The sequence below is a fragment of the Gymnogyps californianus genome, chromosome 23 (assembly GCF_018139145.2).
Source record: "Gymnogyps californianus isolate 813 chromosome 23, ASM1813914v2, whole genome shotgun sequence".
Classification (NCBI taxonomy): Eukaryota; Metazoa; Chordata; class Aves; order Accipitriformes; family Cathartidae; genus Gymnogyps; species Gymnogyps californianus.
In genome coordinates, this window is record NC_059493.1 from 3,619,444 (window position 1) to 3,757,250 (window position 137,807).

General features: G+C 56.4%; 4 protein-coding genes across 7 annotated transcripts; 2 read left to right on the forward strand and 2 right to left on the reverse strand.

Moving 5' to 3' along the window:
- Window positions 1-7,357: 7,357 nt before the first annotated feature.
- Window positions 7,358-88,173, reverse strand: PEBP4 (phosphatidylethanolamine binding protein 4). 2 transcript variants are annotated; one of them, XM_050910261.1, is made up of 8 exons: window positions 88,136-88,173; window positions 79,797-79,872; window positions 78,738-78,883; window positions 77,050-77,182; window positions 48,161-48,259; window positions 16,327-16,372; window positions 14,734-14,850; window positions 7,358-7,803 (listed from the first exon to the last, which is right to left on the reverse strand). In XM_050910261.1, exons 3-8 carry the CDS (start codon window positions 78,875-78,877, stop codon window positions 7,712-7,714), a joined length of 627 nt encoding a protein of 208 aa, XP_050766218.1. In that variant the 5' UTR covers window positions 78,878-78,883; window positions 79,797-79,872; window positions 88,136-88,173; the 3' UTR covers window positions 7,358-7,711. The 2 variants fall into 2 exon arrangements, with proteins under 2 accessions (XP_050766218.1, XP_050766217.1); XM_050910260.1 differs by lacking the exons at window positions 79,797-79,872; window positions 88,136-88,173 and adding an exon at window positions 87,509-87,513.
- A 7,694-nt stretch (window positions 88,174-95,867) lies between these two features.
- RHOBTB2 (Rho related BTB domain containing 2) lies at window positions 95,868-104,789 on the forward strand. Of its 2 annotated transcripts, XM_050910199.1 has the most exons (10): window positions 95,868-95,920; window positions 99,755-99,956; window positions 100,159-100,262; window positions 100,369-100,554; window positions 100,653-101,677; window positions 102,641-102,759; window positions 102,842-102,992; window positions 103,112-103,200; window positions 103,416-103,521; window positions 103,605-104,789. In XM_050910199.1, the coding sequence occupies exons 2-10, from the start codon at window positions 99,765-99,767 to the stop codon at window positions 103,910-103,912; spliced, it is 2,280 nt and encodes a 759-aa protein (XP_050766156.1). In that variant the 5' UTR covers window positions 95,868-95,920; window positions 99,755-99,764; the 3' UTR covers window positions 103,913-104,789. The 2 variants fall into 2 exon arrangements, with proteins under 2 accessions (XP_050766156.1, XP_050766157.1); XM_050910200.1 differs by lacking the exon at window positions 95,868-95,920 and having other exon boundaries at window positions 103,597-103,883.
- A 1,236-nt stretch (window positions 104,790-106,025) lies between these two features.
- Window positions 106,026-114,788, reverse strand: LOC127025248 (tumor necrosis factor receptor superfamily member 10A-like). The gene is made up of 11 exons (XM_050910111.1): window positions 114,723-114,788; window positions 110,604-110,736; window positions 110,174-110,302; window positions 109,577-109,691; window positions 109,400-109,491; window positions 109,197-109,289; window positions 109,028-109,068; window positions 108,442-108,579; window positions 107,905-107,986; window positions 107,481-107,764; window positions 106,026-107,359 (listed from the first exon to the last, which is right to left on the reverse strand). Exons 1-11 carry the CDS (start codon window positions 114,786-114,788, stop codon window positions 107,285-107,287), a joined length of 1,248 nt encoding a protein of 415 aa, XP_050766068.1. The 3' UTR covers window positions 106,026-107,284.
- Window positions 114,789-124,372: 9,584 nt separating this feature from the next.
- CHMP7 (charged multivesicular body protein 7) lies at window positions 124,373-134,469 on the forward strand. 2 transcript variants are annotated; one of them, XM_050910247.1, is made up of 10 exons: window positions 124,373-124,663; window positions 125,923-126,097; window positions 127,498-127,683; window positions 128,397-128,530; window positions 128,936-128,984; window positions 129,302-129,421; window positions 129,746-129,844; window positions 130,838-130,898; window positions 131,495-131,659; window positions 132,510-134,469. In XM_050910247.1, exons 1-10 carry the CDS (start codon window positions 124,374-124,376, stop codon window positions 132,572-132,574), a joined length of 1,344 nt encoding a protein of 447 aa, XP_050766204.1. In that variant the 5' UTR covers window position 124,373; the 3' UTR covers window positions 132,575-134,469. The 2 variants fall into 2 exon arrangements, with proteins under 2 accessions (XP_050766204.1, XP_050766205.1); XM_050910248.1 differs by having other exon boundaries at window positions 131,498-131,659.
- Window positions 134,470-137,807: the final 3,338 nt, after the last annotated feature.

The window sequence follows — 137,807 nt, forward strand, 5'->3', positions numbered from 1 at the left end:
GTGCGGTTCGGTGTCTCAGGAGCTCCGGGAGGCTCTGCACGGTGCGTGGCTGTGGGTTTCAGGCTTTTGGGACCCGCTGTGGTGGTGCCTCTGGTCCTGGATGACAGAGGATGCTCAGACATGAAGCCTGAGGCACTTACATTAGCAGAACATGGAGGCTTTCCTCCCCAACCCCTTGGATTTGCTGTAGATGTAGATCTGGGGCTGGTAAGGTCACAGAGTGGTAAACAGAGTGTGGCTGGTGGGGACCTGAAAGGTCACCTACCTCCTACCCCCAGGCGTGACTGTACCGGGGCCATATGCGTAGGCGGCTGCTTGGATGGACGACAACACAAGCTCTTCTCGAGCAGCTTGGAGAAGGGGAACAAATAAACCCCGAGTCTTTCAGCCACCCAAACCGCGAGGTGGGTGTCGCGGAGGTATCTGATGAAGCCGCCGTAGTTTCTCAGAGCTGCGAGTGTTTTGTTTGCAAGCGGTGAGGCTGCACGGGTGGGATGCGGTGTTTCGGGGGTGTCAGCTCCCTCTGGCAAACACGAGCTGCCCAGATGTGGCAGATGCTGCATCGGCAGCAATTTATTCTCTGGGCAACCTGTGGCCTGGACGTGAGAGATGCTCAGCACCGGCAGGGATGGGATTCAGGGTAATCTGTAATTTCTGGAGGAGGAGAGACTTTCTCTGCTGCTGTTGGGCGTGGGAAATCCTCATTTCAGGCCAAACTCTGGCTGGGAGAACTCCAGCCAGGAGAAACTGCTGGGCAGCCTTCCTGAGCCTGGACCAACACCCTCCCAGCACGGCCTGCGTCCTTCCACAACGCCGTCTCCCGCCTCACCTAGGTTTTCCTGATTTGCCTGTGAAAACTACACACCCTCCTCCTCCGGAAATATTCAGAAACACTCGCACTGAAATATGCATGGCAAAGGAGACGGACATCTCCCTCCTCCCTCCTCTTTCGGGGGGCGGTGAAGGGACCCGCGGGCAGAACTTGCTGCCCCGGGACGTTGCTGCTGGCTTTGCTGGGTCGCTCCCAAAAGGGCAGGTCCCCAAGCACCAAACCCCGGGGTGGCTGGGGGGGGGGGGGGAGCCAGGCAGTGAGGTACTGCGGGAGCACCGTGGGTGGCTGCGGGAGGCCCTTTCCTGCCTCAGTTTCCCCTGTGGCAAGAGAGAGATCAGCCCTGCCTCACCCTGTGCAGCAGCGGAGTGAAAAGCTTGGGGGGGGGGGGGGGAACCCTTTGGAGCAGAGGGGAGCTGCAAACCCACCCTGCTGAACCTGGGACAGCAGGGCAGCCCCTGCGCAGGCAAATGGGTGCTGGGTGGCCGGGGCCGGTCCCTGAAGGTGGCAGCACTGGGAGCTGGCTGGAGGCCAGGGAAGCACCCGCAGCAGCATCGGGTGCGGAGGGTGCTGCCAGGGGAGGCTCTGCCTGCACACCCCCCCCCCGGTCCCCACATCTCTGCCGTCCCCTTCCCTGCATCACCCCGGCGCTGCGGCAGCAAGGATGTGCCGGCTGCGCTGTGCCACCCCAAAGAGCAGCCCACGATTTTCCCGCTGCTCTCAGGGCCTGGGGTCGGTGGGTGACTCCGGCTTGCGGTGGCGAGGGGCACGCCGCCGTATGCACCGGGGAGCCGGGAACCTCTGGGTCATCTAAGTCCGAGACAGGTTTCGGTTTGCAAGCCTGGAGGTCTTTCCTGTTATTATCCAGCCCGCAGCAGGGGAACAATAGCGGTGGCGGCTGGCGCAGTGTGACCCAGAGATAAGGAGACAGTGTGATTAGCAGGAAAACTAAATAGTAGGTCCAGAGCGAAAAGCGGTCCCAAGGGAGCAGCACCGCTGGGAACGACGGGCTTTCCAGCCAGAGGACCACTGCAGAGATCAGGCACAGAGCTGGCAGAGACGGGGCTGCAAAGCCAGGGCTGATGTTATGGGACAAGCACCAACCTCAGCATCATGGCCCCAGCCAGGAACCCTGGAGTGACCGGGCAGTGCCGCGGCCCCAGCGGGGGGTTTGCAGAGAGATACCACAAAGGCTTTTTTTAACCTGAAACCAAGAAACAAAAGAGGAAATGGATGCTTGCGTTTCAGCTCTGAGAACTGTGCCATGACACACAACTCTGGAGACGTGAGCGGTTCCCTAATGCGAGAGGAGCTCGTGCCACAGCCAGCACCAAAGCATGGCAGAGACTCTCCGAACCCGCCGCATCTGATGGCGGTGCCGGAGAAGACGCTCAACCTTGTGTGAATGTGGCACAGAGGCTGGAGAGCCAGAGCAGGGGGTGAATCCTGCGCCCAGCAAGGTCGGGGTATCCATCTCAGGATGCCGTGCGAGGGGATGGATGTCCTCCCGGCTAGCCAAAGCCAAAGGCTGTGCAGCCTGGGAAAGCGCTGCTCCCGAGGGCTGCAGGGCTTTGCTTTAACCACCGAAGGAGAAACTGGTGAGAGGCCAAAGGCGAGGGATCTGCACAGCTATTGAAACCAGCCCGGGGGGAATTAGCCATTTCCTAGCAATGAGGAAATATGAGGTTAGCTGAGGACCTGCAGGGCTGCGAGGAGGGAATGGGAAGCGAGGCGCTACCGACAAGTGAGGACAAGCCGGCCGGGGGCTGCGGGGTGAGACCGTCCTCTGCCCGTGGTGCAGGCAGGGGAGGCTGGCAGAGCCGCGCAGCCATCCAGCACCTTCCACCACACCTCTGGATGCAAACCCCGACAGGCATCTGCCTCACCCCGCAGACAGCCAGGAGTAAACAGGGCAGCACCGGGCACCCAGGCACGAACCGAGGATAATGGCCGCTTCTGGGCAGGAGCAAAGCTTGGTGGTCCAGGACCACCGTATCAACAACCCTTTTTTTTCTACCGAGGAGCGTTTGGGGCAAACCACATCTGAAGGTGCTCGTGCTCCCGGCGGAGCAGGTGAGGCTGTTGTGAGCTTCCCACTGCTGTGGCTCCACGCGGACAAACCCAGCCCAAACCGACTCGGAGAGCAAGCTGAAAGAGGACTGAAAGAGGAAACAAAACCCCAACACAGTTTGTCTCCATTGAGCATCCCTTGATGGGATGTCTGGGCAGCCAGGGTAGCGTCCCATGCAGGCGCAGCCGCTTGCCCTCAATAACAGCCGGCGTTTGCATCCCAGGGCGCTGCAAGAGCCCGGCTGAACGGCTGCCGGCCCCAGCGAGCGGGATGGGGGGCCGGGACCCCCAAACCAAGCAAGCTCTGATAGGGCAGCGAGGGGGACTGGGCTCCTCCAGACAGCCCCGCAAAGCTCCTCTAACAATATGCAGCATTTTGGAGGCCCAATAAGAATTAATTATTATTGCTTATTAATGACACCATCATGCCAGGACTGGCCTGCGTGCCCCTTGCTGCCCGCTGGCCCCCTCTGGGTGCTGGCACGGCACGCAGAGGTGGGGACGTGGCCCCATCCTCGCCTCACCCACTTTCCCCTATTACTTCAGGAGCCCTAAATTCCTGCCGCAGCCCAGGCTGCCTCTCCCAGGGCCCGCCCGGCTGCCGGGTCACCTCTCACGGAGCGGCAGGGAGGCATCCGCCGCATTCGGCACCTCGTGGCAGCCGGCAAAGCCGAGCAGCCGGCTCCCGGTGCGTGCACCCACCACCACCACCAGCCCCATGCATGCACCGTGGCACGTGGGGGACCCCCAGGCTGGGGGTTTTGTGCATCCACAGCATGAGGCTGAGGGCTGGGAGCTCAGCACTGGGCATCGGAGCATCCCACCAGCGGTGTCCATCACCCACCCCGTGGCCGATCCGGAGAGCCCGGTCCCTTTTGCGGTACTGTGGGGATGCTGATGCTCAGCTCGCCTGGAAAATCTCCCGCGTTGGCACCCAAAATGGGCAGCGTTGTTTATCCCCACGTCGTGCCGCGGCGTTCCCACCGGCACATGGGGATTAACAATCTTGACCTATTTCCCGGGGGGTGCAGCAAGGCTTAATTCACTGAATGCTTGAGGAGTGCATAAGATCTGCAGATAGAGCCATTATGAAGTGTGAGATATCATTAATTAATTCACAGGTTGATATAGTTATGCGCTTAGATCATCATCAGCTGATCCTGCTAATCCCTTCTTGTGCAAGTACCTGTGCGAGGGGGAGCTGCTGCCTGGCACCGCTTTGCTCCCGGCGAGCTGGCTCGTCCCCACGTGCCACCGAGGCTGGGGGGGTGCAAGGGGTGGCCCCCCATCCCTGTTCCTTAATACCCCCTGCCCCTAAAGCTGCATTTTCCCGGGGTGGTCCCACCGGAGGAGAGATGCCTCCTGCTCTCCATCAGAGGATGGGACCCAGGGCTGTCTCCCCTTGAGCCAGGGGCTGAGACTTTTTCTCATTAGATTAATTATTTCAATAATCATTAAAAATAGGTAATTATTACCCTGTTGACTTAGGGATTGTGTTTAGCACAGGCTTCTTCTGGCCTCCAGCCCAGTTTTGGAAAGAAACACCCGCCATGCGCTGCTGGGAGCTGCCGTTGCTCACCAGGAACATTCAATTTTCACAAGCTCGCTATTATTTTTTTAAACCCCAAGTCTTCCTCTTCCTCAGCCATCCCATTGAGTGGGTGGGTTTGCTCTGGGAAGGGGCTGGAAGCGTCCAAACCCGCCTCGCAACCCCATCCTTCGGAGAGAAAAGGGGAGCCGGCTTCATCTTGCAGCCGTGCCTGGGGCTCGGCTCGCTGCCGCAGTCCCCCCAAATCCCCGGGACGGTGTGCTCCCGTGGGCCTGTGGTGTTTCAATTCCCTTGGGCTCTGCAAGGCTGGTGCACGCAAGCCGGGATGCCCGGCAGATGCAGGCGGAGAGGCCAGCGGTGCCGCGGGTACCACGTTACACCCCATCGAGCCCATCACACCTGAGCTCACCCCGCTCTATTTTCTCCTGCCCCCTTCCTGGACCTTCAAATGAAAAAACAAAAAAGCCACGACAGTGGAAAGTCGAGCTAACAAATACAAATAAAACTTCCTCTGGATGCTAAAAATGACACACGTAGACAGAGAAAAAAAATTATATCGGTGACAATAACAGAGCGTGGAGCTATTTCAGTGCTGGGCTGTTCCATTGCAGCACTCGGCGCTGGGGTTGTGGCTGCTGAAAACCAGCCACTTCCCCAGGGACGTGACGTATTTCCTTTCCATCACAAACTGATTTAGAAGCAAAACTTTCTACATTTAGGCAGCGAGAGACTCAGCTTCTCTTTTCTCTCTTGCACCGATGGTGAGCGAATGGAAGGAGAGATAAAGGGGGTGGGACCAGCACAAAGTGACTGTACGTGGCTTCCTCCTTTTTTTTTTCTTCGTTCTTTCTAAATTATCAAAAAGCGAACCAAAAAACCACAATTAATATTTTCCATGCCGTGAAGGCCTTGTGCGCATCCAAGCGAGAGTTTGTGGCTCCGGGCTGGCCGGTGCTCCTGCCACGCCGTGCGTTTGCAGCCCTGTGTGTGCCTGGGCGCCCGGTGCGAGGCCTGCGGTGCCTTGTCCTGTGTCCCGGCAGGGGATTGTCCCACCACAGTGCCCACTGCAGCCACCCGGGCAGATTCCTGCTCTGGACCACCCCCGTCCCTGTCCCCATCTCATCCCCATCCCCATCCTTATCTCCATCCCCATCTCCATCTCCATCCCCATCTCCATCTCCATCCCTGTCCCCATCCTCAGCCCTGTCCCCATCCCCGTCCCCATCCCCATCCCCATCCTTATCTCCATCCCCATCCCCATCCCTGTCCCCATCCCCATCAGCGACACCCAGGGGAGAGGATCAGTTTGGACTCGTGGTGCCCAGCGAGAGCAAGCCTGGCTCGGACCGGGGAGACGCGGCGTGCGCCTAACTCCTCTCATCTCCAGCTCAAATTAAAACCAAGAGTGATGGTGATAATTTCCTAGAAGGATAAACATCCGATTGCCTTTTCTCTCCCGTTCCACCAAAAATAAACACACCAGCCACAAGGAATTAAAGGCAGGGAGGAAAGGATGACTATGGTTTGACTGCAGGATGTCAACAAAGCATGACCTTTCATTTACACCAGTCCCTCTGCATTAACCTAACGGGCCAATTACACCCTCAACAGAGGGTAAGTATAGAAAAAGAGAAGGAGAAATCCAACTTTAGCAGACTTCCATGACATCTCTAAGTGTCATTTCCTCTGCTGCTAATCTTAGCGCCGATGGCAAGCCGGGCAACATGTTTTGTATTTTTTTCCCTGGGTTGTGGTATGTTACCCAGCTTCCTTTTTTTGTTGCTCTCCTTCCCGCCGTGTCCTGCAGCTTCACCCAGCGGCGCGTGCCCAGGGCGAGCCGGGACCCCCGGCTCCCTCATCCTCTTTTGCACCTTGCAGTCTGTCACCCCGACCCTTCCCGGCAGGGACGTAAAGCCGGCAGAGCTTTGCAGGACCCGTGCAACCTGCGGCCGGCATGATTCAGCCCCTGCGAGGTAAACAGCCGTTTCCTGCTGGAGGGAAAGTCCCAGCCACATTTAAACCCCCCCCCGGCATGGAGTGAAAGCTGTTCTCGCTGCCGGGGAGCCGGGGAGGGCGGCCAGCCGGGTGCAGGGAGTGAGAAGGGGATGGCACAGACCTGTTTTCTCTCTTGCATCGGGAACGGGTTGCTCTGGGAACAGACCCAGGCACCGATGCAGGGGTGAGATGCAGCAACAGGAGCATCGCCATCCCCTCTGAACGATGCTAGACCTCCCTGCACGGCTGTGTGCAAGTCATTCCCTTGTGCCTCAGTTTCCCCTGCCTGCAAAATGCACCCTTCGGGGTCTTGCTCCCCATGGTTTGTTCAAAGTGCTCCTGGATGCAGCCCGGGCCACTGGCAGGACAAAATCAGCTTTGTCACAGCGGAGCCACCAAGGACACGCTGCAAGGTGGACTTGCAGGCGGGTAAATCCAAGCCTCAGAGAAAACTGAGTCTTAGATGAAAGCCTAATTAAAGAGCTAATTAAAGGGGAGGTCCGGCTAAGTGGCCAGTAGGCAGAGCTCTTCTGATTTATGGCTTTAATTTCGGTTTTGCTTTCCAAGAGAAGCGGGCTGAGGCAGCGAGCGAGGGCAAAGGCAGGGCAGGGCCAGAGCCGGGCCAGGGCCAGTGCCCGGTTCCCACGCTGCCGCCCTGCGTGGCGCTGCCGAGGGACCCCCCGGCCGGGCAGCACGGTCCTGCTCCCACACCGGAGCCCCTGGGCGACATTAGGGCATGCCCGGCATCGCCTGCGCGAGGGTCTTGCTGGCAAACCCACCCCCCCGCAGCTGCAGGGGGTCTGCTCCATCCCATGCAGCTGGCACAGACGCCAAAGCAACCAGATTCACCCTGTGCTGGCCTGGCATCACCCCACGCTCGCTGCCAGCAAGGAGCCCGTGCAGCCCCGTGCGCTCCATCCGTGTTTTATTCTGAAAGCTGCAGGCATTAAAGCTTAAGACCTCCGAGGTGGAGGTGGGACATGCTGGGGGTCAGGCCAGAAATGGGGAGAGGGGAGGAGAAGAGGGTGATGCCATCCTTCCTGGGACACCCAGGGCACCACTCGGGATGTTACCCTCGGAGGGAAAGAGAAACCGCCCCCCGGGTTTTGGAAGTGGAGGTGCTGGGGTTTCTGCTGTGAATCTGGGCTGGTAGAAGGGTGGGTGCATCCTCAGCGGGTCCAGGGGTCTCCTCCCGGTCCGGGCGGAGGTGGCTCTGCGGTGCGGGGAAGGGGGTGCAGCTGCGCAGGGAACGGGCACGATGGCCGGCGCTAATCCTCATAGTATTTGGTGAGGAACTGGGTCGAGGCCACCGGGGAGCCCAGCCGAAACAGCTCCACGAAGCTCTCCATCGCCCAGGCACCTGGGGAGAGAAGGAGAGGGGGTGAGCGGGACTGCAAGGCGGCTGGAGCGGGGTGGGGGGATGCTCCGGGGCCGGATCCAGGCTGGGGCTGCACGCTGCATGCCATGAGCTGGCTGCTGCTCTCCCCGAGGCGCTGCAGACCACATCCTGCAAACAGCGGCAGGCGGGAAGGCACCGGGCTCTGCCCCGTGGGCCAGAGGGCAGGGAGCCATGGGGAGCTCAGCCCTGAGCATCCCCGGGGCGGGGGCGTAAAATGGCGTTGGCTCCTCTCGTGCCGCCTCTCCGCCCCTGCCGACCTTCGGAGCAGACCTTCCCACGGCTTCCTACGAGCCCACCCCGGGGTGCCTGGAAATCCCCCGGCAGCGTGTGGAGGAGATGGCAGGAGATCCCCCAGCCCTCTTGCTCGCATGCACTGGAGCTGCTGCTCCACAAATTGTTGCAGCCAAGGGAGGTCTTCATTCCTGACCCCTCTCCTCTGCTGCCTGCCCTGACCCGAGGATGCCGGAGGTCTGGGGACAGCTCGTGGCTGGAGCCGGCCTCGTTTTTTCCTACGCTGGGGGCGGCAGGGAAACCCTCTCCGGGGCGGTGGGCAGGAGGGATTCCCTTGTGCCTGGCCCTGCGGGCCAGAAATCCCCCTGCGCCCTGCCAGGGTTCAGCGTCGAGCGTGGGTCTGGCTCGTGGCTGGTGAAGCATCCTCCTCCCCGGCCAGAGGGGCTTTCCCCAGGGATGACGGGACCTAAGCAGCTCACGCTGCCACTTCTGTCCCTGCCTGGTGGGACACTGGATGGGACACGGCCGTGGCATCACAGGGCGGGGAAAGGGGCCCGTTGTTTATCTGAAACCTCTCCTCCCCTCCTCTCCCCTTCCTGGCGCTGCTCTTTAATGTCACGCTGCAGACTGGCAGCCCTTATCTGCCTTCACATCTCAGCCCCAACTGGAGCAAACCGTCCCCTTTGCTCTTGCAAAAGTGCTGAGCAAAACCCGAGCTGCTGCATCACCCGTGCGGGGCGGCGGTGGCTCGGGGTGCCGGCAGAGCCCAGCTCCCCCCGCCTGCCCCCCACCTCGGGCACTGAGTCAGGCCCTGCCGTGAGTCACCCCGCAGCCAAAAGGCCCCCGACGGGCTCTGCAGATGTTCCCGGTGCCGGCGCTGCACCCTGCAACCTCTCGGAGCTGCAAGAGGATGTGGCTGGGGAGATGCTCCGGTGCCTGGGAAGGAGGTCCCAGGATGCTCAGGCTGGACCCTGCACCCCAGCACGCCGGCTGGGAGGAGATGTTGAAATGCATCAGGCTGCGTGTGGCTGGGGGGGTCCCAGATGTCCCCACATCGTCACCACCACCCGCTGAGGACCCAAACCAAGCCGAGGGCAAGGACAGTCCTGCCGTGCCGCACTGGGGTCACCGCCAGCCCGGGCACGCAGCCGTGTTTCCAGCGGCTCTGGCTCATCGCCGCAGCCCGAGCCCGAGGGGGGAGATGCCCCCATGCTTGAGCCCGAGGGGGCTTCGGGTTTGCCAGCACCGCTGCCAAGCCAGGCAATGGCTGCGAGCCCCAGCACGCTCCTGCATGGCCATCGGGTCCTGGCTTGTGCCACAAATGCGTCCATCCCCAAATAACACCCCTGGCAAGGGCAGCGACTCGCTTTGGGGTCTCAATCCATCTCCCCCCCCAGCTCTGGGGGTCCCGGCAAGCGTGGTGCCAGGGGAAGGGGTCTCGGGGGGGGGGGGGGGATGCTCCCGCTGCACCCACAGCCCTTCGGCAAGTGCCTTTCATCCGCTGGGTTTCAAAGCGCTCGGAAAGCCCCGGGGGGAGAGCGACCGGTGCCCCACGGGACCGGGGTGAGAGCGAGACGCGGCGGCCCCCCGACTCCCAGGGGTGCCGGGAGCTGCCATTGATGTTCGTGAAGCCTCGGGAGAGGCACGGATGAAAGGAGCCAGGAGGAGGCAGAGCCGCTGCAGGGCTGCAGGCACCGGCCCAGGCTCTCGCCGCCACGCGTGGGGCCAGGGTTTTTCCTGACCTACTTTCCTACCTGCCATCGCACCGGTTGTGCCCGTCCCTCTGGGGGAGCCGGGACCGGCCGCAGGGAAAGCCCCAGGCGCAGCCGCCGGTGCGGCAAAGGGGGGCGATGCATTGGGTGGCTACCGGGTCTGGGGGTCCGCACGCCCCACGCCAGATCCAACCCCTTGGGTGCATCCCCAAACCGGGTGCCCCATCCCGGCATGACCGCCTGCACCCCCCGGCACAGGGTGACATCCCTCTGCAAACTGTCCCAAATCATGCCGCCGCACCGGCCGGCTCCCAGGGCTGGGGACTGTGAGTCACCGGGACCACGGAGGCGGGGAGGGGAGCCGGGGGCCGGCCGGGGAGCCAAGGTCGCAGTGCCGCCATCCCCTCTCCCTGCCAAAACAATACAACGTTTCATCCACGGCTTGGTCCATTTTCAAGCTCATTTCCCAGAGGATTATATCATCGCACTTGGCCCTTATCTGAGCACCCGCCGGATGAGGAGGAGCACCCGCTGACACCCACACATGCGGCGGCCGCCTGATCCCTAAGCACCAGATGGGGAAACTGAGGCACAAGGCAGCTGCTGGGCTCAGGGAGCTCGGGCACCCTCCGGTCCTGCAGGCGATGGGTGCACGGGGCTGTTTCACAGCCCTGCCGTCGCACCCTGCCCCCCCAAAACGACTGGTCCCCAGCTCCCCCCCCGGCCTCACAGCGCTGGGGACACGCTGCCGGCTGTAATTTATCAGCCTCATCAGCGGGGCCGTTCTCCCTGATAGGAGCCCTGATGCTTTTCTGCCAAGATTAATGATGTCCCGGCGGAGGTAGGCGGGAGGCCGCCAGCTGCTTTGGTCACCATTAAGTGACACCCGGGGACTTCGGCCGGGACCCTGTGCTCCCCGCAGCCCTTCGCTGCCTCCCATCCCAGCCACAGCCTTTCCCTCCCCGCCGGGGCCCAGTCCAACCCGATTTTCCAGCTGGGTGGATCGGAGGCACACAAGGTCGGCTCATGAGTCAATGCTGCGGCCCGGATGCGAAGCCGGAGCTGGAGAGGGATGGAGCCACAGGGAGGGCGGCTGGCCGGGCTCATCCCCGGTCCCTGGTCCCCAAAGGACTTGCCACTTCCCGGAGGTGACATTTCTGGGAGGCAAAAGTCCATTCCCAGTTGTAAAATGTCTTTCCGGGGCAGGAGGAGGTTTGGGAATGCTAGGGAGCATCTCCCCACGCTCACCAGAGCTGGTGGGCATCCGGCACCGGGGCATGGCAGGGTGGAAGCAGAGGGAGATACGGAACTGCCCAGCAGGTGCAATTAAGCCTCAAGATCTTCTGCTAATTAAAGTTGCCCCATAAGGAAAAGGAAGGAGGTGGAAAACGAATGGTCTCCATCCTCCTGCCGGCAGCAGATGGGCGAAAAGCTCCCCGTTGCCGCCGTGCCACCCCGCCGTGGCCGGGGTTCGCCAGACGCCTGAATTTCCCTGGCCGAGGGAGTTTCCCACGGCTCGCTGCAGCGGGCAGCAGAGCCCGACCGCCGGATTGAGAGCTCGCAGCGGGTGCCAACGCCTCGGGATGCGAAGGGTGGCTTTGACATTTTGCAGACCACAAACTATTATCTTGCATCTCGCCAAAATACAAACACAGCTTGTAACCCTCCTGGCTTGGGAGGGAAGTGGGGCGAGCGGGGAGGAAGGGCTTTGCACTGTCTGACGGTGCCTGTACGGCCTCAGGGACACCCCAAGGGTCCCCATCTTCGGTCCCAAGCTGGGACAGAGCTGGTGCCCAGTGACAATTTACTTGCAAAGCTGTGGCACAGCCAAAAAGTGGAGTGAATCAGACTCCAGTGGAGAAACTGAGGCTCCAAGAGAGTTATTTGCCCGAGGTCGCACAGTGAGAGAGCCGGCTGGTGCAGGGATTGATCAGAAACGCTCACGGAGAAGGATCGGGTTTTTTTTTTTCCTGATGAAACAAGTCTTTTTGCTCAAGAGCCACCCTGGAGAAACACCTCTCCCATAAACAACTGATTTCACCACTGCCACCAGCACCGGGCTCGCTGCGGGGAGCGGCAGCAGGGGAACATAAGTGGGGTGCTGCAGCCCTCCTCCAGCTCCGCCACTGCCGGCCCACGTGCCCTTGGGCATGGCACCCGACCTGCTGCCCATCGGTGCCATCCCAGCCGAGACATCCCCACGGCAGGGTGGGCACCGGAGCCACCGGTGACCGCAGAGCCGCCCTCGCTCCCTTTGAACTGCCGGCATTGCAAAGCCAGGCGGGGGGGGGGGGGTGTGGAGAAGTAGCACAGATTTATTTTCCACGCTCGCCATTGCCCCTGGCTTTTCCATTTCCCAGGGATTTGCACAAGGAATGGCTCTTTCTGAGGAGCAGGGACCCGGCGGCCCGGGCAGGTCCTGGTTTAGTGCCCTCTTCTGGAGGCTCCGCCGTCGAGCTCCTGCCATCCCGCCTGGCACACACCACCTTCCCCAGTTCGGCCCCGCTTGGCCCAGGACCTTTCCCGGTTCGGCCTCCAAAGCGCAGCCCATGCCCGTGCTTGGGCGGAGGGCGAAGGAGGGAGCTTCTCCCCGAGCCGAGCGGCGAGAGAAACGCTCTCCTGGGGCTCCTTGTTCTCCCCAAGCGGGCTCTACCAGGGGACAAGCTGCCAGAGGGATGGATTCATGGCACAGTGCTGGTGATGCACGGCGCAGGGATGCGGCGCTGGATGCTGGATGCGTCCGGAGGCTGAGATGGGCCAGCGCCGCTCCTTGCACCCACTGGGTGCTCCGGTGAGGACATCTCTCCCTCTCTGGGGTTAGCACCTGGTGACAACGGGTGCCACCATCTTTGGTGAGCTGGAGATATCGCTGCCACCAGACGTAGGACAAAATAAAAGCAACAAGAAGGGGCTGGTTTAAGGCCAAGCAAGATGGAAAACCCCCGAGCAAGGCTGCAAGCTGTGCCTGCAGCATTGCTGGGCGAACCCTCATCTCTTGCACCACAGGAGAAGAGGACCGAGCCAGAGCTGTGGAGGAGCTGGCTGAGTTTCTCATCCACAGTCTGCTGCGGTCAGGGTCAGGCCCTCCTTGTTTCCACGTGCTGCCAAAGGTGTTTGCTCCTCTCCCCCGTACGCTGCCTTCGCACCACGGGGCCAGATCCCAGCGCTCAGCCACACAGGGCTGGATGCGCCGGCAGTTCGATCGGTATTCATCCCACCGCGGTCCCTGGGGATGGATTTATTTAAAACCCTTGAGACACCAAAATCCCATCCTTTGGCTGCTTTTAGGGCTCACGCCCCACTCCCCGGCTGCCCTGGGATTTAAAGAGATGGGTTGCCGGCGGGAGGTGGTTCAATCCAGCAGCGCCCGCTGGACAGGCCAAGCCTGTGATGCAGCAGTGAAATGGTTAAAAATAACCTTCCACCAACTACTTAAATAACGGCCTCCGCCGAGACAGCCGCAGCTGGCTGACAAACGGCGATGCTCAGGCATCAGATGTTGCGGAGAAAATATCCGCTGCTGTTTTAACGGGTCTTTCCCAGGGAGCCTGGGAAGGGCTGAGAAACTTGAGGACGGGATGGAGACGGCACGGGGCAGGGAGCGCCCGGCCACCCTGCGCCTCGGGGGACGGGGGGACGGGGGGGGATCTTCCGCAGGACACATGGGTCTGGTGGCTGAACCCCTTCGGGTATGAAATTTGGGGTCTGGAGCCGCACATCCTGCTAATAAGAGGATTTATCTGGAAAAAGCTCTTTGGTGGGTGTCCCAGCCTCCCTTCCCAGCCCTGGGATGCTGCGATGGGGATGCGGGTGAGTGGCCCCGGGTGACAGCAGTGGAGCCCCCTCCTCTGACCATGCTGGGGACGAGGGGCCGGGGAAGTGCCCCACGCCGCTGGCAGGGGGGTGGTTTCAATGCATGTCATTAAGAAGCAGAGCTAATGAGCCAGAAAGCAAACCGAAAGGCAGAAATAACCCGCAGAGAGACTCGCAGCAGCAGCCTGCTCCGGCCACAGGACAAGCATCACGGCCCCGCGCCGGGCAGGTTTCGGGGTCTCTCCTGGCACGGGGGTCTGGGGACAGCGAGCTCCTCAGAGCCACCCCGCTGCTGCCCGCCTTCCCCCGGGACGTGCAGTGTTGGTTAACACGGCGCAGGGGTGAGTCAGGCCGGCGCAGACGAGACGCACCGACCTGACCTGCCTATCGAGCTGTGCTCATGTGGTCCCGGCTGGGAAAGTTTTGAAATTTCCCTTGCCGAGGCCACGTGAGCTGCAGTGCCCCGTGCTCCAGCCCGGGCTGCGCCGGCACCATCCAGGGAAGGAACCCACGCTTTGCACTTTGCAGGATGGCTCCTTGCCCATGCCGGGGGTCCCACAGGTGACCTCACGCCCCAGGGTGCACCCATCTGGGACGAAGCAGCGGAGACGGTCCCATCGTGTCTTGGGGGTCACGGCTGCTTGCCTCCATCCTTGCCGTGCAGCATTTTGGGAGGCGGCAGCCCTGTCCCTGCACCGCGCGGGGCGGAGGGGAGCTGGGAGTTGGCAGGCGTTGTGTCAGCCCGGTTTGAGCAATCCCTTGCTAAACCATCTCCACGTCTGATCCTTATCTGCATGCTCCGAGGTGGCGGTGATGCAATTCCCGTGGCTTGGGGGGGACACACGGACGTGGCAGCAAGGACTCAGCCCGATTTCACAGCCGACGAGATCTCTCCCTGCTTCCGATCCCGCTAGCCAGGCCGTTACCAGCCATTTTGCCGAGGGTTTCTGCTGCCTTGCAAGGACTTAACACCCCAGCCACGTCCCTTGTCAGGATTTGAAGTCCCTTTGCACTAAACGAGCATCCCCAGCCCAGCACTTCTGGCATGCCCGAACACATGGCATTATCCATACCCCTGGGAAAGCCCCTCGGGGCACAGCGCGGGGCCGGGAGTGAGGGCACGGCTGCTCCTTACCCAGTGAGACCCGCTCCTCGGGGCTCAGGGCGATAGCCTCATGAGCCGGCTGCTCGTACAGGCGGAGCTGGTAGCGGTGGTACCCGCTGCGGGGCGGGGGCGTGGGCCGGACGTAATCTGGGGATGCAAAAGATAACGGCTGAGCATCCCGCCGAGCGGGACCCGCTTCCCACCATAACCACGGACCCACCACCCTCCTCCAGGCTGGGATCGGCTCTCTCAGCCAGCGCCGTGCACCGAGGCCCCTCGCCACACGTGGGGCTGGAGGCAGAAAGCGCTCAGCAGCTCAGGTGTTTCACCGGCAAGAGCAGCCGCTGTGCCCCCCCAAACCTGCCCCCTCCCTTATTCCCCACCCGGATCCCCCCCGTCTGCCCCGGGGGCCAGCTCCTGTTTTCCCTCTCCTGAAATAACCTGCCCCCAGCCTCCCGCTGCGCCAGCCACCGCCCTCTCCTCCTCCTCCTCTTTCAACTTCAGAGCCCTGGGGTGCTCCTCGCCTCCGTGCCGAGCGCTTCGACCTCTCCTCCATCACCCTTCCCATCCCTGCCATGCCCCCCGCCCATGCTGGGTGCAACCTCCCCTGGGTAGGGCCATGCGGGGACCTGCTGGGGTGGGGGGAACGACAAGCCTGAGACCCCCAGCACCCCGCCAGTGCATGGCCAGCACCCCTCGCCCTGCCGGCTGCCCCATGGGGGTCTGGGGTGCCTGGCACAGCGCCGGCTGGGCTCCAGCTGCCGGGCTTTTGAAGTCCTCCCGCGCCCAGCTTTGGCGGGGGAGGATGCTCTTGTGGTCGAAGCAGCGGGTTCCCAGGTGCTGGAAGTCCGGGGTTGTTTCCTCACCTTGCTGCAGATGTTCAGCGCGCAGGCGGGCACGTCCCCGGCTGCACACCGTGCTGCATGCGTGCCCTTAACCCAGCCAAAGTGGGAGCGAGCAGCGCACAGCTGCCCAGATGTGGGGCCTGCAGCTGGCTCGGGGCTTAGGTGCATCGTCACCGGCTGGCGAGGACAGAGAGGGCTGCTTGTCCCCAGGAGAGGGACATCCCCAGGGAGAGACCCCCCCGATGCATGGCACTGCCAATGCCGGCAGCTGCCCCTCGTCCTCCCTTGGGGACGGGAGGATGTGATGCCAAGGGACAAGAGGCTGAAGCTCCTCCAGGACCCGGTCACCCGCAGCCGGGCGAGCCCCCGGCCCCTCTCCCCCACTCCCCTGGGGTGTAAACTCCGTGAGCGGCGTCTGGCCTGTTTTGCACTGAAAGTCTTTGTTCGTGCAACATCACAGAAGTTGTTGGGATTCACCCGCTTTTATCTTGTGTTTTTCTTTTTGATTGTATTTCCCCCCCCCCATTTTTGTACTGGTTTGGAGCTCTTCCAACCGCTGGGGAGTTTTTTAACCACTTTTGCCTCTAGAAAAATGAGAGAAAAAGTGGCTCCTATTTCAGACAGCGCCCGGCTGCACCCTGTGGGAACCCCTCGTGTCCCTCCCTCGCGTCCCGGCGTGCTCGTCCCTGCCGGGCGCAGCCAGCTCTGCCACCGCCTCGTCGTAGCTCCCAGCCCAGGCTGCAGGAGACCCCGTCCCCCTGTTGGGGTCTGCACTCACCCGTCAGCACGTGCCCTTTGATGTCCCCAGTCCTCAGATCCGCACCCTGAAAGGACAAGAAGAGGGGGAGTGAGGTGCTACCGGGACCCCCAGCAGAAAGATGTGGAGGGGACGGACCCCTCCTGCCCCCCCCGGCTGCACCCGCTTCTCCCCAGGGATTCATTTTCCAACATTTCGAGTGTTTTCTTTGCAAAGGAGCCGAGGCGGGGGGAGAAGGAGCACGCCGGAGGCTTTATTTGGCTATTTGGGATTTAGAGGCTTGGTGCACGGTGCCGTGGCACACAGGCTGTGCCATCACCGTGCTGTCACCCGCATGTGGGGGCCATCAGTGAGCCAGGTCGGCGATCCAGGCTGCGGCACACTGGGAAAGCCACAATCGCCCGTTAAAAGCCACAGTGCCGCTTGGCATGCAGGGTTTTGGGAGGGGTAAACCATGCCGGGTGGGAAGGGGCCGGCAGCGGAGGACTGTGGTGATTTGCACCGGCGTTCCCGTGGCAAAGCTTTGCCCCATCGCGGCGGTTTTGCTCTCAACCGAAACTCCTGCCTGGCGAGCAAGCCCCACCGCCCGGCGGGCTTGGCTCTCCATCCCTGGCCTGGGACGCTTCCCTGGAGGAGGGAGGCTTTGCCGAGATCGCCGAGCATCCCGCCGGGACTGGATTAATGGCAAGGGGGTAGCGGCTGGAGCTTCGGCCGCATCCTGGCCCCGCACAAGCCACCTCACCCCTGACCTGCTGTGCTATTCCCGGCTGGCCCCCACCTCCCACCGATGCTGCCGCCAGCGCTTGTAAATCCTCTCCTACGGCACCCGTTATTCCAGTCCTGCCCACACACGCGCCGCTGCCAGGGCTCCTCCGTCCTAACCTGCCCTGGGAGTTATTACCCCGAAAAAAAGACGCATCAGATAACTGCAAGCAAAAGTGCACGCGGGGAACATGGTCGGTTCCCCGGCTCTTCGTGATCAAAGCTTTGCTTTCTCCAAAAAGAAACCTGCTTTGCACTGAGTCACGGCTGGCGACAGCCTCCTGCGAGCTGCCTGTGCCCCAGCAAAGGTCACCGGGAAGCCAAGTGCCCACTCAGGTCCCTGGCTATCGGCTCCCCGACGCCGGCTCGCCACCTTGGCAGCCGGAGCTGAAAATACCCCGATGACAGAGAGGCGATGAGTGTAAGATTTTGGGCAGCGACTGGCAGGTTTGGATGCCTTGGTTCGCAGGGGGAGGGGAAGGCGGCACGCAGGCTGCCGGGGGGGGAAGCACCCCGGGGTGTGCTGGGGGGGGTACACGAGGCCGTGGGGCTGCGCCGGCTGCTCTCTCCCTGCCTAGTCTGCCCAGATGTGCGAGCACAACCTGCCTAGGTGCGCGTGCCCGCTCCATCCAGATGTGCATTACCAGCCCACCCGCGTGTGCACGCCCGCTCTGCCCAGACGACGTGCATGCCTCCTCCATCCAGATGTGCACATCTGCTCTACCCAGCCGTTGCACGCCCAGCCCCTCCAGCTGTGCCGGCTCCCCCAGATGTGCCGGTCTCAGCTGTGGGGCCGGGCTGGCGGAGGAAGCTCGCAGCAAACCCCGAGCTCGCCATGCGGCCGGGCCAGCTGCCAGCCCCCGCTCTTCAAAGGCAGGGACGGAGGCTTTTTTCTGTTCCGGGTAGGGCTGCTCCCGTGCGGGGACCTCGCTGCTATTCCTGGCTTTGCCATGGGCTTATCGGGAGAGGCCGGGCCTCCTCCCTGTTTTCCTGCCTGCTGATGTGGGTTGCCCGCTCAAGATGCAGTGGGTTCTGGCTAGCCCCGGGGATGGGAGGGTCAAAGGATAAAGCTCCTTTTAAGAGGCGAGAACAGGAAGAGGGCGGGAGGGAGAAAGTAGGGACGAGCACTGTAAACCCTACCTTTTTTTTTTTTTTTTAATAGTAAACAGCTATTCTGGAAGCAAGGGAGCAAACCCTGCTCGCAATGGGCACGGGCTGCTGGGCTGCAGGAGAGGCTGGCGGGGTCGGGTGTGAAGCCCCGCTTGCTCCTGCGAGCTTTTCCTCCCGGGGTCCGGCTGCCTCCCCAGGGCGAGGGGGACCTGCAGCTGGGAAGCGGGTTTTTGCTCATGTGGGGGGAAATGGTTTGCAGGGAGGAAGAAACCCCCCCTCCGGCCCCCGTCGCTCCTTTGCTGAAATGCCGGCGAGGGGAGCATCGCATGCCAGCGGCCCCTGAAGATCCCTGCCACGAGCGGAGCTAATGGACGCTGATGAGCTGCCGTGTTTATAAATGCCCTTTTATGAGAGCATTAATAGTTCCTAATGACACCATTTGAGCTTCCCAGCCTTTTATCTTCTCTTTCTCTCTTTCCCCCGCCGAGGACACAGTGTAGGAGGTGGAATTAGATATTTCCACCCTCCGGTCCGTGCTGTGCGGTATCAAGTGCTGGTGGGGCACGGGATGCTGGTGGGATGCTCACGTGGAGACCTGGACAGCCTTAAAAATCTGTGCCATGCAATCTCTGTGCCAGGAGCTCCTCTCTGTGCCCTTTTCCTTGGCCAAAAGAGTGGAGAAAATTATTTCCCCCCATTCCCGACACCCCTTTGCCAAGCCAGACGCCGGCTGTGCCGAGGCTCTCCGGTAGATCGCGGCCAGCCCTCGGTGTTGCCTGCTGCACGTCGCAGCGTAGGGCGGGGGGGAATAAATAAATACAAATAAATTAAGAAGGCAGTGAGTCACATTTTGTTTTCCTCTTGATCTTTTTTTTTTTTTTTAACTTTCCTTTCTTCCCCCTCTCCAGAACGTGTCTGATCCCATCGGAGAGGAGGGGAAAGGGATGGGTGGCGAGCGCGCCAGCGATTCGCCCGGGCGAGGACGGAGGGTTATGGAAAGTGGGTGTGGGAATCGGCACAATCGCTGGCAGGGGACCAGGACAAACAGATGACGGACGGGACCCAGGGCTGCGCAGCAGAGCAGGGCTGGGCTGCTGCCGCCTTGCCGGGAGCGTGCCCCGGCCCGGCCCCGGGGACCCCGGGGACCCCATGGGATTCATCCGGGTGCTGGGGGCCGCGTCCCACGGGGCGGCAGCCGAGGTGCCGGCCCGGCAGCTACGATTAACCAACAATTAGCCAAGTGGGGAAGTTAATCCTCAAACAAACAGGGCTCCTCCTGCGCTGCTCACTTACGGCACGCTAGCTTGACGGGGGGAAGGCGGCTTCAAAGCTGGCGCAGCCAGGAGCCCGGCTTTGTTATTCTCTCTTTTTGTGATCTTTATAATGAGGTCAGGATTTATGAACTGGCTCTCAGGAGTGCAGGGGGAGCATCCCGGGAAGGGCAGAGCCGCCGGGATGGCAATCCAGCCTCCCGTAAGCAGAGCGGAGGCTCCAACACGGAATAAAGGAACAAGATGCTAATTGCAGCTGGATACGGATCTGTTCAACCGTGTCCTTGCAGGGGAAGGTGCACACTTTGGGTTTTCCTCCTCTCCACCAAAGCTGGCACCAGTGGTGAGGATCGCTCCTACCCTGGCTCCCAGAAATGTTCAGGCTCATCCTGCTTTCCAACAAAAAGCATGTGAGAAAAAACCCAGTCCAAGAGAAACTCTCCCTCCAATTATTTCTGCATGGAGGAAGGCCATGAGAGAGCAGGGCAGGGCCCGGCGAGCTCCCAGCACTCCCAAACTCTGGCGTTTCCCAGCTCAGCTGCCCGTTTGCATTTGAGCTCACTTCCACGCTGATCCCCGTGCCGGGGCATGGGATGGTCCCGAACCACGCCGGCTCGCCCACGCTGTGCCGACCCTCTCCCTGCCGGCACGGCTCCAGACCACCCTTGCTTTTCCGATCACCATCAAGCTGGGGTTTCATGCCCGAAGGAGACTGTCAGCCCCTACCATGCAAATCCTTTTTTTATTATAAATGTCACATCCCGTTATGCCAACGTTGTTATGCCACTGAATTAAAGCTTGGCGCGTCTACGTCGTGTTCTCTCCTTCGGGAAAGGAATTAGTAGAAATAGAAAAATACAGAGAAAGACATGGAAGGAATTCGTGGAAGAAAAGCCCACCAAGGTGGGGATGTCCCCTCCAGCCGGGGAGGTCCCTGTGCTGCTGGGAAGGGAAGGGCATGGTGGGGAAGGGTACTGTATTACTCAGAAAAGTGTTTTAACAGCAGATTCCTGGGGCAGGGAACGACTTAGCACAGGCGGTGGTGGGAAAAGACCCCGGGTGCTCATGGCAATGGAGGTTTGTGGGGAGCTCGTGCACACAGGGCACAAGGATGCTCCCCGGCACCCCTGGTCTGGGACAGCCCTGTACACCCAAACCTGCCCATGCACCCACCTGCACCCGCACACTTCGGAGGAAACCAGAGCCCCCTCCCTGCCTTTCTGCATTAGAAATGCAGCGGTTTGGCTTTAACAAGGCTGCAATTTTCAGTGTTGCAGCAGACCCAGCTGGGTGCATGCACACCCAGCTGGTACCGTGCTGCCCGGCCCGTCCGCCGCGCCTGCTGGCTGCTGACCAGGAGGGAAGCAGGGAAATCGAGGATTGCGAATGTGCTGGCACCCCACACACACTTCTGGCTGCCCAGCCCTGGGGACGCAGCTCCCTGCACCCCTCCTGCTGCTCCCCGGCACATCCCGGGGGTGCCTGAGCCCTCTCCTGCTTCATCTCCACGTGCTCAGCCCCGAGCTGGGAGAACCGCGGTCACCTTGCTGCAGAGAGGAGGCCGAGGGTTGCGTCCCCAAGGCCACAGACAAACCCACACCGAAGCCCGGCAGAGCGCCCAGAGCTGGTGCCGGATCCCATCGCAACCCAAATCCAGAGAAACCTCCCCTTCCCGCTGGAACCAGACCAGCTTTCCCAACCCCAGATGTTATCCTCAGCTTCTGCTCTCTGGTGCTTCCCCATAGCCCCAGTTCCTGGATCCTCGGGATGACTCAGGGCCCTCGGCTTTTGCTCAGAGCCGGTTTCGCTCCCCTGGCACAGCTGGAGATGTGGCACAGGCGACGCCGGACCCGAGGCAGAAATGATCCCCAGCATCTCACCGCCACCGAAACACGGGTACCCCACGCCTCCAGCCTAACTCTCCGCCCGGCTTTTAATTGCCCAGCCGCTTTGCTTTTCATGCGTGCAAATGACAGGAGATTAATCCATTGCTCGAGAGCCTCCTGCTCCTCTCGGCAGGCTCCGGCGATGCGCGGTCCAGCACCGCATCCCTGGGGACCTGCTGAGCTACACGGGGCCGGATACATGCAACTGCCCCAGCCCTGGCTGCCAACCCCCCCATTAGCCATAACCCAAGCCCATTATTTTAATTTCCTTTAACTCTCATGGAGTTTCACCGTTCCGGGTGATACTTGGCTTGTTCGCTGTCAGTCGGTGTGTGAAAGTTTGATAAACTGCACCCGAGCCACAGACAGGCACAGTAAGAGCGGAAAAGGTGCATTTCTTTCTGCGGGGAACTTCTCTTTAGGGCAGATCCAGAACCTCAGCGGGTGGCGAGGAAAAGCTAAACCCGGGTGGATTGGTACCGCACAGCCGGTGGATCTGCCTGTTTGCGGACTGACACGGCTAAAAGCACCCGAAACCGAGTGCTTTTAATACCAGCATCGTGCCAGGACACCACTTCTCAGCAGGCAGTGACCGCCAAATAGACGGTGCTGCACAAATATGCACCGATGCGGTACACAGCCTCATCCAAAAAAATGAACTGAGGCTCATTAGAGCCCTGGGAAAGCTCGCTGCGAGTCCCCGAGGGTCCCCAAGGAGCAGAAGCAGCTCGAGGGGTCCCGTTGCCACCCTTGGTTCCCCAATGGACTGCTCTGCCCGGGTCGGAGCAGGACCGGGTGGCCACGCTGGGATGTCACTGCTCCGACGTGGCTCCGAAGAGCCTCTCCTCCGGCTTTCTGGGGTCAGCATCGCCAACAATTTACCCCGATTGCTTTTAGGATTATTGGGTAGCGATTACAGCTTCTTGGCGTGGCCCGGCTTTTTTTCTAAATGGCTATAAATGGGGAAGGCTACCATAAAAATATATTAAAAAATAAATATCAGGCACGGTTGTAATTTAAATTAATGCTTGTCTGATACACCCTAATGCCCCAGGGAAGGACATGCTTTAGGGTTATTAAGTAAGCAAAATAAACATAAATCACCTCGGTGTTTGGCTCTTCGCAAGATTTTTTAATCTAGGAGCATGAAAGCAGCAGAGACAAAATGTTGCACTTAATAACCCGAACCGTTCAGGATCTGCACGCTGCAGAGCCCTTCGCTGGGCTCCTGCCTCCCTCCTAGAAGCCCAAGGACGGCGTTTCCAGCGCCAGAACATCCCATTTCAAAAGAGGGAGGCTCTGCTGGGTGGATTTCCAGCGAGCGACAGATACCCGCCTGGCTTAGGCGTTGCTGGCACACACGCTCTGCCTATCTGCACCTTTCCTTAACGATCTAGGTGAGGGGTCCAAGCCAGCGAGGCGGAGGCCGTGATGACACTTGGATGGTTTTGAAACTTCAGCCAAAACACTTCTGTTGAAAAAGGAGGTGTTTTGTTTGGGTTGGTTTTGGTTTTTTTTTTTTTTAAAACGCCCGTGATGTTATAGAGGCGGAGGGTAGCGCTGGGACGGGGGGAATGGGATGCAGGATGCCGGGCTCCGGCCCTGGATGTGCAGCCAAGCTGCTGCGGGAGGGCACGCGAGCTGTGGCTTTGCCAGGACACTCGCAGCGTGGGTATAAGTGATGGATTTGGGAGTCGAGGTTGGCTGGCTTGCCAAGGAACTGCATGAAGGAGTTTTCCTGCTACCCCTTCTCTCCTGGGTCCCTAGCAGAGAAGCGTCAGGGTTTGTTCAAGTGAGAAAATTGCACCGGTTGAATCAAAAGGTGATTTAAGTCAGCTTATGGAAAGGGCTGTACATGCTCTGATTGCGGTCTACACCGGCTCTGCCTTGCTTTCGTTCACAGTGGCTGAAAGCCGGAGCAGCAGCGGGCGGGCAGCAGCGAGCAGGGCAGCAGCGGGCAGGCAGCAGGCAGCAGCACACGGTGGGGTGGCTGCAACCCGGCGCGCCCAAAAGACCCTTCTGGAGAGCGTTGCAATCGCATCCTGCGTGGTTACACCCCGTCTCCCAGCCCCTGGGCCTCTGTTGTAAACCGGGATGATAAATGATGGATGCGATTGCTAAGAACAACAGGGATGTTGATAGCAACCCCAGGGGCGTGTTAGGAAGCTGCGTGGATGCCGGGCTCCGCGGCTGGCTGGGTTTAATATCCCCGTGGTGTTGCAATTGCGGGCGAGCTCACGGCGGAGCTGGCTGCCAGATGAGTCACCCTGACCCAGTGGCCCGGTGCTGTCCCGCCGAGGGGAGGGCTGGGGTGGGCTTTGTCCCACACACGATCCAGCCGGGACCCCCCGTAAGCATCCCCTGCCTCCTTGGTGCCGGTGGGATAACGACTGATGCTGCATTGCTGGGGTGGGAAGTGGTGCTGGGTTTGGAGAAGGAGGAGGAGGAGGAGGAGGAATGCCTGAGGATGGCTCAGGTGCAGGGGGGGGGCAGAAGGGGAAGGGCAGTTTTTGCACCTCGCTGAGTTTTTGCTCGCCGTGGCAGGGTGGCACTGCTCAAACACGCTGCTTGCAACACCCGTTTTCCCAGCAGCCGCCGGACCACACCTGCATCGCTCTGCACGGCTGCTTTGCTGCGCTGGGCTTTGGCACAAGCCTGCTCCTTCTCCAGGAGGTCCACCAGGATCTCCCCCCATTCACCCCATGGAGCCGGGGGGGGCAGGTGCCCTTCGATGTCCCCAGTGCTTGCTGGAACACCCCCATCACCCCCAGTTCTGATGGGGCATCTGCAAAACGCTGCAAAAACTCCAGAGAAAGGTGCACTATGAGAAGTTTCGAAGCCACGAGCAAAGCCCCTGAGATTTCAACGTGGGGAACAAGCTTGAACTGGCCAGAAAAAGGGCTGGGTAAGACTGAAAAGGTCTTTTCCATCCCAAGTCTCTACAGTTCTTGAGAGCGGAAAATTTGTTTGCTCTGCGTGCGTGTAGCTTTAAGATGAGCTTGCTTTTCCAGCAGCAGATTTCCGGAGGATTCTTGGAGAAACACCAAATTTTGCCTAATTCAGTCATTTCAAGGCCTGTAGCCCGATTCCGTGCGGACGAGAGCGGAGCCTGCACCGAAACCCTCCCCCGGGGCCAGGCGCGGGACAGCCGTGAGGATGCGCCCATGGGGAGACTCTGCTGGCTGCTTCGCCTTTGGGGATGGGAATATATTTGCTTCGGTGGTTACAAAACGCCAGCACGTTCCCAGCGCTACCACTGTCCGAGCAGTAGTAAACAGTAATAAATATGTCCGTGGGCCCCAACATCTTGCGTGTGAACCGCACATCCCTCCGCGAGGCATCCCCAGGCTGGCAGAGATGCTCTAAGCTTCACTCTGGTCCAAGGGGAAAGGATGGTGAGGCGGGCAGGAGCCCAGTGGGTGCTGGAGGCAGCGATGCTCGGCTCACAGGACGAGCCATGGCTACTCTCAGACACGACGGGAGGCTCTTATAGATGAAAATACAGCCCCGCCACCTTGTATTGTGCTGCAAGGCTTTGGGAGGACAGAGAAACCTGATGTTTCTCAGCCACCAGCCAGCCTTCCCGAAAGAAGCATCCCCTCCCGCCTCTCTGGGGTGGTCCTGCATTTCAGAGCGGGTTCGTGCCCTCCTGACGCGCTGCAAAGGCTGGGTCCACGCCGATGCACCGGCGACAGCCTGGGTTGAAAGCCCAGGGCATGAAACCAGGGCACGAGGCCAGACTTTGAGGGGTGATACCCAGCGCCGACTACCAATAGGGCCCGGTGGGTTGGGAGGTAGGATGCTGTGCGCATCGCTCCCTCAGCTGCTACCGGGATGCTGCATCCCACCCTGGCAGCCAAGCCCCGGCGCAGGGCAGGGGAGGGGGGGGGGGGGGGGGCACCTCGGGGCTGGAGGGTGGCCGTGGGTGCGTGCGCACGCCGCAAACCTCCCCTGCAAATTCCTCCTCCCTGGGGTGTCTGATCCCCGGCCCAGCTTACCTTCCTGGGCGCGGGGGTGGATCAAAGCCCGCGCGTGCCAGCCCTGCTACCGCTCTGGGCCAACTTGGCTATTTCGGCTTCGCTAATCTGATGGGAGCGCTGGGGAAGGAGCGTGGGGTTGGGGGGGGGTTGGCTTTTCTTTAATTTTTTGATTTTCTTTTTTTGTTTTTTTTTTTTGTTTGTTTTTTGTTTTTTGTTCTCCTTCCGTTGGCCAAAAAGTCTCCCCTTTGCATCTGATGACGACAGCCCCAGCCGGGACTCGCCGGGGAGGCGAATGTGCTGTCTGGCCCCTGCCAGCGCATCCGGGCTGCCGTGGGCTTGGCCTCGCCGTCCCCCGTGTCCCGTCCCCCCCCCCCTCCCGCCCCCCCAAGCTGCTTCCTGACGGCGGGACTTGGCAGCGTGCGGAGGGAGAGTCCAGAGCTGCCCCTGGGACGGGAGCAACTCCAACAGGAAACATCCTTCGCTGGAGCAGCGCGAGCTCTCCCCCCCGCTTCCCTCCTGCTCGTTATTTTTTTCGGGGGGGGGGGGCTGTTCTTGAAGGATGAGAGCTCTGGGACGCTCACTAGCCCTTCGCATGGATTTAGACGATGAGAAAGAGCCAGGCGCGCCTTCTCGCCGGCGCTTTTTTGCTACTGAGCGTCTTACGGCCCCCAGCTCAAGGCAGACCTGCACCGGGGCTGCTGACCCCCCTCCACAGACCTGCACCCCAGCAGGCAGCAGCTGCCTGCGGGCAGGAGCCGTGCAGGCAGAGGTCTGGCATCGCCCGTCCCGAGGATGAGGGGTTAACGGCAGCAGCGCTGCTGTTGCTGCACAGCTGGCGAGCGCTCAGCGCTGCGGCTGCCAAGGCTGCTCCGGCGGTGCCATGGACTTCCCTTTCTTCCATAAAAGTCCACCGGATCCAGGCTCCCGTGGGATGCTCTCGGCGCGGGAAGGAGGGGGTCGAGCTGCCCTACCTGGGGCGCGTGCAAGCACCGGGGGCTGTTTGTGCAATGCCCCATGCGCCTCCCCCAAAAAAAACCACCCTGGGAGCCAGGAGCCAGCACTCGCCCTGCTCCCTACCCTGGCTCGGGCTCCAGCAAGGGAAAACGAATTTTTTTACGGTATTTCGGGGGCGGCAAGGCGTGCGGCGGCCCCGTTTCAGCCCGGCTGGGCGAGGCCGCGGGGAAAGCCGGGAGGTGATGGCGAGGCTGGGGCTGGGCAGCGCAGACACGTGCTGCTGCTCGTAGCGTTTCATCATCGCTCAAACAGCCTTGCTCTTGTCTGAGCGGGGCCCAGACCCACGGTTCCTTGTCCAGGAGGATGCAAAGGCAGCGGAGAGGCTTGCAGGAAGGGGGGAGAGGAAAAGTGGAGGGGGGTGTCCCCCCAGGAATGCTCATCGGTGCTGCTGGAGGCTGTTTCTGTCCTGACTCCTTGCACAAACCGTGCTTTCCTGCCACAGGGAATGGGACGGTCCCCCCCAGCCCAACAAGAATAGCTCCCCGCTTCCAGCCCCAATTATTTCGGGTCACTTGCGGGTGGCAGTGCAAATATAAAGACCAAGAAGTCCCTTCCCAGGCCCTCTTCTCAAACCAAGGGGTCAACCCTGCGTTTTCCCAGGTACTCGGAGGGAGCAGAAATGACGATACAAGCCGACCGTGAGAGCTGCTGTCACCTACAGGGATGCTCGGGCTGGCCCCGCGCAGGCAGCGCAGCCTGGTTTGAGTTCAAACCCCCCAGATTTAGGACCGATCGACATCGTAACTCCTCCTCAGCCTATAACCAGGGCCACCGCAGGGAGCCGAAGCAGGTCCCTATGTTCGGGTGGGCGTCCCCGAGGCAGGCTGGGTGGGGGTCCTACCCCGACCCCGTAACCAGCTCACAGCCTCTCTGGCTTGCAGGCGGCACGATGCGAGCCCCGTATCAGTTACAGCAGCAGACAAAGATGTCATCACACCAAGAGGCCGGGGCTTGCATCAGAAGTGTCTTGCAACGAAGAAAGCCAAATTTTTACAGGAGAGGCGCACACGCTCGCTCTCACACACACACACACACACACACACACCGAGCCTCGGTAATTAACTTAATAGGTTTCTTACAGAATGCCCCGTGAGTGATGCTCAACATATTCAAGTGTTGACAAGACGGCGCTGAACCCGACGCCTACACAACGGGCAAACCAGGCACCGAGCGCAGACACACCTTCATTGTCTGAAACTTGTAGTAAAACTCCAAACCCGCCCTTGTGAAATGGGGAGCCGAGCAGATGGGGCTGCGTAACCCTTCGCCTGCCGGCACCCGGTCGCAGAGCCCGGCGGGACAGGCATGAGGTGGCGGCGGGTCATCCCCAAGAGGGAAAAATGAATGTATAAGCATCTTGAACAGGCTAGAAGCCACTGCAGATGTTTCCGTACACACGTTCAGGATATGTTACGGATGGGTTTTAGCCCACCAGGACCATTCGCTGAGCACTGAAATAAATTAGCAACTTTTCATTCATCTATGAAAGTATTCACCCCTTAGAAATTTGCTGGAAATCCAGGGGAGGTGAACATGGTGTCGTCCTCTGGATTTGCTCCAGGTCAATTATTTCGGCCACTGATATAAAAAAGGGCTGAGCATCCCCCGGCACTGCCGGACGGTCCCTCCCCGAGACTCACCTGGATTTGCCCAGTTCCCAGAGGAGCCCTTCCCTTCCCTCCCGCCTCAGGAAAGCCTTTCCTATAAAGGGCACGGTTTTGGCTAATCTGTTCTTGATGCCATGGGTGGCCTCAGCCCCCCAGCCGAGGAAAGCCAAGCCATGTCAGTGCAGCGCTATGGTCCGACACAAGACCAAATGCCTTCCCAGAGAGTCAACAGCACCCGAGGTCACCCAAAAAAAAGAGGAAAAAATAATCCCTGGAAGAGGGATTAATGGGGAAACCTGTTTGGATGGAGATGTTTTGTAAGAGGCAGCAGGAGCTGTCTCCTGCTGGCTCGGGGTGGGATCTTGAGTCAGGAAAATTGCTTAAGAAAGGGTGGTCGTTCATACAGGTTTTGCCAGGTTGGGAAACGTTCTCCCAGCGGCTGGGACCCGCGTTGTACAACGCGTGGAGCAATCCCCAGCACTGTCATCATTATGCTGATGAGCTCCCAAACCCGTCGGGCTCACTCGGCGTCCCCGCCGCCTGCTCCGTGCCGGCTGGGTTTCTCCGCAGCTGCACCCTCTCACTATCGCACGGGGATCAGCTCCGGCAGGCTCCGGGGGAAAGTCTTTCAGCGGATGCTGGTGATGCTTCACGAGCCTCGCAGCACCCGCCGGAGCAGGCAACGGGCTCATTCCAACATGTCACATCGGCTGGAAACGTTTCAGCCATTTTAGAGGAAGGGAGGGCTGGCCCGGAGCCGGGACACCGGGTTTGGGTGGCTCCTTCCCTGCCTCCCCATCCTCCTGCACGCTGCGACCTCAGGGCAGGCGCAGGGCACTGCAAGGATGCAGGAGCTGTCGTTATTCCTATTTTAAAGAGATGAAAAAGGCGTTTCAAAGATTTTGATCAACTGAGTAAAAGCACCAGAACCTGGGGCACAGCTATTTTAGGGGACTTTTCCGCCGGGAGCACACAGGCCGCATCCGAAGAGCGCAGAAGCTGCAGCGGGCAGCCGATGCTGCTTGCTGCAGACAAAACCTGGGCTGCAGACAGCCGAATTCGTGGGGCTACGGTGTGCAGGAACTAAGGATTTAGCTGGGAGTTAGCTCTGTATTGTCAGGGAATTAAAGGGTTACCTGCGCATTGCAGACGGAGGCTTAAAGTTTTTACAAACACATAAGATTTGCCGCTCTCTGAAATTTCGACACCATTGGGTTTACTCTGCCAGGGAGGATTTTGACCAGGTCAGGACGGTTCCCCCAACAGAACGTGTGCTGGTGGGAACAGCAGTGGGAGCTGGGGCCCAGGCTTTGTCCACAGCCACGTGGCATCCAAAATCAACCCCAAACCTTGCAAAGAGCCTGCCCGGGCTCTTGCAGAGATGGAGCCAAGCGTGATCAAACCCTAAAATGAGCCTTTCCCTGCCACGCAATGTAAAGCCATCGATTCAGCGTTCATTGGAGAAGGAGCCTTTACACTAAGGTCTCTTTTCTCTCCCCAAAAAGCACAGTGGTACCCAGGAAGGCTTGTGGGAGCTGGAGCATCCCTTCCACCAGCACCTCCACCTGCAACGGGTGCTGGGGGGCTTCCCTTGGTCCTTAAAGCATGTAATCGAGGTAAGACCCGGAGGGGGCTGTGGAGCAGCAAAGGCAGCATGCCCTGCACACCCAGCAGCACCTTCCCGAGAGCTTTGAGGGGTGAAAGCCTGGCACAACATAGGGGAAACGCGTCCCAAACACCCCGCAAAGCTGGGGCTATGCCAGCTGCACGCTGGCCCGTTATCAGCTGCCGATCGGGTATTGCACGGCTGGCGATCGCAGCCTGTTGCATGCGTCGTGCAAACAACCTGCGAGCAGGGCCAGGCAGAGGTGCAGGAGCTGTGCAATGCCGAGCCTGGGGCTAGAAGGCTCACCCACACACTGGGAACGGGAGCTCTTGCTTGCAGCCCGGTGCGAGGATGAGCCCTGATGGCAGGCGGATAAGGCTGCCCTTACGTAAGGCTCGGGGTTGCGTGGAGGATGCGCGGCGGGAGCAGACTTGCTCTGGCCCTGGGCTGCCTGCAGCACGGCCAGCCCAGCCTGGCCGGTGCTGATGGCCCTGGGACGGATCCGATCCCTCCTATGCCCGTGCACGGTGGGATGTGCAGCACCATGCACCGGCAGAGCCAGCGGGAAGGAGACTTGGGGCTCTTGTCCCCTCCTCTGTCCCCCGTGCCGATGGTCCTCTCCCCATCCCGGTCCCTACGGTCGGCTGCTCCCTTCCCACTCCTTTGGTACAGAGAGGTGCAAAATAGGTTGTTGTTCACGAGGGTGCTGGTGATTATTAATAATAACTCAGCTCCTTCGTGCTCCAGTTTCCTCAGCACTTTGGCAGCGTGCCACCGGGGCCCAGTGATTTAGTGCAACTTAATTATTCCCGGCATTTCATCACCTCTTGTTTTTGATGTCTGTGTCTCTGTCAGTGCCTCACCTTCGTGACTAAGAGAGCCAGGGAAACAAACTGGTGGAAAAGGGAGAGAAGGGGGAAAAACCCCAAGCCGGAGGGTGTGGAGCTGCTGCTTGGTGGCCAGGCAGGCAGGGAGGCTCAGAAAGGTGTCCCATGGGGATGCTCGGCGTGTCCCCACCATGGTGCCGGGCCGTGCATGGGGATGCATGCATGGGGATCCCAGCCATGGGGTGCAGGGGACTTTCACCCAAAAAACCCCATGGTTTCAAGCCTTGGCTGTTGCTCCCAGCAGCAGAGTGAGCAACAGGCCATGTCTGCTGCTTGTCAAAGGGGAAGGACAGCGTCGGACCTCGCCTGCCCCTTAAACACCTCCGGGGGGGAGCGAGAGGCTGCCCCGGCCCCGGGAAGTGTTGGATTTGCTGGATTTGGCTTGCAAGCGCCTGGGCAAGCAAATGGGGGCTGCCAGATGGAGGGCGGTAATAGGATTCCCGTGGCTCCCGGTCCTCCATCCCTGCCACGGAGGCCAGGCTTGAGGAGCCACAAGCGGAGCCAGGACCAGCTCCCGGGACCTGGCACCTCCGGCACCCAGCGAGGGGGCACGGGGGGGACATCGGGGACACGCAGGGGGACACGGGGAGGATGCAGGGATGTGCATGGAGGACAAGCTGCCCCGGGGAAGGAGAGCTCGGGGCTGGCAGGCCACGGGCAGCGTGGGGAGCATCCTGCAGGCGTGCGGCTGGATGGGGGACGAGCGATGCAGAGCGGGGCCCGGCGCTGCCCCCAGTCTGCTGGATTTCCCTGAGAAGATAAAGCCAGGGGCAGGCAGGGTGAGGCGGCCACCATCGTCTGCCAGATGTTTTACCCAGGACGGCAGGGCGCAGCGATGGAAAATGGAAAGAGTCTCTTTGAACAGCTAAAGAGCCGCTTCGGGGTGCCATAAGGGTGCCTAAGCCGGGTCTCCCACCCGCTCCCCCATCCCTCGTCCCCCCGTGCCATGGAGGAGGGCTGCGACGGCCGGCGCATCCCTTTCAGCGAGAGCTGCTTATCAGCATCAATAAAGCAAGCACCGCAGCAAACCAACGGGGCTTTGCACTGGGTAAAGCCACTGTGCTAAGCTAAACTCCGTTTTAAATAGCAATACTTCCTTTTCCTATAGTATTTTCCATCCATTCATTTCCAAGCATGTTAGAAAAGTGGGTGGGTGTCAGTAACCACATTTTATAGGTGCAGAAACGCTAGTTCAGTGCGTTCAGTCACTAAACTGGTGTCAGTGCCGGGATTAAAGCACCTTCCCGCGCTGGAAGGCACTTGGTCCCATCCCCAGCCCTGCGGCATCGCCACGCCTGTGTCCCGGTGGGAATATCCCTAACCGTGGCGAGGTGCTGCCAAGAGAGGTTGGGGGTCCCCTACCCGGTCCTGCCGAGCGGCTCGGCCAGCTCGTTAGGCTGGGGCGCTTCCATGTTCAACGAAGTATGGCAGCTTCACGCTTCCAAAGGGAGCGGCAACGCAGGGCTCGACAGCCAAGGGGAATTCAGCTGCGTATCCGTCTGCTTGGGAGGGCACCTGCGGGATGTGGGATGGGATACAGGGCTGGGATGTAGCACAGGGATGCAGGGTTGGGATGCAGGCTGGGATGTAGCACAGGGATGCAGGGTTGCGATGCGGGCTGGGATGTAGCACAGGGATGCAGGGTTGCGATGCGGGGTTGGGATGTAGCACAGGGATGCAGGGTTGCGATGAGGGCTGGGATGTAGCACAGGGATGCAGGGTTGGGATGCGGGCTGGGATGTAGCACAGGGATGCAGGGTTGCGATGCGGGGTTGGGATGTAGCACAGGGATGCAGGGTTGCGATGAGGGCTGGGATGTAGCACAGGGATGCAGGGTTGCGATGCGGGGTTGGGATGTAGCACAGGGATGCAGGGTTGGGATGCAGGATGGGATGTAGCACAGGGATGCAGGGTTGGGATGCGGGCTGGGATGTAGCACAGGGATGCAGGGTTGGGATGCGGGGTTGGGATGTAGCACAGGGATGCAGGGTTGCGATGCGGGTTGGGATGTAGCACAGGGATGCAGGGTTGGGATGCGGACTGGGATGTAGCACAGGGATGCAGGGTTGCGATGCGGGCTGGGATGTAGCACTGGGAGGCGGGGTTGGGATGTAGCACAGGGATGCAGGGTTGGGATGCGGGCTGGGATGTTGGCTGGGATGCTCACACTTCGGGGGGCAGCAGGGCAGCTCAGCAGGTGCCCAGCCAGAGCGGAGGATGCTCCACGGGTCCGGCCGGGGTCTGGCAGCCCCTCGCCTGCAGAGCCAGGGTGGCAGAGAGCCGCGGGACCAGGCTGGCTCAGCATCCCTGGGAGGGCACCCAGCGGCAGGGAAACCCAGGCTCCACTCCAGGCCACGCAAAACTCCGCGAAGCACCAGCAAACTGGGGAGCGGGGGACGAGAAAGCCAGGCGTTTTCATTAAAGGGGGAGGGGAAAAAAAAAAAGAAAAAAGTATTTCCAGTATTTCCCTCTGTGTCTTTGGCCTGGTGCAGCCCTTCTGCTCACTGCTCTGTTTATACATGATAGACAACTAATTAACATCCAAGCCTCTTGAAAGGTCTTTTCAGAGGTAATGTACTGACAGAGGATGTCAGTAAGGAGCAGTGATTTGTCTAAGCAGTGATCACATTGTTTCAGACTGAATGAGGTGAATATTAAACTGCTTTAAATGCACTCTTCATAAAGCACTAATTACATACTCCCGGGGGAGTACGGGCAAGGAATACTAAACAGCAGAAAAGTCAACAGAGTGCTTTTTATAGTATGTTGCTGGGTTCTGTGTTTTTCTGTCTTTCTTTCTCTTGTGCGCTCTCTCTCGCGCTCACTCTCTCTCTCTCTTTTACAGTAAAATCACAGCACGCTGAAGAATACACATTTATAGCACAATGGTTCACATCTAATTATATGGCAATCATTAGTTTTAACCTGGGTGCATTATATTTTCTTTGATATATTGTGCCCCCCGGCATCGCTTCACATAGAAGACTTCCAATGGCATTTTCTCCCCTCCCTTGAAAAAATGTGCTTTTTTCCATCATAAGCATTTGCTTATAATTTTTTTTTTCCCCCTAAACAAAAATTTTAAATTGGCAGGAATAAAAGGGGCAAGGAGGGGAGGAGGAGAAATCCGTTTAATCAAAATAAGAATCTGTTCCCTCCCTCCTGGAATCGTGCACTTTATTATTACCAAGGTAACTCCCCTGGGTTTTTAAAGAGAAAAGGAAATACAGAATGGGCCATTAATGAATTCCTGCAGATCCTGCTGCACTCCTGGTCTGGCTCGGCCCGACATCCTGATGGGGTGAACAACTACTCCACGCGTTATTTATTTTTTTAATAGCACAACATGGCGGGGGCGGAGATGGAAGTAACCACAAACCAAATCCTCCCTGCACAGAAAACCTCGAGATCCTCTTATCCAACAAGAGGGGAAATAAAAAAAAGAGCAGCATGTGGCAGGGCCCAGCGTCCTCGAGGAACCTGCTGCTTCCTCCTGGGCAGCAAAGCGAGAGTGCCAGGAGGAGACGATGGGGACAGGGACGATGGGGACAGCGGCTGCTTGGCCACCGCCGATGTCCCCCCCAAATGCATAGGGTCTGGCTCCAACACATAGGGTCTGGCTCAGATACACGAGGTATGGCTCAAACACATAGGGTATGCCTCAAACGCACTGGATAGGTTCCATAAACACGGGGAATGGCTCAAATGCGTAGGGTAGCATTCATACGCATAGGGTAGGATTCAAATGCGTAGGTTTTGGTTCAAACACATAGGGTATGGCTCAAAGCCACAGGGCAGGAACCAGAAACATGAGGTATGGCTCAAATGCATAGGGTATATTTCAAACACACCAGGTAGGATTCATACGCATAGGATAGGATTTGAATGCATAGGGTTTGGTTCAAACACATAGGGTATGGCTCAAACGCATAGGGTATGGCTCAAACACACAAAGTATGGGTCAAGCACATAGGGTACGGCTCAAATGCATAGAGTCTGGCTCAAATGCATAGGGTATGGCTCAAACGCACATGGTATGACTCAAACACATAGAGTATGGCTCAAATGCACAGGGTAGGATTCATAAACAAGGGCTATGGCTCAAATGCACAGGGTCTGGCTCGAATGCATAGGGTAGGATTCATACACATAGGGTACAGCTCAAAAGCATAGGGTACGGCTCAAACACATAGGGTATGGCTCAAACGCATAGGGTATGGCTCAAATACATAGGGTATGGCTCAAACACATAGAGTACAGCTCAAAAGCATAGAGTATGGCTCAAATGCACAGGGTAGGATTCATCCGCATAGGGTATGGCTCAAAGGTGTAGGGTAGGATTCGAATGCATAGCTTTTGGTTCAGTCGCATAGGGTATGGCTCAAACACACGTGGTACAGCTCAGACAAGCAGGGTATGGTTCAAGCACACCGCGCAGGGCTCAATTACCCGGGGCAATGCCCAGGCCGTGGGGAGCGTTCCTCCAGCCATACATAAAGGTGCAGCTCCTCCTGCCGACTCACGCCTCTGTCACCAGCATTCCCCTGCCGTCCCCTGCAGCGTCGGTCCCGCTCGCTGCCTCCGAGCACACCCCACCGCCCCTGCCTGAGCTCAACCCAGCACGCGAGGCCTCGGATGCTCTGGCCATGCCCAAAGCATCCTGTCCCCGGGATCAGCCATCGCTTCGTACGGCACAAGGTGCCCACAAGATCTGGCCAGGAGCCTCGTGCAGAGCAGGCGAGCCCGGAGCCGGCTGGGACCATGCACTGCCTTCCTTCGAGGTGCAAACTTCATCGGAAAGGAAGAGTCATGCAGCCTTTAGATTTTTTTTTTTCCTTTAAAGAACATGAAAGAATCTGATAATTACTTCTATCTACCACCCAACTGTACTAATTACCAACCTATTTCTTCACAGTATGACAGACACAGGCTCTCCAAAACACATAGAGATAAATTAGCACTAATTGGTTTTCCTCTGGCTGTTTGAATTAGTATTTAAAGCTCCAATTACAAAGCAGAATAATTACTATTAATGTCCTGTCGCAGTACAAAAGGCAGATATCTCGCGAATGAGTCCAGGTGTATTATTACACTGATTACGGAATATTTAACCTGGCTCGTTAAGACAAAGACATGGGGAAACTTTAAAAAAAAATACAAGAAAGGGAAAGAAAACCGCAGATGGCGGCAGGTCCCTGCAGGGGATGGAGGGGGGGTCTTTGAAACCTGGGATGAGAGAGGTACAAGGAGAAGGAGCGAGGGAGAAAGAGCAAAAAAGGAAAAGATGGGGATGAGAAAAGAGCAATTCTGTCAGAAACCAAAGGAGGTATTGGAGGGACGAGGGGCAATACAAACGCTGCCCTCGCTGGCAGAGCCCAGCAGCACAAAAGGCAGCGCACGGTGCTGCCGTCTCCCCCCGCTCCCAGGGGTCCCAACCCGCTGCCTTCCCTCCTCCTCCTCCTCCTCCTCTGTGGGCACTGGAGGCTCTGCATCTCTGGGGAAGAGCCCTTTTGCTGGGGGCCGAGCCCGGCTGCCCCCTCCCCAGCTCCCTGCCCAGGGATGCTCTGGAGCTGGCTCTGTTTGTGCCCCAGAGCCTGCTGCAGAGGTGGGAAGAGGCAGCGGCAGGGCAGGTGCTGCAGCAGTGGAGGCAGAAGCATTAACGACAGCTGCCGCCATCCCCAGCGATCCCCATGGTGGTCCCGAGTCGGGATGGTCAGGCAGCCGCATCCCGAAATGGGATTGAGCATCCTCCTCACAAGCAGCCCAGCACCCATCTCTGCCCAGCAACTACGGGCTCCCAAACCCCTCGGCTGTCTGGTGGGTGTGTGCGTGCACACGCGTGTGCTCCAGCTGGGAACGCGCAGCCCCATCCCTTATCTTTCCAGGAAAAAAGGCGAGGGTCTGGCTGGTTTGTTAGGGTTTCAGCCGTGCCGTGCCGCCGCGGGGCCAGTGCCACACTCTGCCTTCGCACCCGGGTGCTCCCCTGGCCTTGGCTGGGGCACGGGGAGGACACGGGGTGCCTCCCTCCTCATCCTGCATCAGCCACCGGCTTCAGCCATCCCTGGAAAATCTGAATTGGGGGATTCCTCTGGGCTGGGTTCTCAGCACCTGCAGCCACAAGGGAGAGCCCAGGGCCCCAGCCCGTCCGCTGCCCACCGGATGGGGGCACCTTGCAGGCAGGGCTTCAGCTCCCGCATCCCCATCAGCTCTGCGGCAGCGCTCCACGCCGCAGGGTTACATCCCACACCAGCCAGGACACCATGGGGAAGGGAGGGAGAGTCATTTTCGGGAGCGGGCATGGCGGCCTTCCCGCTTGGGAGGCTCCAGGGCTTGCAAACGGGGGGCTTGCACACTCCCCTGCCCGCCACCGCCCCAGGCACGCTGCCTGTCCTCCTGGAGTGTCGGGCAACGCTTCGCCCGGCGTTTCATCACTCTGGCACCGGCAGGGCAAGGTGTGGGCAGACGGACCGGCAGTGCCCTCTGCTGCTTTCCGTCCCCTGCCACCAGCATGGGACCACAGCGGGGTCCCCACCATCCCTGGAGGGGGGGTCTCGCCCCGGCAGCTCCATCTGGGCTGGTCCGGTGAGGGTTGTGCCTCCGCGATGCAGCAAGTGATGGGCAACGGGCATCTCCCCTGGCACGACGGCCATCGGGGCAGGCTCTGCCCAGGCATCCTCCCACAGCATCCCCGTCCCCGAGAGGGCACCCTGGGGAGCGGGGGGCAGGATCGGGAGGGCAGGATCCTCCCGCGGCCAGGGGGGCCTGTGGGTGTGCGGCGAAGGGGGGAGGACGGGGAGGGATTTCTTTTTAAGAGATAAGGTGGGTGGCGTGCGGGGATGCCAGCTGGCGATGGGCTATATTTCTACTGACAAGGCTTTACCCTGTAGGTGTGAGGAATTCCAATTAAATATTCAGCCTATTTGTCTGTGTGTGGGAGAGGGTTTGCTGTGCAGGAGGAAAGCCTCACATTCAGCTCAGTAGCTAACCATTAAGAGAGAAATTAGCTCAGTTCATCAAGGGAAGCCAGCGGAGGGTTTTCCTCGCTCTCCTACCTTGTTCCGGCCCTCGTTCAGAAACAACGGGGAATAAAACCATTGCATTTTGCAAGGGAGAGGCAAGCCGGCTGGGTGCGCCTGCCCAGAGAGGCAGAAGCAGATCCCAGCCTAGGAAAAGCCTTTTTTCCCAATGCCAGGGGACTGCGATCCCGGCTCAGCCCACCCCGTCGCTTCCCCAGAGGCTGCTGAGCGAGATCGATGCAGCGGGAGAGGGGTCGGAGGGGCGCGGGCGCTGCAGCTTTAATTGCTCTCGCATTTACCGGTCACCTCCTTTCCGAGTCATTTACAACGCGCTAATTAATCGGTGAGAACCAAAAGCCCTCGCTTCGAGATGATCTTTTTAAGCCCGCCGGTAGCACCCCGCGAGACTTGATGCTTTATCGATGAAGGGCCCTTTTGCCGGGGCAGCGCTGGGCGGTGGCAGACGGGATCGATGGGGCTTCAACGATCATCCCTGCCCACGCGCGGGGATTTGGGGTCAGGCTCGAGGCAGGGGAGAGGCCTCGGCACGGCGGTGGGTTGCAAATCCCCCCAGGAGTGCACCCGTGCCACTAGCTGGCGGAGAGACTGGGGTGAAAAAATGGCGTTTTGGTACCGGGGATGCTCCTTCACGCAGCACTGGAGCGAGGGCAGGATGGAGTGGGATGGGGCCAGATCCTACGCCGGCCACAACACCGATCCAGGGGGATTTGGGAGAGAACTGTGTTTCCAAAAAAAAAAAAAAAAAAAAGCCGCCATCGAGCTGATTTTGCCGTTTTCTGGAACTTGACGCGTTTTTGCCCTTTTGAAATAACTTTCCGTCTCAGAATACCCAAATTTTAAATAGAACACAAAGTGACAAGAACGAAAAAAAAAAAGACAACTTTTTCATGAAACCACAAACGATATCCTGTTTCCCTCCTGCACGGCGCCTCTGTTTTAGGGAAGAGAAGTTGTTCCTGACGGGAATGAAGCTGTAATTTCTCTCTCCTGAGCAAAAGCCAACCTCCCAGCTCCCCCAGGCGATGGGCAGCGTCGGGGGCTCAGGCCCCAGTACCCACTCACTGCATTTTAAGGCCTCTGAAAGTTGAGCCCGAGCATCTTTCGGAGGAATATGAAGCTGTAGGTGACGGGTGATGGAGTGCTACTGAGCGGGGGGACACGGGCATCCCCATCTACGGGGGTCCCAATGCTGCACCGTCCCCTGGGTGATCAAACCAGACTGCGGCGCACGGCCTCACTGGGGTGAGAAACCGGCTTTAATCGGCTTAAAATCCTCACCGTAAAATTCAGACAGAAAAATTAATCCTTTGGTCAAACCCCAGCCCTGCCACCTCTGGGCGAGCTAACCCAGCCGCAGGGGCTGGCGCGGGGACAGCCCTCCCACCCCTGGGACATGTTCACTGGCGACTTTCCTGATGCATCTGAGACGGTTCCAAAAGTAATCAGGGAGCAAAAGCCATGGCCAGGTCCCTTGGGATGCTCCCTGCCACGCTGAGCTTTCCTGTCCTCTCCCCGTGCACGGGATAAGCTTTCCTACCCTCTCCCCATACACGGGATGCAGGAATGTTATGGGGTTTCTTAACTACTACCAAACCTCCTTCGGCTCTGCTGTCAGCTTTACGGGGCAGAAAGCACCTTTTTGGGGCCGAGCACCCCCATCGAGGAGCAGACCCCCCCCCGGACCAGCCCCACCACCTCCCCACGCCAACCGTGCCGCTCCTCCGGCAGCATCCGCAGCTTTGGGGTTGGGATTGCTACATATATATCTATATAAAAAAAAATTTTTTTTTTCTTCCCCCCTCTTCCCTTTCTTTTAAAATCAGAAGCCAGAAACTCCATAGCAACCCGTGGCTCCCAGGGTCTGACTCCAGCGCTTTGATCGCGCTGTCGCTTCGTTTAAGGCTACACCCCGGTAGGTGTGAGGAACTCCAATTAAGCATTCAGCTGGCTTGCCTGTGTGGGGGGACAGGCTCTGCTGTGGAGGAGGGAAGCCTCGGCGCTATCGCGGTGACTAATCGCTCAGACACCGGTTGTCTGTGGCACCAGGGGAGGGCAGGGAGAGGGTTTTCCTTCACCGTGCAGCTGCCTCTGCATTCCCTTTTCGGGAGATATTGCGGCTCCCCGCCGGGCTCGGGGGCTCCCGGGCGGAAGCTGGAAAGATCCCAAGCATCTTCCCGGCGTGGCTGGGGCTCCGTCGAGATGCTGCTGCGGATCTCGCTGGCGCGGGCCTGGGTCTTCGCTGCTCCCCCTTGCACAGCCCCAGGGTCGCGTTTTCAGAGGGAAAGCGGATTTCTGAGTTTTTGAGGTGCACGTTTGTGCCTTGCCACGGAGGAGAGGTTGGTGCCTCCACCGTGCACGTGCTTTTACGCCCTTTGGATGAGCATCCCTAAATTTGGGCGAGCATCATTAAATTTGGACGCCAAGCCCCAACCTGAGTATCTGGCCCTTGCCGGAGCTCCCACGGGGAGTACAGCAGAGGATCCCACCCTTGGCCATGAGCCCAGCCCTGGCCCTGGCAGAGATGTGCCAAATCGGCCGCTGCCAACAGCATCACCACGAGCCCCACTGCGAAGTTTGCAGCATCATTTCCCGCATCCTCCCATTCCCTATGGAAACAGCCCGTCTCCACACGCCTGTCCGGCTGACAGTGATGCCGCAGCACACCGTGGGGCACAGCATCCCCCAGAGCACCCCAAAACTGCCCCCCTGGCCGGAACAAGGACATTTTCCTGGTGCGATGCTAGCTGCAGCACCAACACCCTGGGGGACCGTGGCCGGGGGTGATGCAGAGGTGGGGGATGCGGGTGCCTGGTCCCAGCCCGGGGACGATGCCCCACTCCAGCGAGGGCACCAAGGCAAGGTGCCCAGCTTTTTTAAGCACCTGCATGAGCAAGGGCAAGAGACGAGGAGCAGGCCAGCCGGCGCGGCTTCGCCCCCGCTCCCTGGGGAGGCGAGAAGGGGGCCGGCAGCCGCCCCCCGCCACCGCCGTGGGCAGCAGCAGGATGTGCTGTCCCTCCCCTGCACTTCCCAGCGAGCGCTTTACATAACTTCTGCTGCTTAGTCACAGCTTCGACTCTTTTTTTTTTCCCTTTTTTTTTTTTTTTTTTTTTTTTGGAGCGATTTTCTCAGCCGCATCAGAGCGCGAGTCATTTCGGCAAGGGAAGTCCCTTCCTTTCTTCCGTTCCCTTGGTAACTGCACAAATTTGCCTTTCAAATGATTCATGACCAGGGTGCTGTAGGAGTTCCCTCCTCCAACACAAATCGCTCCCACACAGCCACACATGCCCAATTAATCATTGATTAGCATCTCTTCCGCAAGGTAGACCCGGCGAGCGCACGGCCCCGTCGTTCTCCTCCGGCCATCGCCGCGGGGTTCCCCGGATGCTCGCGGGGGACGCGGACAAGAGTTTGCAAGAAATCCCGTCCCGGACACGTTTCATAGACTATATATGAAATATCCCCAGGGTGGCAGGGACACAACACCGACGGGAGCTAAGCGCTCTCCGCAGGGCCAGCGATGAAATCGGAGCTCAGCTCTGGCTGACGGCGATGGGTAAACCTGCCCCGAACTCCCAATTGCATCGGCACAACTTTATTCTTGATCTAATTTTTATTTCCCCCCCCCCAATTGCCTTAGATTAAACAAGCTGAACCGGAGGGAAACCCGGCGTGCCACAGGGTCAGCCACCGCTGCGGCCAGGCCAGAGGGAGAGAGCCCAGCAGCAGAAAAGAGCCAGGAAAGTCTTTTTTGGACCCATGGTGAGCAAGATGCAACGAGGCAGAGCATCAGCCCAAGCTGAGCGGTGCCACGATGCGCCTCTGCACACCGATACCTGCACCGCGGCTCGGGAAGCGGGTTGGGATAGAGCCGGGAGCCGGTGAGCACCTGGCTGCCGGGAGCATCTCAGCTGGAAAATAAAATTAATCTCCAAAATATCTCCATACCGTTCTGGTATGTTTTATCTGATTTATTCTCTCCTCATTAAGAGGAGCTAATTAACAAACCATCGTTTAAATAAACAGCAGTGAGAGTGTTTGTAACCTCCGCTTTATTGAATTGTGACAAATTATTAGCCTTTGCATGTTAAATGAAATAGAAGCATCGAGGGAAAAACCTTAATTCCCATCGGCATAACGATGATACCTGCTGCGGAGACGAAGGCAGAGGGACCAATTCACAGGGCAGCTCCTGGCGAGTGCAACAAACCACGCGTCTTGCACACGAAAACATCCCAAATAACCCCGAAAACAGACACGTTTCTGGACGCTGAATGCTTTAGCACTGCGGCTTCACCCTAAATTCATCCCTATGCAATGGCAGGGCCTGAGCAAAGCCGAGAGCATCCGTGGGACGGGGCTGGGCTGCGCAGGCCTGAGTGGAATAAACTGCGAGCAGCTCGCTGCCGGCAGCCCCTGCTTACAAGAGCCCTTTGTAGCTGTCGTAATCATCTCGCTCATCATGGATCCTTGGCAATATAATGATAATAATCATATAATGCACATCTGTGCGGAGCCTGTCATCCCGAGCGCAGCCCCGCGTGCTTTGCTCGGCATCGTGTGTGCAGAAGAGGAGGGTGCTGCATCGCCGGGGGCTGAGCCGGGCGCGGGGGCTGCAGCCCTGCCGCGGTGCCGGGGGGCAAAGCCGTGGCCGCGTGCCCTGTGCCGGCGCTGCCCTCCCAAGCGCAGTGCCCAGAGCAGGGTGGAGGAGGAGGACGGCTTGGTGGTGCGGGGCGAGGGCAGGGAACTAGACGTGTTGGGGTACCCAGGGCTTTCCCCCTTTCCTCCTGACACCAGAATGGGCCGCAGCGTGCAAAGGCACGCTCGGTCCCCACGACGGAGCCCCGTCCCCGCTGCACCAGCCGGGCTACGGGGTGGCCATTCCCCAAGACACAGCAGAGCCATTGCATGTCCCCCCATGTGCTTTCAGCGCTTGCTGTGTCCCAGGGGGAATTGCTTAGTGGCAGCTTTTCAAGGGGTTTGGGAGTGTAATTACCTGAGAGCATTAATTACAAGGCAGGCGAACATAAGCCCAAGCAGCAGCTTCACGAGAGCCCAGCAGCAGCTCACGCGGGGTGAGAAAGCCGGGGTTTGCAGGGACGCAGCAGTGGGTTTAACCCTCTTGCACACCGGGCTTTGCAGACCGAATTTCCCCCGGGAAGCGCACGGGAAGGGACGGAGCACCCCAGGACTGACGGACCACGGCGGCAAAGGGCAGTGCAAGGACAGGCTGCTCCCGGCCCAAACCCCGGCGGCAGAGCCGGCACCGAGGTTTGCCGGACTCGTGCCGTTGCATCAAGAGTGGAAAAAGAAACGCAGGGAGGGGGGTTTCCCTGCAGCGTGAGCGACTGCAATGGGTTAGCACAGGCTGCAAGGAGGTGCAGCACCGCGGCCACCTTGGGACGGGGCTCATGGCTGCGATGGCCTTGTGCAAACACACACGCTTGTGCAAAGATACATGCTTGTGCAAATGCACATGCTCATGCAAAGGTATGCAGCCGTGCAAACATGTCCTCGTGCAAAGATACGCGCTCGTGCAAACACACGCGCTCGTGCAACCAGATGTGCTTGTGCAAAGAGACCTTTCCCCACCTCCCGCTCGCCCCGGGGGCTCTGGCCCTCTCCGAGCTCCCTTCTCTCTTCCCCCCTGGGGAAGGCAGCACTTTGCCCTGACGCTGCCGGAGCATTCCCCAGCGGAGCAGCTCTATTGTCCCGCAGTTCGGGCCAGTCGCCCTTTGGTGGTGGCTTTCCCGCAGCAGTAAGTGACTGCGCTCATATTGTTCCGGCACCGCAGGCCCTAGGGCAGCGTTGTATCCTACACTCACTCACTGATCCTAATGCTGTTGACTAAAGACTATGTTTAAAGGTAATATAAACAGTTTGCTCTTTAAAACACATTTGATCTGTAATTTCTATACATTGTTTCTGAACTTTTATTTTAAAACAATTAGCCAAAAACCCTCCTTTTCATACGATATTTGCAGAGAGCCTGACAGTAACAGCGATGAAACCCCATCTGTTTGCAGAGCATGAATAATAGCGGTTGACACACAACTTGGGATACCGCTCACGGGAAACCTGTTCAACACAAACCTCGTCAGGGAAGCACGTGCCCCAAGGGCCGGCGCCGGGTCCCGGCACACGCGGCAGTGCCGAGGCTCCCACCGCTGCCAGGGTGCCGGCATTTTGGGGGGACTTGACCTTGCCGCGTGCCTATGGAGGACCAAAGAAGCTTGAAGCGCAAAGAAAACTACACCCGAGCAGCAACCTCTTATGCTTATTTTGTTTTTCCTTGGTTTTTTTTTTTCTCTTATTAATAAAGGCTTCATTAACAAGCAGCGACAGAAACTCACACCAGGGAACTGACTATTCCAAGGAGCCAAGTCATCAATTAAAACAACATTTCTCTCTGTTCTTTCCCTTTCAAACCCTCGCTTTAATCTCTAAAAAGTAGAGTCGAAAGGGCCCCGGAGAGGAGGAACGATACCGCGGCACCGACTATTACATCTGCCCTGTCCCCACCGTGAGGCGGCGGATCCCACCGGCGCGGCGGGGATCGGCGATCCCATGGCATTGCAGAGCCAGCCAGCGGCTCGGGGATGCGGGGACTGCGGATGCTGGATGGTGACAGGATCAGGCCTGGCGCCGGTGGGGAAACCTGCCCCATCACTCCAGCATCTCCCAAAACAGGGATCTCTCCTGCCCACAGGATACCCAAAAGCTGATATTTTCCCCCGCTAGCATCAATTAACCCACTAAAAAGCATTCCCAGCCCCTACAAGATTTTTCTCCTCGCTGGCCGGAGCTGGCACTGCTGGGATGCTGAACGGGCCCGCATCGCAAGCGCTCTGCAGAAGTGTCCCCAGTGCGTCCGTACGGCGCTTCGCCCAGCAGTCGAGGAGCAGAAATAACAGCAGCCGGCAATTAACAGCTGCTCTCTATTATTTTTAATAAATCCAAGCATTTTGGATAAGCTGGAGCCCCATACCATGTGCTCTATAAACACGCTACAGGGGAAAAGTTTGCTTTAGAGCACGTGCATCGGTGTCCCTTTGGGATGGGGACAGGGATGTTCGCTGGGGCAGGGCGCAGGGCCACGTGCGTGGGTGAGCACCCGGCTCCCCGTAGCTCCCTTCCCAGCCTCTAATCGTGCAAAAATTCCGTAAATTTAAGGTTAATAAAGCCCTTGTTTGCTTAAGATAGCACCTGTTTCTATGGTGACACTTGCAACCCAGAGCCTGTTTATCAGCCGGCAAGGAGAAACGCCCTGACAAATGCAACCGCAGGAGCAGGCACCACGGGCAAGGACCGCCGGTGGTGCCGGGACCTCTGGGACCGGGCAGTGATGCTGCAGTCCCCCGGCACCCAAACCCACCGGTCCCGCACCCATGGGTTCCCCATCCTGCTCTGCAAGGCCACGGGAGCGACCGCAGCCCTGGGGGAGGCTGCACCCCAGCGCACCCACCGTGGGGAGAAAAGCCATTTATCGTGATGGGCGATGGGGTGGGAACGGCTCTCCTTCAAACTCTGTGTTGACGTATTTCCCCTATCTGACCCCGGACTTGCCTCCGACCAGCTCCGTGCCTCAGTTTCCCCAACCTCCCTGCCCCAGAAAGGGGTCGGCAGAGCGAGCCGAGCCGGGCCGGGCGGGATCAGCGCCCGGTGGGTCCCGCTCCGCTCCAGCCTGGCGCAGGTTTTCTCCCGGCTGGCAGAACTGGTTTCCATAACGACTTTCTGTTACAAACATATTTTGATAAAAATAAAGTTAAAGCAGTGAGGCTTTAGTGGAGTACAAATTTGCTGCTCTCTCCCTCCCCCTTCCTCCTCCCCAAGGAGGGGGAATAAAGACGGAAAGCTTTCCATTTGAAGGGCAGTATTTTCTCCCTTCTTTTTCTTTCCCCCGCTGAATACAAAATGGAAAGCCTTGTTTACTGGATTGCTCTGTAAACTGGTTCCGACTCTGCCTAGTTACCTGATGCTCTACAGTATATACAGGATAATGTGATAAATTCATTTCCAATTCACTGCATTATCCTTTGAATATTTTAATGACTCATTGAATGGAGTAAAAAAAAAAAAAGCTATTTCAAATGAACAATTATGCTGCATTAGAGTAAAGGCTGATTATATTTAAACACTGCTTGCATGGATAACGGGACATATCGACCTCCGCCTATAAGAGCTAATTTGGCTCTTATCTCTAAATAATTTTACACTGCAAATTACCATGAAAACCTAAAGGGCTTTAAAAACATTCATCAAAAGATATTATTCCACTTTGTAGCAACATTTTTATTTAAATTATTTTGAATGGGAGTGAAAGCATCTCTCGTGTTTGACAATCGGAGGAGCGGCGGAGCAGCGGCTGATAAGGAACGGCGAGCGGCACCGCCGGAGACGGGATGCTCCATCCCGAAAACCCACCTGAGGAAGCAAATTTGGAGCCGAATCCCCAAACTTGGTGGTGTGCCAAGGTACTGCAGCACCTCTGATGGCACGTAGTGCTGCCAGAGCCGCGTCCCTCCAAACCCGGGGATGGCGACGCTGGGGCAATGCCGGGGCGATGCCGGGGCGATGCCAGGGCGTGGGGGCTTTCGCAGCCCCCCAGCCATCGCGCCGGCCGCCCTGTCCCTCCCGGAGAAAGGCACTTGAAAGCCCCTTCTCTGCACCAAAGCAACAGAAGGTGTCATGTAAAGCCTACACGGTTATTTTAGAGCCAGTGTGCAAATAAGCCTGTCAGCTGAAGCTCCTCGGAGCCAAGACTTCCATATACCCCCCAACGATCTGCATTTCAACGAGACACCATGTGTCTGAGCCCGGGGAGCCGCCGGCTTCACAGAAGCGATTTGGGGCTGGTGCTTTGGGAAAGCTCCGGCTGCGGCCCCGGGGTGGCGGTGGTGGTGGTGGGGGGGGATGCTGGGACCCCCCCCCCCCCAGCCCGCACCCCTGGCCATGGGGACCGGCCTCGGGGCTGGGGCAGGATGATTTTGTGCTGGTGCCTTGCGAGGATGATGCTGGGTTTGGTGGTGTCTTCCAGTGCAGTGGAGATTTATACGCATATATGTGTGTGTAGACATGAGAGATATATATATACACACACACACGTGATATATATATATGGGATATAGATACCTCATATCAATATATACACTTTATATATAATATATCATAGAATCATAGAATATCTCAAGTTGGAATGGACCCATAAGGATCATCGAGTCCAACTCCTTGCTCATATACGTGTATATATATATTTATCTCATGATGAAAATGCTTAAGGATAGAGGTAGGGTTGGGGTGAGCCCCATCCCTGGCAGAGACACGGCACCTGGAGATGGGAAAGCCCTTCCCCTTCCCCAAAATATCCTTTTTCCCCCTCCTGCATGGCCCAGCAAGGAGCTTTCTGACCTTCTATACTGCAAACCGAATCGCCCAAATGCCAGGGAAAAAAACCACCTTCCTTTTGCGCTGGAGAACTGCTTTAATCCCGCATTTCCCTTCTTTGCTTAAATGATCTTATACTCAAAAAAAAAAAAAAAAAGAAAAAGAAAAGAAAAACACAATAATTAGCAATAGCGAATGCCTCAGAAGGATCTGTGTACAGAAGGGAAAACAAGAGCTTGGGCTTCTTTGCGTTTAGTAAATATTAAAATTAATGAGAGACTTTCAGGACCCTGTTGTTAGAAATGCAGAAGGGTTTCTGTGAAGGATTAAAAAAAAAAAGCCCTGTACACAAATCTCTGCAATTATTCTGAATGCTTTATATTTTTCAGCCAATTATGAAATTCATGGAAAGTATTAATATCCAATTTTAATTTGCTCAATATTCCCATTAACAATAAAAAGTCTAATTAAGGTATCTGTACAAAAAGCCCTTAGCAGTAATTTCAGAGAATAATAGAGGAGAATGACGAGATATTTCTTGTTAAATGCATGCTGCAAATTAATTGATATCTTAATTAGACTTCAGTACTAAGATTATTAGTTAGATTGATTCAGGGCTGAAACACCTAATCTTTTAAAAGATAAAAGCAAGCAGGAGAGGAACAAACTGATTTTCCAAAACCTTTCTGGAAGCAAACCAGCGATATGCCGGGACAGTTCGGGAGCGATGCCCCGCTGCAGGGCAAGGCCTCGTCCGTCTGTCCCGTCCGTCTGTCCCGTGGCCACGGAGCTGGGAAGCAGCAGGAATTCAGCCCAAACCCATTTCCCCCCTGTTTGCTTCCCCGGGCTGGAAGCGCTTTTCTCACCAAAAAATAAAAATGAAAGGGAAAATTTGGCACCGGCGAGATTTTCACCAAAACCGCTTTTTTAACCACCACAGAAAATGGCAGCAGGAGATGTTTGAAACGACCGGTTGTCTCTGCAGAGAAAACTGGTGGTGGGGAGTTTTCAAAGCGGGTTTTTTTCAGCGTTTCCTTAGAAGAAGAAGAAAAAAACCCCAGCAATATTTTTGGACCAGCTTCGCTCTATATAGCCTGAGGAAGCACTCCCCTACCTACACGCCGAGCACCATTTACATTTCTCTCGCAAACGCTCATCCTTCGGGATTTCACCAAGATGCTGCCGTACCGAGAGAGATGCGCATCCCATGGGAATCCAACCCTCCGGGGCAGGAACGCCCGACGCACCCCGCTGCTCGGGGGAGCCCCGAGCTGCTGGGACCCCAACATATGGACCCCCCGGGTGGGGACTCACTGGGATGTCGGTGACCAGCCAGTGCCTCCAGAAACGGTTCCTGGGGTTGGCTCTGCTGGGAGCATCGGGGTCCACCAGCACCAGCACGTACTTCTTGTTCTGCAAGAGAGGAGAGGAGAGGGCTGTGGGCATGGTGTGCAGGACTGGGAGCTTGCGCCCGCGGCGTGCGAGCGAGGAGCAGCCCTCCAGGAGTTTTATAAGCCCCCCAAAATACTTTTTTTTTTCACGCTTTCCCACGCGTGCACACTTTGACGGTCGCATTCATGCAACACGCGCAGAGAAGGCGAGTGATGAACATGCACCGGGGGAACGCGAGGGCCACAAACCCGCTCGGGACGATGTACTGCTTGCGATCTGAATCTCTTCAAAGGGAGGAAGAACAGGGGTTTTCTGCTACCTCCAAATAAAAGGCAGCAAAGAGAATTTCCTCCCCTGCCAGCCATCCTCTAACCACATCCTACAGCAGCGCAGGGCAGAGCGATGCACCACAGCACAGGGGACTTTCTGCCGAGGGCTGCAGTCCCTGGGGAGAAGGGGATGGGATGTTTTGGGGATTCAAATGCAGCTCCAGCCCCGGGGCGGTGGCCGGGGACAGGCTGGACAGCCCAGCCTCCATGAGGGTGGCTGCGAGGCACTAAGCTCTACCTAATAAACCCCAAACTAACCGAAAGTTGCGCCAGGGATGCTGCAAGAAGGCAAAGCTGCTGCCTCGCCACGCACCCGGGGGTTCGGGTACCTCTCCTAGGTGATGGCAACCGGGCAAAGAGAGCAGGGACTCATGGACAATGCCGGCTCAGCCCCTGCGCATCCTCCACAGCCCGTCCCGGGTCCCCATCGAGGGTGTCCAGCACCCAAGGGTGCCACCGGCGCTATGAGACAACGTGTATATTTTGGTCCCCCGAGGACGGAGCTGGGTTTGAAGTGACCTCTGGAGGCTGTGGATAGAAAACCTGCTGATCTCAGGGGATTTGGCAGGACCTCAGGCACCAGATTATCCTGCAAGCACCCCGATTAAGAGATCTATATCCTAATAAAACCTCCAGGTGCATCTGTCAGCTCGCCAGCGGTGCCACGCACCGCTCCAGCGTGCCCGAGGGCTGAGGTTTCATAAACGGCTGGGGGATTTAGCCGTGCAATTCCCACCGAAATTAGCTGGAGCTCTGTGGCTAAATCCCCCGGTCGCTTGTGAAACCAGGCAGGGATTTTCACAGCGAGATTGTTGGGGCCGAGACAACCTTTTTGCTCTATTTCCCAACCCTTGGTTGGGGCAAATGGGGCAAGCAAGCCCCGGGGTATTGCCATACCCAGAGATCCCCTGTAGCCCCTTCCCTTTGCAGCCCACCGGAGCCGTGCATCGCTCAGCCCCCCTCGCAGACCCCACCTCCACAACAAGAACCTGTTTAACCAGAAAATGGGGATTTCAACCCATTTAGCAAACAGCTTGCAACAGTTGCTGAGAAAATCCCAAGCTCATGCAATCGCCCTGCCTGGGAGGACGGCCGGCAAAGCGCTGCTGCCCCGGTGCATTAATCCCAGCCTGGCCTAAGGCATTTACATCACGGGGGGGGGGTTTACACCAAGCATGCAGATGTGTGCATGGAAAAGGGGCCGTGACGGTGCCACCGGGTGAGGCCGAAGCTCAGGACCTCAGAGCAGAGCTGCCACCTCCCTCCCCGCAGTGCTTGCAGCTGCAGCCGGCTGCATCGCTGCGAGCATCCCAGAAAAAATCAGCAATATTCCTTGCCGGCGCTGAAATCGGCGTTTAATGGGAAGGAGGAGGGGGGAGAGAAGAAGCCCGACAACCCAAAAACCCTTACGCTGGAAGTGTGAAGGAATTTGAGCTCTAACTTTGGGGAGGGTGCGGAGCTGAGCACGGCGTTTCTGAATCTCTCGTCTCTGCTCGGGAGCCCAGCTGGTGGGAACAGAACGTGTAGTCATGGGACTGTCATCGTGTGCTGTCCAGGTTAACATGTAGCATTTCTATTACTATTAACAGACTTTCTGCTCCTCACTCCATCTGTTCTTCGAAATAATTGCAGTTGTACAGACCATGCCTTCGCTACAGGCAGGCTCTGGGGAGAGGATAGTGCTTTTATGCAAAAAAAAAAAAAAAAAAAAAAAAGAAAGGGGGGGGGAAGTGTTAAAAAATAACAGCAAACACGAGAATAGAGTGCAAGCGAAGTTAACAGCAGGCTCGCAATTCGGTACAGATTGTGGCCTAGAAAGGTGGCAGCGCACGCGGCCGGGGGCCAGCGAGGCCAGACCCCCGCAGGGACGGGAGCCGGGGTCAGCAGCCCCGAGCCGGGCTGGGACCGAGGGATTTTTCTCTCTCATTACCTGCAGGCCACCCTAAGAGGCACAATCCCTCACCTTCCACCTAAAGATAGCAAAGCCCTCCGCGACCCGAGTTAATCTCCCGGTGCTTAGGTGCTGTCGCATCCCATGCCAGCAGCCGGGCGCCGCTCCTGGGGCTGCAACGGCCCCCCCCAAAATCACCCCAAAAGCTGGGCAAACCCTCTGGCCGGTGTCCCTGAGCGGTGCTGCGTACCCCAGACACGGGGTAGGTGGTTTTTCACTGGCTCTGCTTTGTAAGCAACAGAGCAGCCCGAGTGCTGGTGATTTTGGGGGGGGTTTAATGCTAAAATCCCTCCTCGACACAGGCTAACAGCATTAGCTGCTGTCAGGGCTCCAAACAGGAGCCAGCCCGGAGTGACACGGGAGCTGCTCAGCTTTACAAGCGTGAACCGGCCCCGGGGATTTTTGGAGAGGAGGAAAGTGGGTTTAGAGCAGAAAATTCCTCCGTCCTCCAGTGCAGAAGAACGGGCGGCATCTTGCTTTGCGGAGGGAAAGGAGGAAGGGGGAGAGGGAAGAAAAAGCCATTCTGGGTTACCGCAGCTGAAAATTTGGGGTAACAAAGCACCCCCAATACCTTGTCACCCTTTTCCGCTCAGCCTGGAGCACAGAGGAGCTGCTGGCGCAGGGGACCCAGCGGGGACACGGTGTGTCCCACCAGTGTCACGCCAATGGGGACACCGCTGGGCTCATGCAAGGGTCACCCTTCCAAGGGTCACCCTTCCAAGGGTCACCCTTCCCCGCTCCCCAGCCATTCCTCTCGCCGGGGCGCTTTGCAATCAGCATTTCACCATCGCAACAAGCTGCTGCCTTCCCCAAGGGGTCGGCGCTGCGGCCGGAGCCATGGCTTTACCCCCCGGCGTTGCACCCCGCGTCCCCAGGCGCAGGCGTCCTGCCCTGCTTCGACACCCGAAACGGAGCCAAAGCAGCAGAGCTGGTGGCAGATGACAGCAGCGCTGCGCGTCGTGTTTTCCCTGCTAATTGTTTCTAGAGGGAAGCAGCAGCGATATATCCAGTTATTACTGCAGAAAGCATCAGCTACTCCAATTAGGCACAGGTTTAGGAAACTTGCTCCGAGCAGGCAGGGACTTTTCAAGAGGCAGGCAGGCAGGCAGGAGAGGGATTTGTGCGCTGAGGATACACACACAGCTCAATAGATCCCACGGAGCCGGGGTTGCACAGGAATTAAAGACTTATCCAAATGAAAGCAAATAGGGTGTTAAGCGACACACATGTAGAGCGAGCGGTTTCCTTGGAAACCAGCGCACATGGAAGCAGCACACATGCAGCGCCCTGGCATTTTTGGCAGTGCCGGGGCGGCCGTGGGGCTCTGCCCTTCCGGGGATGCCTGCGCTTGGCTGGGGGACAGAGCCGGAGCAAAACCCCATCCTGCCGGCGTGCCTGCTGCAGGGCACGGAGAAGAATGGCACAAAATGCACTTTCTCCCGAGTGTGACGGGAAGCCGGACGGTGCCCAGCTTCGCTGACCCCACTCGCCTTCGAAATTCAGTCCCAAAACTAAGGAACAGTGATGGGCAAAGCCCCAGCCAGGCCCTCAGCCCGGCACCTGCTTCCCAGCACAGGGTATAAGCGGGTTTGGTTGATTTTGAAAAGTCCATCTGGATCCTCCCCAGCTCATCCATCCCTCGGAGCTGCTCCTCGTTCGCGCCCGCCCGGAGCAAGGGCTGTTACGCTGCTCACAGCAAAGGCTGCTGGTAGCACCCAGCCCCTCGCCACGCAAGGAAATAGGTGAGATTTCCAGCTGACCTATTGCCACCCGCGTCCTTTGCAGCTGCTAACGAATTTACCAAGGTAGGGAGCTGCTGCAGAAGCAAACCACGGCACCGACAGATTAAGATGGTATCTGAGCCAAAAGGCCCTCCGCCTCCCCGAGAGCTACAGCTCGGCATTGCAATAGCCCATATTATCCCGCTGCAAAGGATTTCAGGGTGACTGATGGCACGAGACGATGCAGACCAAGGCTGGCCAGTCCTTCTGGTACAGAGATGGGATGCGGCGATGCATCCCGAGCACGCAGCACCCGGGTGGGAGCTTGCACCCCAGCGCCATGGCCAGGGGAGAGCTCGGTTTATGCAATTGCAAACCAGAAAATCAAAATATACCCAAAGCGACCTGCCAGAGCGGGCAGGAGTTCCTGGATGGGCAGGGAGGTGGGCAGGGTGTCCAGCAGCCTGGGAAACATCATCCCAACTCTCCCAGGCGATGGCATGAGGGCTCCAGCCTGCGTCCCACCGGTGCAAGAGTCAAAGCGGTGCTGCTCCTCCTGCGAGGTGGAAGCGCTGCGAGCACCAGCTGAGAGCTGAGAGTCAATCTGGGCTTTTTTCTTGGCTTGTCCCCAGTACTAAAAAGTTTCTATAACGGGCACATAGTTAGCAATTCTGCTGCTGATGCTTCGCCAAAGAGAAATTCTAGCTCCTTCTTCGGTGGCTAACAGCACGGGGGTGAGGCAGGCAAAAAATTGTTTGCAACCGAGTCCGTTATTGTGGCTTTGGGAAAGAGCTGCAGAGGGCGGCAGGATTTTGCCTTCTTGTTTTAAACCACTTCCACACTCTTCTCCCCTTGCAAAAATAGGTCAGCAATATTAACCCTACTCCGCAGGACTTGCCCAAGGGGACAAGCGGCACCGTCTGAACGCTCGACCCAACTCCCCCAGCCGCAGGTCTGTGCTCCCCCCCCCGGCCCCGCGCTGCCGAAGGGAACTTCATTGACTTTCTAACACTCTGCAACTCTCCCCATCCCTTCACTCTCCCCTGGGGCTCGCCGCAGCGAAGCCGGCCAAATATTTATGCAGCCTAATGTTCTAATAAGAATTGATTAATCCGGGATCGTTAAAGCGAGCGTGTTAAAGGTCTGTTCCCAGATTAAGGTCTTGGGATGCTTTAAGGAACGGTTTATTTGCTACGAAAGGAGAACAGTTTGTTTTCCCCCGTAGCAGATTAAAACGGCTCCTTGCAATAAAACTGCAATGGGTGTGTTACACGCTTAACGTAACCAAGCAGAAAGTGGGATAAATCTTCCAAGGGCTCCACGATGCTGTAAATACAGGTTTGCAAGAGGTGGCTGTGGAGGAGGCTGTGCCTCTGGATCACTTTTGGGGAGGGAGGAGAGCAACAGGCTGTGCTTCCTCGCTCAGAGACCCCGTTGCAGATCACGCTCTGGGCTTCCCCAAAATTGAGGTCCATCTAAATCACCATCATCACCACCCGCAAGCTGACTGCCAGACAGGGAACATCAGCGGAACGGGGTGGCACGTTTCAGCCCCACCGCTGCCCATCTCCCAGCCAGAAGAGAAACCCAGAAAACACCAGCAAAAAGGGAATTAACACCCCAAGAACCCCCCAACCCACGCTGCCGAGCCGTTGCTCCGTCCCCTGCTTCCCCGGTAGCTATTTATTGCCTTTGGGTGGCATGGCTTCGGGGGCGAGCTAACGAGCGCCTCTCGCTCATCCCTGGGCTGGGGACGCCGAGGCCGGCAGCGCTGCCCGCTCCGCAGGCAGGGGAGCCAGGGACGAACTCAGGGGAAGCGACACATTTCCCGAGCGGTCTGCGAGGAGGAGGAGGAGGAGGAGGCGGCGAGCGGCCACGATGGCAGAGAGCAGCCTTCCAGCCCAATTACTATCACGCGGGGGGACACATGGATTGGTGACATTTGACATTTTCTACAAAATATTTTGATGCAAAATGGCACTTCCGTCACAAATTATTTTCCAAATCTTGGCTTGGGCTTGGGTGGGGTTTTTTCAGGGTTTTTTTTTTTTCTTTCTAGGGGAGAAAAAAAAAGGATTGCACAGGGTGACATTTGCAAACGAGCAAAGGAAAGGGCCATCGTTTCCCCACCATAAGCAAAGGGGTCGTGGTGGCCGTGCCACTGGGTGGGCAAACCAAACAGCACCGGCAGGGGCAAATGCACCAAAAAAATCCAGGCTTTGCTCTCCGCACGGCCCTTGGGGACCCTCGGAGGGCTTTTTCCCCCCTTCCCTCCCATCCATGCAAGGGAAGGAGCCGCTGCCGCAGCAGCTGCCCCGGCCTGGGAGCATCGTGGGGCCGGACCCCTCCCCAGCAAGGCAGGGGTTACCAGCGCTGGGAATTGCTGAACTCTGTGCTACCAGACACCTCGGGAAAGCTGAAATGACTTTAAATGCCTAAACATTTTAAAACAAACCCTGGAACAATTCAGCTCCTAACTCCTCGCCTGCTTTCTCTCCCTCCTTGCTCTCTCTCTCCCATTTTTACGGTTTCCAGAGCTGTTTTACGCCTCATTACCTGCACACTGTGAGTGATGTCTGTCGGTCCTAGAGCTGTAAATACCTTAAATCATGCTTCATTAAGAATATCTATGGTGCTATTAAAGAGCTATAATAGACAACGAGTTAACAGATGATTAAATATGAACTCCATTTGTGTCAGTCACCAGCATGCAGGAAGAGGCTTTAAGTTTTTTAAACTCGCTTTCATTATCTGGGGAAGTGGGGCTGCAGATGGAGGGGGATGGAGGGATGTTCGGATGGGGAGGGAGGGATGCTGGCATGGGGAGGGAGGGATGCTCGCGTGGGGACAGGGCGCAGGGATGCTCCAGTGCCAGGGACAGCCGGGAGGGACCAGCTCCTCTGCTTTCTGACTCCGAGCTGACGATCCTGGCAGCCCTTTGCTCGGCTGTTCCCACCCGTGCAGGCAAACAGCACCCGGCGACATGTGCAACAGCTTGATCTTTAGGGTCTAGTAGCCAAAGATTAAAAGGAAAATAAAATAAAGGAGGAGGAGGACAATGAGGAGATGTCAGGCTGCTTTGAATGGGACAGGAGGGGAGATGGATGGGTACCTGGGAGGAAGGGCTGGAGGCAGGCAGGATGGATGGTGATGCAAAAGCGGACTGAGCATTGCTGTCTTTCCGATAAAATAATAGCTCAGCACAAATGAATTGCCAAAGCACAAATTAAATAATTAATATTATTAAAATCCCATGAGCACACAAAAATACTGGGGAAAATTAAATAATGAGTGTTTTCTTATTTTCTGGATCAGATTTTTCTCTGTAAAAATAAAGAACTGTTCCATGGGCAGCTTCAGCAGAAGTGCATTATCCCACTATTACGATCTCGCCTCCCTGCCAGGGCTCAGGGCTGCAGATGATGCCAAACACCGGGCGCACGCGTCCCACTGCCAAACCGGCCTCGGAGAAAGGGGTAAGAGGCAGAAGGATTTGGGGACAAGGACAGACCCTGGCTGTCGGAAAGCCAGCTGACCTGATAATTACCCCTCCTTAGCAACGTGGCCATTGTCACAGCGGACGTCCCTACGGTCTTTGCAAGGGCGCATTGGGGCTCATTACACCCCGTGGCACGTGGGGATGAGTGGTGCCTCCCGAGCTCCTCGCCATCACCTCTCCCATCCTCTCCTCCACCGGGATCGGCCTTAAAAACCATCCAGACATGGATAGGGCCAGCACGGCCCCGGGTGTGGGGACCTGCCTGGCTCTGCCCCGTGCCCCGCTCTCGCTTCGTTTTGGATGATGCTCACCCCTATGCAGAGAGGGAGACGCAGGATGATGCTGAGCAGGTACAACACACCCTCCACAGTCACCAAATCGCACCGCTGCCTCCGTTTCCCCGGCTCCAAAAGAGAAATCACTGGCCTGATACCTTACAGGAATAACGGCAGAATAAGTTCATATTCCTACAAGCGCCCGGCGCTCTGCAGCCTCCTGATTTATCATTCCTGAATACGCCTCGACCCCTCGCTGCCAGCCACGACCCCGCTCGCCGGCCGCAGGCATGCCCGCAGGGACCCACGGCCACCCCCGAGGCCGTGCGGGAGGACGGGGGTCCCGGGGGGGGGCGGCAGCGTGGGACGGCGGCGCTGGCAGCCGGTGGCTGCGGGGGGAACAGTGACATGCTGCTCCCCAGGGACTGTGCTCGCGGGGACGGTAATTGAATCTCGGTGCTTATATTCAGCCGGAGCCGGCGCGGTGATTAAGTTAACTGGAAATGCCATTTCCGTATTGTTCAAACTCTTAAGTGCCCCAAGCTTCTTATCATTTGCTGCCGGTCCCCTCTGCTCCTTCGCTCCGACCTCAGCTCCCCTCCGGCATCGGGGTCAGGCTGCAGCGGCCCCCAGGGTCACCGAAAGAAATTAATCCCGGAGCCCCTTGGGAGCCGGGCTGGTGCCTCGGCCGTGGAGATTGCAAGGGTTGGGAGGGAAGACGAGCTCTCCTCCCTATTTGGGGAAAAATAAAAGCATTTCAGGAGCGGCGGGAGCTGCTCTGCCCGTCTCCATCCCCAGGGATGGAACGCCAGCCCACCCACCGCATCCATTTACCTGCTGCGATTCACCCCCAGCATTTTGAATTTGCTGCTCCCAAGTCGCAAGGCTCCCAAAGTGCCGCCGGGGCCTCTCCCCCACCCCGAAGCCCCATCGCCACATGTTGATCTACACCCAGAAACTGCTCTGGCAAAACCACCGAGAAATAACCCTCCCCGCTACGCAAACCGCTCTTGCCAGGAACAGGAGGGAAAAGATGCTCAGCTCAGAACTTCCCTCCCTAGTAAAATATTTAATAATAAACTAAGAAGAGAAGCCAACTGTCTCCCTTGGATGTTGTTTTCATTTGGAAGTTAATAGGATTTTTATTCCCATCCAAAATCCCTTTTTTTTTTCTCCCCCCTAATGTATGTTTTGTTCTAATATATCCATCTTGTCATGCTAAATAAAATATAAATCGCATCGACGTAGCCCAACCGGGAGCGATGAACGCCCGTGTCGCACTCCATTTGTCTCCAGCACACAGACGCACCAGCCGCCCTCTCCCAAGGCTCCCGGCCCCCATCACTTTGTTAATCGATACCGGTCGAAAGCTTTAAATAATATTTTAAATACTCCAAGTGAGCAAACGTCCACGTTAATGTGTTAATTTCCACGATGCCTTGTTGCTTTGAAATCCCTGAAAAATGGGAAGCTTAAATGAGTCCTATGAAAAGGAACAGTGCATCATTAACACAGCCAGATCCATATCACAGACTGCAGCAATTACCATCCAGTGAAACACTGCAAGCTGTGAAGAGCTTTCATTACCAGGGGTTTTACAGGTCATTCACCTCTGGCCAATCTTACGCTAAAACAAGCATTTTCTGCACCACGGATTCCAGCTTCATTTAAATCCGTAATTGCTTTGATTTCGGTACATATGGAGCACGGGGACTTCATGACTAAGAAATCTATTAGTCAATAAGTTTGCTACTTTTATGGACCTTTAGTCATCTTGCCTCAATTTCTTCCCAGGTCAGGTGATGGATGGAGATGCTGATTTCCACGGCGGGTGCGATCTGCCCCGGCTCCCCTTCGCTGCAATTACGTTCCCGGGTCACCGAGGGGGAATTCAATCAGGGAGCCGGGATGCTGCTTCTGCCTCGGAAACGCAATTCCCTGCCGCCGGCAGCCCCACGCGGCAAATAGCCCTTCCTCAACCTACAACGAATATTTGATGGTTTTTCATTATTTCCCAGGCCGCGCAGAAGGTGTTTGGTACAGGGATGCTCGGGCGTGAATCAGGCGTGATCCCTCCATCGCTATTTTCCCCTCCCCTGTATCCCCCCCAAGACCAAACAGCCCTTTGGGGAGCTGCGGACAGAACAAAAATGAAGGGGTTTTTAAAATTTATTTATTTGTATTGAAATGGGCGTATTCACCGTGCATATATTAGAAAACTCCCCAATTTAAGAGCTGCGCTTTCCACCTTCGTATAAAACCCCGGGTGAATTGTGTATCACGGGGTTATCTATTCCTCCGTGGGTGCCGGTGGAAAGAAGAGACAATAGTCTATTCTCTTCCGTACGGGTTCCTACCCAGCCCTGTATCCAAGTGCCTTCCAGGAGTGCATTAAATGATGTGATTAACATCTGTCACGTGCGGTTCAGTCTCTCTTTCAGTCTCTCCCGGGGGAAGGAGCCGCACGTGCAGGGGAAGGGTTTGTTTTGGTGGGTTTAGCTTCTTTTTTCCAAAGCGCACGGCGCACGGGGGGAAATGCGTCTCCGTGGGCAAAGTGCCCTTTGCGTGCTGGCTGGAGCGGGGCTCGGGGTCGGTTGGCATCTTGCAGCCAAACCCCTGTTATGTGGGGTGATGGACCAAGCAAAAAGCTGGTCCTGGGGTGAGAGAGGGTCTCGGGGAAGGTGCAGGGGGCAGATGCCGAGGGGCCGGAGGAGCCCGCAGCGGCGGCAGCAGCACTAAGCGAAGCCTCGGCTGCCGGCAGCAGCGTTTGCACGGGGCTGGATTCCCGCAGCAGGATCTCCCTTGCTTGCTTACCCCCAAAAGGCCGAACCCTGCTTTAAATAATGCACATTTCCTCCACATTTCCATTTGTGCCCTTGCAGGAGCTGAGCCCAGAGCTGAGCCTGGCAGCTTCAAGCAACGCACTGACACCCGAGCGTGGCCCACAACTTGCTGCCGGTCCCAGCCCTGAAAACAAACCCGAATCCCACCATCGTGCGGGCGCAGGGGTGCTGCCTCTGCTCCCTGTCCTGCCAGCACCCAGGGCAAGCCCTCGGCTGCCAAAAGCTACCGGCTTCAACACCGGGCAGCGATGATGCGACGACGCCGGGCAGCGATGCTCCGGCATGATGATGCGACGCCGGGCAGCGATGCTCCAGCCTCCAGGAAATTTGGAGAGAGAAAAAGCAACACCTTGCTCAGCTCCACCTTGGGGGGGGGGTCAAGCCCTGCTGTGTTTTTGGGGGGAGCGATAGGATGAAGCAGGATAGTTGGGTCTTATTGCACCTTAGCAGGACAGACGGGAGGATGGGATGCTGCTCCCGCAGCCGGGATCCTCTTTTAATTGATTTCTCATGGTTTATTGCCTCCTCGCTTTAATTGCAATACAAATGTTTGCTGATGCAATTATCGTGCATATGCGATAAAGCTGTTAGAGGGTGTCATTAGGTCGTATTTCTTCATTTATTTTAGGGTGTGTGAGGGAAAGAGAGACGTGCGCTTCCTGCACAGATTTCTGGCGATAAAACATAATTCCAAGGTGGGTTTCTTTGTGGTGGGGTGGGTTTTTTTCGGTTCAATATACTGAAAGCAAAAAAATTCGCCTTACAGCAGCTCATCTGGGGGTGAAATAATCCACTCAACATTCAGATTATCAGCTAATGCGCATTTGCATTAGAATAGGCTAGAAGAGCTCCCAGGATGGAGCAAGATCCCTCCGGATCAGCCGCTGCCCTTGCACAAAACAGCAACGGATCCTCGCCCTGAACACAAAACTGCTCATGGATGTGGCCTCTGACCCCCCGGCAGGGAATATTCCTTGGGAAAGGGACCCTGCCATGGGATTTCGCTACAAAATGTTTAAATTTAGGAATAATGGCGGGGGGGGGAAGCAGAATTGCCCAGAATCGGCCAGGGCAGCTCGTCTTGAGCTATGGTGCCAAACCCCGGAGCGCTCCCAAGGGCTCGGACGTGCCCCACGCCGGGATGCCAGCACCGACACTGCAGCATCGATGGAAGACCAGCAGCATCCCCTTGCTCCAGGCTCAGCTTTAAACCACCAGCAAATTTGGGAGCAGCGGCCTCATCCCCGGGTGAAACGAAGCCGAAACGAAACGCCCTGCACCGAGCTGCAAAAAGCTTGCATGGCGAGGGCCAAATCCTGCACACAGCCCAGCCGGCAACGGCCCCGGGAGCCCCGGCAGCCGCTGCAAAACCTGACGCTGCACCTTTCCCATCGCAGCTGTCAAAATGAAGCTGTCGCCGTGACGGCCTCCTCAGAGCCTCGTTAAAAATGTGACGGTTCCCTTAGGCTACCAGGGGAGACATGGCCAAATTAATGAGGATGTGACAGAGTTTACAGGTCAGATTAGAATCCTCTTCCCATGGCTGCGCTCGGCATAAACCTGAAAATTGAGTGAAAAGAAGGGAAGGCGAGGGTGAGGGACGGCGAGGGGTTCAGGGAGCATGTGCGCTCACCAAAAGAGCAATCCTGTACTTGTCATAATTAATCAGGCACATGTTAGACAAGCAGAAAGCGCTCGGCCCCTCTGGTAAGGGAAGGGAATTAAAACCTCACCTCCTTGCCCCATGGATCCGGCCTCCTCGGGATGCGCCGCGAAGGGAGCAGGTTTGCAAACACATCCTTACAGCTCTCCTACTTAATTTCCCCATTTAAAAATAAATAAACAGAATTGATTTTTTTTTTTCCCCCCTGTTCCTTTGCCCAATCTGGAAAGCAACTCCCTTCCAGCGAGAAGCTGTGACAGACGGCTCGGAGCGGTTGGGCGAGGGGCACCTCGCACGTGCGACGAGGAAGGGTTTGCACCCTGCAAATGGGCAGCGCCGGTGCAGGCAGCTGCCTAAAACGTCGAGCATCCGCGGTCTCAGCCCAAGCAACGGGGGCTCGGTACCTCTTGAAGACACGTATGGCATCCAGCCGGCCACGCTGGAAACACCCAGTGGTAGCGGCCACTTCTGAAAACCCCCGTCCCTATAGCAGCCTATATAGATATAACCCTATAGGCCATGCCTGGCGGCGAGGGGATGCCTCTTAGCCCCTCTCCACCCATCAGCAGCCCTTGGGGGGACCGGGGAGCTTGGGGAAGCACTGAGAGAGTCCCGTCTGAGGGCAGCTATTTAGTCTCAAACCCTTAAAACCGAAATAAAGCTCGAAACAATCCTGAACCAACCCCTCGAGCCCAAACAGCAGCGAGATTTGGGACCCAGTCCAAGCTCTGCAGCTTAGGCCCTTCTCCAAATATCTCCCAACAAGTTTATTTATGGAAAATAAAATCAGTCCAAGATGTTCACAGCTCAGGAATATTTAATGCTATTTGGTGAGAAAGTATTTCCAGCAAGGAGGGAACCGCACGGCTCCCCGAGCCCGGCTCCCGGGCATCACACCAGGGACGATGCTGGCACAGACCCACACCAGTCACCCTGGGAGCTCGGAACTGGTCTGACTGGATCAAACGCCTCCCTAATTTAGTTCATACCGATCCTGCTTAATTAATTGGGTCTGGAGGCATAGCGCTGGGCTGTCTGCTAAGGTGAGCCGTGGGAAGAGCCGGGTGCTGAAGCATCTCCGAGGGGGAGCATCACCCCTGGGTGCCCACCGCAGCACCCGCCAGCCGGCATTCGAGGATGCGCTGCCCGGGAACCCGACCAGACCTATCCCCTTCCCAGCACACCGGGAACGGGAAGGACAATTTCCCTGGTTGGGAAGAGGAGGAAACAGTGGCAGAGCGATAACCCAGACGATGCTCAGATAGAGAAACACCCACCCCGCGCCGCCCGCTGCCTCCGTCGCAGGCAGCGACGCCGCTGTTCTGCGCGGCACAGAGCTGCAACCGTAAAAAAGCTGTAAAGCCACCTTTGCACCCAAAATGACGGGAAAGGGGACGAACCGCCTGTCCCCAAGAAGCAGGGCAGTAGGAGCGAGCGCAGCCCGGGGAAGGCGGGGGGGGGACGGACACACCACTGCCCCTCTGCCTGCTGATCCCCCCCGGGGAGCCGCGGCCGCCCCAGCGCTGAGGTTACACCGCCGACACGGAGCTGTCTGCCGGGGCAGCCCCGAGTCAAGGGCAGGCCAGACGCAGCGGTGATGGGAGTCACTCTAATAGACACCTGCCACCTGACGAGGAGCGTTAATGCGTCCCCCTGGTCCTGTCGGACACGGACGAGCATCCTCAGCCCGGCGAAGCGACCGCATCCCTGCCGCCACCGCGAGACGGGCTGTCACCTTGGCAAAGGAGGGGGGGGACACACACACAAAACAGCCGAGGAGCAGGGGAGAGCGCCAGGGCAAGGCCTGGCTTTTACAAACAGCTCTAATATCCCTGGAAGACGTCTCCGAGTCATGCGCCGGGTTGGAAATGTCTCCCATTATAATTATGAGTCATTCGTGACTCAGTGACATTTCTGAAATTAAAAAGCAGTCGCTGGCCCAGCCCTTTGCTGCCCCGCTCGGCGGCCGCACGAGCGCTACACAACTTATTTTTAATGCTATTTCCCAGACAAACAACCCCCCAGCCCCATCACTCCCCACCCTGGCTCTGCAGCCGCTCGGGGATGGTCCCCTGGGACCGGCAGGTTTTGCACTCACGCCCTGAGTTTTTTTTTTTTCCACGTGGGAAAAGCTGGGATCTGAGCCCAACTTTGCCACCCAGGCTGCTCCTGGGGGCAGAGCCGGGTGCTGTGTCCGCCTGCGCCGAGGCGGCAGGAGCAGCCCCAGGGATGTCAGGAGACGGGCGAGATTTCCTAGAGTGCCTCGTTCAAACACAAAACCCTTAAAATAAATAAAAGCAACCTGCTGGGTATTTCCAACAGCCCGGGACTTTGACGAAACCTCTGCCAGAGCGCGGTGCACGCAGTAGCACGGCATGTGCCGAGGCTCGGGGCGAAACTGGGGCCACGTTGCTGCTGCAAACATCTGCACGAAAAAGGGGGTTCAGGGACCCCTGGCCGCAGCGGGGCTGGGACGGTCACGGCCCACTGGTGTGTGGTCCCCAGGGACAGGCCATTAGGCACATTTTTATTAAGGCAGCCCTGCCCGCATCGCTCAGTTTTATTCTGGGAACAGCCAAATCCAGGGCAGGAAACACTCTGCGAACCGATAACCCCCAATCGCACAATTATTTCCCCCGTATCTCCGCAGTCCCTTTACAGCCCGAGAGCTCCGTTATTAAAGCACTAGATTTTAGAGGCTGGGAGGCAGCTGCCCTCACGAAAGGCATGGGGCAGGGATGCTCGGGGGCAGGGATGCTTGGAGGCTGGGATGCTGGGGGGTCAGGAGCTCAGAGGCCAGGATGTTCAGAGCAGGGATGCCCGAGGGGTCCGGGATGCTCAGGGGCCGGGATGCTCGCAGGCAGGGATGCTTGGGGACCGGGCGCGATACGCCACGTTCACCGACATCCCAATTGCGCAGGGACGAAGCTCATGAGAGCCCGGTGAGGCTGCGCAGGGCAGGGTCCGGTACCACAGCGGGACCGGTCCCTGGGGCTGGGGGCTTTGGGATCTCACAGAAACGCAGCGTGGTGCGAGAGCCCTCTCTGCACATCGCGTTTTGCCATCCGGAGCAGGTGAACCGCCGGCACGGCTCGGCACGGCTCAGCATCGCGCGGTGGCTGGGGAACGCGTGCCGTCAGCGCCAGGACATATCAGAGCAGAAATAGACCCGGAGCCGTCGTCCCCCCCGCCGCCCCCTTTTTACTATTATGTCTGAGAAGCGACGTCTCTCCTTTTTTTTTTATGATGATTTAATCGCTTGGTGATGAGGGCTGCCTGGCTGGGATACAACTGAGCTTTGGGCATCGCCAAAAGAAACAGGGGATATAAAAAGAGGAGGAAGCATCAGTAGCAGCGACGCTGATTGACAGTGAATGAAATGAAGCGGCCAAATTTCATTGGCGTGGTTTGAAATCCCAGGACGATGCGGATAGCTGATGGCTCCTTTCCTAGGGTTTTGCCAGAGCTAGCATTTGCCTTTCATCCTTATTTAATTCACTGTTTGGAGACTGCCACGGGTTTTTTTTTTTTGTGTGTGTGTGTGTGTGTGTGGTGGTGGTATTTTAATTGCACGTTTCCCTCCTGGAGGAACATTTTTTTACATACCAGCGTGTGCGTGTGTGTGTGCTGAAATGCAGCTGGGTGTGCAAAGGAGAGGGGCACGGCGGAAGCATGAGCCTTTTGCCCAGCGCCTCGGCCGCAGCCCTGCCCGGTGGCCTCAGGCCCTTGCTGAGCACAGCCCTTAAGTGCTTGTGCAATTTATACTCTGGCTGCAGATAATTAAAGGACTCAAGGCTGAGGTTTGATAAAGCATTTTCCTGGAAAGGTGGCATCCGTTGGGGCTCTAACTCTGAGCGCAGCCGCTGCTGGCTGCCCGGGGGGGGACGTGGGTCATATCGCCTGGGCAGGGCTCCCGCAGGAATCCCACACACTCATCCGCCTGCAGGTATCCCTCTCCCAATTACTGGATCTTTGCTGGGAAAAGGAGTATGTGAAGGCTGCGGTGATTGCAGGGGACAGAGCAGTTTGCACATGATGCCCTCCAGGAGCATCTCCCTGGGAGCATCTCCCCTTCAGCCCCGGCAGGTCCCTGCCACCAAACAGCAGCGAGTGGCACCTGCAGTGACATTCCAGCAAGAGAAGACCAAAAGGTGGCAAAAGTACTATTTTCCAAGCCTTCCTTCCCTTTTCAATGGGGAAAGGTGCCAGGCTGGCAGCGCTGCAGCTCCTGGCGCTCAGGTCAGCTCCGGTCTCCCCCTCTGCCAGCAGCTGAGCCCGGGCTGGCTCATCTCATGGATGGCCCGGGAGAGGCTGAACTCAGAGCATCAGCTCAGAGGCAGCCGGGAGCAGCCAGCGACACCAGCCAAGTTGATCTGCTCCCCAAATGCCATGAGTCCTTCTTCTTCCTCGCGGCCAGATTTCCACCCAAATTCCCAGGCTTTTCACTCCAGCTGGAAGAAATCTGGCAAATCCATCGGCTGCGTGCGACCTACCCCCGTGAAGAGGGAGATCTCCCGGGAGCAGCAGTTCCCAGAGGGATGGGACGAAGCCCAGCAGCTGCAGAGCAAACCCGAGGGCAAAGCCCCGAGCAGCAACCAAATCCTGACCCACGGGGCCGGCACGTGCCCCCCACTCCCACCTTGGCTCATCACCCCAAAAAAAGCAGCCGGGTCCACGCAGCATAGCAAGAGTTACAAGAGTTTTAGTAGAGAAAAGCTCTGCTTTTGCAAACCTGGTGGGTGCAATGCCATGCCCCCAGCCCCAGGTTCATTCTGCTCTGGCATCGCCCTCCCTCCCAGCTGCCTGGGAAGGGGCCGGGCAGCATGGCGGGGGGCTGCAGCATCGCGGGGGGGCTCGGCAGCGCTGCCGCCTCCCCTCCTCCTCCCACTCGCCAAATATTTGTTTAATGAGGGAATTCCTGTCGCACGTACGTACGTGGGCTCCGGCGCTGCGGGGAGCGCGGCTGCCTACAGCATCCTCAAACGCGAGAAAACCTCCGGAGACGGCTACGAGCCCCTCGCTGCACCGACACCAGGCCTGGTGCGAGGGTGACGGCCGCTTGCAGCGGCGCAAAGACCCTTTGCACGGGGGTCGCAGCTTGCTGCTTCCCTGCGGGGCTGTGCCGGACCGAGAGCACGAAGAGCTGCTGTCCCCGAGCATCCCCCTGTCCCCCCCCTGCCATCACGACACGCGTCGCCCCGCCGGCCACCCCTGCTTTCAGCCCTGAACCGCAGCCCGCGACGCAGCCACTTTGATCCGCTGCTTAATTCCTCCTTCCCATTAATTTCTGATCAGGCTCTGAACCTTCTCGCGGAGATGCTGAGATCAAATGATTAGTTAAGACACAGTCAGGCGAGGAGAACATGAAAGGGAGAAGTTTTGTTTAAGGATATTAACCCCGGCGAGGCGGCGCGGGAAGCGGCAGAGCTGCGAGCCGAGAGCTCCCTCTGCTCCCAGCAAACCCTCCACGGCCACAAACGCGCTCGTCGCACCGGGACCTGCCCGCCTGGCCCCATCCTCGAGGCCCTGCAAACTCATCACACCCCAGAGGGAGAAGGGACCTTGGGCACAAGCCGCTGCACGGGGAAACGCTTGCTCCAGGGGATGAGTTGCTGCTAAAAAAAGCGTCAACCGAGGGTGAAATGGTCACAAAAAGCCCCTGAGCTGGCTGGTACCCCCTGGTACCCCGACTGTGCATCAGCCCCCGCAGCAGGGGAGACCCCCTGGATGCAAAATATGCTATATATCATATAATATCTGATTTATTATTTGATTAGAGGCAGCCCAAGGGAAACGGCGGCACTTCTCCCATCACACGAGCACCCCCCGGGATGGGGGAAATCGAGGGAGTTTGTATTGCCAGCGCCGAAACCGTCACTTGGGAAGGGAAATAAATAAATGTCAGGCCAGAAAGAGAGACTTGGGGGAAGGAGAGCTCTAGTACCCAAAATAAAGGGAAAAGCAAGGAGCAGAAAATTATTATTTCAATTACAATGAAAATGTATTTTATTAGAAAATGTGGATTCGTCTTTGATATTTGATACCTGGAAAAGCAATATCCAGGAATATAATACCCCATCTCCGTGCAAGGGGAATGAGCTATTAAATCAGAAGATGAATGGCTTGCAGTACAGCTAACTGCTCCGGTTAAGAGAAAAATAGTTATAAACTTACTCTTTGCCCCAAAACGCGTTTTTCCCCCTCATCCCCGGGCCTCGTCTCTCCCCTCCGGTGGAGCTCACTCATGTGCCTCATTTCCATGGCTTATAAAAATTCAGGAGGGGAAATTTTAATAGAAGTAAAAAAGGTGAATTTAGAGGAGGTTTGCTTTTCCTCCTCCCCTTCCCCCACCTTTTAAAAAAAAAAATACACATGAGGAATAAAAATAACCCACACAGTTCAATTGTGGGGAAGTAGTGAGGATGTAAATGAAGGTGCATTCTTATGTATAGCAGTGCACCCAGCAGCCCCATGGCAGGGCGACTCGCTCGGCGCCTCTGTTCTGCATGAATAAATACGTATAAAAATGTAACGCTGCAAAGAACTCAAATCCGATAACCAGATAGTGTTTCTCAGAGGCTGGGAGCAACACAAGCCACCAGCTTTTCTTATTCTTCCGTATTTGTGTAAAGAACCATTGAAATGATAATGCACGGCCCCCTCCCCATACAGGGGTATGCAGAGCCTTTTTGTAGCGATGGATGCAACCCCCCCAGATGTTAAGGCCGTCCGTGCAAACCCACTGGTGACAGTGGCAAATATGAGCTTTGCTCGCCTCCCGAGAGGGCAGCGTGCCGGTCCCGTGAGCTCCGGGCGCGCTCAGGATCAGGCCACCCGCTCCATCAAGGGGCTCTGGAGACAACGCAAGTATTTTCCTCGAGTCCGGCACCAAATCTCATCTGCCAGAGCAGTCCCTTTGCTTCCAAGATCCCAAAAAACAGAGATGCTGGAAGTCGCTCGATGACTCGATTACTTTAGCACGCACACGCGCCAACCCGCGGTGCCAGCCCAGGGCAGGACCTCCCGAGCATCCCTAAACCCCTCGGGAGAGGCAGCGGCAGGCGCGGGCACCGAGCTGCCTCCTCTCCCTGCAGCGCATCAAAGCAGATGGACTTTTTCACAGCACTGTGGACTTTTTCCGCTCCTTTACCCCCAGATATCCAAGATATCCCCCGAGCAGGATCTCCTGAGCCCCCCACCCCCCCCCCACCCCCGGCATCGCATGGCAGCCCCCCGGCGCAGCGTGGCTGCCTGGTTCTCCGTTACACAACCCTGCTCGGGAGATCCTACGTGGGCAGACGTGGGCTTTCCTCTGAATTGACAACAGCTCTCGCTGCAGCTCAGCAGAACATGAGCAGCTTACATAAACAGCACTCAGAGTTACCCTGCGTGTGGGCTGCACGCAGCCGCCCGGGGTGGGGGGGGAAGGCAGGGAGCCGCCTTCCCCCCTCATTTATTTTTTTTTTTTTTTCCCCTATAAAACAACCCAAACCCGAACAAGCTTCTCCTTGTGGGGGAAAAGGCAGCGCGCGCGAGAGAGAGAGAAATGACTCAAGTGTTTTGTAACTTGTCACATTCGAAGCTGCAATTTGGAGGCAGGAAGGAGGGATCCAAAATAGTCGCCCCAACCCCAGCTTGTATAACCGAGATCCCCCGTCCCCTCCCCTCCGCCGAGAAAAGGGGGAAATTTCTGCTGTAGATTGGCAGCTGGAAAGAGGCAGGCGAGCTTGGGGTTGTTACAGAGCAGGAAAGAGCCCCCAAATTGGGAGGAATTACTCATCTGTGGAAAAGGCTCCTGTGCTGGCAGGGAGGCACCAGGGAAGATGCTGCAGGGGAGGAAGGCTCCTGGGGATGGCTTCCCCGGATGCTGCCGCTCAGAGCCCAGCGGTGAGGCTGAGCTCCCTGGGATGCCGTCCTGAGCGGGAGGTGATGCTCGGGAAGCGCAGCCGGAGTGGGAAAGCAGGACAGAGCGGGTTTCCCTGCAGAAAAGGGACCTGGCGAGGGCACCTCCTTGATCTGCTGAAGGGCATCAATAACCCCTGGTGCCAAAATGGAGCCCAGAGCAGGCTCGAGCCCTCCCAGATGCCGCAGAGGAGATGGGAGATGCTGGGATAGTCCCACGCGAGGGCTCCAGCAGCGCAGCAGGGTCAGGGCGCGTTTTATGGGTAAACACCTCTCCCGTACAGCACTTCCCTCCTGGCTCTCCCCCTCCTCCCGGATCAAAGCCACCAGCACTTCCCGGCTTTTTCATCCGTGTGCTCAGCAACTCCCCACATCCCAGTGAGACCCACGAGAGCCCGGCTGCACCCAGGCCCCTCTGCAAAGAGCAGGGAGGGCGATACCTGCCTGCAATGGGCAGGGTGATGGAGGAGAGACACCCCCCTCCCCAATACACCCAACCTGCTGCAGGTCCGGTCCCGGAGCCTTTCCCAGCCCAAACAAGGTCCGAGGCGGAGCTGCGGAGCAGGGGCAGGAGCTCGGCTTTGCACAGCGTCCCTGTCCAGCCGGGTTCGCTCCTTGTTACAGCTGACGAGGTGCAGCAGCAGCGGGAAGGCAGGAGGGATGTTTTCCCCCCCCCGGGTACCAACCCACCACGGAGTCAGTGCCAGCAGCACACAGAGGGGATGAGGAGGGTGCGGGGGAGATGGGGAAGGTGTGGAGCAGCCATGCCCAGCTCAACCCCCTCTTGATTAAACACGATTTCAGACCCCACAAACTCAATTTTTAAGGCACAAGTGCCAGGAGCATCCGGAGGAGCCTGCCTCCTGCCATAAACCCTCCTGCCCACCCAAAAAGCTTCTAATTTCTTTTGAAAAAGTCAAGGCAGGTCCTGGGGATGGCAGGAGACGCAATAAGTGTGACACCTCACCTCGGGGTTCATTGATCTGCCATCAACCCCGGTGTTGAATCTGACTTTGAAACCCCAGACGGGGTTTGGCATCTGGCTCCGGCTTCACGTTTTGTGGGGGCAGCACTTCCTAAGGGTCTCCTCGAAAATAAAATGGGTAGGGAGTTTAAATGAGGGGAGAGCCGAGCTTTGCAGCCTTTTCTCTAGTGTCATCCCAGCTAAGGCTCTTAAATCCTGAGTGCCCGACGCCCACGCCGGCACACATCACAGGACAGCGCAGGCTGTGGCCGGCACCCAGAGCATCCCGGGAAAATCCCAAACACAGGGCGGGGGGAAAAAAAACTAGGTTATTTTCAATAGATTCATCTGCTTTAACAACGCAGCTTGGCTCTCCAATTAAAAAAAAAAAAAAATAAAAACCTCTATTTCTTTACAACGGACTCACCCGACGGGTGCATCACTGCAGCTTTCGGATTAACAAGTTAAAACCAAAGGTCACAAAGGTACCCTGTGATGGCGGGGATTTGCCCGTGCGATAAACCGGCGTCACCGAGACAAAAACCTGAATTCCTGACTCCTTGGCCATTGCGTGATCACACGCTCCCCGGGACGCGCCTGCTGGGATCCCGTACAGCCCATGGCACATCCTGGCTCCGCACGCACACGAGCGCCAGCTCCGATTTTAACACAAAACTGGATGATTCAATACGAAGTATACATCTGCAGAAGCAACACAATTATCTCTTGGAGTTAAGCGTTGATGGATAGAAGTTTTAATTACCAAACCTTTTCATCCTCCCCCACACACAAAAAGTATATTTCCTGGCATGTTTATTTAATAATAAAATATGATAAAATTATATGTTAGCGGAATAAGTGCATGGTGTGTGTAAAGTACAAGATGAGCTGAAGTCTGTTTTGTCACCGGAGCTGAAAATATTAGCTCCTTTGATCTCTTTGGCTCCAAAGCAGCTCGAGAAGGAGAGAGCAGCACATCGCACGGTGCATCTAGCCCATGGCGGGGTTCGGGGAGGCTGGACCCCAGCTCCTGCCTCTGCACGTGCCGGCATGCTCCCCACTCACGCAGGGCACTAGAGATTGACAGCCTCCGCTCCTGCACATGTCCCCGTCTCTTGATTTACCCAAGGAGAAGAGCAAGCACAAGCCAGCTGCCTTAATTGCCATGGACAGGGCTAAAGGGTGCCCCTGTCACCCATCAGTATCATTTAGAGCTTGGGAAGTGCCCAACTCCCATGGGGAACGCCCCTTAGACCTCCGTGTTCATATCAGTCTTAATTTCATTTGGTCCTTAACACCATTGTCTGGTTCACGTATCCGTGCTGTACAGTAATGCTATCTGATGCATCCGATCCCCTGGCACCACGACACGGATGCTGCCACGGCACAGGAGCAACCCTCTGCTCCAAAACCTGGGCGTTAACGGGGAACAGCAGCAGCTACAGCTGTTTGAGACCAGGGAGATATAGGTTACTCGCTTCCCAACGTATAGACGTGAGGAGGTTGAGGTTCCCCCTGCCTTTGCATCGCAGCCTACAAGTAATTCTCCAGCAGGAAATTTCCCCCCTCCCCTTGGAAATTCACAGCCAACCTGCTAATGAGTCTTTGTGAAACTTGTGCCTTCTTACCTCTAATTTTACAGCCTGTTAGGATTTGAGCTCTGTGGACAGCCTCACATTTGGTTTCGAATTATAGGCTGAGTGGCTGTTCTCTCCTATTATTGTGCTGTCAATCTTGTATTAGCACATTATAATATGGTACACTGAATGCATCTGTTCTGTATATCACAAGTCCTAATTGTCATTTGTTGAATCATTTTGTCTTATATGATTGTTAAGCAATTATTTCATCCAAAGCAGCTTAAACTTTGATTACTGTATAGTGTTTACAGGGATCAAAGTAAAATCATCAGCTGCTTCAAACATTTTGCTGTTGAAACAGGCACAAGCGTCTGTCCCGCACACGCGTGGATGCCAACACATCAGCAATGAGGAGAGCCGACTTGATGACCTGTAGGTTCTTGCCGTCTCCGAAGCCCGTCCTTCTGCCTGAAGGGCAACGTTATTTGTCCAGGATGGTTAAACGTCCAGCAAACGTGTAGGTAATGAAACAGATGTGAAGTGACATTTCTGCCAAGATTGCTCATGGAAAGAGGCTCTCATCGCATGTGGCACCAGCTGTCCCATCGGTCCCCTCCGGTGGGGCAAGGGCCCGTCACGGAATAACACCTCGCACTTCTCCAGTGCTTTCCATCAAGGATGCTCTCCCAGGAAGTCGCTCCTGCTCCCCAAGAGGCACGGAAAGTACAGCAGTGCTTTGCTCAGAGGTGCACAGGGGGGATTGCATCCCGAACCAGCTCGGCCGTGCAAACCTCCACCAGAGCAGAGACGTTCGCAGCGTTCCAGATCCTGCATGGTCCTGCCCGGGAGTGGGTCAGCAGAGGACAGGGCTGATGCAGCACAGAAGAGCCTGCAGCACACAGATTTTTTTGCTTTAACACCCCACACTCAAGCCCTCAGAGAGGCGCTTTGGTAGCTCGCAGGCCTCGCACCAACTCCGTCCGCTCAGAAGTCGCTGCAAAGCCGGGACGGTCCCAGGCGCCGGGGAGCCGCTGGGCTGGCAGCCCTCTGAAGTCGGGGCTGCTGGTATGCCACAGCGCGGTCCCAGGGCATGGGAACCCAAACCAGGATCAGCTCCAGCAGGGCAAAAGGGAGGGGTTTGTCACCAGGGGCTTGGGCTCATCCCCATAATATCTGGCTGACAGCATCGGGAAGGAATGTTGGGCCATTGTTTAAGTAGCCCAGACAGGATTGAGAGAAAAAACACGCTGGTGGCTCCTTAACCCTAGACGGTTCCAGGAGCCAACAAGGATACACAAACTGTCAGGAATCTTCTGCTTAAAACCATCTTCTTTAATGAGATTTGAATTTAACCTGAGTGCCACTCGAAAGCCCCCTCCTTCCAGCCAGCTGCAAATCACTGCCTGACACAACTAGAGCACATCCCAATTAGGAGATTAAGCAGACCACCTCCTCCTTTTGTTACAAGCTAATTAATTTCCTCATACAAGTAATTTTCCAAATAATGGGCCCCAGACCCTAGAGCACAGAAGCCTTTATAAAATCGGGGCTGTCCCCAACCCGGCCACCAAATGTTCACAAAAGGGGGAGAGTCTGGGCCAAGGCTGGGAAATAACCAGCAAGTGGACTTTGCCATGGACTCCAGGCACAACCCAAGCTCCTGGGAGAGGCTCAGTCTCCTGCCCTTCACCCTGGGCATGGCTGCCATCCCCGGTGCCATGGCAGGACATCACCCTGGCTCTCCAGCCCCAGAGCAGCACCCCAGGGTGCTGGTTACAGGTTTAGGCACAAAGAACACACGGAGCCGCTTCTGCATTAAGCCTGATGCAACCCGTGAGGGCATCATCCCATGGTTCTCATGGCTAGGGGGCTTTTCCAGCTGCCTTTTCAGCTCCAGCTCATTCTGCCATGGAAATGGTTTTAAATAAGATACTATGAAAATATGAAATTCTTGAAAGAGCAGAGAAAAGGTGGTGATCTGCACAGCCCAGAAAGAAGTTCTAGTTCACGGATGCACAAGTTGTCTTCTCAGGCTGCTTTGGACGGAAAAGGGTTCTTGTGAGAACAATTTAAGTTTAAAAAAAGTTCAGTTTGGGGTAGGAACCCTGAGAAAAGCACTTGATTTCTGAGACTTCTGGCCCCTCGGCCAGAGAGCAAGTCCTACCCCTTCCCTGCACCTTAAAGGAGCAACAGCACAGCCCAAAGAAACCTAAGGAAGTTGTCAAACTCTGCAATGAAAACAAATCTGGAAGAGCAGGTAAAAGGTAGTGCCGTAAACTGCAGCTTGAGAACATCGTGGCAGGTAAATTGCTTTTTAACAAGCAGACAAGTTCTATCAATAGCATCTACCGTATGTTTTTATAAAGTGCAGAAATATGTTTTTAAAAGGCCAGTAAATAAAGTTCCTATCGATTTGATCTCAAGCGTAATCTGTTTTTCTGTCTGCCACCAACAGTGGTAATAAAACAGAATCATGTAACAGCGTTTCGGCTAATGCGACTATACATCACAGCAGGGGCTGCGTGCTTGCTGGCGATCTATCATTTTCTATTGGGATTGCTTAGCTGCAGAATTTATAAACTTGCCCCAAATTGATGCAATGTCCAATTTTCTTTTCCAATTTATTTTTGGTTGAGCAAAGCAATATTGAGGCAGGACAAGGAGGGCACATTTCCCATCTATCCAGATGTTCTCCACTGCTCCCGCTTCCTCCTTGGCCTGGGAAAGGGCCTGGCAGCAGCTCCTCCACTGGTGTTTTCAGGAGGATGCCGACAGACACTTCAATGGCTGCGTTTAGCGTTTGCTCCATGTCACATCTTTGCAGCAACACCCAAAGGCTGCATGGGATGCCTGCAGAGCAAGTTATCCGATGCTCAGAGGGGCCTCCCAGCAAGGACCGAACGTCCCCAGCATCGCAGGGCTGCATCTCACACGCACCCAGACCTCTGCAACACCAGGATGGACCAACTGGCTGCTCTGCTCCAGCACAGGGCTGGGGGACAGACGCTTCCCACGTGCCCAAGCCATGCACACAGCAGGTTTGTATATCTGTGCCCAGTTAAAGGGTGTCCAGGGTACCCGACCCATCAGTCACCGGCCTCCCGCGTCTGGCGATGCATCTCTTATTCCTTTGCTGGAGCATGCTGCTCACAGAGATAGCAGCCAGACATAACGGCTGCCTTCGTCGCACCAAGAAGTCAAAGATGTGGTCTTTTGGGAAGTAAAAGTGATGTTTGCTAAAGCTGGCTGCCAGGCTGCCATGCCCCAGCATCTAAACTGGATAAGCATTAAGGGATATTAAAACCCCTATAAACACACATAAGATGATGTATTAAAGTCCACCAGGCCAAGCAGTGGTAGATGCCTATCGAAGCTCAGCTTCGCAAGATGCCACCCCACTTTAAGGTCCTTCACCCACAGACACATTGACATTGCCTTCACCAAGGAGCATCAAGGCACATCAAGGCTGCGAGCAGAGACCTCGGGCAGAGGCAGCCTGAAACACAGCCCCCACCAGACCCATTACTGGTATATGGCACAAGGATGGGAAATGTCCTGTCCCCCCACCTCAGAAAACTGATAAATATTTCCGGAGACAAAAAAAACAACAAACACTCCGCATTTGGCTTTTTTGGTCGTTGTTTTTCTTGAAGAGACAAAGTGTTCCACAGAAAGCAGACACTTCCTACACAAGTTTTTATACTCAAACCCCGAGTTTTTCTGCCACTGATTTTGACAGAAAAAGCGTAGCCAGCCCTTTACCCAGCCCATCTCTCACCACTCCATCCATGAGATCGCCGAGCCTCGGCAGGGCCGTAGCACCCCGCCATGCTGAGAAGCATCAGATATAGATGGAGATGGCTTTAGCAGAGTGAGGTTTCCCATTCTTACTTGGGAATAAAAAAAATTAAGTTTCCTGACCTTACAAATCCCATCGTAAAGCATAAAAAGCAACCCCGTTGCCTGTGCACACCTCGGCCCTGGCACAGGATGAGGCAACTCTTGTTACCACTCACTTTGGGGTGATTTTTGGGGGGAAAAAGATTATCCCAAAGCATCCTTACAGGTTCAGGAGTAAGAAAAAAAAATATATTCCTATAGAGAAAGCCTGAGGCAATTTAGAGCCCGTTCTCTGCAACCGATTTAAGGCTGTCCAGCCCCTTGCCCAGAATTAGACTCCTGGTTTGCACACTGCGAGAGCTGGAAGCCTCCCAGCTGTGCAGAGCTGAGGACATGTTTCTGGCAGAGGCCGGAGGAGAGAATAAATGCAAACCAAAGGAAGCAGCGGGGCCCGTGTCCTCAGATGCCACCTCAGCGCAAGATGTGCCGAGTTGTCTTGGAAGGAAACTGTGCCAAATCCGCCAGCGGAGACAAGCCATCAGCCAGCCCTGATGCCAGCAGGAGCTGCGGACCCTCTGCAACGGGCTCCCCGGGGCCTGCCCACCCCCCAGTGCCGCTGCTGGCATCCCATCCCAAAATAAACGTGCACGAGTGACACACGCAGCCAGCTCCCAAGCCCAGCCTGGGCAGGTTCACTCGCCTCTTCTTGTTTTCAGGTTCACAAATGCAAAGCCTACATCCCCCCCCCGGCACAGCCGGGCAAGGGTCTGGCTCTGCTTATCCCCCAAATCCTCCCCACAGCCGGCAGCATGGTTTACTGGACAAAGCAGCACCCACCAGCATCACCACAGCCAAGTCCCTTCCCTTCTCCCTGCTGTGGTTTGCTTTCCAGGTCAAAACTAAAAAGAAAAGCAACTGCCTACATCCCTGGGAAATTTCAGACTACTGGAAAGCAATGCACAAGTGACGGATGATTTTATGTACAGCATCCTCTGCCAGGGAGGATTATTTTTTGGAAGAATCAGACATCTTTAAGGGAAAGTTATACTTCGAACCATGTGATCAACAGGGGGAAGAGACTTTCCAGACGGCAATGAAGCAGCCAGAAAAACTGATTCTTAACACTTCAAGGTAAAGCCAAGGCGCACAAGAACCGAGTTTCTCCCTTATTAGCTACGGCCGACGCGTCCGCAGCTGCCAGGGTTGGAGCTAACGATGGGGAAACTGCCCATGGCAGTTATCGGGGTGCCGACGAGGATTGGGGGACGAGGTCTCCCCTGCAAGCTGATGCCACCGCTTCCTCCGACGGGCTGTGGTCCCCAAGCCGGGCAGGTCACAGCGGGACACTGGGGGTGCAGGATGCCACCCCGACACCCAGCAAAGATCCGCACAACACCGTACGTGTCCTCCTCCGGCTCCCCTGCCCAGGGCACACCCCACCCCCCAGCACGGGGGCAGCACCCAGGAGGCGGCCCAGCGGCTCCCAGTACTCCCAGTCCTCCCAGTGCCCGGCAGCGCTGGGGCTCGGGAAGTTCAATGCTGCCACCTGGCGGCGGCGAGCGGGAACAGCAGGCCCGGCCCGGTGCGAGCGGCCCCGGGGAGGGGGGGGCTCCGAGCAGGTACCGGGGTCCCCCCCCGTTACCGGTTACCACCACCCAGTAACCCCGCATCACAAGTCCCACAGCCCCTGCGCGGCCCCGGAGCTCATCGGATGAATTCAACTGGTTCTGCAGGCAGACGCCAGTCTCCCACAGGGGCAGGCACCAGTTAGGGATGTAAACAGCCAGCCAAAGCGTATGTTTGCTTTAAAAAGTTTACAAGCAATTGCAAAAAAAACCTCAACACCTACGCGTGCAAATTTTTTAGCAAAAAAAATAAATTTACCCACAGCTCAGCCTCAAACCAAAACCCTGAAGTAATGGGGAAGCACAGGGAAAAAAAAGCTTAGAAAGTCACCCTGATTTCAGGCAAAAGTTTAACAAGCACAACCCGAGGAGCTGATAGCACTTTGGCCGCGGGACAGCAGTGCTAAGCTGCGCATGGCACTGGGTGAACAGCTCCCCGGACCGGCCCCAGCACCCAAAACGCAGGCACTGGGTGTCCCTGCCAGGCCCAGCTCCCAGCCAGGGTGTCACGGCCAGGCTCAAAGTACAAGCATGTGTGTAAGCAATCCCTTCCCAGTGAATTCCTCCCCTGTGATCCAGCTACACCTTTAACATGGAGAGGCATGGAGCAGGGACTCACCTTCTCAGCCTGGGGGTACCGAACGCGGGGGCTGCCCCACTCCCTGCTGATCCGCTGCCGGTACTGGTGGCACCTGGGGATGTACGTGCAGCCCACGTCGCCCAGCTCTGGGTAGATAATTTCTAAATCCCCTCTGGGAAGAAAAGGGGGAGAGAAGAACACACAGGGTGAGACCACACCGTGCAGGGGATGGGAATCAGTGCCACTTCCCAGCCAGGCTCCAGCTGTGGTTGCAATGCTGGGCAGGAGATGCAAGACCCAACTTGCTGCCACCAACGGTGCTGGGCGCCTTGTGCACCAGGATAAGCATCCTCCCATGCTGTAACAAAACCACGGGGTCTACTCCTTCTCCCAAGCAGCAGCAAGACTTTAAACATTCATTACGGCTCAGCCCACATTAGATTGGAAAATACTAGGAACATAGTCTATAAAAATCATGGCCCATACAGGTTAATCTAAGGCTTGAAGATGGAGAGCAGGAGAGCAAAGCTACCCTCGCTCCCCCTTGGCCTCAGACAAGCTGTTTGAACTCTGAGCCCCCTTCTCCCACTTGTGATAAGAAAGCAGGGACAAGCCTCCTCTGTGTTTTCAGTACTGATAGTACAATAACAGGTCAGATATCTCCAGCTCTGACTTCTGCATGAAGTGCTTTCCCCTTCTACATTATCTAACAGAGAAAGGGGCCGCCAGAGCAAGCTGTCAGGTCACCACAGCATGTGGATAGCAAGTCTCAAGGCCACCCTGAAGATAAGCTGCCACCAATGTGACCCTCGCAGGAGGGGCCCTTAAATCCAGCAGCCCGAGAGGCTGCTGAGCAAACACCCACACCAGCACAGAGCTGGCACAAAGGAGGCTGAGAGTTCAAAGCAAGGTGCTTCTACTCATGGTTTGCAGGAGGAAGTTGGGGCCAAGTGAAGTCTCCACTTGCCTTAATCTAGAAGCTTACGTTGCTCACATTTGGAGAGCATTTTGGTTAACTAAGTAGCAGAAAGGATGTTTTTGATGCAGAAGCTCTCAGTAATGTGGGATATTAAGACCCCCCCAAAGGCAAGGGGCACATGTGTGCCGCTGCTTGCCCAGCCCTGCCTCCCATCTCCAGCAACCCACAGGCAACAAGAGTTTAAGCCAAGGACCTTCAGTATTAAAACACTTGATAAAGGGGTGCATTCAGTGGCTGTTCAGCTGGGGGCCCCAGCTGGTACAGCAGCAAACTGCCTGTTCGAAGCTCCAGAAGCTCCCCAGATTTCCTCCTCTTCCCATGCCTACACCTCAAGCATTAACATCTCTGCAGGACAAGATTTGAAGTCTGTGGGATGACCTGTTCTAGCACTTTCCTTCCCCAAAAGTAGCCTCCTTCCGCTGAAACTTTCTGCAGAAAACATTTGTCAGCTCTGATTCTGTAAGTCGCTTCAAAAGGCTCTGCAAAATGGACCAAGGAACAACTCGAGGTGACCAGAGACACTAAGATCTCAGCTTGCCTAAAACAAGAGCTGCACAGTGCAGTGGGCACTGCTCTGCTTCGCTCTGGCCCAGATTCCTGGCAAAAGGAAGAAAGCAACTAATATTTATAGCCCTGGCAAAGGGGATACTGGAATTAACTGTCCCAGGAGGAGAGATGCAAGGGCAGCACATGACTGGATGCCCAGGGTTGGTGCAGTTCAGAAAGGAGACAAGAGGGAGTCACTCACCTGCAGAACTCGGTGTCCACGCTGCTCAGCATCTGGAAGAAGCAGGTCTGCGAAGGCTCGTCCGGCCAGGGGGACTGCTCTCCCCGGGCAGCGGCACTGAGCAGGCCGGCAGCCAGCAACACAGCACCCAGCAGCTTCATCCTGCCCTGCGGGGACCGAGGGAGAGAGAGGGTCAGTCCCATGGGCAGAGCTGGGACCCAGCACTGCCCCCCTCCAGCACCTCCACCCCCGTGCTCCAGTTCAGCCCCCCCAGAAACCAGCTCCAGGCAAAGCACACCCATCCTTACACATCATTTTCTTTTTCCACTTCCACCAGTTCCACACCATTAATCCCAATTATGCCCGAAATGAACTGTGTTTCCTGCTGCTGCCCTGTGCCAGGAAACACCGAGCCCCCAGCAGGCTTGCAGCAAGACCCAACATCTTAGAGGACCCATTTCTGCCCACCTACAAGGAAGGTGCATCGCCACCCTCCTGCACGGCCCCAGCCATGTGCACATATGTCGTCACAGCTGTACTGGGCTGCCCAGCTTATGATCGCCACTACAGCGATCACTGACACTGCACTCCGAGCCCAGGCAGCACCGAGAAGGGACAGAGTCCCTGCGTCCAGACGCTGGCCCTGCTGCTCTCCCTAGGCCTCTAATGTGATGGAAAAGATGAAAAATTGGTATCAGGCTTGGTCACGGTCTAACCAAGACCATTTTCTGATGGATGCACGACCAGCCATGACACACTGACCAACACATCCCTGACCCCAGGCAGAGCCTCTGCCGGGGGAACAGCACAAGGGTTCACCTTGAACCCAGCCACCCCCTCCAGAGCCAGGGCAGAGCTTTCCCCGCACAAGGACAGCCGTGGCCACCCATTTTTAAGTCTGCACAAAGCAGAAGCCAAGCCCTGAGGATGAGGGGAGCCCGGGTATGAGGTTTTTATACCCACACCCCTGCCAAGCCCAACGCCAGCCCTCGCCTCCCCGGGGCTGCACCGAGGTGCCTGCAGCAGCCTGATGGACCCGGTGGCCAGGGCCACCACGGCTGGCCCAGCCGAGGCACTTACCCGCCGGGTCCTGGGGATGGGCGAGCAGCTCCGAGGCAGAGCCTGGAGGTTTGAGGTTGCCGTGGAGATGGTTTCCCTGGAAGGAAGGGAAGAAGGGACTGGGAATGAAAACACAGCCCAGGGAAGGGGCAGCTCATCCCCTAAAGGAGCACGAAATCAGGCAAAGGGTTTTCATCCCACCCATCCCACAGCAACGGTCTCCAAGTGATCCACCAGCTCTGGGTCTTCACCTGGCCCTAATTCCCCCCTGCACTAGCAACTTCCCAGCTAATTAGAAAGGATGCGACCCAAACATTTATTTACACTAGCCTGTCTTCTCCATTGCCTAATCAGTTCTGGATGAGGCATATGCAAAAAACCCACTGTCAGTTGGGAATAGGTATTACAACACATACTGTATCATTATATAATGAAGTACCGGCACGCAGAGCGAACACGAGTAAGTACTAGCGCCACTGTCATTACAGAGAGAAAAAGACATCAGGCTTAACTAATTAGAAACATTAATGTATTGGGAATGATCTGGAGGTTTAGGGGCTAATGGCTCCAGTTCCCACGCTCCGAGATGGGCAAACCCCGTAATTAGAGCCCTGATCCTGCAAACAGGCTCACGTGAGTAACGCTTTTCCCATCGGAGTCAGGAGCACTGGTTTGCGTGAGTCAGGATCACCAAAATGGGGTTCACATCCTCGCATGCTATCGCAAGCCTGGGGGGGGGTTGATAACCCCGGGGTCCCAGGGGAGCCATGCAGGGCGATCGCAGCCCCCGGCAAGGCATGCCCAAGGACTGTTAATCATTACAGCTGCCCAGAGACTCTCTGCCACGGAAAGGTGGATTTCTTAGAAAAGCAGGACTTGCCCTGAAAAGCTGACAGCTCAGCTGAAAGCTTGGCAAGAGGGTGGCAGGCGAAGGGACAGTGGCTTTGACCAGGACAGACACAGGGACTCAGACACGGACAAGTGACTCTTCCTGCCAAAGTGATTCTCTGGTTTTGCTGTTTATCTAAGCACGAAAGCAGTGAAGCTGCCCCAAGGCTTGCCTTCCCACAGCCCTGGCAGCTCGGACCCCCCGGTCTGTCCCAGGGTAGCATCAGTACTTTGCAGTAACCAGCTCCAGTTGGTTCCTGCAGTAACTTTGCAGTGGTTACCCAAACAACAGCAAAAGCCAGAGACTGGTCTGTTCAGAGTTCATCCTAACAGGGGCATTTTATTTTAAGCCTAGAGGCAGAGAGAAGCCCTTCATACAGAGGCGATGTCAGCCACTTCCATCTGGAGACTTTCCGAGAGGATCGTCATGAAATGGGATCAGCACAAAAGGGTTTGCCGACAGACAAGGTGCAGAGGGATCCCCCAGGGATGCTCTGGAAGAAAAACCCATGGGAGCAGCAACCTCTCTGGCAGCAGCCTGTGTAAGATGAACTACGGCTTTATCTCTAAAAGCTACTTGGAGAGTAATTACAAAGATTCTATTTCCCCTGCTCAGGAGTTGCAAAGGCAGCAGGAAGCCTGTGCAGCAAACCCTCATCACCGGGGTATAAAATGCATGGGAAAGTTGTGCTGCCAGAGCCAGACAACAGCTTCTGTGCAATGCTCCTGCAAGGTCAGACGGTCTCCTCAGGGGCACAAAGCCACCAGATTATTTGCTTTTTAGACACTTGCACAGGACAGGGTGACTCAAGAGCCAGCAGCGCTGCAGGCTTTGCTGCCAGACCTTAGCACCCCTGCCCCAACGCAGCCCTGCCTGCACAAATACTCCAGGCCTGGCAAACCCACACAGGGGATGGGTAATTTCCACCGGCATCCATCTCCTCTGGTCTGCCTGCACCCGGAGCGCTCACAGCCAGGGAGAACCAATAAACCACATGCCGAGAGCCCGCACCGAGCAGCCTCCCCTCCGGAGAAGGACCCTCCCATGGGAACACACACATCTAGTGGTGTCAAGCCAAGTACGGAGCACGAGCCAGCCTCCTCTCCCAGCAACCCCGGTGTGTTTGCATGTCGCCTCTCCTGACTAAGCTGTGCAGGACTGCAGGAATCTTGTCTTTCCAGCTGCTGGGAAGCCTCTGGCATGGTGCTGCAGCTATGCAGCTCAGAGCTGGGGAAAATATGTTCATCCAGGATTTCCCCCCACACACTCAACAACGAGTTACAGCCCTCCACTTACAAACAGATGCTTCACACTTTTTTTGCAAAGCCATTATTGAAAACACTACTGTAAAACCCCTCCTGCTTCTCAGTTTTATCATTCCTGCACAGGCCATGCACGGTCTGCCTTGCCAGGCAGCAGATGCGACCCCAGGGATTTAACCATGCTCAGACTATGCACTGCATCTCCACACATGTAACCCCTCAGCTCACCCTGGCCTCTCTCGCTTTCCTCCGAACCCCAGCGGAAGGAGAGGAAGGAATTGCTTTCAAGCCACTGTTAATTTGGAGGATGGCTTGAAACAACCCTGGCACGGAGCCACGTGGGCTGTGCTCCCTGCCTTTCCCCATGCCCCGTCCTCACACAGCGCTGGGTCACAGGACCAGGAGGTTCCTGACTTCCAGCAGGAACCGATATCTGGGAGGAAAAATAAAGCTTTCAAAGGTGCCAAGTCCAACCAGTGGCTTTTGGATAGATTTGTTTGGTTAATCGGATGAGAAGCCATGACGTGAAGCCCAAGGAAGCAAAGTGCTGCCTACACGTGCTGCAGTCCCACTATCACTTCAGTTCATCGGGAGGAGATACAAATGTAGTATCTCTTTCCAGCAAACCAAGTCAGGTCCAAAAGCTACTAAAAAGCCTTTCACAGTTGGCAAAGCTAAGACATAGGTAAGGAAATCATCATTTTCTATTAATACTAGGGATGAAAAGGCTCTTAATAAAAGGAAACTACCTTAAGGCAGGGAAGGGAGGGAGAAGTCTGGGGCTTGCTTTAGCAACTGCGACAAAGCCCATGTGAAAGCCAAAGCACCTGTGTTGGGAGCCAAGTTACACACATCAGCTGATCCATGGGGCCACAGCACAAGTGCTTGCAGAGGAAAGGAGAAGGTGGCTTGTCGGTAGAGGAGGCAGCAGCCCATCTGGGTGCTGCTGAGCCCCCCCAGCCCAGCACATCACACCTCTGCAGCCCACTGCTTGACACTCTCCCATAGCCCCATAAGCTGCTACCAAGGTCCCAAAATATTTGGCAGGGAGCACCGAGAGCATTAGGACACAGCTCAACCAAAAATCAAAGTATTTCAAGGAAGCCCATGGACATCAGCTGAATCTGACAGGCTCTCAAAGCTTTCACATGCATGCAAAGCCTCCAGCTCTGTTGCAGTTTGTTTACTTAATGCCGGGCTTTAATGCAGAACAAGTGTTTCCAGGTCAGAATTTCCCCATAAATGTTTGTAAGAGACCAGGTTTTTATTCTGACATGGGCCAAAAACATATTGTTTGCGAGCTTTGGAATTTCCCACCCCAGCCGCTGGCTTCCTGTTGATGTTAGTTTAAGATTAACCAGTGCCATTTATAATCCACTTCAGTGCTTCTTCTGACTTCACCCAGCACTAAGTCCCCGCACCGTAAAAAGCTATTTTATTTCATGGCATCTAAGTTTACCTCCATCCCATCTCATTAAGCAACCTCAGCTCTCCCCAGACATTAGGTGCCTGCAGGGGCAGAGCAGCGAGGCATCGCTGAGCTTGAGTTTCCCCCGTCACAGGAAGCCTGGCACCATGGTTTTTTTCCCCTCCCAGTTTGTTTTAGACTGCAGCAAAGTTATAGCTCACTACTAAAGTCCATTAGAAACTCCATCCCTTTCTTGCCACGGAGCCAAGACTGCTGCTTTGCTCTAATGCTCATGAAAACAAGGGTTTATTTTGCTTTGCATGAGCAAAGGCATTTCCAGGCAATAAATCTGTTCCTTGCACTCCCACCCAAGACCCCCAAACATTAGTCCAGCCCAGCTGCTGCAGAAAGGGCTCAGCTCTTCCTTCAAGGTCCAGCATTTTCCTCTGATTTGGGCTCCTCTCTGCCTCAGTTTCCCCATAGGGCTGCCACAGAGGGTCCTGTGAGCAAAGCACCTGAGAAACTCATAGAAACCAATTCCTACAGTCTGAACAACAGCTGAAAAAGTATTTACGCTATTGATACCCACCAGTGAGACTGTAGGAAGCAAAGGACTTGGCAGAGCCTCGGCAGCCAGGGGAATTCCCTCAATCTTTGTCTTGCAGGAAGCCCATTTTTCAGATATTTTTTCCACAGCAATCAGCAAAGGAAACAGAAAACCACATCCTTTCTCCCCATTCATAACCTGCTTGCACCTCTAGCTGTGCCCTGGCCACGCTGTGCCTCTTATCTCGCCTCTTCATAGGCTGTCTTCACATTTCCCTCTTTGCATGGCTAAGAATTTCATTCCCAGCTTCAACTGATTGACCACAAAGTCATCTTCACCTTGCCCCAGCCAACCCACAGGGCAAGAGCTTTGTGAATTAAAAAAGCACTTGTCCCAGAACACGTCATAAATTTGCATCTGCACTGATTTATGGAGCCAGCTCTCCTTCTTGGGCAATTTTAAGGTTCTGGGAAGAGTTAAGTGGATTTAGGGGATGTGACAGCTTTATTTGGCTCCGGTGGTCTCCAGTTTTCCTGGGTCTGTCTAGTGGCACATAAGGATCAGGAGTTGAAGACCCAGGTTGTGACTGCAGAAAACAAAGCTACCCTCAGCTAACTGCCCAGCAGCAGCACCAGCCCTTGTGTGTGTTACTGGAATAAGATGAATCTGAACCTGCTCGGGGGAGCAGATTATATCACTAGCTAGATCATACGAGTGCAAGAGTTCAATAGCTCAGCCTGTATTTCTGTGTCCCTCCAGCATTAATAAGATGCTGGGGCAAAACAGAGAGCAATGTGGTTGCATTCACCTCTCCCAACCCCCAAGCAGACCCCTGTGAGCCTGCACACTGAAAGAGCAGAGCTTTGCATTTTGCAAAATGCCGGATGCAGATCCACGGTGCAGCCTGAGAGATTAACAGAGAAGGATTTTTGGCTTTTCTCTTGTTACCTGCCAAAGCCCAGGTCTGAACTCTCACCCCTGCCTGCCCTGTTTTCCTAGCAGACAGCTGTGTCCAGTCAAGCTGGATTAAACACTAGCCCTGTCACCAGCAGCAGTGGAGAAAGCCCTGAGTGACTGAGGGGAGAGGGTCAGAGCCCCAAAAGAGGGTTTGGACCTGCAGCATCCACCTCCTCCTGCAGCACCCTCTGAGCAGGAATCCCTATGGGATCAGGGAGGGAATGCACGATGCTTTTTCCCTTTGAAGTTGCTAGCAACTTGCAGGCTCCTACACTCACATCCCAACAGCAGAAGATGCAATGCAGCAAAAACTGAGCACCAGAGCAGACCCAGGGCTGCTGTGAGCCCCCGAAGCCTTCCTTGGCAGCAGAGCCCCCCAAGCACCAACACCTCTCCCTCAGCTGGGCATCGCAGGAGCACTCAGGAGAGGAGGAATATTCCATATTTGCCAGTCAATAAGCACATAGCTGGGTGCCGTCCCCCAAGCGTGGCAGCAGCCCACAGAGCCACCCCTGTGCTGCAGCACACAGGGATCACCCCTTCTCCTGCCAGCCCGGTCCCATCCCAAACCTCAGCTCCAGCAGCACTGCAAGCAGGAACATGTTTCAGCCCCTGCAGCATCTGACGCCGCCCTGAGCCCAAGCACTCGCCCCGGCATGCCTGCACAGTGCACAAGACACAGCAGCACCTTCACCCATGATGTTGCACGGCTCGGGGACAGAGCCACCCACCTCCACACCCCATCCAAACCCCGTGGGTGCTCGCCCCATCCATGAACTCCTCTCCTGGAGGAGCATCTGGCACCCTGGAACCAGCTGGCACTTTTTGGGGAGGGTCACTGGGTGGCTGCGGTATGCACAGCAGCTTCGGGAGCAGAGCCTGGGGGAGGTGACCTTGGTGGCAGGCATCGCTGGGAGCCGGCTGGTTGCACACTCGTGGGCTGGCTGTGCAGCGTTGCACAACCGCACCTGCCAGAGCCCACCCTGCCACGGCAGGCACCTTGTGACTGCTCCTGCCAGAGCTGCAGCTCTTTCTGGAGAAGGTCTTCTATTTTGGGAAGAATGTTTTCATTTGGCCTATATTAAGCGCATACATTTTGCAGTCACAAGGCAGGCGCAGAGCTGTGCAGGAGCCTCCTTTCCTTCAGCGCCAGCAGCTCCGCAGCTTGGCAGATCCCGGAGCCCAGCGGTGCTGGCACACACACACAGCCAAGCCTGTTGCTCACCAGGGCACTGCCTAATGCAATTAGCTCCCATTTGCATCCCTCCATTCACACACTTGCTGAGAGGCTGCTGCAACCCACCAGGGAGCTGCTCGGCGCCTCTTTACATTTCTGGCTCAAGCTCCAGCATTAAGGACCCTCTCCTGCTCCCAGAGATGGGGGAAGCCACTAAGCATTGCTGCAAGCACCAACACACAACAGCAGCATGGAGGTAAAGCATTGAGAAACCCTCAGGTGTGGCCTCTGCTCAACCTACCGCTCGTGCTCCCCAGGGACTCTGCGTGGGCAGGGTATGGCACGGGGACTGGGTTATAGAGGGGTCACCTCCCCCAGCCAGGCGCTTTCACCTTTCTTCCCTCCTTTCCACCCTTCTCCTGGACACTGCACCCCAGCAAGAAGATGCGTCCCTGCCCCGTGCCTCGTGGATGCCCTAATTGTGATTACAGCCCTTTAGGGATGACAGCAAAAAATAAACAAACACCCATTCCCGGTCCTTGACATCTCACCTGCCGGGCTGGGTGATGCTCGTGGGAAAGCCCTGAGGCAGCGGGTTAATGAGGAGCTGGGGATGAGGAAGAAGCATCCTCCGTTCTGACTCAGGTCAAGCTGAGCCTGGCCCCATGAGTCGCCATGGGCTGGCAGGACCCGGCTGCTTCACCCACCCGCTGCCCACCCTGCTGCTCCCCGCAGCCAGCCGGGCACGGGGACCTATGTGGCATTTAGGCTGGCTGAGCAGGGATGCCTATAAATAGCACCGTTTCAGATTCAGCCTGCATGTGGCTCTTCCCTTCAGTCCCCAGTTTATTTTCTCCCACTTTCAGCGGCTCTCTGCAGCCCGAGATGAAGGGGAGCGCAGGCTGGACCCTTCATTAAGTTGTACAGACAAAACAGGGAGACAGACTAGTTAAATTGGTCCAAATCCCCAATGCCAATGCACTTATACCAGATTAACCTTTGCATCAATAGACTACAAATCACACTAAACTGGCTTAACCCTTCCTTAAATGGGTTTAACTGGTCTGCCACAGGGGGCTCGTACAGGTTTAATGAGCTCAGCTGAGTCCCAGCAATGGTGCTTTCCCAGGAAGCCCTGAGCCCCCAGCACAGCTCCACACAGAGGGTGGCCCCAGGCCCCCCCAAAGCCAGTTTGTGGGCTAGAAAGAGGTGAGGGTACTTCCCATGGGTACCCATGGTTGGGGGAACCCTGAGCATGGGTACCTTTTCCAGAAGGTTTCTCCAGCTTCCCCCTCCCCAAGCATTTGCTCCCAGACCCTTGGCACCCCAGCTCTGAAGGGGACCCCTATTTACTGTTCCCCACACACTGGCAGGGCTACCAGAGCCCCTGCCCTTACACCCCAACAAACCAACCAGCTGCAAAACAAGAGAGAAAACAGCCTAACACTCCCCAACACACAGCAAGCCAGCCCACCCCCCGCTTTGCCACCTACCCCTCTTTACGCCACCAGTATCCCCAGTCCCACAGCAGCAGAGCCACCAGCAGCAGAGGGGAGCCTGTGCCCAGCCAGGTCTGGCAGAGCCCCAGCCCCACGGTCGGCTCCTTGGCAGGGCTGAGCCCTGGAGCTGGCTCAGAGGCTGAGCAGGGAAGGGGGGGGCAGTTTGCAAAGGCAAGGGCTGGCACCCCCCAGGGTGACACTCGTAGCTGGGACACGAGCTAACACTGCAGTTTGCAGAGGTCAGGGCCATTCACAGGATGCTCCGAGTTACACAGAGCAAGCAGCTGCGAACCAGGCATTGCTCTGGGCAGGGAACACCTTCCTTACTCTGTGACACAGCAAAACAGGAGCCTTTTCGGTACCTGCCACAAAATCAGGCACAAAATCCCCCTGGCTTCCCTTTCCAGCTTAACTCAGCTTGGGCCAGAGCAAACGGCTCTGCCTCCCGTGAGAACATACTGCATGTGTGAGTAAGCCCCAGGTGCCAGCCACACACAGCAGCAGAGGTGCCCGGGGCATAACAGCAGCTCAATTAGAAGGTGAGGCAAGACCCGCACCAGCAAAAAATGCCACGCACGTGCTGAGCGGCACGTTCCTGCCTGTTATCGGCTAAATCGGTACCTGCAGACAGCGTTCTCCAGCAGTGCTCCAGTCCCTCCAAGAAGAGCAGCCTGAGCAGAGCTGGCTCAGCCCAAGGGGCTCCTCCTGCCTCTTTTTAAGCTCGGCAGGCACCTGCTGCCCGTCAGCCCCTTCGCTCCCTCCTTTCCCATTGACTCACCAGCTGGTCCCACTGAGTCACCCCTTCGAACCACCTCTCCTTTCCATAGCCCGGGGCCATTTCCCTGGTCCCTTGGTTCCCATTGACTCACCGCTGCTCATCCAAAGCTCACCCTCCCCTTTCCATTCCTATCCTGGTCACTTCTGGTCACTTTGACTCCCCCTGCCCTGGTACCTGCCTCCTTCTCGCCAGCACCACACCGGCAGCATCCCTGAGGAGCTGCGAGGAGCATCCCGGTGAGGCACCCACAGGCTGGGCAGCTCGTGGCTCCCAAAAGCGCCTTCCAACCTGTGCAGAAGTGCCATTGCCAAGCCCCAAGGCTGCAGGGAGAGTTTGCTTTTTGAGGGGCAAAGGATTCCCCCCCCCCCATTTCTCGCCCTGGCTGGCATCTTCTGCTGTGTTTTCTTCCACGGATCGTGGGAGAAAGAGCAAATGATTTGCAGAATTTAGATGTAATCAATAGCTCTAACATATTCCTTCACACTTCCCATCCATCCCTCCGTCCAGGTTCATTTTCTCCAGCTGCAGTACAGGAAGCATTTAGGAATGAGTCTGAAAGACTTTGGAAGTGTAGGGAAATGGGATTTTCGGAAGCGGGGAGACTGCAGGCCCCGGCGCGTGCCGTGCCGCCGGCGCACCCAGAGCCGGGCTGAGCTCCGAGTGGAAAATTCCTGTCTGTTGAGCGCGGATTGTGGTTCAACAGGTTTTAGTCCCGGCCCCTTTATTTGTGTCAGTGCAAAAACTCATCCCTAGGGCATTTGTTTGGATCACATGGGCAAGCATATAAAAATGGGTCCTACCTGTCCAGGCCAGTTAGCACCTTGGGAAAGCGAAGGCAGCTGCTGGACCGGAGGGGAGAGCCGCGGGACAGTGCAGAGCCGCGGGACGGTGCAGAGCCGGTGCACGCAGGTAACCATGCCGGCCGCCCGGAGCAAATTTATCCCCTATTTTTTCCCCAGGGTTTTGCCAGGGCTGGCCACGGTAGCAGCAATGTGGTATGGCGAGGCTGAGGGCTTTTCCCCCGTGCCGGGGAGCTGCGGGGGAATGCAAAAGGGTGTGAGGGTTGAGGGTTTGGAAATGGGTCGGTGGGCTGCGCTGGAGCAGAGGTGGTTCGTGCCACAGGAGTAGCTTTAAGTGCCGCTGCAGGCTGTTTCCGGCCCTGTGGGCTGTGGGCTGATGCAGACCCTCCGGAGCGGGTGATGCTCTTGGCTCCTCGTTCCCTCATCACCCCTTCGCTCCCCTTCAAGCTGTCGAGAATTGGGCTGTCAGACCCCGACGGGGCTCTGCGGGGCGTGTTGGTGGCAATCGGGGTTTAACGAGTAGCCCGTGGCCGGTGCAGGCCGAGAGGAGGGTGCTCGGGCAGAGCCACATGTGAGAAGCCACCGAGTTGTGGGGGGCGAAGAGTCTTCCAGCGTGGGACGGATGCCACCCCGCTGTCCCATGGGAACAGAGCACATAAAACCGATGACTCTCCGTGGCCACTATTTGCTGCTTCAATAAGGGGTGTTGACATCTCCTGGCAGGTAGTCGGGACGTCCCTGCAGCCACCAAATGCTGCCGTCACCTCCCTGCCCGCCTGCCTACCTGCCTTGCTCGCAGTCTCCCGCTGCCTGCAGCCCGCCTGGCAGGGCAATAGGCAGCACTGCTGCCGCTTCGTTTGGCCGGGAGCCGTTAGGGTAGGAAGTGGTTTTGAGGGCTTGGGTGCTGTTTCACAAGCAAGGGTGCAAGGCACGGCCGCTCTCCTGTGGGCCATGACTTGCAGCCGGGCTCTGTGGTGGGGAAAGGGGGTGATGCTCCCGCTCACCCACCCGTGAGCCTCTGCCCCAGGGGGTCCTGGCCTGCCCCCAGTGCTGGCTGCTGGCGGTCTGACACCCCCATGTCCCCTGTTTTCCTGCCTTTCAAACAGCCATCGCTGCTGAGAGACCCAGGCAGCTCCTTCGCTCCCTCTCTCACCGCCCCCCGGGTCCTGCCGGGGGCTCTGGGACCCCAGAAGTTTTCTCCCTACCCAGCATTGCTTCTTCCCCTTCCTCTGCTCTCCATCCCTACTGGAGACAGTTGCTTAGAAACAGACTCCTTGTTCTTTGATTTTTTTATTATTTTTTTTTAACGTGGAGATATGCAGGCCCCCACCGAGCCCCCCCAGACCCTGCACCATGCTCCGTGCCGGCTCCTGGCTGCAGCCAGACTGGGGACAAGACCCAGGAAGGTCCCACTTTCCCCCTTCTCGCTGAGCATCGGTCCCCAAGCTGCGGCAAGCCAGGCAGACACCCACCCCACACCCATAGCAGCTCCGCGGGTGCTATGTGAGAATTAATTCCTTGGGGTTGTTTGCTCAGGGGGCTATTTTCCTCTTCTGATGAAGAGCCCAGGCTCGCTGGCAATGCTATCAGCCTATTTTTGCCCTGCTCTCCCTAGCAAGAGAACCAGGAGAAAAGGGAAACAGAGAAGCCACAGGATGCACCGTTATAAGAGGAACTTTCCCCAAATAGAAGCTTTTCACAGTTTTTTCACGAGGCGTCAGCAGCTCTTAATACTGTATGAAGCTGTGAATACTGCATGAAGCAGCCGGCCGGCAGGGAGCCTGTAAATGTTTCAGGCTGCAGCTGCAGCCCTCCTGCGAGCGTGGGGCTGGCCGTGCATGCCCAAAACCTGGCTGGGGTGGCGGGGGGAAGCAGCTGGAAGAGCAGCCTTAGCTGCAATTTCATATCCACAGCGCTTTCTGCACCCATCAGGGAAGTAAATCCAATGTATCCCAGCTGGAGGGTGCAGAAATCCTGCACGCGTGGACCGAGACCTTGAATTTTGCCCTGACCCAGTTTCTAGCTGCAAAAGATCTGTCTGGAGAGCCCCAGATGTTCATTAGCTCCGCGCTGGGGTAAAGGGAGGCATGCTTTGCTTGTATAATATGTTGCATTTCACAGGAGTACATGGCTCCTTCTGGGTTTAAATATTTATAAACTGAGTGATGAATCCCTGAAATTCTGCAGCGGTATCGATGGCAGGATGAGTTATCCCCCGTGGCGTATCAGGTGGCTGTATTTCAGGGCTGGGAGACGGGATCCAGGCGTGTAGCTGGGTCATAATATTTGTATGCAGTGAATTTCCAGAGCACCCTGAACTCCTGGCTTGGAGATAGACCCTGTTGCTCTGGCAGGACAGGGGACGAAAGGTGCAGAAACGCTCTTTTTGCTTGTTTTAGACCTTCCCCTCTGGTATCAGCTGTTTCCCGGACTCTCCTTCCCAGTCCATTCCCCACCAGTGCGGTGGCACATCCCATCGTGCCGTCTCCAGCGGCACAGGGTCCCTCTGCCCCTGCTATTCCCCCGTCGCGGTCGGGTTGGGTTTTGCCATTTTTGCAAAGTGCTGGTTGGAGACTTCTCCTGCCTGCTGGGTCCAAATGGATATTCAGCCCGTAAAACCCATTTGTCTGAGCTGCCTTCTCCCTCCCCAGCTGCCCAGCGAGGGAAGGGGGAGCTCTCCCAGTCCTGCTGGTGGGGCTGGGGAGCCCACATGGATGCCTGGGGCAGCTGCCCCGAGCAAGGAGACCCCTTGTAGCATCACCCAGGAAGAAAAGCTGCAGGATTTGGGGTTTTCAGAGCAGCAAAACAGAGGGGTGACCCTAATTGCTGTTCCTGGGTAGATCTGGGGAAGGACCCAGCACCATGGTGGGTCTCTGAAACCCACTCCCCGGCAGGAGCCAGGCGTCTGCTGGCATTGCCAGGAGCGAAGCCCAGGCTGGACTCTGCTCCAGCCTGACGTGTGCAGGCTCCAGTGACGGGAGAAGGAGGGGAGAGCCCTGCTGCCCTGCCTCGCTCCGGAGCTCGCAGTAGGGGAGTGTTGGCCAAAGAAAACATGCCGGAGGGCTCGGTGGTCTGCTGGCCACCCCGGGAGCCGGGCACTGCTCGGGGCGCACGTGCCTGCAGGGAAGGCTCTTAGCCCAAGGGTAAGGTGCTTGGAGCAGGGGAGTGGTACTGGGGGACCCCTTGACCACCCCAGCCAGCCCCTGGGGCCGAGGGGAGGCTGTCACTGTGAAACCCAGCTCAGGGCTTCAGCGAAAGGGACGGGTCTGTGCACGCCTGTTGCATATATCTATGTATCTCCCCCATCGGCTGCTTTGTACGGTGAAGGTGGTGGCATGGGGAGGGCAGACCTGGCAGCGAGATGTAGGGACGGCGGGCAGAGCCGTTCGGTAGATGAGGGACAGCCCTCTCCCCGCGCAAGGACAATTCTTGGCCAGCCCGGGTGGCCGTGCAGGACTTGCCTTCCCAAAGGCTTTCTGTCCCCAGGGTAGCGGGGTGACACCAGGCAGGAGGCGGGGGCGGCTTTAGGACGTGGGTCCACGTTTGGGGTGGGGTTTCACAGAGCCCTTCTGCCCTCTTCTTTCAGAGTCTGCCAAGAGAAAGAGATGGAAACCCAAGGGAAAGGCAGCCCTGCCGGGAAGATGACTGCCATGGCTCACAGCCTGTAAGTACCCTCCCACCGCGGCGCTGGCTCCTCCAGCCTCCCGGTTCAGGCACTTTTCCTCCGGCCACTTTCTCCAGGGGACTTTGCTCTTTGCTCCCCTCTGACACACGCCACTGCGTCGCCTCTATTCCCCCACGGATAAGGCGGAAAACTCACGGCAGGGCTTAGGGCAGAGCACGGCAAAGGCAGGTCCCCGGAGGCAGGGGCTGTGGGAACGCGTGGTCCGGGGCTGCTGGAGGTGTTGGGGCGTCTCCCTGCTGCAAATCCGCTTTTGCTGGGGTGCTGCCGGCGAGGGATGCATTGCCTTGGTCTGTCGCAGCCCTTCAGCCCTCTGCAAGGTGAATAACGCTGAGCTCAGCTTTATTTGGGGATCAGGGTGGGGGGCACCAGCGGGAAGGCTGCAGCGGTTGCAGAGCATTTGCTGGCTGCTCCAAGGAGCAAAAGGAAAATGGGTTTGCAACCTTGCATCCGTCCCCCCGCAAGCTGGGGGAGCAACCTGGCGTGCCAGCCCCCAGCAAGGCTGGGCAGGGGTGCGGGGAGCACCTGGGAGGGATGGAAACGCTCCTGGCATTAAACCCTAGAGAGTCATCAAGTTTACCGGGGAGGGCACGGCTGGAGCAATGTCCGCTCGTGTCTCTGATATCCAGAGGGCTTCTTCGTTCCTTGCTGGGCAGGGGGAGATGGAGGGAGGAGGATGCTACGGGGTGAAAATGGGTGCCTGCTGCCAGCGGTGCGAGCTCCCCCAGTGTGACCCCCAGTGCTCAGCCGTCGGGTTTGGAGTTCTCTGCCTCAGAGCGAGGGTGATTACGGAGCCGGGCAGATGGGAGCCCTTTGGGACAAGTTCAAGAGGCTTAAATTGGAGAGAGACATGGGAGCAGGGAGCAAACGGCCTTTTAGTTACAGCCTGCCAGAGGCAGCGGTGCTGAGGGAGGGGAGCTATCGCCTTGCAGCCGTGCCATGCCATGCCATGCCATGCCATGCTGCGGCGTGGGCTCGCTGGGGAGCGGTGGGTTGCATTAAGTCGGCTGAGACTTGTGTTCCTCCTCCCACGGAGGAGAGGGGCTGCGAGTAGCGGCCACATGCTCTGCAGATGCTCCCGAGCCCCTTCCCCTGCCCGGTGCCCTCCCCGGTGCCTCCCACCACCGGCTCTCTCCTCCCGGCAAAGCCTCCGCTGGGAAAAGGGTCCGTGCGAGTGCTGCAGCCCGGGTGTTTCGACTGCAAGTGACAATTGTGCTTTTGTTTTGCCTGGCAGGGAGGGGGGCAGGCGGGAATTCGGTTGCCCAGAAAGCTGCCAGGAACTCTTTATGCCACAATTAAGCACCTGCTACAAGAGAGCAAATAAGCCAAATCATGCGGCTGGCAAACAAGCTTTACGTGTTCCTTCCCCGTGACCCACTCCAAGAAGAAGAAAGCTCAAAGCTGCAGCTCGGCTGCTCGCAGCTCCCGTTGCAGGGGAATAAATAGCTTCGCCGTGAAGCCGATAGCTTCGCCGCTGGCTCGCGGTCCCGGTGTGGGCACGGAGGCAGCGCCGGGAGCTGCCTATGCCCGGCTCAAAAGCCAAAGGGCTCCCCCCTCCCCAAATAAGCGACTCCGTCTCCTTTTGCTATGGAGAGAGAGATCCCCGTCCTGCGAGTTAGGTGAGGCGGGGGGCGATGCCGGGGGGCCAGGATGGGGGGGCCGTGCCGGGCGGCTGCCGGGGCTGTGATGCAAAGGTGCGAGGTGAGGCGAGAGCTGAGGTTTTGACGCCGGCTGACGCGGTGTTGCATCAGTGCTGGCTGCGCCGCGGGCTGCCAGCCGGCCTGATCCGAGTGGAAAGGGAGCGGGGGGCCGAGCTTAGCGTGGCTTGGCGGAGGCGATGCGGTGGGGGGGGGGGAAAAGGCAGCCGAAAGCCTTGGGAAAGGATGGCGAGGCATCACATGATGCGGATATACGGGGTCAGAGCAGCGGGGCCAGCGTGCCGGATGCCTTCCCGGCAGCCGCGCTGCAAAGATGACTCTGAGTTTTTTTTATGCCCTGGGGTAGCAGGGCTGGGGGGGGGGGGGGGCAGCCCTGGGGGCTGCGGGGTGAGGAGGGGGGCTGCGAGGAGCGCTGCGGGCTGGGCTTCAAAAGCAGTACTGCAGCGTGTGGCCTGTGCTTGGAGAGCAGGGATGGATGGGTCAGCTTTGCCCCCCCCCCCCCCGGGAGACCCAGCCCTGCAAGGGGTTGGGGGAGCTCCGGGGGGGGGTCTGGGGCTTGTGAGCAGCCACAGGAGGGGTCTCCTCCGGCACAGCCCCATCCTCAGCCGGGCTGTTGGCCTGGCGGCACCACCAGCACCGCACATGGCCCGGCTGGGACCCCGGGGGGCTGGTGGCCCTGGGCAGCCCCCGTGCAATAAGGGGAGGGGGAAAGGTGCTCAGAGGAGAGGGCAGGCAGAGGGTGCACCCCTTCCCGGGGGGGGGCAGGAGTGAGGTGGGGGGCAGAGCGGGGAGGGTGCAGAGGGAGGATGGAGGTGAGATGCAGGGGGAGGATGAGGGTTGGATGCAGCAGACGCTGGAGGGCAGGGAGGAGGGGGGTTAGGGGCAGGGTGGGGGTCCCATGCAGGGGTGGGTTAGGGTAGGATGGAGATCCATCCAGGGCAGGACTGGGGGGCAGGATGGGGGTCCCCCATGCAGGGCAGGACTCGGGGGGGGGGACAGGATGGAGACCCCTGCGAGGGAGGGCTGGGGCAGGATGGGGGTCCCATGCGCGGCAGGATGGGGTCCCCGCTGAGGCGCCCCGGCCCCGCTGCCCGCCCGCAGCCCCCCCGCCCCGGGTACCCCCCCCCCCCCCCGCGGTCTCTCTCAGCCAATGGGCGGCGGCGGGGGGCGGGGGCGGGGCCTCGGCGGGGCCGCTTGTTTTTTGTGAATGAAAGGCGGGGCGGCCCCGACTGCAGCGCGCCGCTCCGCGCAGGGCTCCGCGCAGCGCCGGGCAGCGCGCAGGGCTCCGCGCAACGCAGCGCAACGGGCCGCGGATGCGGAGAGCGGGGCGGCTGAGGTGCCGGCATGGGCCCCCGCGCCCCAGGCCCTGAGCCGCGCAGCGCGGCGCCGAGGCGCGCAGAGCCGAGCCGCGCAACCTGCGCCGTGGCCATGTCCGGAGGGGCGAGCCCGGCCCGGGCCCCTGGGAGCCGCCGCTTCGTCTGTGTTGGTGTAAGTACCGAGGACCCCCCCCCCGCCGCGCCCCGCTCCGCCTCCGCGCATCCTGCCCCGCCGCCCGGCCCGGCCCGGCTGCCGGCGCAGGGGACAGCGAGGGCCCGGCCCTTTCGCGATGCACCCACCGCCGCCTTGCAATGCCCCGTACCCCTGGCCTGGGTGCTCCGAGCACCCCCGAGCCCCCTTGCAATGCCCCGCACCCGGCCCCGGTGCAGACCGCACCCCCGAGACCCTTTTCAATGCCCCGCACCCCCGGCCTAGGTACTCCCCAGCCTCCTTGCAATGCCCCGCACCCCCGATCTGGGTGCTCCGAGCACCCCTGGCCCCTTTGCAATTCCCCACACCCGGTCCCGGTGCTCCTCAGCCCCCTTGCAATGCCCCGCACCCCCCATCCGGCTGCTCCGAGCACCCCCGACCCCGTTGCAATTCCCCGCACCCAGTCCCGGTGCTCCCCGGTCCCCTTGCAATGCCCCGCACCCCCGATCCGGCTGCTCCGAGCACCCCCGACCCCATTGCAATACCCCGCACCCGCTCCCGGTGCCCCCAGCCCGCCGCTTCCCCCGGCCCCGGTGCCGTGGCCGGGCCCGGCCGTGCTGCAGCCCCGCTCGGGGCCCCGCTTCCGCACCGCCTCCCCGCCGCGGCCTGCACAGCCCCGGCTGCCTCCGCGGGGCCGCCCGGGCCCCATCTCGCCCCCACCCCCCGGCTGCCGGGAGGGGCACGGGGGGTGCCGCGTTATTTTTGTGCATTGCTGCCGTTTCGGGGCGGTTTGCTCCCGTTTGGGGGTTCTCCTCCCCTCGCGAGGTGCGGGATGGAGGATTTTTAGCCTGGGAGTTGCTAAGCGACGGCTCCCGGGGTGATGGTGCAGTTGCCTTGGCAACCGCAGGCTGGGCAGCCTGGAAGGAGCAATTTTGGGGTTCTCTTGGGGGGGGGGGGTGAATTGGGTGCCCGTGGTTTGGGTGGGGGGCTGCGGCGGGCAGGGAGAGCGGGGCAGGGGGGGCTGCTGGCTGGAGCAGCCCTGCTCCCCAGGGAAGGGCTTTCCCTGGGGGGGGGAACTCCGATGTCTCAGCATCTCAGGTTATTTCCTGCTCTCCGGTGGGTTTCGGAGCCGTCCCCAGGAGAGAGGCGGTGGTGGGGAAGGCAGGGAGGGGGGCTGCGGAGGTGGCGACATGGTGCTGCTGAAATTGTCCCTGCAAAGAGGCTCAGGCCCCTCCTGGGGCGATGTCTCGTGGGTGGGGGGCTGCGAGCCACCCCCGCGGGGCTGCCGGAGTTCCCCAATGTGCTTCTGCTTTATTCGGAGCCCACATTTTGTGCCCGCTGCTGTCCCCCTCTTCCTCTCCTCATCGCAGGCACTGATCCCATTAGGATTTTAGCCCTTAATTCCCTCCGGGCACTGGACTTTCCAAGCAGGCTCCCAAGTCCCCGGTGCTCAGCTGGGTGCGGGCCGAGCTCCCCGCGCGGGGCAAGCATCCAAACTGCCAACCGCAGTTGTAATCTCCATGTGCCTTCACCCCACCATCTGAATGAGCTCGGCCAGCTTGGGAGCACAACTGGCCCTAAAAATAATGCAGCGAGGCTCCCCGGGCACTAACAACTCCCCCCCCGAGATCTCCTGGCCCTGCAGAGCAAAGCTGATCCCCAGGAGGAGCAGGGGACCAGGGACGGCGGTGGAGGGGGATGCGTGAGATGGAAATGAATTTCCAGGGGCTAACGGGGAAGGAGACAACCTGCCCTGACTCCTTTTCGCCGTGCAGAGCTCGAGGAGGTTGCTATTCCTGGTTTTCAATGCCCTCAGCAGACAGCATTCCCCGCATCCCAAAGGATGGAGGGGACGTGGCATGTGGTGACAACTACTCCGAGAAGTTTTACCTTGGGACCAGCGATGTCTAAGCGCCGGCACCTAAAGCGACCTGGATTTGTGCCACCCGCCTTTGCCTACGCTTGCCCACAAGGCTGGTGGCCCAATCCTGCACGGTGCTGAGCCCTCTCACGTGCCGTCTCCTCCAGGCTGGTGTAGCCAGGTGTGCTCAGAGAGCTTGCGCACGGGAGGGAGGTGCTAACATTGGAAAGTCCTTGCCAGGCTGCTAGTTTAGGGAACTGCGTCCGTGGTCCCCGCGTGCAGGGCTCGGTTGCCATCGTTACCGGGTATTTTAGCTCCCTGAGCCTTTGCGCTGGTGGTTTATTATAGCAGCTCGGGAGGCCGGTGCCAGGAGGGAGTGACAACGGGGAAGAGATCTGCGGTTCTGGGAAGTTCGGAGCAATTGGGATGTGGGGGGGGTGGTTTTTTTTGTCCTTCTCCCCTCAATCTCCTCCCTGCTCTTCCCCCTGGAAATCTCACTGTCGTGGTTTAATCCCAGCCGGCAACTAAGCACCACGCAGCCGCTCGCTCGTTCCCCCCACCCAGTGGGATGGGGGAGAGAATTGGGAAAAAAAAAAAAAAAAAAAAAAAAAGAAGAAAAAAAACTCGTGGGTTGAGATAAAGACAGTGTAATAGGACAGAAAGGAAGAAAATAATAATAATGATGATGATAATAATAATAATAAAATGACAATAATACTACTAAAAGAATTAGAATATACAAAACAAGTGATGCACAATGCAATTGCTCACCGCTTGCCGACCAATGCCCAGTTAGTTCCCAAGCAGCGATCCACCCCTCCCGGCCAACTCCCCCCAGTTTATAGACTGGGCATGACATCCTATGGTATGGAATATCCCTTTGGCCAGCTTGGGTCAGCCGTCCTGGCTGTGCCCCCTCCCAGCTTCTTGTGCCCCTCCAGCCTTCTTGCTGGCTGGGCGTGAGAAGCTGAACAATCCTTGACTTAGGATAAACACTACTTAGCAACAACTAAAAACATCAGCGTGCTATCAACATTATTCTCACACTAAATCCAAAACACAGCACTGTACCAGCTACTAGGAAGAAAATTAACTCTCTCCCAGCCAAAACCAGGACACCTATAAATCCCTGGCTTAATGCTGTGATGAGTTAATTCTGGCTGATTTAGGCTCTGGGGCTCCGAACAGGCAAAGGGTGCTGCACCTGGGCACGCCTGCTCGCAGGATACGGGCGTTTCGCATCGGCTTCGCAGCACCCATAGCACCAGCCTCCCTCTCGGGAGGGTTTGGGTCACGCTTGGTCCTGGGAGGCCAGCGATGCCAGGAGCCTTCCCAAACCCGACGGCTGCTAAGCCTCCTGGAAATGTAACAACGAGTTTGTTCTCCCTTGCTGCTCTTAGCTGGGAGCAAATATCCCCTCTGGGAATGGGGTGGGAAAAGGGGGGCAGGTCGGTGTCGAGGGACAGACCTGGTGCTCCCCCGAGACAGGCAGCCGGAGAGGCTGGCAGTGCCCGGGCGTGCGCTCGGTCGGGCGGATCTGGAAGCTTCGCTTGCAAACGCTGGAGAGGAAGAAAGGGGAAAGGAGGAGGGGAAAAAAAAAAAAAAACCAAACCAAGCCTCATCTCACATGAACAAGCATGAGCCAGGGCCGGAGAGACGGGGAGGGAGGAGGGTCGAATCAAACGCCGGGCATGTGTCTGACGCGCGGCAGAGCAACGCACGCTGCCACGAGAACATTAAATTTTAAAGGGGACTGGCGGGGAGCGCGAGCCGGGGAGGGGTGGGCAGCTGCCTTCGCTCGCTGCCTTCACTGGGGCTCCCGGCTGCCGGTCGCTGCAGAGCTTCCCCCGTGCTGTGAGGGGCTGGCAGGCGTGAGGATCAGCATCATCTTGTTGCTTCGCCCTCCTCAGCACCCCGTCCCGTCTGGAGACAGCCCCCCCGCCGGCTTGTCCCGGCCATATTTGCTGACCCCCCGCCCCCCCTTCCCCCTGCAGGTCCCAATTAATGGATTCTGACATGGATTATGAGAGGCCAAACGTAGAAACTATCAAGTGCGTCGTGGTCGGGGACAACGCGGTGGGCAAGACCCGACTCATCTGTGCCCGCGCCTGCAACGCCACGCTGACCCAGTACCAGCTCCTCGCCACCCACGTGCCCACGGTGTGGGCCATCGACCAGTACCGCGTCTGCCAGGAGGTGAGGGCTGTCGGGGAGCGGAGCAGGGATGCCAGGGGGGCTCAGCTCACGGATGCCCCATGTGAACCCCAAGGAGATGGAGTTGCATCCTCCCTGCGGGGGAATTGTGCATTACTCCTCCGTACCCTGCGTGCGGTGGGGACAGCCCCGCTCTTGCAGGGCTCGAGGACCCAGGAGCTGGATGGTGTTTCTGTTCCCGCAGGTGCTGGAGCGCTCCCGGGATGTGGTAGACGATGTTAGTGTGTCCTTGCGGCTCTGGGACACCTTTGGTGACCACCACAAAGACAGGCGCTTTGCCTATGGCAGGTAGGGGAGAGGCAGAGCCTCCCTGGGCAGGGAGGGAGGGCAATGCCAAAGCACGGCAGGGTTGGCTCCGTCGCCAAGCTGGACCTTGACCCTCCTCTCCTCGCAGGTCCGACGTTGTGGTTTTGTGCTTCTCCATCGCCAACCCCAACTCCCTGCACCATGTGAAGACGATGTGGTACCCAGAGATCAAGCACTTCTGTCCCCGCGCGCCCGTCATCCTGGTGGGCTGCCAGCTCGACCTGCGCTACGCCGACCTGGAGGCCGTCAATCGGGCACGGCGACCCTTGGCCAGGTGGGACACTTGTGCCCCGGAGACGTCCACGCCTGCCCAATGCTTTCTCCTTATCATGCATCTGAAGAGGTCTCTTCATTATCTCCCCTCTGTTTCAGGCCAATCAAACCTAATGAGATCCTTCCCCCGGAGAAGGGGAGGGAGGTAGCCAAGGAGCTGGGGATCCCCTATTACGAGACGAGCGTGGTGGCCCAGTTTGGCATCAAGGACGTCTTCGACAATGCCATCCGTGCCGCCCTCATCTCCCGCCGTCACCTGCAGTTCTGGAAGTCCCACCTGCGCAACGTGCAGCGGCCTCTACTCCAAGCCCCCTTCCTGCCCCCCAGGCCCCCTCCGCCCATCATCATCGTCCCGGACCCCCCTTCCAACAACGAGGAGCGCCCAGCCCACCTCTTGGAGGACCCCCTGTGCGCGGACGTCATCCTGGTGCTGCAAGAGAAGATCAAAATCTACGCACACAAGATCTACCTCTCCACCTCCTCCTCCAAATTTTACGACCTGTTCCTCATGGACCTGAGCGAGGAGGACCAGCAGAGCACCGCGGGGCACGGCTTCGGGGTGGCCGTCACCGCGGCCGCCGAGCGGATGCTGCACCAAGAGGAGAGGCACCACGGGCGGGATTTCCTCCTCCGAGCCGCTAGCTTTGATATCTGCGAGAGCACCGAGGAGGCCGGATCCGGCCAGCGAAAACCGTGCCTTAGAGCCTCCACCAGTGATGGGATCCTGCGGGGCAACCGCTACGAGAACGGGGAGTGTGGGCTGCGGCGGGGAAGGGACCTCTCCTCTTGGAGCCGGGCTTTCACCAGCATCCAGGAGGAGATGGCAGAAGACCCGCTGACCTACAAGTCCAAGCTCATGGTGGTGGTGAAGATGGATGCTTCCATCCAGCCAGGTCCTTTCCGGGCTGTGCTGAAGTACCTGTACACAGGGGAGCTGGATGAGAACGAGCGGGACCTCATGCACATTGCTCACATTGCTGAGCTGCTGGAGGTGTTCGACCTCCGGATGATGGTGGCCAACATCCTCAACAACGAGGCGTTCATGAACCAGGAGATCACCAAAGCCTTCCACGTCCGGAGGACCAACCGGGTGAAGGAATGCCTGGCCAAGGGGACTTTCTCGGGTACGACTCTGGGCCGAGGGGGAAGACCATCTGCGGCACCCCCTCTCCCTTGGCGGGGGGGGACCTTGCCAGATGGATGGAGGGCTCGGAGCTCCCGGCTTTGCCCCATGCGTGAGCAGGGCGGCCGTGCCACGGGTCAGCAGGCGGTCACTCGCCTTCCCTGGGGTTTTTGGTCACACTTTGTGTTTCTGGGATTTTTATAGCTTTTTTTTTTTTCCCAGAAAGTGTGAGCGTAATGGCCCTTCCCCAGGGTTTCCTGCTTCCCAGCCCGCCTGACGGCTCTGTTTATTTACGGGAGAGCGGCAAAGGCGACTTCCTTCCCTCCCTCCCGGGCCCAGATTTTCACCGGGTCGTCTGATTTACGAGGAGCAATGTGCCCTTGGTAGGACTTCCCCAGCTCTCCGCCGAGCACCACGTGCCACTGGCTTGCGCCGCAGTGCTGCGGGGTGACGTCCCAGGAGGGTCTGAACGTCCCAGCCTCCCTCCGGCTGAATTTGTTTCATGAGGATGGACCTTGATGTGGTCAAACTGTCACTGTCAGGGGACAGATGTGTGCTGGCCCCTGGCGCACCTCGAGGAGAAGCCATGGTCCGGGGTGGAGAGCAGAGGGGGGGGGGGGGGGCAGGAGATCCCCAGCATCCTTCCCAGCTCTTCCAAGGACTCGAGCTTGGGCGAGACATTTGATTCCTGGTGTTTTCCCATTTGCTTTCAAATGTGTCGTGGTATGGCTTGGGAAAATCCCTCGGAAGAGCTGGAGTCCTGCTGGGGCCTTTCCCTGAGCTCCTCTGAGCCGGCGCGGGATGCTGGAAAAAAAATATAGAGATCTTTAGGACAAATTATAGGATATGCCAGGCTCTATCCCCTTCCCTCCACTGTCCCCGGTGCGAGACATTTTGTGGCAGGGGGTGGCTGAGCCCCGGGTGACGGGGATGGTCCCAGGAGCATCTCTCTGCTTGTCCCCAGATGTCACCTTCGTGCTGGATGACGGTGCTATCAGTGCCCACAAGCCCCTGCTCATCTCCAGCTGCGACTGGATGGCCGCAATGTTCGGCGGCCCCTTCGTGGAGAGTTCCACCAACGAGGTGAGGAGGGGCGCCGGGATTTGTCCCGGGAGGGTGGGACAGCTGGGGACGGCCGCGGGGTGACAACCGGTGTGTCTCGCAGGTGGCACTTCCTTACACCAGCAAGAGCTGCATGCGGGCGGTGCTGGAGTACCTCTACACCGGGCAGTTCAGCTCCAGCCCCGACCTCGACGACATGAAGCTCATCATCCTCGCCAACCGCCTCTGCCTGCCGCACCTGGTGGCTCTCACCGGTGAGTCGAGGCGGCTGCAGCGGGATGGTGTCCCCCACTGTCCCCAAGCTCGGTGGCAGCGCGGTGCTCCCGCTGTCACCCCGTCCCAGCCACCCTGTAACTCCGTGTGTCCCCCACAGAGCAGTACACAGTCACCGGCCTGATGGAGGCGGCACAGATGATGGTGGACATCGATGGGGACGTGCTCGTGTTCCTGGAGCTGGCTCAGGTAGGACAGGACCCCGTGCCGGCAGGGCTGGGGATGGGGCAAGGTGCTGGGTGGTGCCACGCAGAGGGGTCCGGCAGCTCCCGGGGGTGATGCTGTCCTGGCAGAGAGGACAGCCGGGTCTGGTCTTGGATGTCCGTGGAGGAATAGGGCGAATCCCTCCTGCTTCCCGGTGGTCCATGCCGTGGTGGCTCTGACGTGGGCTCCATCTCTTCCAGTTCCACTGCGCCTACCAGCTCGCTGACTGGTGCCTCCATCACATCTGCACCAACTACAACAATGTCTGCCGCAAGTTCCCCCGGGACATGAAGGCCATGTCGGGAGGTGAGCGGGGGCCGGGGCGGGATGACGGGGGTCCTGGGGGTCCTGGCACTGCCCTCACCCCCCGTCTCCCTGCAGAGAACCAGGAGTACTTCGAGAAGCACCGCTGGCCGCCGGTGTGGTACCTGAAGGAGGAGGATCACTACCAGCGGGCAAAGAAGGAGCGGGAGAAGGAAGACTACCTCCACCTCAAACGGCAGCCCAAGAGGCGATGGCTCTTCTGGAACGCCTCCTCCTCCCCTTCCTCCTCTCCTTCATCGTCGGCAGCCACAGCCTCCTCTTCTTCCTCCTCCTCCTCCTCCTCGGCTGTGGTTTGAAAGCCCGTCCTTGCCCTGGCTCCAGCATCCCTGGGAGGAGACGGGGAGGAGGAGGAGGAGGAGGAAGGGTGGGATGACCTGCCCCAGCACCAGGCGTGGAGCGGACGCCACCGGCCGAAGCCCCAGAGGGGACGGTGGTAGCAGGGGCCCGTCCCTGCGGAGGGGCTCGGGGCCGGGCGCCAGCCCCCGGCGCTCCTGGAGCCCTGCTCTCCCCACGCCGCGGCTGCCAGCGCGCTGCAGGACTGGCAGAGACCGAGCAGCAGGAGAAACTTATGTTTACAGGAGCACGAGGGCTGTGTTGTGGTTTTTTTTTTTCTTTGTTTGTTTTCGGGTTTTTTTTTTAACATCGGCAGCATGAGGAAGAAGAAGAAACCCATCCCGCTTCCACTTTAGTTTGTAACCAGAAGCTGCGGGAAGTGGTTGGTTTGTCTGATGGCATCTCGCCACCCTGGGCAGCCGGAGCCGCTGTGGGGGTCCGGCCACCCCCTTCGACTTGCAGCAGGGTCAGGCAGGGTGCAGGGGACCCCGGTCCCCAAATGCCTCCAGCTGCATCCTTCCTTCTGCTCACAAGTGGGCTCTGTCCTAATTCGGGGAGCAGGAGGGGACAGGAGCCCTCTCCTCCCTGCCTCTTCACTTTTCATTTTTGTTTAACAAGAAAACCTAAAGCAAAAAAAACCCCAATCCCAAACCTACCCCCCCCCCCCCCCGAACCTGCCACACCAGAAACCAACCCCAGGCCCTCGGCTTGGGATTTTAGCCTGGAAGGCTCCATTGTAATAAATGGTATTTTAAAAGCCCAGCGTGGTCCCTGTGTGTTTGGCAGGAAGCGGCTGGACACGGGGCATCCTTGTGCCCTGCTTGGGGTGACACCAGCACCCCCCCGCCAGCGCTCCTGGGATGGACAGGGACAGTGGAGAAGCGTTGCAGGATCCAGCCATCAAAAAAAACCTTGTACAACGAGAGGTGGCTTTACCATCGGACTAACCTTGCATGTCCCACCTGTGTCCTTGTAGGTGCACAAACACAGCGGGTACCGGCAGGAGAAGGCAGCGTGGCCCCAGGGGCTTTGCGGGACTGCCAGGCAGGGCGGGTGAGCAGGAGGGACCCAAACCTCCGCTCGCCCTCCCCAGCTGGGAAGGAGAAAGCTCCTTTGAGCCCATCCCTGGCAGAGGCTGCTGCTGGAGCAAGCACGTAGGGATGCTCCTGGCAGGATGCTCCGCTCCCGGTGGTGTCCCCTCCCGCTCCGCATTGCTCCTCTTCCCAGCCGGCCTCAGTAGAGCACTTTGGAGTCACTCGTTTCGCATGTTCATCCTCAGCCATGGCTGCAGGAGCAAGGTTGCAGCTCCAGTGAGCTTACACTCCATGTTTTCACCCTTTGCAGCACCAGCGAGCAGGTAGGACAAGAAGTTTCTTTCCCTTTCGAATCTGGGCGCTCACCGCTTCTTCCGAGTCCTGTTTGCCTTCCCCAGGCCAGGACCCGAGCCCCTGTGTCCCGGCACTAAATCCTGCAGGAGCTCCCTGCCCAGGTTTGCATGCTTGGGAGGCACGCGGGGGCTGCCCAGGACAGGACCTCGGGCATGAAGCCTCCTGGCAGGTCACCGAAAGCTCCTGCTTTTAGCACTTGCCCCAGCCCTGCATTATCGATAAACCCAATTGCAGCGTGAAGGCTGGCGGGCAGCTCAGAGGGGCTTTCTGGGGCGAGCAGAGCCCTTTTCTCACTAAGCACTGCATGGATTTGCAACGCGGCTATTGCAACACACAGAGCCCTGGCTGGGTGTAGCCGGAGCGGGGAGCACGGCGGGCCCCTGGCAGCAGCAGCTCCGTCACGGGGGTCAGCAGCATCGCTTGGCCCCGGGGTCCCAGCCCCTGCACGCTCAAGGGACTGAGATTTCAGCCTCCTAACTTTTGCAGGCGACTAAAGAGCACGGGACTCACGGCGTAAGTGTAAAGGCAGAGCCCAGGTTGGCTGCTGAGGACTTTCCCTGGTAGAAGCATCGCTGGTGGGGACCGTTCCCAGCAGGATGCCGGCGTGGCAGAGCACTAACGCCATGGGCTGGGTCCTCAGTGCCACGCGGAGCAGCTGCTGAGCATCACGTCCAGCTCCTTTGGTGCCCGCTGAAACCTAGAACAGACCATCGCCAGCGTTATGGCGGAGCAAGGCGGGGGAAAAAAAAGATGAGAAATCAGGAGGATTTTTTAAAAGTTTATTCTTCCTTCATAAGAGACATATAAAAACTGGAAATAGCAAACTGGCTGGGCCAGAGCTCTGTATAAAAACACACAATCATGCATAGTAAAAAAAAACAATCCTATTTTTATATTAGCTTTTAAGTTAATATATGTACACGTTTACAATTACTAAATAAATACATAAATACAAACTTTCTGCTTGTGTTTTACAGACAGGATTTTTTTAAGTGTTGGTGAGGAGGGGGGAGAAAGGGTGGCAGCGGGAGGGACGGGCGCTTTGCGGCACAGGGCAGCCCCGGCCGTGGAGAGGGGCTGGCGATGCCCCTCGCACTCTCCCACCGTGCTAGGGAAGGTCATAGAACCATGGAATGGTTTCGGTTGGAATGGACCTTAAAGATCATCTAGTCCGGTAGATCCTGGTGGGCTGGGCTGTACCGGGATGGCAGCACATGTAGCCAGCTCAAGTAATGCAGTAGTTTTTCCAGCCAAGTTGTCCCTGAGCTATGTGTGAGAGCCAGAGCAAGGGGCAAAGTGTTTGAGGAGCAACCCATCCAGCTGGAGGATGGATGGCGGGTACCCACAGTCATGCTCGGACCTCAGTGCATTCACCTTTCCATGCTGGCTGGAGGCAGACAGGGACAGCAAAGCCACCCCACGGCCAAGGGAACGGGAACTAACCGACTTGACCAAGGTCATGGAGAAGGTTTCTGGCACAGCGATAGTTTGCTGCCCACGTTCCCCATCCTGCTCCGAGGAGGAGCTCACTCGCTCCCTGCACTGACCCTTTTCTTAGGCAACCCTGCCTGAGTGATCAGCGAGCAAGTAAATCATTCCCACCCTCCCCTCAAAATCCAGTTTCAAACTGATTCCTAACAGCAAGCAGAACCACTATCAGCTAAAATGCTATTCAATCAACAGCTTCGAGAAAGTAACCCAAGAACCCAGTTAATGCTTGCCCACCCACCATACAGTATGAAGCTAGCTGGCAATCTTAGAGATGTCCTACAAGCAGAAGCCATTGCGTGATGCCAGGAACCCCCCCAAAAAAGGGATGATCCAGTTAAAAACCACAGGGATGCCTACAACCTGCAAAGGCCTTCCCTGCACTGATCCTGAAGATGTCCGTATAGTACCAGCGCTTTCAAGCGGAACAGTCCCAGAGGCAGCTTGCAATAGTTTCAGGCTCTTTGCATTGACCCAGTGAAATCAAGGCACCAGCTTGGATTTCATAAGGAAGCACCGACATCAAGCCTGTAGCTTCAGCAGAGAGGATCACGAGGTCTGTACTTCATGAGAGGATCAACTCCTCTGGGCTCAGCTGAACTGTACAATGGCTTCAAAAAGAAAAGAGCCACAAGAGAGCTATAAAAATATAAAACTCAAGTGTTCTTGGAGGTATTCATGTACTCAGCTTGAAGTAGGGAGATACAGGGCCTGCCCTGCTCCTCAGCTCACTTCATATTGGAAAGATCCCTGCTGGACCAGCTTGGAGGAGATGTCCTCTGCAATCCCTCCAAGATTGATCTGGTGCAGGGTCTCCAGCAGCGTGTTCACGGAGGCGTTCATCCCTTGTCTGTTCTGCCACGTGTTGAGCATCTGGAAGAAGGGCTCCAGCGAATACCTGTCGTTCATCTCCGCGAGGGCAATGTCGTTCTCCAGCAGATCAAGGGCTCGGCCGTATCTCTTCCAGTCCTTGTAGGGCACGTCTCGGGCAAAGATGTCAAAAGAGCGTCGCAGAACTAGAGGCGGGGAAGGGAAAAGCTCAGAGAACAGGGTAGAGCACGGACAGCGGGTCAGAAAGGATTTTGCCCAGAAAGCTCATCCCGCAGGCTCACCCCCTCCTTGCCCCCCAGCACATCCCTTGGGCCCCAACACTTACGGATAACAGGGTCTGTTCCTTCCACTGGAACCAGATTCCTCCTGGGTTTCACACTGGGACACGAGGTCCTCGGCAACATCACCTGGAAAGACAGTGTCCTATAGCACCCACCAAGCCCTGGCACAAACGCTGTCCCCAAGCCCCATTAATGGGGGGGTTGGAGACCCTCTCCCTCTCTCTGGGGGCTCTTGGGGCAGGAGATCACCACACCCCCCCAGGACACCCATCGTTTCCTAGCTTTGGGATGACAGCAGGCCACGAGCAGGGAAGAGCTGCCTCATGGGTCCCGGCCAGGGAGAGAAGAGGTCTGTTCGCTCAGCATCAGCGTTAAATCTGCAGAGGACTCTGGCAGCCGACTGCCACGAGCAGATTTTGCAGTCCTGAACCCAGAACAAGGACAAGACACCCCTCACCGTCTCCGTGCAGAAACCATGGTCCAGCCCTGGAAGCCCTCCCAAGCTGATCAGCTCGGTGAAGGCAGAGGAAAGCATCGGACCTCGGCCGAGCACAACGGAGCAGAGGGGCACGCTCACGTACCTCCGGTCCCGGGGCGCTGGGAGTCACCGAACCCGACGCCCTGGGGAGCAGCTGATCCCGGGAGAACCGCTCGTTGCGGATGTTGTCCTGCGTTCCCAGGCCCCGTCTCTGGTACATCAGCTGCCGCAGCAGGTAGCCCTGCGGCAGGAGAGAAGCACAAACCAGCCGAGTCAGGCGGTCCTGGGAGGGCAGGGCTCCCACCGGCCCCTCAGGGATGCCATCTACGGCAGCAGCATCTGCCCTGCCATGGTTTCAAGGGCACGGCTCGCTTGCTCATCTTGAGCTTGAAGGGGCCCTGGTAGAGCACAGGCCTCCCTTTAACCTGGGGTCTCCACCGGGGACCCTGGATGTGCCAGCATCTCTGCCAGGGAAGGGTTAATGGCACTGGAGAGGGCACTGCAAGCGCCCCACATATCCTCCTCTGCTTGGCCCAGCTCTACCACATCCCTGCAGGGGTGAGATTCATCCCCCTGCTCCTCCAGCCCTCCCAGGAGCTACAGGCAAAGTGCAGAGCGAAGGGCATGGGGGACCTCACCCCAGCCCCCCAAACGGAGCCGCCACCCTCCCCGCCATCCCCACAACTCACCATCACGCTGCAGGACTTCCCGCTCAGGTCTCTCCCGTCCCCTGGAAGATGAAAACCGTGCTGTGATCTCTCTTCCCCCAGGCAGGTCCCTCTTCCCACCCAGCCCACATTCATGCGGAGCCCTCAGCCAGGGCAAGTGCTCCAGGGGTCCCCCACACCCGGTGCTCACCTGGGGAACGGCGGCAGCAGCACTTCCATACGACGATGGAGAGCACAAACAGGATCACAACTACTGCCACTGTGATGGTCACGATCAAGTGGTCTAAAGCGGATAAAACAAGGTGTATGAGGAGCTGCTCCTGGTCTTCTCAGCAGCAGCTCTCACCTCCGTCCCCCAGCCCAACTCCCCTCCTCCAGCAGCCCCCCACTTACTAGAGGAGTCGGAGAAGGTGCCGGTGGGAGGACCGCACTGGCGGTCGCTGTGCGGCGTGCAGGGAGCCTGCTCCACTTCGTCCTTGGGACACCTAGGAAAGGGGGAGACGGGGCAGGCTCAGTGGCTGGGGCTCCCAGCACAGATCCCGGTGGGACCCGCCACGTCACCCAGCTCACCGGGGCCGGCACTTCTGGCACATCTCGCAGGGGTGGTCCGGGGAGCAGAAGGTGCCGTTCCTGCAGGCGCACTGCGTGTCCCTGACTGCTTGGCAGGGACTCAGCTCCACCTGATCTGCAGGCGAGAGGAGAGACGGCTCTACCCCAGCCCCTCCGCACCACGGTCCTCCACCCGCTTCCTTCGTTAACGCGGCTAACGACCCGAGCTGACCGGTAAGCCTGGGGAAGACCAAGTCACTCTCTGCTGTTGAGTTTCAGCCTTACCCTTTCCTGCCCCACACCTCACCGTGCCCAAGAGAAAAGCAATGCTCGCATCAAAGCCCCACCAGCAGCCTATAAAGCTGCCGTGAGCCCAGTTCTCCCGGTCCTTGCTGGAGGTCCCGTGTCCAAGCTTTGCACAAGGGATGCTGCATTGAACAGAGACGTAGGTCTGGCACAAGCCGCTACACCAATTCCAGACCCAGCCTGCTCCCCGCAGCCTGAGCCACTCTTTGGGGACGCTGCAGGTGACCGTGCTCTTAAATAGAGAGGTCTCCAGTCAGCTGAACCCAGCCCGTGCTATCAGCCAGCATCGCCCTCTTACACACCAGCTCATACCTTCCCTACACGTCCGGCAGCCAAGGCACTTGGGAAAGTCATTTGGGTATTCAATGTATTCATCTTCTTTACATGGCAAACACTTGCTGGAGCCATTTTGCTCTTTACAGTGCTCTGCAACGTACGTGCCTGCAAGAAGGGGTGGTCGGGGAAGAGGAGGAGAAGAAAGGGTGTATCTGTGAACATACAGCACAGGACAGAGATGTCTTTGCAGCGAGGAAGTTGATTCCACTGCCAGTGAAGTTGAGGCAAATTAGGAACCATCAAAAGGAAAATGTTCCCATAATGAGTCCTTAAATCTCACGACAGCAGAGCAGGGGAGAGCTGCAACACCCGCTGCCTCCTCGCAAGGAATAAGGACACGCCAGCTCTGCAGGCAGAAAGACGGCGAGGCTGCACATGGTATGATCGATGTTTGAGACCATCTTACCCGCGGGGCACTTCTTGCAATAGCGATCGCTGTCTTGGACTTGGTAAAACTCTTCCCCTGCCCTGCTTGGGTCCAAGGGATCCAACTTGTCCCTCCTATCCAGTGCTGCTGCAGAAGTTCTCGAAGCAGCCCCCTGTTAAAAAAAAATACAGAAAAACCTGGGTTAAAAACCACCCCAAGTCCACGAGGCAAGGGAAGAAAGAGAAGGGCAAGAGCTGCTCTGCCCAGTGTGCTCAGGCGAAGCGGGAGAGGAGCACTGGGATGGCTCAGAGCCGCTGGACTCAATGGCCAAACCTCCCCTTGATGCAGGTGAAGGGCACTTCCCCCGTACCAGGGTGGTTATTTCCTTGGCAAAGCATGAGGAGGAGGTTTGCAGAGGGATTCCCGTGTGCCAGGTTATCAGCAAGGCAAAGGCTCGCTAATGCTTCCTTAGGATAACATCAGGCTCCCTTTCCTTCCCCAATTTCTCAGTGTGTGAACCAACAGCACCGAAGAAAATGGAAGGGTAGAGGAACAGGGAGGGCGTTTGCGGGGATGAAACCGGCCCCGTGTCGAGGCTGGTACGTGGCTCCTGTGCCCACAAGAAACACCCGGGCTGCCCTGGGCTCCCAGGGGACAGCACGGCCTCCGGTCTTTCCGCATTATCCCCGTTATCTTGCTGTGGATCGGGAAGCCAACAGCCCCGTTTCCGCCAGCTCACCGTGCACCTTTCTGCTGGCTCAGCTCTTTCTGTGCCGGCTGGGTCGCTCCAGCTGCAGGGGGACGATGCTTGACAGGAACGGCCACTCACCCCATCAGGGTTTGGGGGGCGTTTGGGTACCCCAATGTCCCCAAGGGGGACAATGCCTTTGGCCTCTCAACCAGCACAGGGCACAGCTGCTCCACGGATACAAACCTGCCCCTACCTCCAGCCTCTGCCCCTCTACCCTGGGTTACAGGGAGCGATGATGCCCGGCCATGCTGTGTGCTGCGCGGCAGTAACAGTCTGGCAGAGGCACCTTCCCCTTCCTCTCCCATACGCCGAGCATGAAACCTGCCTCTTAAAGCAAATATTTCTTCTGTGAGTCAGAAGCTGCCTTGAAAGGCTGAAACAATAGAGCCACGAGCGGCCCTGTCCCCTGGGCCAGCCTGGCCATCTACAGAGCCGATCCCCCCCTCCTCCTCCCCGGACATTTCCCGTGCTTGTAGAAGGAAGGGTGTGAGCGCCGAAACCGGCCACAGCAGGTCCGACGGTCACGGGGCTGCCGAGGGTGACGTAGACCCACAAACAACACCGCTGAGACGGCCAGGCCACAGAGAGGGTAATCCCCCACCGCTACCACGGCACAGACCCTCTGAGCCCCGGCCAGCCCGGGAACGGGACCATCTCCAGACCCTGACTTGGAGGGATCACATCCACATCCCTCCAACGGCTTCTGGCTCCGCATCTCCCGCTGCTGCTTTCTCCAGCTGGAAAGGTTTGCAAGTTTATAAAGTGCTTTTCTACCCAGCTTAGGAGAGAAGTCTTGCTTTTACCTCCCAGCCACAAGCAGGTCTCAGGGCTTTACCCACTGTGGTCTTGAAAGTCTTCAGGGACTGAGACTGGGCAACCTGTCCCACTGCCTCGCTGTCCCCATGAGGGAATAAAAAAAAAAGTCTTTCTTCCCCATTCACACTCTGCCAGGCCGTGAAGGTGATCAGAGCAACAACACAGCGTTATCTGCTGTTTGGAAAGGCTCCTTAGGCGCAGGATTTCATTGCTTTTCATGAAACGGCGACTCAGCAGCGCTTGCACTAGTGCACGATAAGGTTATCAGCCCACACCACCTTCCCCAGCAAGTGCAGTTCAAGTACATTAGCCCACCACAGAGCCCTTGGCAGGCGAGGGCTGCCATCCCTGACTAACCTATCAGTCTTGCAAAGCACGGGGAGAAACCAGGCTGGGAGCCGTGGGCGAGACACAATGGTATTCAAGAGTAGTTTTCACCCACAGTAAACATCCCAAGAAAGCAACGTTGCCTCAAGGCAGAGGAATTACCAGGCACAGGAATCCCCAACACCCTCATCAGCTAAAAGCCTCTTCCTTCTGGATGATCAGGTCTGGAGAAAAAGCTCTGGGAATCATCAAGCTTTGAACTTTCCCTTCTTCCACCCCCGATTTGTTTTTCTCCTGAAGTGATCCCAAGGAAGGGTTGGACCCTACAGCAGAGGACAGACCCCTCGCTGAACTCCTGACCGTCAACGAACATCTACGCAGCATTAATACACAGCCCTTGGTTGTAGCAAGAGAGGCTCTTAGCCAACAGTGTTACGGACCAGGGATAAAAGAGGTGCCAGGCAGACATGCCTCTGCCGTGGCAGGGCGCAGGTCTGATGAACACAGGGGTTTTCCCCCCAGACTTCCCGCAGATGGAATTTGAGCTCCCGCAAACACAGAGAAACAGCGGCATTCCTCCTTGGGAGCCCGTGGCCCAGGTCCAGGCATGATGCAACAAGCATTGGTGAGCAGAGGAAGGAACTGCAGCCACAATATCGTATGATTATCACGTGAGGCATCATCAGTCCTGATCGGTTCCCCCTCCCCTCTTCTTTTATTAAAAAGAAGAGGGGAGAAAAAGTAAAAAGAGGCTATTAAGAGCGTGTCCTTAGGTGATGGGTTTAGTAAGGCTTGACTTTATCAGGCAAGTCTAAATAAACTCTGATAAACACTATAGGGAAGGAACTGGATGAGAAGCTGACTCCCTCTTAAAACCTGTTACGGGCAGTGCTGATTTCAGCGACAGCAATTCCAGCGCGGGAGCAGCAACCACGTGTCCCGGGGCCGCGGCTCTGCTGGGCTCCCTCGCAGCAGCAGGGATTGCAGGCCAGCCCTGGGCTAAAACTCAGGGCAGGATCCCTGAGCTAAAACTCAGGGCAGGATCCCCTGACTTCAGGTGAGACGAGACTTTAGGTATTTCCGAGCTCTATAGCAACGCCCAATCCATGGGGAAATACGATACGCGCAGGTGGGATTTTCTGTCCTAAAAGCCAGCGGCACGAAGGGTTTGGACATCATGTGGGCAAGTTGGAGAGGCAGCATTCCTGCACCAGGCAGCCCAGAGCTGCCCACATCCGACCCTGACGCTTTCAAACATCCCGCGCAGTCTTGGCATTGCCACAATCCCGGCACCGAATGGCAAACAAGCCTTGGAAGCGAAGGGAACGGAAATCCCCTCCGGCACAGGCAGCGCCATAGGGCAAGCCTCCAGCCCCACGTCACCTCTGAGCCCCACGGCCCTCACACCACGCACACAGCCACCGGGCCAAGCGCTTGCGCACTTGCCCGCTGCCCCACGCCCAGGAGGGCTGAGATCACCCTTCCCATCCCACCTCCACGCTGCTGCTTCCACCCTGCCCCACAGCCTCAGCCCCACACGCTCCCCCATCCCGTCCCGTCCCCTGCCAACCTGCCCAGGTGAGCCCCCACAGCCCTGCTCTCCTCCCATGGGCCCTGCCCAGGTGAACCTCCCCGGCCCCCACCCGCCCAGGTGAGCCCCCCCTATAGCCTCAGCTCTCCCCATAGCCCCTGTGCCAAGTGAGACACCCTATAGCCTCAACCGCCCCCCCCATCCCCTGGACCAGGTAAGCCCCCACAGCCCCTGCTCTCCCCATAGCTCCTAGATCAGGTGAGCCCCCCATAACCCCTGCTCCCCCCATGGTCCCTGGACCAGGTGAGCCCCGCTATAGTCCCAGCTTTCCCCCCATAGCCTCTGACCCATATGAGCCCCTACCCCCCGATCCCCACCCCCCAATCGTCGGTAAAGGGGACCCCCCGCAATCCCCTGCTCTCCCCAGGTAAGCCCCCAGCCCCCTGCTCCCCCTACACTCAGGGGGGTCCCCCGTTCACACAGCCCCCCGCCCCCCCGGCTGAACCCGCACCCCCAGCCCAGGGCAGCCCCCAAACACCCCTGCTGCCCCCTCCCCACCTTAGCTCCCCCCCCGCTCCTCGCAGGACCCTTTCCCAGCCCGGCGAACCATGCCCCTCGACGGCGCGGCAAGCCCGGGCATGCCGCGGCAGCACCGGGTAGCGCCGACGGGGGTCCCCGGGTCCCCCCGACACCCACCCGGGTTCCCCACGAGCGGTACCAAGCCCCCACGCACCGTGACCAGCACCAGCACCAGCAGGAGGCAGCGCCGTCGGGGCGCGCCGCGCAGCGCCGAGCGCATCTTGCGCGGCGGGAAGCGGAGCGGAGCGCAGCGGCCGTGGCACCGGGCACGGCTCGGGGTCGGGCACGGCACCGGGCACGGCTGGGTACAGGCCCGGGCACGGCTTTGCCACGACGGGACTAGGAGCTCCGGGCACGGTGAATGGGGCAATGTATGGAGCAGCGGGGCGGACCGCGCTTATATAGCCGGTGGGGGCGGAGGAGGAAGAGGAGGAGGAGGAGGGCGAGGAGGGCTGGCCCAGAGCAGGCTTCTCTGCCAAACCTCCTCGTGCTCGTGCTACCACCGAGAAACCACACCAGGGTTTCAGTGTGGCGTTTGGTAACAGCCTGGTTTGCCGGGGAAATTCGCCTTTCACAGAACTTTCATGTTTTAGTGCATCTTATTTTCCCTTTTTTTTTTTTTTTCTTTTTCTTTTCCCGTGCCAAAATTGGTTTCGAAGCTCCCAAATCAGATAGGAGCCATCAGGAATGTTTCTCCCAGGGTGTTCTTGCCTCTCCGGCTTGCATTTTTTCCCCATAACGCAGCAGCTGCCTCAAGCGAGCAAAGCCACAGGTTTTTGTTTTCCAGGGAAAACGGGGTTACACAAATATACCCTGGCGAGAAATCCCGGCCACTGCCGGGACTCCCGGGGGGGCCACGGCCATGCAAGGTGCAAAGGCACGGCACGGCTCTGCCGAAACGCTCACCTGTCTTGCAAACCAGTCATCTTCTCGCCTCTGAGCTGGAAAGTGGGGAAATTCCACCTCAGGTTTGGGTTTGGGGTTTTTTTTGGGGGGGGGGGGGGGCGGAACTTGAGGTGAAAGGGAAAAAAATTTAAAAAGTTAAACCTTTGGACTTTCTGCCGTTACACAATCAGCTCTTCTGCAGTCAGGTTATCGGGACAGCGTGTAAGAAAATTTACTCTGACAAAACTATGATCCTATTGGCATCACGGAGGCGTGGTGGGATGGCTCCTATGACTGGAGTGTTGGGATGGAAGGACACGGGCTCTTTGGGAAGGACACGGGCTCTTTGGGAAGGACATGGGCTCTTTGGGAAGGGCAGGCAGGGGAGGGGAGGAGGGGGTGTCACCCTCTATGTCAATGTCCAGCTGGAGCACATGGAGCTCCGCCTGGGGATGGATGAGGAGCAGACCGAGAGCCTATGGGTCAGGATTAAAGTGAGGGCAGGGACAGGGGACATTATAGTGGGGCTCTGCTACAGGCCACCCAGCCAGGAAGACCAAGTGGATGAGACCCTCTATAGACAGGAGCAGCCTCACGTTCACAAGCCCTGGTCCTCATGGGGGACTTTAGGCACCCCGATATCTGTTGGAGGGACAGCACAGCAAGGGGTAAGCAATCCAGGAGGTTCCTGGAACGCATTGATGACAACTTCCTTCTCCAAGTGACAGAGGAGCCAACAAGGAGAGGTGCTATGCTGGACCTTGTTCTCACCAACAAGGGGGGGCTGGTGGGGAATGTAAAGGTCAAGGGCAGTGACCTTGGCTGCAGTGACCATGAAATGGTGGAGTTCAAGATCTGTAGGGGAGCGAGGAGGGTGCACAGCAAGCTCGCTACCCTGGACTTCAAGAGAGCAGACTTTGGCCTCTTCAGGGATCTGCTTGGTAGAGTACCATGGGATAAAGCCCTGGAGGGGAGAGGGGCCCAAGAAAGCTGGTTAATATTCAAGGATCACCTCCTCCAAGCTCAGGAGCGATGCATCCCAACAAAGAGGAAGTCAGGCAAAAACCCCAGGAGGCCTGCGTGGATGAACAAGGAGCTCCTGGACAAACTCCGACACAAAAAGGAAGCCTACAAGAGGGTGGAAGCGAGGACAGGTAGCCTGGGAGGAATACAGAGAAATTGTCCGAGCAGCCAGGGATCAGGTTAGGAAAGCTAATGCCCTGATAGAATTAAATCTGGCCAGGGACATCAAGGGCGACAAGAAAAGCTTCTATAGGTATGTCGGTGATAAAAGGAAGACTAGGGAAAATGTGGGCCCTCTCCAGAAGGAAACGGGAGACCTGGTTACCGAGGACATGGAGAAGGTTGAGGTCCTCAATGACTTTTTTGCCTCAGTCTTCACTGGCAAGTGCTCCAGCCACACCACCCAAGTCGCAGAAGGCAAAAGCAGGGACTGGGAGAATGAAGAACCGCCCACTGTAGGAGAAGATTAGGTTTGAGACTATCTAAGGAACCTGAAGGTGCACAAGTCCATGGGACCTGATGAGATGCATCCGCAGGTCCTGAGAGAACTGGCGGATGAAGTTGCTAAGCCACTATCGATCATATTTGAGAACTCGTAGCAGTCCGGTGAAGTTCCCACTGACTGGAAAAGGGGAAACATAACCCCCATTTTTAAAAAGGGAAAAAAGGAAGACCCAGGGAACTACAGGCCAGTCAGTCTCACCTCTGTGCCCGGCAAGATCATGGAGCAGATCCTCCTGGAAACTATGCTAGGGCACATGGAAAATAAGGAGATGATTTGTGACAGCCAGCGTGGCTTCACTAAGGGCAAATTGTGCCTGACAAATTTGGTGGCTGCCTACAACGGGGTTACAGCGTTGGTGGATAAGGGAAGAGCAACGGACGTCATCTACCTGGACTTGTGCAAAGCATTTGACGCTGTCCTGCACAACATCCTTGTCTCTAAATTGGAGAGGCATGGATTTGACGGATGGACCACTCGGTGGATAAGGAACTGGCTGGATGGTCGCACTCAAAGAGTTGCAGTCAACAGCTCAATGTCTGAGTGGAGACCAGTGACGACTGGTGTTCCTCAGGGGTCGGTATTGGGACCGGCGCCATTTAACATCTTTGTTGGCAACACGGACAGTGGGATTGAGTGCACCCTCAGCAAGTTTGCCGATGACACCAAGCTGTGAGGTGTGGTCAACATGCTGGAGGGAAGGGATGCCATCCCAAGGGACCTTGACAGGCCTGAGAGCTGAGTCCGTGCGAACCTCATGAAGTTCAACAAGGCCAAGTGCAGGGTCCTGCACACGGGTCAGGGCAATCCCAAGCACAAATACACGCTGGGCAGAGAATGGATCGAGAGCAGCCCTGAGGAGAAGGACTTGGGGGCATTGGTTGACATGAAGCTCACATTACCCGGCAATGTGCGCTTGCAGCCCAGAAAGCCGACCGTATTCTGGGCTGCATCAAAAGAAGCGTGGCCAGCAGGTCGAGGGAGGGGATTGTCCCCCTCTACTCGGCTCTCGTGAGACCCCACCTGGAGTCCTGCCTTCAGCTCTGGGGCCCATAGCATAAGAAGGACACGGACCTGTTGGAGTGAGTCCAGAGGAGGCCACAAAGATGATCAGAAGGCTGGAGCACCTCTCCTATGAAGACAGGCTGAGAGTTGGGGGTGTTCAGCCTGGAGAAGAGAAGGCTCCAGGGAGACCTTATAGCAGCCTTCCAGTACCTAAAGGGGCCTACAAGAAAGCTGGGGAGGGACTTTTTACAAGGGCATGTCATGATAGGCAAGGGGCAATGGCTTCAAACTGCAAGAGGGTAGGTTTAGATTAGAGGTAAGGAAGAAGTTCTTCACTGTGAGGGCGGTGAGGCACTGGCACAGGTTGCCCAGAGAGGTGGTGGATGCCCCCTCCCTGGCAGTGTTCAAGGCCAGGCTGGATGGGGCTTGGAGCAGCCTGGTCTAGCGGAAGGTGTCCCTGCCCATGGCAGGGGGGTTGGAACTAGGTGATCTTTAAGGTCCCTTCCAACCCAAACCATTCTACGGTGTTATGACTTGTTAATCTCTTCCTAGCCCTGAACTCAGATAACTAATCCTGGGGTGTGTTAGCAGGATTCAACAGCCCAAGGCTTCAAGCAGGCTCGCTCCCTCCCTCCCTCCCTCCCTCCCTCCGAAATGCCATGACTCACCGGAGGCTGTGGATGAATAACTTATGAGTGACTGATGTTTTTCTAAGCACTGCCCAAGGCAGAGGCAACGGCAGGTGAGAGCCTGAAAATGGGTGGCAGGACTCAGGTGGGCTGTAGGAAAAAGGCTAGTCATCAGGAAAAAAGCTGCTCGCCCGGTACGGACCTCAGGGTGTTGAAAATCAGGGTGCCAACGGGGCTGCTGAGCAGCTCACCGGAGTCATCATCAGCCCCAGGACTTGGAGGAAGCAGCGAGGCTCCTCGGGTCCAACGGGATCAGCAGAGCCGTAGCTAACCCACTCAAGACGTGGATATTTGGGAAGCGTCTTCTCTTTGGTGACCACACTCATGGCAGAGCGAGCGCTTGTGCGCCCGGCCATGCTGAGCAATGGAAACCTGGTTTTGTCCTTGCAGAAGTTAAGGCCTGTCTATGCCAAAAATAATTAAGCTGAAGCGTGATTTAAAGGAGAAGAAGAATTCCTGCTTGTTTCTTGGGTGGGTACTTCTATTACAAGCCCCAAAAGTATGCAGGGCCTTTTGTTTAACCAAAACCATGTGTTCTGTGCTCTAGATACCACTGACTTCAGCTGAAGTCATTTGGGTCCTTAGAGAACAATTTATTTTTCAGTTAGGTCAGAATAAATGCTAGTCCACTGCATTTGCATATTCTGTGCATATTCAGTGGGATGGGGAAGGACCCGGTCCATCCTCTCTCTGATGCTCTTTAGGGAACTGTCGTGCATCAACTCAGAGGGGAGGAGGCTGGACGTAGGGCAAGGGGGACACAGAAGTGGAGCTTCCCAGTTTGCCCCATAGTTTATGCTGGGCCCTCAGACAGATTTCAGCAGCGGGAGGCCAACCCTCAGCATCCAGACCCCGAGACCTCATCCTCCTCCTGCCAAACACTTGTTACGAAGCCGCAGTGCCTTCTCCGTCCGTCTCAATCTCCCCATTTATAAAATTGGACTAACAGAGTTATCTGCGCTGACAAACCACAGAGATAATATTCTTACACAGCTCCAAACAAAGACGGCTTTGTGTCCGGCCTGTGGGTATTTAAGCTACCAAGCAGGGTCGGCAATGCTCGCCCTCTCCCACTCCCCAGCCTGTCCCGAGGGGTGGGACGCCCCGGCAGACACGTCATTCACCCGCCAAGCAAGAATTTCCACCCCAGCCGTGCTGGCATGCCGACCGTTTCCATTTAAGGCTGATTTGCAGGGCAGGCTCTGGTCACGGGCGAGAGAGGCCTATGTGTTTATCACCCAGGGACAGGCTTCCCGGCAGGCACCCAGTCCTTATCGCCGGTAGCCTGCTCATCCCCGTGGCTCCCTCTGAACCAGGAGCCCCGCAGGAGCCGGGGAGGCTGCACCGCAACAGAAGCATCGGGGGTAAATTAAGCACATTGAGAAGAAGAGGGGACCCACCGTGGTTCCCCCCCCCCCGCTTGCTCAGCTCTGTTGCACGTGGAAAATAAAATGAGTGCAAGGGTTTGAGCAGGAGCGTGGTTCACCTCCTGCTCCCTCGCCGTGGGGAGAAGGGAGATTGGAGCCCAAACTGCCCACAGAGGACAGCCGTAATAAACATAAACGGCAGGTCTGGGGCAGCCTAGTCTTATCGGCCACGGTTAGTGGTTAACCTCGCGCGAGCTGGCTGCCCCTGCGGCACTCGACGGTTCAGACCCTTGAAATATTCGTGTCCTGTCTAATGCGGCGTCTGTTTGCTCATCGTCCATCTTTAAAAGAGATTGGGGGGGTGAAGGAGGCTCTAATCTCCCCTTCCAGAGCGTCTTGCTTTTAACTGTGATCCTCAGCACACCCCGGGGAAGTGATGGGGTACGTGCCTATATATATATTATTTTTGAACATCAGCATTCAGTTTTACCTTCAGCTTTTTGTTGCCTCTTGTCTGTTTTTGTGCCTGGGAGGGATCTGAAGCCGCTCGATAATTTTGACCTTCCCCCCTCCAGATAAACAAATTATTTGCCTCATAAATGCCAGGTTCCTCTTTAAAAGAGGGAGGAAAAGGTCTTGCGGGCAGTCCAGGCTGTGAACTTCATGAGAACAGAGCTCTACTCCCCACTGCACCGCAGCCCGTTCCTTGGGCAAGCATGGGCAAGCCACCCAGTCCCTCAGTGACTCAGTTTCCCCTCTGCAGCAGAGAGATGCTCAGACTTCTGTCTTCACTCCCTTTGCCTGCTTTATCTTTGGGGTTCGGGAGATGCTGAGGGCAGGCGGGTGGATTTCCTCATCCTTTCTCCCTTCACCTTTCCTGATGCAGCTTCCCCGCCTCCGAGCACGCAGCCGCTGGGCAGGGGAAAGGGTTAAACACTTCTCCTTCCCCTGCCAACCCAGACGGCTCCTAAAAGCAAGGGGAAACTTTAAACAGCAAATGTAGAGCCTGAAGTAAGATCTACCCCTTTCCCTTCCCTCCTCCCTTTCCTCCCCTTGAACCAGGACTTAAAAGGAGAGGGGTGAGGGTGTTGCAGACTGTGAGCTGCAGCCCAGGCTCCGTATCCAAACCAAGGCACCTGCCAGCTTCGAAACTGGAGCAGAAACCTCTGGATCAGCAGCTCCGAGGTTTGAAATGATCGATTTTGCATAAAACCCAGCTTTCTGCTCAACCTTGGAGAGTCCCATCCCGGGTTAAATCTCCGTGGGGCGATGCTAGGATGTTACAAACTCCTAGAAAAGCCTGCAGCCGCCCTGCAGATGCCTGCTCTCGCAGCCCAACTGCTCCGGCGGCAGCAAGACCCGCTGGCTGGGCAGAGCAGAGCCGCCTCCTGCCGAACTGCTGCCCAGCGGGGCCAGTCTCATCCCCTGCCACGCATAAGCCCTGAGACTCCATGAAGGGACCGAGCTGCTGTTGTATCGCCTCGCACAGCTACAAAAGCAAATTAAAAATCGGCTTTGGGGGTTATACACTGAGGATGCCTTGAATCTTCTCCCCAAATTTCTCAAAGTACACGGGTACATTCTTCAGGCAATATATATTTTTAATTTCTATCTTGTATCACAGGTTTTTCCACAGCTGAATTTCCAGGAGGGAGTTTCTTGTGTGGCAGGATCCTGCAGGAGCAGGATCACACCATCACTTGGCTCTTTTTATTGCCGAACATGTGACGCCCCGGTCTAATAGCCTCCAGTGCTGCAGGTTCAAGGCCGAGTTTCTCAGGTGTATAAACACAGCCCCGTGCGGTTCCTTTGAAGAAGACTCATGATCAGATGCCACCGTTCGGCTTCCTGGACGCAGTATTTGCTTTGCTGACTGCGGCCAAAACGTGCCCTCCTTAGCAGGGAAGAGCCAGGCTGGTTTTTGGCAGAAGGGTTCCCGGAGATCGCAGGTCCTCGGGTATGAATGGCTTCGCAGTTAGAAGGCGACGTTATTTTGCGGCTAGCGCTGAAAGGATTAATATAAAATTTCAGCCTGACACAGAAAGCTTGGAAGAAGATAAAAATAGGCTTTTGCCTCTGCTGAGTCATCTCCTGATTTAAAACATGGACCGGGGTGTGTTTAAACGCTGCTCTGAGACCTGCTGCCTTCCCCCCGGCATCTAGGTCTGGCCAGGGGAAGAGAGATTCAGTGTAACCAAACCCTCTGAATGGACCACCGCTGGCTTTTATTTACCGATGTCAATGCCCTTTGCTCACCAAGACACTGCGAGTCAGCAGGGCTGCATTAAGCCCCGACTCTGACAATGAATGTGAAATAACCTCAATGAAAATGAAACCAGCAGCCACTCGTGGTTGCAAGCAGCCTTGCACGAGTGCACCGCAGCCTGAACAGGCTCCAGCACAGCTCAGCAGCCTCAGGAAACCCTCGTAATAAAAAGGGTAAAACAAGCTCCACGTCCTGTGTCTCTGAGGGCTCAGCTTGGCTGATTTCTCCCCGATTTCTGGAGAAACCCTGCAGGCACAGGGTGGCTCTTGCGTCCCAGCAGCTACAGGGTTAAGCTGATGACTGCACACCACCGGTCTGACTCAGAGCCCGCCAGAGGAATCGCAGCACACACAGAGGGACCAAAGCAATCCTTCCCTCTCTGCCTCTCAGGGAAGCCAAAGGCATCTGAGAAACCTGGAAAGTCCAAGCACATGTTGGAGGCGTTAACGGTTCTGTCTCCATCACGAAAGGACCGATTAACCCCTGAGTGTGCCCAAGCCAGCGCCGAGGTCCCAGACACAGCTCGATTCCCCCCTGCTCTGCAAGAAACGTCACATATGGTGAATGCGGTGATACAGAAATACCCAGAACTTGGCAGCTCTGCTTAAGCAACAGCGTTTGCCTCCCCTTTTTTTAGTAGCGTTGAGCTTTGCTCTGAAAACATCAGGCTTCGCACGAAGAAACTCCTCTCTCTTGCTCCTCTCCTGCATCCCAGCATTCACATGATGCAAGACCGTTGCCCTTGGGGAACCGGGGAGAACGGCAATCATGCTGCCACATGAAGGAAAAAAAGCAAAGCAGCTGCGGAAGGACAGGAAAGCCAACATCTGTGGATGTCAGCTGAGACTCGAGTCCCTGCGAAGCAGCGCTGCTGCCACAGCCCTCAGCCGCCCCAGCAAGGCCAGGCTGGGGCTGCCCCGGCGTCCGCGGGGGCTGTTCTCAACGCACGCTCGTGGGACGGGGACGTCAGGCAGGCGCTTTAGCTATGCAGTTTCCCCCTCTTCAGCTCTCCTCCAGCGTCATAAGCGCCAGCTGCCTGCAGCAGCTGGAGGAGCAGGCGCTGGGAGGAACCCGCTCGCCACCGCGGTGCCGCTGGCTCGGCCCCGTGCGGTCTGCGGGTTTGCGTGCGCACAGCACACCCTTTGCCATCAATGATTGCACAATTCTGCCCCAGCAAACGGCCGTGCGCTGTTACCAGGGTGATTTTTGCTCAGAAGGTGTGGTGCGGTGCCGCAGGTCCCCGGGAGGACAGGGGATCTCCAGTCTCGGATGTTTGCAGCCATGGCTGAGCCAGCTGAACCATCGCTGCCCGGCAGCACCTGCAGGCTGCACGCCCACCAACAGCTTGTGCGGGGCTCTGCGCCTTGCTGGGCCACAGCAGCAACACAAATAAAGCGACAAAACACAAGTAAGATGGCAACAGCTTAGTTTTCTCTCGGTCCCTCTACATTCAAAGCACAGACAGACCCCAGAGGCAAAGCAGCCCCTTGTCATATTAATCTTGTGTGGTTCAAAGCACGAAAAGTCGCTCCCCTTGGCGTTTTCACCAGGCACCAGCTTGCCTGTGCTCCTGCTTGGGTTTGGCGGACACGGGGGCAAGGCTGACAAGTCCCAGAGCGGGGCCCAAGGCAGAGGCCCCCACGGCAGGCCCACAGCGGCCTCAGCCTCCAGGCCTAACTCCAGCAAGAGAGAGGAAACACAGGCCCCGTTCATGCAGAATGACATCACTCCCAATGACATCACCACGTGATGTCACGCACCTGGGAAGCCGGGGGGGGTGTTTTGGGGTGCGGGTGAGGGGGGCAGGGGGAGGCCTCGACCAGGCCCACGCCGCGCTCGCCCACCCCAAACACTTGGCTGCCGCGATGCATGTCGGGAAGGCGGCGGCGCGCAGTGCGCAGGCGCAGGGCCGTACCACAGCGGGCGGGCGGGGGGGGAGGTAGCGGCGCGGGGCGGCCCACACAAAGGCGGCCGGGGGGGGTAGTGCGCATGCGCTGTGTGCGTCTCCCCGGCAGCCAGGCGGGTCCCGGCCGGGCGGAGGCCGCGGCGGAGCCGGGGGCTCGCGTAGATGTGCAGCCCGGGGCGGGCGCCGCCTGGGCCGGCCCCGGCGGGGGACCTGCCGCCCGAGTGGGAGACGGACGACGAGCGCATGGCTTTCCTCTTCTCGGCCTTCAAGCAGAGCCGCGAGGTGAACAGCACCGAGTGGGACAGCAAGATGGCCTTCTGGGTCGGGCTGGTGCTGGCCCGCGGCCGCCGCCGGGGCGCCGTGCGTACCTGCCTGCGGGACCTGCAGCACGGCTTCGAGCGGCGCGGCAGCCTCCCGCTCGGCCTCGGCACCGTCCTCCGGGAGCTCCTCAGGTACCGCCGGCGGTGGGGGGCCTGCGGGGCGGGGGGGGGGGGGGGGGGGGCCGGGCCTGGGCCTGGGCCCGGGCCTGGTAGCCCTCCCGCTGCGGGGGCTGGAGGGGAGGGAAGGCCGCAGGGGGGGTCTCTGTGAGCCCAGCTAGCAGGGAGGGGAGGCCTGAGGAGGGGTGGTTGCAGAAGGAGGGGGTGTAAGGGAGCGTTGTGCCATGGATGCGGGCAAGGAGAGCTCCATGTCATGCCAGCCGTGTGCGTGGTAGGGAGAGCACTGCAGGGTGCTGGATAAATGAAGGGGAACATGAGGGAAGGCTTGGTGCTGTTCTTGGGGGGGTGGTTGTGCCCGCCCGCGCTACCCGCTAGGAGTGTGGGAGAGCATGAGGGGTTTTGTTGCTGTGCCAGGGCTTGCAAAGGAGAGGAGAGCACAGAGAGGCCCAAGGGAATACGGGCTTATGTTGTGCGGGGGGAATTTGGCAGCCCTGTGCAAGGTAAAGAATGGACAGGGGGTCAGAGGAGCTCACCCTGGGGCTCGCAGGAGGCATGGGAGGGCAGTGGGCCGTGGAGAGTGCAGGGGATCCCAGGGGAATACTGTGCTGGGAGAGCTTGTAGGTGCAGGGGCAGCTTTGTGTTAAATTGAGTTATGTTCCCTGAAACGGTTGTTGTGGTGACCCAGCTGCGAATGGTATGTGGTGGTGTACGGGCACGTGGGGGTGTGGTGCGCTGGTATTTGCAACCAAGTGTTTTGTGTTGTGAAACTAGAGCCTGGGACTGATACCCTGAAAAGATTCAAGAACAGCAGGAGCTAGCTGAATCTGTCTGTGTAACATAAAAAATTAAATCTCTGGATCTGAGAAAAGCTCTGTTTGCAATTTAACTCGCAAATGAAGTGTCCTGAAATGTGCAACTGCCCCCTCTAAAAACCGACCCTCCCCATCGTTTTCCTGGTTCGATGCCTCATCAGTTTCAAGTCAGAAAACTGGGAGAAACTTGCCAAACTGGAAAAATAGTAAACAAAAGTCCCTTGTGTCCAGAGGAACTCCAGGAGGAGTGGAGGCTTCTGTGCACTTTCACAGGCAGTAGTAACATGTCAAACTTTAGCTAGAAACCAACTTTTAGTTAGAAAACGCCACTAGGACTGTGGACGTACAAAGCGTAGAGCAATGTTTCAGTTGAAAATCCTCCATGCTGGCACTCCTGCTCGCTGCCAGCGGAAGGGTTTAGGACTGACCGTATTCAGTTCTGCGTGCATGTCTTTTCTCTAGACGTGGCAAGCTGCAGAGGGAGTCAGACTTCATGGCCAGTGTAGACAGCAGCTGGATCTCCTGGGGTGTGGGAGTCTTCATTCTGAAGCCCCTGAAGTGGACTCTCTCCAGTGTGCTGGGTGACAGTAAAATACCTGAGGAAGAGGAAGTTCTGATTTATGTGGAGCTGCTTCAGGTGAGTGTTGTTGAGAGCTTTCTCAAGATTATGCATCTCCAGAAAAATCATGAGTCATTTCATGTGCTAGCAAGGAAGGATCAGGGTTGAGTAGACCATCATTTGTACTCCTTAGGTGTTTAAAAGCCTGTAGAGAGATGGATGGAATAACTCAGGGATAAGAAGTAGTTTATATCTACAGATGTTCCTTGAAACTGACTTTTCACTGACTTCCGAGAAATGGGAGGGGTAGGCTTGCTCGCTCATCTAGGAAGGCAAGTAGAACGTGAGACTGCTGTAAATCTCAGGTTTGAGTTCATGCAGGTGTAGTATACGAGAGAAACTTGCAGACTGAGTGCCATCCGTTGTAGGGAGAAACGGGTGACGTAGAAGTCGCTGGCTGTCAGTCCACTGTATCACTGAGCTGAACTCGCGTGTGCGTTATTAAAGGCTGCTTTCACTTCAGAGCGTGTGCTTTCAGCTTGCCTTTTCAGACGTGATTGGAACTGCCCTTGGATCCTGTCAAAGACCCTTTTCTTTGGCACATTGTTAGTGGTAGACCTGTGGGTTGCATTGTGAATTCACGTAGCTCGTTGCTGCTCAGTCTGACTTGAACGGTGCAGTGCTGACGGTCGAGACCTTGCGTCCCTCTCTGTGTTACTCTGACTGTTAAAATTAGCACCAAGACTTGCTGCTGTTGCATGCAAGTGACCTCTAAATGACTGGGACTAGCAGAAATGCAAGAAGTCTTTAGATGTGTTCCTTTATTTGTAGTCAGTCTGATAGCAGACAGTGTCTTCCCTCTGCAGTGGGTATTCCACAGTCCTTTCAGAGGGTGTGTGCATGGAAGAGGAGAGAAGCCTTTTAAAAAGGTGCCTGGAAAACTACAAGCCTTGATGTGGAATCTGGGAGTGGATGGAAAGAGTTGTTTCTATAGTCTTAAGTGGACCATAACTCTCACTTGAAATGAGGAAAACTTTTCTTGTTCCTCTCCCCACATACAAGTGATGCAAAATGACTCGATGAGCACAATTACAGTGTGGATTAAAGAAAAGCTTTTATTGGGTTTAAACTTGGGGTGGTGGGGCATTTCAAGAAGTGCAGAGGAAGCCGACTTGCTGTCTGTGTAGTTCTTCGGTTGTTCCATAGCATTTGCACAGGGAATGTGAATAGTGTAGTTCTGGTTCTTGTGGAAAACGGTACTATTTTTCATTCCATTCATGGCGATATTTTTAAAGCATTGTAATTGCTTCTGAATGTTAACGTGCAACTCATTCTGAAAGTCTATCTGGCCCCAAATATGATGCATCTAACTTTTCACCCTCAGTGTGTGGGAGGAAGCAGGTGTGGACTTGGCAGTTGTTGTGAGAGAAGGAAGAATGCTGTGTAAACTAATAGGCAGCTCTGTCGCTTCCTTTCAGGAGAAGGCAGAGGAAGTTTATCGCCTATATCAGAACTCTGCGCTTTCTTCTCACCCTGTTGTTGCCCTCTCAGAGCTGCGTTCCCTCTGTGCCAGTGTTTGTCCAGATGAAAGGACGTTCTACTTGTTGCTTCTCCAGCTGCAAAAGGAAAAGAGGGTGACGATCCTGGAACAGAATGGAGAGAAGGTACAGGGTAAAGGTGACTGCTTTTGGGTGGTATAATCCCTGTCTTGCATTTCACCTGGCTGGAAAGAATACTTTATTGGCCAAATATGGGTGTTCTTTGTTTGGAAAAGTAAATTCTATGTACCTCAACATTGTAACCTGGTTATAGATGAGATTGAAGAACCTGTCATGCAAGAATGAGGATTTAAACATTTGTAATATTACCTACGTAATTTAACAGCTAGAAAATTGGCAGATACTGTAGTTGTCTACCTGCAGGTTAGCTGTTCCCAGCGGCCCAAATTAAAATAGTTCCCCACCACTGGAACCAGTGTTCCACTTTCTATGAAAAGGTTTTCCTGTCTATCAGTAACTATGGAGATGCAGGCACTCTCATCTCTAAGACAGCATGTTTCCCTTCAGTGTTCTGCACTGTCCGGTTCAGTACTGAAGTACTCAGAAGTGTGACGTTGCCATACACTGTTCAGAGCGCCAGGACAGCTTTAAATCTTTACGGTGTTCCATGAAGGCTTTCTGTTTTCACACTGTTGTTACTTGATCCTGTCTAGTTTAATATGAGATTATATGCTGACTGGTACATCCTCATCACTCTACTACAAGGCTTAAACTGGGGGTGTAAAAGCATCTTTTCCTTCCATCAGAGTGAAAGTATTTCTAGTGCAGGCACAGATTCTGGAGACAAGTGACTCGAGCACGTGGTTCTCTTTCTTTAGATAGTGAAGTTTGCCCGAGGTCTTCACGCCAAAGTCTCGCCGATGAATGATGTGGACATTGGAGTGTATCAGTTGATGCAAAGCGAACAGCTGCTGTCACAGAAGGTGGAGTCCCTTTCCCAGGAAGCAGAGAAGTAATTTGGGGAAGGGTGGCGGGAAGAATGTTTGTGTGATGTAGAACTTTGTATTCCCGTGACATAGTTAGAACAAAGCTGCTTTCTGAAAGTGCAAGTTATTCTTTCCTGTTCAGTAAACATAGTAGCTACAGTCATGTGGCAGGGCAGGTTTTCTAGTCTTTGTTCCCTATCCCCATGAAAACAACATGCAGTGAATGGATGTCAGAAGTTTTTGCGAAGATTTGGAATGCGTTCAAGGACTACTTCTGAGGAGCAACAATGACTCAAGGGTGGTTGTATCCGAAAGGCATTGTTACTCGGTCACCTCTGGATTAGAGCAAGGTAGTGAGGATGGTTGCTGATTTGTGAAATAACTACTGCTTGCAAAGGAATAAGCTTCTTTTCCTTCTTGCATCTGTACAGGTGTAAAGAGGATGCCCGGAGTGCTTGTAGAGCTGGGAAAAAGCAATTGGTAAGTACTGTTCTACTTGGGAGGAACTACAAGTTAAGTGTCTTGGAGCTGGTCCATAACTGCAGATAATGACCGGGGTTAGACATTGTATGCTTAATCTTCGATGTGTTGAAGTGGTGGTTCTGAGGCCAAAGGTCTCCTTAAGGTGATGAATATATTTGTCCAGAGTGATGTGGTGAAGAGAAATGGAAATATCCAGCTCTTAAAACCAGCTGGTGTGTGTGTGTGCCTTGCTGCACAGGGATTGCTGTTTTTTTTACACTTCCTTTGGCTGCTGCCTGGTTTGTGATCCAAGTCTGCGTATCTAATGTCTCCAGGCGCTGAGATGTTTGAAATCCAAACGAAGGACAGAAAGGCGCATTGAAGAGCTTCATTCCAAGCTGGATGCAGTGCAGGGGATCTTGGATCGTATATACGCCTCCCAGACTGACCAGATGGTAGTGTGTTAATTTTGTCTTGTGCTTCTCACTTTAGCCCTGCTCTTCTCATTTGTGTTGCTTTACCTGCTTGTCAGAGCTCGTGTCTGAGGGGTGTAAGCAGGCTGGTGAGACTTTATTCTCTGTTCTGGTGTTGGGCTATTGCTCTAAATAAACCTGCTTGTGGCTTTTATTTTCTTCTTGTGTGCTAATGTTTCTCTGAGGGTCCTGCTTGGATAACAGGTCTTGAGAGAAGCTTACTCTGCGGGTTGTTTGTTCTTAGTTAGCATGGTGCATCTTTCTTGTGTTTTCAGTTTTGGTGTTGGTTTTTTTTTTTTTCCTAAGGTATTTAATGCCTATCAGGCTGGTGTGGGAGCTCTGAAACTGTCTATGAAGGATGTTACTGTGGAGAAGGCAGAGAACCTGGTGGATCAGATACAAGAGGTACTGAAATAACAGCACATGTAAATAAACAAGCGAGTGGTGTGTAGATGTACACAGCAAGCTTGCCCGGCTATTAATGCTGAGGCTTCTGGCGCTGTTTGGTTTCTGTTCCAAATGTCACCAGAGCAACTTGACTTAATCTTGATCTTTTTAGATCAGCAAGCAGAGGTCTTCAGATAACTGGCTGTGTTTGGTTTTATGTATTTGCATTTATTGCTGGCTAGTGATCACACCTTACGTTAAATTTGTGCATTTTAGGTGTTTTTTTGGTTAGCAATATTGTGCAAGCACACAACTCTCCTAGAAAATGTTCAGCAAGATGTATTAAAAAGAAATACAAGTCATATCTTTGGAAGCTGGAATGCAACTACGTGCATAAAACCAGGGTCTTAAAACTGCCTAACACATAATCTTCTGCAATTCAGTAAAGGAAGGGAGATGAGTTTATTCTGAATGAATTGAAATGAAGAGACATGAAATCTGTCTGCATAAGCTGGTGTAAAAACCAGAAAAGGATTACTTTTTTAGCAGCTTTGGCTCCATATACTTAAATGGTGACTTCAACTTCTGAGCTGAGGGGCTGCCTGTAAAATTTCGTAGCTGAGATGTATCGGTCTTCAGCTTCCTTATTTTGTTAGCCTAAGCCACAATATAGGCTCACTACTTATGTGAAAAAGCTAAAATTAGGGAGATTTTTCTTTTCTCTCCCCGCCCGCCCCCCCCCCCCCCCCCCCCCCCCCGTGAAATTCTGTTTCAGGTTTGATCCTCAAACATGCTACTTGGTCTTGTAGCACTTACTAAATAATATTCCATGTTACTGCTTTTGTTACTGGAAAAAACAGTCATGTTGGAAGTCTCTCTTTTGCACTAGTACCTGCTGCCTTTAAGTCAACTTTTGAATTTTTTTGTTATTTCCACTTTTGACATAGGTGGCTACAGTAAGACGTAAGATTAGGTTATATTCTGTATCAAACTCTGTGTATTTTTCCTCAGCTTTGTGATACTCAAGATGAAGTAGCCCAGACTCTGGCTGGAGTGGGGATCAATGGTCTAGGTATGTTTTGGAGTTTTCATCCTTTGCTCATCTTCTCTTGCCACTGCCCTTTGTGCTTCCATCCCTCCCTCCCCGCATATGTCTCGTCCTCCTTCCTGGGAGGATAAGCACTTACTGAAATACCGAGGATGTTGCTGCTGGTGCCTTGAGAGGGAGTGAGGACTGACAAGTTCTCTGACAGTGGGTTGCAGGGGCATCGGCATTTGTGCATCTCCAAATCCTTGCAGTCTCTAGCTGCTGGTGGATTTCAGTTCAGAGTTGTGTAATGTTGATTTAAATCTATTTTTAGAGTGGCTGCCACTTTTTTTTTTTTAAGTGATGATCTGTTTCCTCTGGCCTGTGTGTTGCTGCAGCTTGTTTGTCTCTGCTGAAATGTTTTCTTGCCCTTAGATGCCTAAGTGCAAAGGCTTCTAAAGGAATAGCTTCTCCCTGAGATCAGGACTGAATTTTCACCTTTAGAAGAAGCACAGGGAGTTCCTTATTATTATGAGTAATGATGGATGGGAGTAATAATACCTGTATTAAACTTGGACTTCAGTCTGTGTTGTGAAGATGCTGCTTAATTCTGCTTGGAACTGAATGTTTTCTTTAATCAGCAGAGATGGACACAGAGGAACTTGAGAAGGAGCTGGACAGTCTCCTCCAGGACTCGACTAAGGAGCCTGCGGAACTGCCTCCTGTTCCCCAGAAGGTGCTGAATCCCCCCATTTCTGATGCTGAGCTTGAAGCTGAATTGGAAAAGCTCTCTGTTTCTGATGGAGGTACGGATGTCAGCAAGTCGTGTTAGCTGGCTGCTGTTAGGATCTATGACAGCCTTGCAAAATGACAGATGTCTAGCAGAACAGATGCCTGAGCCAGAATCTTTTCCACTTCCAGTTACAGTTGAAAGCAAGCTCTCCTGGTATCCCTGCCAGGTGCTCAGTGGCGTTGTCTTTCACTACCAGACTCAGTCTTGAGAGAACTGCCCTCTGCTAGAAATGCTGCCTGGACTTTTTGCCATGGGGTACAGGGAAAGTTGAAGGCCCTAGGAGGCAGCTAGTGCTTGGACTAATTATTTTTTTTGTCGTCGTTTAACAAAGCCTGTACAAAGCCAGGCAGTGTTTTTTGTATGTTCTGTTAATGGTGATAAAGTAGACCAGCATTTTCATGCCTGTTGCTGCCAAGTACACAGCATCTTCTCTGTCCTAGGATGCTTGCTATGTCTTATGTGTTATAGGTATGATGCCTGCTTAAACTAGCACTAAACTAGTCTTTATTTAGTAACAGTGAGTGACCAGCACTTATGGGCTTGAACTGCATGCTGAGTTTTCCCTAGACCTGTCTTGGACAGGGGTAAATAGACTTTAATTTTCCTTTCAGGAATCTTAATGAACAATTACACAGGACTGTCCATATAGTTTTCTTCCTGTTTGGGCAGCTGATACTCTCAAGTTTTGGAGCAGAACGCTCGGCATCCCATATCGAACATGAAGCATGGGTTTCCAAGAGAATGCAGTTGAATATTGAAGCACTGAGGGACTCTGAAGTTGTATTTGTTTGTTATGGACGTGATTGATCGAGTCCCTCTTACTGATGAAAACTGATCTCTTTCTGTTGCAATTTTCTTTATAGATTTGGCACAAAAGACTCCCTCTGCTTCCTCTGAACCCAAAACAGCTCTGGGACTGAATCTCTAAAGACCCAACAGTATCCTGTTGCTGCAGTTTGAGAAGTTGTCTTAAGGTTCCTTAACTAATGACTAGAACTTCTGGGGAGAGGGGTATCGCTCCCCTGTTCTTCATGGATATCACTTTGCTCAGCAACAGGATCTCCTGCCATGACAATCCACTCTGGAACTGGCCCCAGCTGGTGTTTGTCATCTCTGTGCCAACATCTGCACTGGTCTCAATTTGACTTGTGATCCCAAGTCACTCTGCGACATCCAGTCTTCCCTTCTGGGAATGCAATTCACTATTCTGCCCAGTGAAGATAAACTCTTCTATGTCCATAACAGTGCTCGGGGTTTTTTTGTTGTTTTTTTTTTTTTTTCCTTTGCTGTGGCTGATGTTGAGAATCTGAGTTGCAGCGGTATTGCAGTTGCTCAACATTTGGCTGTTTGTGTGGTTGTTTAAAACACTTGGCACATAAGTACTGTCCTTGACATAAGTTACCTGCAACGAGCTTAAACACCTGTTGATAGTTCTATCCCTCCCTGTCTGTATTTTGCACGGTCGTGGACAACTAGACACTGTAACTGTTAAATTGTAGGAGATTTTGTTGCTGCTCTAGGGGGCAGCAATTGCAAGCACAAGACAAAAATAATTCCTCTTTCTGTAATGACACTAAGGCCTTAAAAGGGAGACCTGCAAAAGATTTTAAATTAAGGAGTTTCTTACGCTGCCTGTTGTGATGAAGGCTTGCGGTCACTATAATACAATTTTCTGCTTGCTCTTACTTGAAATTTGAGCTGCTTGCTATTTTTCTATCTTCCCTGTTTGCAAACAAGCTTCTTGGGGGCTGCAGGGTGATCTGCTTTGAGCTCTCGTACTGAGTGATTTGGGGTGGGAGAAGGGATGCGTCATTTGCCCTTTGAGAGGACAGTTTCGTATAACAGCCTTGACTTTGCCTTCAGTCTTGATGTTGGACTTCCACAAGATTATGGGTTACCAGAAAGCCCCAAAACAAAACCCTGTAAAAGCTTCTAATGCAAAAAAACCCAAGCACAGCAACTGAAGATGTTTTTTAGAGGCTGTCTTTACCCATCAGAAGCGAAATCGTCATCTTTTGCAGGTCACTTTTTTATTATGCGTATGCACATGGAAGAGCAGAAAGCCTGATACCTAACGTGAATAAATGAATTCTTTCAGGAGGGGAATGTGCTGTTAACTGGGCTTTCTGCACGCAGAGCCTGTGTGTGGCAAGGGAGTGACTAGCTACGTGTTGATGTATAACCAGTCCTCCTCTCTTTGCACCTCTCCCTGACTCGGAATGTATTCCTGTCACCGTGTTTCTACACTGCCTCCTGCACCGAGCTCCATTGCTCGAGCCATGTGGATGGCAGCTTGGGTGAAGCAGACCAGGGCTGGAGTTCCCATGTCCTGTTAACTATTGGCGACCCAGTTTTAGCCCCAGAGGACCGGGGACGAAATTACAGGTGTCACTAGGGTGCTGCGTTGGCTCTGGCTTCATCGTCACTTTGTTCAAGAGTGCAGACTCCTGCCAGAGAAGGTGTGCTGTAGCCAGCTAGCAGTTTACCCAGGCTGCACATGGAATTATGTGAAATGACTTGAAGCTCTGTATTCCTTTCCTTTGTAAGTAAACGGGAGAAAAACCACTGTGTTTTCTGCCTACGTGTAATAAAGGGGAGGAACCAGAGTCCCTTGTGGTGCCTCCTTTTCTCTGTGCCACAGATCACTGCCATATTAGTGCTGTTCCAGCTGTGCTTCTGCGTCTATAAAACTTGTCTGCTGAAAGTAAATGGGCAGTTTCCTGGGCTGCTTTGTCAAAAAACAAATTGAGTAACTGCTGTACCAGACTTTGAGTTCCCTGAGCCTTTTCTCTGTGTTTAAAAAAGGCCAACAGTTACTATGTTTAACTTTAAAAAGTTGTCTGTTTTTACCAAGTAGCCTGTACTGGCTTTTGGTTGTGGCGCCTTATATGATGAGTATCATTTTGGAAAGGCTTCCTTTTTTTTTTTTTTTTGCTTCAGCTTGTCTTACCTTTCCACTTCTTTTTCATCATTGTGCATCTCACAGACTAGTGCAATTTCAGGGCTCGCACAGAACCCAGTCCTTTGCCTAAGCCACCTTGCTGTGGCCGTGGAGGAAACCGCTATGCCAGGAAGTCAGTTCTCCTGATCGACCCCTTGGTTTTGTACGAAACAATACGTAAGCCTTATTCCGGGACGGTTTTTGTCCAGCTTCTTGTTCTGATTGTAATTAAGCAGGGCAGCCGAGGAGACTGGTGCTGTTTTTTCCTCTGTCTAAAGACAGTGAATCTAAATGGAGTAACCTGGTGTATAAACTACTCAAAACAAATTACTCCTACTTCCCTCTGATACTAAGATGCCTGAAGTAAGCTTTGAATTTGCAGGCAGTGAAGCCTGTTTCCTCTGGCAAGAGGTTTGATCTGAACTGGCATGCTGGTCCCTGGAGAGCTACTGCGGTTTTTTGCAGGGCTCAGGTCTTGCCTACAGCCAGTATCGCTGGATCTTTTTTTAAAGGATGTGACTACCCCTCGTTTCTCCCCTGCTATCAGAACTTGTACCTTCTAGAGAAGTGAAGTGCGAAGTGATTCCTGTAGGAATAAACACTCTCCTGTAATTCTGTAATGCATCTGACTGAGACAGCCATTCTGAAAGAGGTGTTTAAGAGTTAAACCCAAGCAGCTGCTGCTTTATTTGAAGTGGCTTGTAATTTTCTTCCTTTGATGCAAAGTGGGGAATGCAATCAAGATGGCTGAATAGAGAATTTTAAGTATATTTTGGTGAGACAGCAGGGAAGGGAAATAGAGGGTAGCTTCTTGCTGGGTGAGGAAATTAAATATAAAAAACTAGAGCTGAATTGCCACCAAACTGGAACCTTATTATATTTGAGTGCTGTTTAAAATAGTACTTAACTTGATTCTCAGAAAAAATAGCAGGTGCTTATGCGAGGAAATGTAGCAACTGTTCAGTAATATAATGCAGCAGAACAGTTTTCTCAGTAGAGAAGATTGCATCTAGCAGGCAGGAGGAGTTAAATCTGTGAATATGAGTAACTGCTTGTATTTTGTTTGAGTAACTGTATTTTGTTTGCCTATGACAGCAGAGTTAATGGCCCTTTCTTCATTAGGTGTATTCTGAGATGCACAGAAATTGGGTAAGGTATTGGATCCCTTCCCATCCCATCTTCCCTCCGCCAACCCAGCTCTGAATGTCTGCTTCAGTATAAGTTGCGTGCAGGGGCGAGATCCTTCCTTAGATGTTTTTAAGCTCCCAAAGAGGAGGAAGGCTTCCTTCTATCTTGAGGAATGATTTCCTGGAATGCCTCCTGGCTTAGCACGTGCGACCTAACTGTGCCGTGAGCTCCCAGTCCAAGCCTCTGCCACGATTTAATGCTGTATGACAGCTCACCTCCCATCACCGCTCTCTTGAAGAGCAGCGAAAGCATCCTGTTGTTTGGGTCTTGCAACTGAGCTCTCAAAACTGTTTGTGCCCTGCAGAGGGAATATGAGAAAAATGCCCTTTGGGGCACAGAGGACAGCGCGTCTGCGTGCAGCCTTGCATGGGTCAGTGCGCTGCCAGGGGCCTGGGGTGTCTGGGCAATTAGGTGGCCCTCCTTTTCCTCTGATGGAATTGTGGCTAGGAGGAAGGGAGCTGGCCTGGCCCAAAGGCCCCGGTGGCAGTGCTGAGCCGTGAGCCGGCTGCTGGTGCCATCTAGCTGCTCTGCCCGGCATAGGCACTTGGCAGGAGCGGGCTGCAGGCGGTGGAAGTAATGAGGCTTAATTAAACAAAGCCTTCAGAATTAAATGCTGTGACATGCTGGCAACAAGTTTCTTTAACCTGTCACAAAGCAAACGTGCTGTTTGCTTTAGGAGTAAGCTCCTTGGTGCTGTATCTTCGAGAGAATAACTGCGCTCTTGTTTGAAAGTTGTTCTTGGGCAGTTCCTGCTCTCTCTGGGCTCATGCGAAGCCTGGGTCGGAGGGTCAGGTTAATTAAATCTCAGTGCAGCTGAGCTGACTCTGTATAGATTGGCTGCTGCTTTCTTCAAAAGTGGTTTATGTGACAGGCAGAGGTCATCGTGATAAACTACAGCAACTATCAGTGTAATGAGTGAATTAATGCTGAACTGTCTGGGGTTTTTTTCCAGTTTGATTTGGAAAGCTTTTGCTGCTCTTTCCCACCTTGGCCAGTTTACCAGCAAGGCTTTTCTCAAAAGCAGGTCCCCATTTAAGCAGCCGTTACAGAGCTGGCTCTCAAGGAAACTTGCCTCCTGAAGGATTTCTCTGACATTTCTTGATCAAAGGAGCCCTTTTGCTTACAGTGTGGCGTCAGTTACAAAGTGATGGATTCCAAGTGCTTCCAAGGCTAAACTGTGCCTTAGTAGGTCAGACCTGGTTCCTAATACTGTGGTGTTTTTCCCCTCAACTTAAGAGGGGAGAGTCTTGCAGAGCCATTTGCTTGTCAGTCTGGAGCGAGAGCTTTACGGGGTGGGAAGAGGAGTAGTTTTAGGGGGGGATACCCCTGCTCGTTCCTCCAGAGCTGCCCCCAGTTCTGCAGTACCACGACGCTTGTGATTGCTGCCTTTCGGTCCCAGCAGACTACCAGGCTGTGCCCCCACCTTTGGCCCGACAGGCAAGGCAGGGGGCTGGGGCTGTCCGGCCCTACTCAGCCCTTGTGCGAGAAGGAAGAGCTGTTCCTTTGCTTTCGGAGGAATGGTTGGTAAGGGTAGCGAGGAGACCTCTTGGGGGTGACCGCTGTTTGCTGACAAGGCTGGGTACTGTGCTGGAAAGACATCTTGATTTTCTGGTTAATGTTTTCAGCTGTCAGTCGATTGCTGAGGTGATAGCTCATGTGGAATTAGCTAGGAATTAAAGAAAGAATGATGAACTTGAAGGTACCTTATATCACTTTACTGAAAGTACTCACGTTTGTTCAGGATAAAAAAAAACTTATCAAAGTGATGTTCAGTATCCTCTTTGGTTCTACACATAACCTCTACTGAAAGAAAGACTGTCTGAAAACTGTGCTGTCTGATACTTTCAGAAAGAAAAAACTTTCAGATTTGTACAAGCTTTTTTGTGTGTGTGGTTTTTTTCCCTTTTTTTTTTTTTTCTGTGGACTTGAAGGAATTTTGCAGTGGAAAGTAAATGCCAGTTTTGCACCGCTTGTAGCTGGGCAGCTCAGGATAGGGGGGGAGCGACTGGTTTAGGGTCATATGTCTGAGCCG

Coding starts and splice junctions, on each gene's coding strand:
- RHOBTB2 (XM_050910199.1), top strand. CDS start 99,765: ATGGATTCTGACATGGATTATGAGAGGCCAAACGTAGAAACTATCAAG. Junction 102,760..102,841: donor TGGAGAGTTCCACCAACGAG/GTGAGGAGGGGC, acceptor TGTGTCTCGCAG/GTGGCACTTCCTTACACCAG. Junction 103,201..103,415: donor TGTTCCTGGAGCTGGCTCAG/GTAGGACAGGAC, acceptor CATCTCTTCCAG/TTCCACTGCGCCTACCAGCT.
- LOC127025248 (XM_050910111.1), bottom strand. CDS start 114,788: ATGCGCTCGGCGCTGCGCGGCGCGCCCCGACGGCGCTGCCTCCTGCTG. Junction 110,303..110,603: donor TTGCAAGAAGTGCCCCGCGG/GTAAGATGGTCT, acceptor CCCTTCTTGCAG/GCACGTACGTTGCAGAGCAC. Junction 109,069..109,196: donor CTGCTGCCGCCGTTCCCCAG/GTGAGCACCGGG, acceptor TTCATCTTCCAG/GGGACGGGAGAGACCTGAGC.
- PEBP4 (XM_050910261.1), bottom strand. CDS start 78,877: ATGAAGCTGCTGGGTGCTGTGTTGCTGGCTGCCGGCCTGCTCAGTGCC. Junction 48,260..77,049: donor GGTACCCCCAGGCTGAGAAG/GTGAGTCCCTGC, acceptor CCTCTCTTGCAG/AACAAGAAGTACGTGCTGGT. Junction 14,851..16,326: donor CAAAGGGCACGTGCTGACGG/GTGAGTGCAGAC, acceptor TTGCATCCCCAG/ATTACGTCCGGCCCACGCCC.
- CHMP7 (XM_050910247.1), top strand. CDS start 124,374: ATGTGCAGCCCGGGGCGGGCGCCGCCTGGGCCGGCCCCGGCGGGGGAC. Junction 126,098..127,497: donor TTTATGTGGAGCTGCTTCAG/GTGAGTGTTGTT, acceptor GCTTCCTTTCAG/GAGAAGGCAGAGGAAGTTTA. Junction 131,660..132,509: donor GCTCTCTGTTTCTGATGGAG/GTACGGATGTCA, acceptor TTTTCTTTATAG/ATTTGGCACAAAAGACTCCC.